Source organism: Cygnus olor, chromosome 1 (genome assembly GCF_009769625.2).
Source record: "Cygnus olor isolate bCygOlo1 chromosome 1, bCygOlo1.pri.v2, whole genome shotgun sequence".
In the NCBI taxonomy this organism is placed as follows: domain Eukaryota; kingdom Metazoa; phylum Chordata; class Aves; order Anseriformes; family Anatidae; genus Cygnus; species Cygnus olor.
In genome coordinates, this window is record NC_049169.1 from 79,604,885 (window position 1) to 79,749,063 (window position 144,179).

Here is a 144,179-nt window from a genome sequence, read left to right on the forward strand (position 1 = left end):
ACCAAACCAAAACCAAACAAACAAACAAAAAAACACTAGGCATGAAGAAAATGACATGCCAACAGATAAAGTAGCCATAGCTTTCCCTTGTTCTTCTATTCCTTGTGGCTGGAAAATGTGATTCTTGAAATGATGTGTGTTATCTGAGTAACTGCTACCATTGGCAGGTTGATGCCTGTAATTAGCCCAGGAAAGTTTATATTCCATCTACTGCAAGTGGATATGCATATGTGCTAGAAGGGCACGGTTTTCATGGTGACACTTAAGCGCCTTGATGATGTTACTTAGGTGGGCCTTCTGAGACAAAGTGTAGCATTTGTATGTGGCATGTTGAAAAACAAAGAAACAGAGAAATTTGTACTAGTTCTTTCCTCCAGGAGCCATGCTGTCTGTGTGTCCTCTGACAGAACTCCTAAAGCTAAAATCTCTACTGGTGAGGAAGGCACAGGTGCCACAGCAGGGTGCTGATGTCCTGGCAGGGCCACCACTTGTCCCCTGCTGGCACTGTGCTGCCACTGCTGGCACAGGGGAAGGAGCTGTCTGGTGCTGGGAGGTTCATCCTTTTTCTTCTCTTTGGTATTATCCTGCTGGTTTTGTCAGCTGAATTTTCTTCCTTATCGAATCATTCCTGCTTTAAAACAGGAAAGGTGGCTCTGAATACCTTCAGGTTTGAATTTTCATCTTTTGTATTTTAACTTCCTTTCAGGCATCTGTAGTTGCTGGTTGTCCTGTACCTTCTGGTTGTCCTGGAGCATTCTCCTGTCTCTGCTCCGCGGGCCCAGAGAGCAGCCAACCACTGCTCCAAGGCTCCCTGGGTACTCTCTGAAACCTGCCACAATGAATAGTCTGCATCTGCAGCTTGTGATGGCCTCAGGCAACTCCAGGTGCTTCTGCGTTTAGAAAGCTTGGGGATGTTTGCTGGAGCCTCTTGGTCCTGCATTAGGCAGTAGCTAATCCATGGCAAAGTTGCTATTAGTTCAGACTTATGGAGCTGTGCCTACGTGACAGACATGAGTAGGCCTGTCTTGCTCAGGGCTGTAGGAATTAGTGTTTGACTGGCAGACACCTTGCATAGACGCAGCTGAAGCTTCTTACTGGAGCAGTTTGCTGGTAACAGCTCACTGGCAACTGAGAGTGAGGAGGTCGTGATGGAAAGGCTTGCTTCTGTCATGCTGCTCCATCAGGTGAAAACCACTGCTGTGGTGGAGCAGTATTCCTGTATCAGCAAGGGGCTATTTTGGTGTTATTTTAGACTCCGTAGGCTGTCTGAAGGGCAGGACAACTGGACCTGTCCTGACGAATGCCCTGTGCAACAAATAACTGTGTCTAGGGGCTGGTTATCTTCACTACCCCTTGACTACTCTGGTCACCTACAGAGTCAGTGCAGGAAAGCACCAAACCGTTGGTGGGTTTGGAGCTTTAATCATCATCAGCTAACTCTGCAGGATGAGGCACCTCTAAAGTTCTCATCTGGTGGGTTTTGTTTGTTCCCAGGGCTTGAGTGATGGAGATGAGTAACACATGGAGCTTCCCGAATCATCTCCTGGAATATCTTTCTCACTAGACCTAAGCCTTGCAAATGTTTTCCATTGTATTCCTGTCTTCTGTTCAGCCCTGTGAGAGCTTCATCCTTCAGCTAGTTAAACCCATTTCCTGGCCCCATGTGTGCTTAACCTCAAACAAGTCATAGTCTAGTCCAGGCTAAGGTATATGTGTATCAGCTTACAGCTTACAGCTGTACGTGTACCTTTCCTTTTGGATATGCCTAGGCAACTAGGGAAAGTTCTCAAAAATGGAGATCTCACTGAGAGGAAAAAAAAAAAAAAAAAAAAAAAACAGAAAACTTTAGTGAGGAGGATAGCTAACTGTCCTAGTTAATGACCTCTCTGAGAAGCTTATCAAGCAAATACTGAATAGTCTTTGAACTTGCCCTTAACACAGGAATTGATATTGGGCTCATCAGTGCTGCAGAATTACAGTATACTTCAGGGAATTGTTTATCGCTGTGATCCTCAAAAATAGGATGACTGGATGGTTAGAGGCAAATACCAGCCATTTTGTCCTGGCATGGGCTGGGTTTTCAAACACTTTTGAGAAGATGAAAGCTATATTCTGTTTTGCTTATGGTTGTTATCCTGCCTGCTATTATCTTTAAGCATCTATGAGATAATGTTTCATTTAGATGGACTAACTCAGATTTTTATAAAAAGAATTTTCTGTATTTCTCTCTCTCTCTTTCTCTCTTTTTTTTTTTGGCTTCATAGATGAGGTACATCCAAACTGATGTACCTCATGGCTTGGTTTCTAATGTATCTACCACCTTGAGGCCTCTTTAGCTCTAGGCTTTTGTGTGTGCTTTACTGAAGTGATAACTTCAATAGACTAAGCACTTAACTTTGGTCTTGGATTTTTTAGAAACTGACCTCAACTTTATATTCTGCCTGTAACTGAACAGTAGTAAAAAAGCATATTTCACTCTTATAACTTGACTTTGCTTTCAAAGAATCTCAGAAGTTAATTCAGTGATCGCTGAATCCTTCTGCATCTGGAGTGACACTGCTGTGAAATGATTTGTGAAGGCGAAATACTGCTATGCCTATAGTTCACACTTACATGTGTGAGACACATCGTCACTTTACACATCATGGCTAGACCATTTCAGCATAAAATTAGAAGGGAAAGGAGAAAATAATTTTAAGAGGCGGCATCAGGAGAAGTACTGTCCTCCTCTCTAAAAATGGAGGATTTAAGTTCTACCTCCTCCTATGTGATTACTTATTTGGAGAACAGCTGTTTGCCACGGACTAGGCACCGTTCCAGCTGTGTGACATTATTGACATGCCCCAGTCATCACCCAACTCTGCCTACACATTCTGCCTACATGCTTGAAATGCTCGTTTCATCATCTTTTGGGTCAACAGGAGACTGGAGTCTGTGTGAAGGTTGAGATCAGTGCACTGCTGTAACAAACAAGACTTCGCATTCCATGCGTCTTTGTTGCAACTTTCTTCATCAGGGGTCTTTACGTTGAATTAACAAAGCCAATGAGGGGCTCCCTCAACTCAGGGATCAAATTGCAATATGGAGGTATTTTTTATTGAGCAGTCCTGGGTTAAATCATCTTCAGCAGCTAAAATAAGACCCATATCTTTTTTCAAAAAGGTGGATTTCTCTGTGCTTAAGTTCTGCTGAGTGACTCAGAGAGAGATTCCACAGATAATCTTAACATTTCTGTGTGGTCTCATGAAATGATATCTGTAACCCCTTCCCCCTCCAAGGGGTCAGTACATCATCACATCTTAGTCCAAACATTTTGGAAGGGTTTCAAAAATATCTCCATTAGACTCACTGAAACGTGACTGACTCACTTGGAAATAAAACCTATGCTAAGGAACCATAAGAAACAGATGAGCTATAGCCGTCCTAGATTTTGGATATGCTTTTTGGTCTCTCTTTGCACTTCAAAAGCATTATGTAATTGTCAGAATGAATCAATGAGTTACGCATGTATGGAGAAAGCTAAAACAGAAAGGTTAGCTTGAGAGCAAAACTAAAAGATGAATACAAGTTAGGTGGGGTTTGTGTGTGTGTGTTCTTTTTCTTCAGTCCTGCAGTAGACATACTTGACAGCTTTATGCCTTGTTCTCTTCCTTCTTATTCCAAGGGAGGGGGAGTCTGTCAGTCTCCAGCACTGCACTTCCACAGCCATGAGCTGGGGCAGGCCCTCCTTTGAGCAGGGCTGCTGGGGTCACAGCCCAAATGAGCCCCAAGGGACTTGGACCTGTGGCACAGGAGGAGCAAGTTATGATGTAGCATGGAAAAATGGTGATAAATCTTCCACTTTAGCAATTGGTTGTGCTTTCAATTCTTCTTTGAAAATACAGATTAAAAGAATAGCTGAAGATTGGCATATCTGGGTTTTGGTTTCCTTCATTTTTAAGTATCTCAGTGGCTCAGGAGCTGCTTTTGAGAGCTCAGATATCACTTGGACAATCAGTGCTCGGGGAGAGGAGCTTTATATTTCCTTCACTGTTAAAGGACAACAAGATCTACCTGCCTAGCTGGTAAATGTGATTAATTGTTGCTTGTCTGTAGTTGTGGAGTTATGGCCTGCTGGCTTCTCATATTGGGTTCCTCTGCCTTGCCTCTCCTACAAGGCCATGAAAATGAGAGCAGGGAAGAAACTGTAGAGGTTTTTGGTATGATGCTGATACACAGTGAAATGCATGTGTATAAATATACTTCTTTTTAAACTGGTTTGCATCTACAAATAAGCAGATTACAGTAAAGCATGGGCTAAAACTCTTATTTTTTTTCATAGATAACAGTAGTCATGAAAAGCAGATCAGTTTCCAAAACAACTGCTTTGCCAAATGTGAAATTTCTATATATACACCAGTGTGAATCCAGTGCTGACATCCTAACAGTGATGGAACAAAATCTTTGTCTTCTAATGTTAGTGTTTATACTTCGTTCTCTCAGTAGCTGCTCAAGATGTGACTCTGCTGATAGGCGTTCATCAAGTTCTGTTTAGCAGAGATATTTGCTATATTCTCCCTGTGGCATGGAATAAGGAAAGAGCTTTTTAAACAGTAAGGATGCCATGTTCCTGAAAATCTTTGGGTTTTGGCATTTTGAATAAAACTCACATGACATGATCATTAAAAAACAAATGAAAACCCAACTGTATTGTTATTAATTATCTGAGAAGAACAAGAAGACCCTTCAGAAGAGCTTGATCTTCCTCCTCATCATCTGCAATTCCTGTTTTTGCTGCTTACTTTTTCTTACACAGATAAGCCCAAATTTTTTAATTATTAGGTATCTGGATTATGCTCTGAAAAGGGTAGGACATGGTCCTTGCTGTGCTGTAAGGCTACATCTCGATGATGATCCCACTGCAAAGTTCAAGCCTCCTCACCTCCCAGATTTTCTTGGGGACTGTCTCTCTCAATGTTTTGTTTGAAGAGGCTGCTGGTGAGGGCTGTGGGAGTAGAGCAGAGCAGAGCAGAGAATCCTTCTCTTCCACATGCAGCTGCCAGTAGCTTCCCGTGCAGGAAAACCTCAGTGCTGTTCTTGTGCAGCAAGGCAGTTCTGATGGAAATGCGGGCAGATCCTGCATGGGCAACTCTGTTCTGCAGGCTGTTCTCCTCAGGCAGCTGTGAGGCCAGAAGAGAAACAGGCCTGAAAGGGGAGTGATGATGGCAGGGCAGGGATGCAGGAGGCTTCCTTCACCCACCGCCCTTTTCTGCCTGGGAACCTGCAGGGACTATGTGCCCTGATGAGTAGAACCTGGAAGTGGATGTGGACATCTCATTCTCATCCTTCAGCTGGAGGTGGGCAAGGTTTATTTCCATCTTGACTTACTAGGGCAGGATTACCAGGAAAGGGCAGAGAGCTACAACGAACTTCAGGCTCCCCTGCGCCTCCATACTGTAGCTATGTGGATACATCCACAAGGCCAGGAGGGCAGCTGTGGGTCAGCAACGTCTCCCTGTCAGATGAAAGTTATGTCTGCTCTGCAACCAGGATTCTTTTTTTAATTCTTCTTCCTTTCGTTGGAGGGTTGAACTAGGGAGGGGATAGGGCTGTAGTGAGGCATGCGAACAACAGAGCTGGGATCCTCATCAGGTCCCCCAACTCTGAACTTGTCCCCGGCTCTTTATTTTTACATCAATATTTTCTTCTTCTGTGTGTCCTTCTTAGCCTACTCTCCTTACAGCCCAGCTGGTACTGTTTGTAATTGGCAGACCATCCAGGGCTTAGGCAAAAATAGCTAGAAATTAAAGCATGACTGACTGACCACTCTCTCCCCTGCCTTGCACCTTCTGTAGATAACTCCACGTGTGGAAAATGAGTGGGAAATTATATCATTTTGATCTGGTAAGGTTTTACATATGCTTTGCAGGAACATAAATGAGTACAGAGTGTATATGGGTGGAACTCTGTAGAAATGGAACCAATAGTTTGCATTAAAGCTTGTGTGATAATTTTTCCTATGGTTAACACTTTCCACTTTTTGCATATTTTGTTCATTTTAATTATTTATAACATTAATAATACATCAATCTTCCTTCTATTCTGTCCCAGTGGGATGCTGTCACAGAACTTAAAAAATAGGTATGTTATTACTCTATTAACAAAAGGAGACTGATTATTCTAGATAGTGATATCTGGAAAGTATACTAATAATTTTAGATAGTGACTCACCCAGATAATGAATTGGAATTGAAAAAGCAGTGGGGGTGTCAAGCTATTACAAGCCCTGTAACAGCAGTTGTAGAAACCTCAACAGTGATTTAATAATGAAAAGGACTCTAAAACCATATAAACCCACACCTTACAACCGTCCCTACCTGTAACAAGACTGGTTAATAAAATGCTTTTGAAATGCTGCTTTTTAAGATGAAAGACTAATAATTAGTCTATGCAATTATCAGCCAGCTTTTAGAAGAGACCTTACAGCCTTTGTCTCTGTTTTGGAAGGGATGATGGGCAGGGAGAAGGCTGTCATGTGTGTGATCCATCCATCCTTACTGCACAGACGAATACTGTCAGAGGTAAAGCCCATAACTGGTAGTGTACCCAAGAAAGAGAAAGTCTAACAGTTGTGTTCTTACTGAGTGAATGGAAGATGTGCTTAGCTTTGACTTGATTTAAATTGTACTTAGCTAAAGGGGCTGTTCTTCTAGCAGGAGGTTTACAAAGGAGTCAATGTCAAATTTTCTGGACCAGCATCTGTGTATAGGGTCAAAGCTCCCCTAAGTCTATGTTTTGATCTCACTTCTGCACCAATGGCTTTCCTTAGAACAGACAGCCAATTTCTCTTAAATTCCTTTAGATCTTGTTGACCCAGGAGAAGAAAGTCTTAAGAGTTCCTCCTGTGTCCAATGATTGCGAAAACCAAGTGAAGAACTCAGCCCCTGTGAGTAAATTACCATATTTGGTATAAATGTCTGCAGACCTCACACTCAAAAAGCAACAGCAAGATGTGCGGCCAGACTTGTTTTGATTCTCCCCTCCCTTCTCCCAGGAATTATTACTCAGAAAAGGGTCTGTGGGATGAGCTTTGAATAACTGTTATCAGTGATTTCTGTTTTTACATACTCTTTTTCATACATGCTTGCTGGCATACTCATTATACTCACTGTGTAGTTGCTGTTCCGTGCTGCACGGAGATATGCCACTGAAGCAACTGCAGTTCCTGCGTTGAAGGTGGAAGCTTCTTTTTGAAGACTGCCACAGAGCTCCTATTTTTGCAGAAAGTAATGGATTTCAAAGCCATAAGGAAAGCTGTCAGTGGGATCAGGCTGCATATTGCCCTAAGGCACGCACATATCTTTTTCTTTTCTTTTTAATTAATTAATACAAACTAAAGCTTCTCAAGACTTGGAATGTAAGGAATATCCTCGAAGTGGATTTTCTGGCAGAAGCTGGTGTAAAGGATCAAAGATGCATAATAGATTCATTACTTCATGGACCAGCATCAAAGAACAGAGTCATGCGATGATGCAGAAGTCGACGATGATGTTTTGATTTGTTGTGTAATCTATTTTAAATGCCTGTCAGAGCTGTGCTGTGACTGGTTTCCTTCAGCAGTGCTTACTGCATAGTCGACTGGCTTATCATGAAGTTGAAGGTATATATTCTATGTATGAATTTATTGAATGCTTTTGAACTGAAAGCCCATTTTAACACGTAGTTAGCTTCACACTGTTGCAGAGGAGAACAAAAGCTTGAAGATGTGTGCACTTCAGATGGAAAAAGAGGGTTCAGTGTGTTTGACAGTGATTCTTTTTACTTGTTTGAAGAGTATACTGAGTATGGTAGTGTTATTGGACTGAAACAAATGATAAAGAAGGAATTAGTGTCTGGTGGCACTCTGTTGTTGATGGCTGACTTGTTTGGGGACTTGGCTTCCTTTCAGAGTGTCTGATGTTGGGGAAACAGCCTTATATAGGTTCTCTCTAGGTTTGTGCATAGTGTTCAAACATGCAGCAACATTTTGAAAGACAGCTGTAATCAAAGCACTTAATAGGATAAAGGAAAATGGAGACTGTACAACCTGAATAACTGTCACAGAGCAGCAAGGGGAGGTATGTGAGAAAATGGATGAGTTAGAGGAATTGGAGGGAAATTACACCTATGTGTTCCTCATCGCCATTATTTTTTTGCCTTTTCTACCTTTTTGATTGGTTGCTCTTGGTCCTGGCGAGCCTACTGTCTTGGTTCCTGTGCTTTTGCTTTTCCTGCATGCTAGGATGTGTGCAGAAACTATGTTAAGAGCATGCAAGACAGAGAAAATATGTTCAAGTTATTTGGTAGTGGGTGAATACCTGAACTGACTACAGGTGAACCACCTTCTAGACTCATCAGCCCGCTGCCACACCTGAACTAATTAGCCTTATAGAGATTGTTTTATTTACTGTGAGGAAGTCCCCAGAAATTTTACTCTCTGTGTGGGAAAAGGTCTAAATTGTTCAAGCAACCCCTTTCTCATATCCATCTTCTGTTAGAATTATTGTCATCTTTATTCTCTATATAGTATTGAGAGCAAATTTATAATTGCAACTTTTGTAAATTGTTAGTACAATCATTTTTTTCTAGGTTAAGTGATTTATGATGTTTTACCACAGTCTTATAAACAGGAAAAGCCAGCCTAAAGACAGAAGAGAGATGCTAATTTGAGAATGATAGAAATACAAATTTAAAACAGCCACAGTAGAGCAGAAAATTTAAACACCAAAAAAAAAGCGTCCCTTTTATTACACCCTAAGTCTTAATTACATATCCTACGTCTTCTATTAAATCCCAAGTCTAATTGCAGAAAACAGGGGATGGGAATACTAAGCCTTCACAGCCATATTTGGCAGAAGCTCTGGAATGGGATTCCTATTAGAGGAGAAAGTAGGAACTAAGCTCTTGTGAGGAACGTGTAAGAGAGATCAGGACACTCTGCTTGACTGAAGGGAGAGGAGGAGAACCTGGAGCTCCTGCCAGGAAGGAACCAGAAAGAAGTACATTGGCGAGTGCAGGCTGGAGCTGGATGCCCGGTGAAGTACCTGATGGAGAACTTGACTGTTAAGTATGATCTGGTGACGTTTTTTGATGTTTCCTCATTTTGTTAGTGTTTATTTCTTTACTTCCATCAAAGAGTGAATATGATTTAGTTTCCCATATTTCTATATGTTAGATGGAGTCTTCAAATAATCTGGCCAAGTTATGGAAAACAATCTCTTTAGTGGTGTGTATTAGTAACAGGGTAGAGCCTGCTAAATTATGAATCATATTTTTTAGAAGCGCATTTCTGGGGATTGGTAGTATTGAAAGGTGAGTTTACAGAAGGAATGTTTTTAGTAGATGTCAGCAGTGCAAAGGGAGTCATCAGTATGGGTTGTAATGCACTTGAGTGCCTACAGAATCTGTGGTAAACATCTTCCTCTTGTATTTTGGTTGAATTTCACTATCAGTCTGTGGGCCCTGTGAATTCTGACCTTTTCTTTTTTTTTTGTCTTCGGAGCTCCTTATTGAACCCCCTACCCTGCCCTGGCTCCGAGTGTGCATACAGGCAAGTGTCCTTCTGTGTGTGGGAACTCATGGTCGAGCAGCCTTAGTCCTTGAGAACTAAGGGGTCCCAGTAACTAAAACACCCTATTTGTCAAAGCTTTAATCATGTAGGTTTTCCAATTTACAAGACATAGGATTACAAAAGGACACAAAATACAACTCCTTGCTACTTCTGAGTATTCTTAAGTAATATGAAGATTTTTCTACTACATGTGGGATCTCTCTTCTGTACAAGGCTTCTCTCCATGAGCTGTTTTCTGCAGGCAGTATCTTTTTGCTTTCATTTCTCCCCATTCTGTGCACACTGGCCATTGAGGGATACATCCTGTCTCAGCTAGTATATATTGCCTGTTTTCTTACAGTGAATCTTGGCCTTCATCTATTGTCCCAGTTTATTTTATTTTGCCTCTAAATCCACTGGACTGTCCAGCTGGTCTAAATTCAATCTATTCTTGTGAGTGTGTTCCCTCAGTCCAAATAACAAAAGCATCAGTTTATAATGAATAAAAAGAGGGCTTAAACTCACATAGTTCATTAACTGTAAGTAGATTCCTCAAAATTTCAAGAATTGGGGTGTTCTGGCTGTTTTGCGGGGTTTTGTGCATGAATGTGTGTGAGTTGTGTTTTAATTAAAAATACGTCGATGTTTGCCTCACAAAGAAAAAGGCACTCCTCTAACAGTCTGTTTTATATTTTGAATTCTTGCTTCAAACCATAGGAATCCTATAGAATTTCAGAATGAAATCATGAAGTATTTTGCTTAGCAGTATATTATAATTACATTCTTTAAAAGCCTTAGCTGTTTTGTCAGAAGTTAATGCACCAAAAGAAAATGGATGATACAGGGTACTCTATATTAAGTATTTAGTATTTAAGCCTAGTGCAGGCTGCCCAGAACCATGTCCAGACAGCTTTTGAATGTCTCCAAGGATGGAGAGTTCTCAGACTCTCTGGGCAACCTGTGCCAGTGCTCTGTCGCCCGCACAGTTAAGAAGTGCTTCCTGACACTCAGAGGGAACCTCCCGTGTCCCAGTTTGTGCCCACTGCTTCTTGTCCTGTCACTGGGCACCACTGAAAATAGCCTGGCTCTGTTTTCTCTGCATCCTCCCTTCAGACTTCATGCCATAAGCCAAAGCTTCTTACAGATGCTTTCCCTCTGCTGCTTGCGATGTAATTTTTATTGAGGTTATTTATGGTCTCCTTTTGTAGTGGTTTGTATAAAGAAGTCTGGAAGGTCACAGGGAGAGATCTTTTAGTTAGAGACTAGAAAACACAGTGTGTGTGAAAATGAGAGATCTCTTCCTCCATTTTAAGTATTGTGCCTTGTCATGGACTCCATTCTCAGCTGACAGGGACATTAGGTGGCTCTCCACGTAACGCCATTCCCAGCTGAGATAATGGAACAAAGGCTTGCGCTCTTTATACCCAAGTGCCAGTCAAGAAAATAGTTTGTATGTATCACTGCCCTCGATTCAGGGACATTCAGAGATTATGGCTGGATTCTTTACCTATACAGCACTAAAGCTAGGATTTTGATTTTTTTTGAGATAAAGAAAACAAGGAATCCTTCTGTGTTTATATTATACAACTTCCACCTCCACATCATAAAATGTATCTGCATCTGTGGCACAGCAAAACCTGGGCTGTTCTCTCATATTTTAAGGTTTCTGCTCTTTTTTGGAATGCATCATTTTGCCCTCAGTAGAGGATCTATTTGCCAAAAATACAGGGGTAAAGAGCCACTCAGTACTCACCTTGTGAAAGAGGCATGGAGAGAGCTACTTCTGTGTCCTGGACTGGGACACAAAGCAAAGACTGGCTGACACCTTTGAGAAAAAAAGAGAGTGTTTCCACATCTCTATCTCCTTTGCATAATCTGTGATATCTGAATTAAGTTTCATGACATATTAACACTTTGAAGTTGAGTTAATATGCTGTGTTGTATAATACATTATGTATGACTTGGGCATCAATTGTGCTGGAGCTTCAGCAGCGACAGACTTGAAAATGTCTCTTTCAGTGACAGAAATCTTAAATAATACTGAAACCAAATTCTGTTGGCATCATTTTATTTTGCATTCCTTATCCCATTACAGTGTCACTTATTCGCAAAGCCACTCATGTTCAAGCCATCTAGCTTCCTCTTCTCTCCTCCTTGTACTTGTCAGAAGGTCCCCACTCCAGATCTTTCATATTACAAATATTCCCATGATGCTGCACGGTAATTTTAGTTTGTAAAATCAGAAGTGTTAGGATTATGTTAGCTTTGCTGAGTCTGAGCACTATGATGTGAAAAAGAACAATGATGAACATTAATACTTACAATAATGATGTGCTGCAAAGAAGAGTAAGAAACAAAAAGAAAATAAACCCCACCATGTTTTTTTTTTCATCTTCTATATTTGTATTTCATGCTTCCAAATACAGCTAAGATATAACTTATTTTATCTGAAGTTGTCTTGTAAACTATACATCGGTCTGACATTGGATACAGTATATATATATAGGCAAATAATCAGTCAGAGATTTATTGGTCTTAATATAACTCATCTTAAGCCTGATTACTTTATTTCAAAATTAGAATCTCAGAACATATTAATTATGGATGTATCCCCAGACAACATGGTTGTCTACAGGGGATTTCTGCCCTTAACTCTGATTAGTGTTAATAGGAACCATCCATATAAATTCCTAGAGGACCAGAAAGAAAAATAATTTTCTGTTAGTTATATTTTTACTTTAGAACGTAGAACAATAGTGAAATGTTCTGAGAGTGATTTGTTAGAGGGCTTGAGAATGCTAGTCTGAAACCTTTCCTGTCTGTGGTGGATTCTGGCTCTGATAAACGTATTACAACACTATACACAACTGTGTATATTTTTAAAATTATATATAAAGTGACACTCTTTTTTGTTTTCTTCTTTTATTTATTTTGGTTTTTGTTTTGTTTTGTTTTTTGTTCTATTTATTTATTTTAATCTGAATTAAGATATTAGGATTTTTTTTCTTTTTATGGAAGCACTGGGCTGAGAACTGCTAGTATAACATATATTATGTCTACGTGACCTGGTGTTGTATACACTAATTATCCACTTGTCATGATTCTCCCATCTCAAATTACTCAGGAAAAAAATCATCTACTTTGGAATTAGCAACAGGCACAATTTTTGGAGAGAGGGGATTGCTTGTGCTTAAAGTTAAATAAAGATTATTGGGCCTGTGTTGACTGAGACTTCTGGGATCTAGTGTAAGCTAAGCATACAGTGATTAAAGTATTTTCTTAGTGATGGAGAATTTACTGCATCTTTTGACAATTCATCTCAGTAGCTAATTATACTTAAAACACTGCTTTTTATCTCTAGATTGAACTTGCAAATACTGGATTGTGTTGCATGTCTGCCCACTAATTTACAGTCTTCTGAAATATCTTCATGTCTACTCTCTTAAAGATTATAATCTTCTCTTTGAAGCAAAATACATTTAGTTCAATGTCTCATTGGAAAGAGTCTTCTCTTTTTCCAGAGCTAAATCATTCTTGTTGCTCTTCTCTGCACTCTTTCCAAGTTTGTTTATCTCTTTATTTATTTATTTTAATTAAAGGTATTGTGGTTTACCAGAGGCCTGCCTGCTTTGTTCACAGGGTTGTTATGGTTTGCTTGACTTTATTCAAATTCATGTCTCTGACTGTCCTCAGCCAAGCAAATGGCACAGATCTTTGTGCCTGCCCTCATAAACAAGGGCCCAACGCCCTTGATGAAGCGATGCAAAGAGCAGGAAGATGTTATCCAGAACCAACCTAAGAGCTTAATTGTATATCACCATTCAGAACCTGTACCCAGAAGTAAAGTAGGATCTATTCCAAATGATCACGTATATTCTTAGCAACAGATAAATCTCATGATCATCATGGTAGACCCATGTGATGGGAGGGCAGCGTTCCAGAGGTGAGGTGAGAAGACATGAACAGTGTGAATAGGGGCACCTTAAAGAGAAGAGATCATGGCTTACTGGTCTGAAACAGCAAAATAATAAGGCATAACATTCTTGTAGTTATGCCAGCAGCTTTGCAGCCATAGAAGGGTTGGCAGTACTGTTACTGAGGACAGTATCAACACAAGAAAAGAAATACTGTCAAATTCTGTCACTCTGCTCTCTGCAAAGTATGCAAATCAAACTCTAGGACTAGATCAGTGAGGTGCTTTCAAAGTGGTGAACTGAAGTTTGTGAGTAAACAAAGAAACCTAAATACGCAGTCATAGGCTTTTCTCAGGGAAACTCAGGAACTGCCCAACAGCACCTGAGAGACCTGGCAGGCCAGATCCATGAAATGGAATGGTTCAAAACCTCTTGACCCAATTTATTCTCTTCTCTCCTGTCTTTAAACAGTAGTTGAAAGTTTCCCTTTTTTTTTTTTTTTTTTCTTTTTTCCTTAATCATTCTGTTAACAAAAAGGAAGAATAGCTTCGTGGGGTGGGGAGTTTTCTCCTCTCATATGGAAGAGAAAAACGGGAAGAAAAGCTGACCAAGGAGGCATGGAAAAAAAATCACGTTGAAAAGATGGTGTGATGAAAAATAGGGGTAGTGTAACTGTGATCTCTCTGTCTATAGATAATTTCTTTCAAAGAGGCTGTGACAAATATTTGTGGTTGCTGTAGCCAAAGGCGATATACTTCTAGTATTTGTTTTATTCTAGTTGTATTTGAAGAATTGCTCAGGAAACCTTTACTTTCTTAATCTTTTTTGCTGTATTGTTATGACAAAAAAGATACAGTATTGCAGTGACAGTATCTTCTAGTACATTTCTGTTCCCAGGTGTTGTTGCAAGAAATGCATATGTATGTTTTCAGCTTTTACTTGTGGCACAAAAGTGGTTTAAGCACCTTCTTTGGCCCCTTGGTCTTCATTTCTGTTTCTGTTCAAAGTTTTATTTCAGTGAAGGCTAACAAACGGATGGCATACAGGTGGATCTGGGCCTTGAATATCTTCTCCATGGATGTGCTGTGCAAGTTAGCATATGTTATGGTGAAATACACAGAAGCTAAGCACAACACCACTCCAAAGTAAAAGCAATAGCAAAAAGCTGTACAAATATAAAACAGCTTCAACAGGCCTCTGAGATCCCATAATAATTTAGTAAAGTAAAGGTAGTAAATGTGAGTGGGCGGACACTTTCTTGCCATTATTTTATTTTTTTATCTAATTTGTAAAATAAAGCAGGATGTTGCTGCAGGCTGAATTACTGGGGGTATCATCTGAAGATGCGATCTCTGTGAAGGCAAGCCCCAGAATATTGCCTACTTTCCCTAATTAGCTCTGGTTATTACAACTGAGTCACTCAGAAGAGCACGGACAACAAATATCCGTGGTGTTCAGAAGGTGCACAAAGTCTAACCTCTGTTGTCTGCACTTCTTAATAGTTAATGTAATCCTATCAAGTTGGGTGTTGGGCTTTTGGCAGGGAGGGTGGGAGGCACCCTATGCCATGCTTTAAAGCCTCACTAACAAAGAACTTTACTTAAGGAGGAGATGTTAATAAGTAATAAAACAAAGGCTCTGTTATAGAGATTAAATGTGCATGTGTCCGAATACAAAGTTCGTGTGGCACAGAGCAGCTGTTGCTCTGCTCGCAGCCCTGCCACAGCCTCCGAACCCCGGGTTCAAAGTCTGCCTGCTTTCCTGTCACAGGGCTGGCCAGGGCAAGGGCTGGCCGAAGTTCAAAGTTCAGTGTCCGAAGGGTTGCTGGCTCTGTCTGCTCTGCTATCTGGCACTGTTTGGATGAGCAATAGTTGTTTTAAGATTGTAAGTACAAACAACAAAAACTTCCCACTCTGTTTTCAGATGTGTCACATTTCATTAAAGAAGGAACATTTGGGGAAGGAGTGACTGAATTGTTTAAAAATAATGTGCTGTATAATAGTCTACCCTAAACAAAACCCACTGAAGGACCACTAGTAAAATGATGCATACAGGAAATTGTGCCTGTTTTCATTCTCCTTCCTCCTGCAATTTATTTAAATGAAGGAAAATGAAGCAAAAGAACTAATTCTCTGTACACATAGATGCAAAACTGAACTCTTTAAATTAAAAAAAAAAAAAAAAAAAAGAATCCATTAGTTCATGTGTTTCCTTTGTGTCCTGGTAACTGTGTTGCACATTGTGGAGGTGCAGAGAACTTAATATCTCTGGATATCCTGCTTTCAAATCCTCCTTTTTTCTCCTCCATCAAAGGCTTTTTATGAAACTAACCCCAGCTTTCTTATTCAGAAGGGCTGGATATGCCTCCGTGCAAAACCCACCTTTGCAGCTTTTTTTGATTAGCTGTGGTTGTATCAAAGATTCCTCTACCCAAGCAGGGATCCTGAGTGAGAATGGAAACCTCAGCACTGATGCCTGAGAGCAAAGGCTGATAACAAATACCCTTGCAGGAATTTATATCAGGCAATGCTGTAGTTGTATTGCAGATGGAGAAAAGTTTCCTATCTGCTACCATATCCTTTCTCAAGTAAAGAATGGGAAACCGTGGGTGGTAAACCATGTCTTCAGTGCTCAGCACCCGTGGCATGTCACAGGTCTGAGCAGACTGCTGTCATCTCACTACCCTGAAAGGAACATGGAGGCTCAGAAAGCTTTCTCAGACAGCAGAGGCTAGCCCTATTCATATCATAGCTTCTCTTTCTCTGGATTCAGTAAATGTAAACATTGAGAGCTACAATTAAAGCAGGACACAAGGAATGATGACAGCAGCCAAAAACATCATTTCTGGGCCAAAAGACATGTGCTTAGATACAATGATTTTTTCCCTTCCCACAAACATTCAGGTGCCCATCAAACACCAGAGGAGCCTTCCCTGATGAGTTGCTCCTACCCTTTGATTATCACCCCAGATCTAACCTTCTACCTCTGAGCAATTTACTTGAGAGGCTAATCAGAGACAAAATGTCTTCTGGTGATTAGGAGCCCATGGAGATACAGCTAATGCTCCAGACTGTGTGTTGCAAGGTTTCAGATGGGCATATGAGCTTAGTGGTGATGAGACATTACCTCCTTTTCTCCAGTTTTTGGCAGTATTATGATGGCTGAGCCCTTTCTGGGAGGATGTGTGGAAGGAGAAATAACAAGCAGTTCCATTCCTGTCCTAGGCTGATAAACTCAGGAGTATTCTTTTTTTTTTTCTTTTTTTTTTTTTCTTCCTATTATTCTCCTGTCTCCATGCAACCAGTATAGTGATCAAATTAAATCACTGAGACTACTAGTAAGTAGTGACTCTGGTGGTGCATATCCGTAATTAGTTTGGTCTGCAGTGATGCAAACCCTTGACATAGCAGCGCCTGTAAATAAGAATTTCTGTGGCTTCTACTGCCAAAGTTGCACTCTAGTCTGTCACATCTTTGGCATCTCTTTGCTAGACTTATTATATCTGGCCTTGAAATCTCTGTTTCCTAAGAAACTCTGACTAGAGTCATTACTCTCTCCAGTACAGTAGGCTACTGAAAACACACGTAAGGTGAGGAGAAGATGATGAAATTAACAGGTATAAAGCATGTATATTTCTCACTGCACTCTTAGAAGTCCTTTGGATGACATAGTTCTGCTAGATGGTAACTGCAGATTAGAGCCTTGGCTTGCCTCCTCCAAAAAATTGGCCCTGTCAGGCTATTATCTACTGTGAAGTGGGTTTCTTTCATTCCTTTCTCTTGGCATTGGCCACCTTTTATTAATAGCATATTTATAGGGGAAGGTATAATGGGAGGAAGAAGATTTTGTATAGCCCTGTGGTTAGTAGGGTTGTGTTGGCAAGGCCAGTAAGCTGAAGTAAAGGTACGTAGTCCAAATCAGGCAAAACAGGAACTTGGACCAGGCTTGCAAGGTAGAAGTTGTTCAGAAGTAGACGGATGAATGTTTGTGTCTTTTCCTCCCACCACCCCATCCTGAATTTTCATGACCATGTCCGTGTCCACTGGCTAGAGTTAGAAATATAACTTAACTTGAGTTAGAAATATAATTAAAAAAAATACTGTTTTTTTTTTTTTTTTTTTTTTTTTTTTTTTTTTTTGGCCTAGGTCTATCTGCATTTATTTAAAATTACATATTTACCTTCTCAGCAGATAGTTTGAGAATCATCCCACCTGTTGCCTATCTGAACCAGGAACCAGAGCGTGGAGTAGGACTGCACTGGTACTGACTGGCTGAAAGTCTACCAGGATCCTAGCACTGAGACCAACTTAGCAGGTAAGTCGAAATCAGATTTTATCTGAGGGGCTGAGTCCCTTAGAAGAGTACTTTAGTCACTTGCCTCTCTTGGAAAAAGAAATCACAGATAAAGGGTGTGTGCTTGCAGATATGATTTGCTTTTTATTATCATTATTATTTTTACTATCTTGAACCTATTATCATTGCACTAAGAACATGTGCCTGTGAATTGCTTTATTTTCAGATTAGACACTGCCCGGCCCCTTTCTCACCCCTTCAAGTATGACTATCAGAAAAGCCCTCCTGCAGTCTAGCTTCCCTCTTCTCATTCACATTCAGATGTCTTAACAAAATACAAAGGAATTTCCTTTGGCAGGTATACTGGAAGAAAACAAACAAGATTAGTGCAAAATAGGATTGGCACAGCTGCCATTGCAGTGAGGCGTTATATTTGTTTCTGATTTTGTTGTTGTTGCTGCTGCTATTCTTGCTCTCCACCTTCAGAAAGTTTCTTTTCTGCATGCCTTCTGCAATCAGTCTTGTCCATGCTCCATGTTGGAGTGTTGGAGCAAGAAGGCTTGTCTGCAGCTGAAGGTTTACTGCTTTATTTTGCTGGTGTAGTTAAGGTACCACCCACCCCACCCCCTTCCCCAAGCCCTCCTTGCTCCTTCCTAACGCAGGTTATGTTTTAACAGGAAGGAAGTACTGATACAGATACTTAAGATGCTCTGTACAGCAAACTGACATCTATTATTTGATGCTATATTTATGCCTTTTTTTTCATAAAGACTTTTATACATAACCACTTAATTTAAATATATATATTTGTATTTCAGATTTTTAAAAGGTACACTGGCTAAATGTTAAGAAAAATCTCTGGGTAGTTCACTACTTTGTAAGCTGTTAATAATTAAACTAATACACCTTCACTTAGAGTAGAGAACACATTGTTACAAAATTAGAAGGAAAGAGTGAATTGAAATGAAATGATTTTTATAGGTATACATATATTTGCTCGGTAAGAACTTTGACAAACTTCTTCAAAAGAGTTGTTCAAACAGTAATGCTTTTTGCTTCCATCTAGGTTAAATACTACACTGTCCAGAACCTCCCTCAGTCCTATTTCACAGCCTATTCTATGTAAAATAATGACCAAAATATTTCCTTTAAAAAACAAATCCTAAGCAAAATGATCAATTTTGCCTGCAATATGTTAATTATGGCATAATATTGGGGAGAGGTTCAAATCTTTATTATGAAAGCACCTTGTTGCTTTTGGTATTTCTGGTTGACATGAGATTACTGCAAGAACACAGATCTGTGTTGCTTCTGTGTCAAGTGGAAGGTTCTGTATGAACTTGTTTGTTGTCAGGACCTGGGCTCTGGTTTGCTGTAGTTACTGATGTGATGTATTTAAGGACTGAGCTCTGTAGTTTATTGTGGAGATGCTAGTCTTCATTTCAGAGTTCAGACTGTGGTGGAAGCTTTTGGTTTACTGGGATCTCAGTTATCAAAAAAATCTCTGTAAAATGCCATCTAAGGTGGCAGTGAGTTAAATATTTAATGATATTTTGTTGGAAAATGAGCAGAAATAGGAAGATCTTTAAGAGTTAAAACAATTTATTTCTTGCCAATATTTCTTTTCACTTATTCTTCCTTTCTTTGTCACTCTTGCATTCTGGTTTGATCCTTTGTTCCCCAAAGTGAAAACTCCTTGACTTTCAGTATGGATGTGCAGTTTTGATCTGTGGAGAATTTTCTAACTTTTTAGTCATAACTGAAAATTTATGTGCTAAGTTCAACTCAATGAATTACATGACAAATCCGCAGTAGTGTGGACGCCATCACAGAGACAGAGAGACTGGCTGTCTGTCTTGCCAAATATCTCAGCAGTCCTAGGACAGAATAAGCTTCCTAATGCACAGAGTATGTGACAGCAAGATGTGCTGACTTTTTTGATATATACGTGTACAAAGTTCCTATTAAAGCTTCTGTCTCAGAATAAGAGGTTGAAACAGCTGGGTATATACTGCGCTGTAAGATCTGTTGGGGATGGGAGACGGGAGGGAGAACATTAGGGCATGTCAGTATGTTATCAGCCTCCTGATGGGCAGTGTGGAGATCCAAACCAATGAGAAAGTGTACTCCTTGCAGCTTTTAAGGTGCGTGCCTGCATATATAAGGTGTGTTTCATAATGCGACTTAAATCATCACTAGCTAGTTAGCCTTTGCTTATTTACATGAACTGTGCTTAGATCTATATACTGTTTTGATATATTTCTTTATATTTCAAAAACTTTGTGCTATTTCCTATGCAGAATGTATACCTTCACTGTGCTTTTATTTTCTCTATTCAAAGACAAACTTGTTTCCTCGTAAGCAAATGAATTGTTTACTTTTCAGACAAAATAAGAAAATACTCTTTGGAAATAAACTATAGCATGGTCTGATCTGGCTGAGAGTCCAGTAGGTATACATTACGCCAACAGTGGGTGTTCAAATTTATTGCTATGGCTAAAGTAGCATTTGCTGAAACGTGCATAAAAATATCTGAGAATGCATGAAAGATTTAAAAATGTCTCTGAACTTTTTATTCATATCCCATTTATATAGCTCATTTAAATAGTGAAATTGTTTTGGCTTATTTGGTTTCAGTTATTATTGGCTGAAGAAGTGGAGTGTGGATAAAATAATGTGTTAACTTGAGTGTTCAGATGTATCTTTTTCTTTTTGCTTCAAAAATCAAAACAAACAACGCCTTGAATTAAATATAAGCCAATTGATTTTCATGGATTTAATCTGAGCCACAAGCTGTAGGTCAATGAGACTTTGATTTCTTTTTCAAAATACCAGATCAATTTATGTGAAGGATACAGCTTAGGTTTGAATGTTAGTTTCGGTTCTCTATATTTGATACGCTTTCTGAGTGGATTCTTTTAGCCTGTAGTATTAGCAGTGCAGGGGTTACTTGCCTTGGCTAGTATCAGCAGTCAGTCACTAGCTGTGTATGACTGGCATAGTGAAATGGAAGAGGTGGAGGCACACCTGTGAAAGAGAAAAGATCCTGGAACAGCAATTTATCAGATTAGCTAGCCATCTCCTTTGTAATAAAATGATGCAGCCAAAAGGGCTTTCACTCCTATGTTTCTCCATGTCTCTGCCTCCCATGGAATTCATCAGGTGTCTCTGGGTACAGAGGGTCTGGCTTATGTGAAGTGGCTGCTAACATTTGCACAAAACTAAGCAGAAATCACCCCTGAGACATGTATGCAACAGTGATATGTGTATTTAACTTCATTCCTTTCCTCCCCATGTAATAGAATTAATTTGCACATAAAGAGGATAGAAAACATGTTGCACCTTAAGCATCTTGTCCCTAATTGTTATTAAATTTTACGTTTCTGTATTTACACACCTCTTTTTCTCCCTACTTTGCCAAAGACTTTAGTGGCAAGGTGCTGTTGTAAAGAATGTGGCTCTGAAAAACCCATATTGTGTTTCTTACACATCAGTTCACCTTCTGAGCTGCAAAGCCAGTCTGATACTCAGGATTTTAGCCAAGGCAACAGGGCAAAACTCTGTCTATTGAGAGAAGGAGAGAAAAAAAGAAAGAAAAAAAAAAGAAAGAAAGAAAAAAAAAGAAAGAAAGAAAGGCAAGCCATAGAACTTTTAATGATCAAGCAGAGATGATAGGACCTTGACATATGAAAACATATGGTGTAGTAAATCAAAGCAGGCTGTCTTGAGTGTAGTAATATTTTTATGCTAATAAATTAGTGTCATAAGTGATTTGTCAATAAGATGTAGAATATGCTATGAAAGAAGTCAGACAATATTTTTCTTTCATGTGGAAAAATAGGGTGAGATCATTAAAAAAAAATCCTCAACAAGATTTTTTTTTTTTGAAGATAGATGCTGTTGGTCTGACCCACAGCAAAATATTTGCATATTTAATTTCTTATGTGCCTAAAATACCTTATATACCTAATCTAAATTTAACATTTTACAATAGTTTAATGGGAACTATCATGGTAAGGAGCTGCACTGCTGCAGTGGAGAATGCCCCAGTCAGGGACATGCAGCTCTTCTGAAGCAGTGGCTCCAAAACTCGTGAGAAGCTCATGGCCCATTCCACCCTTTCTTCTTAGGGGTATGTGCTTCATAGCTGCTGGTTTTGATGTCTCAGTCAGAGGTAGTTGAATTTTGGAGCCATGGCAGGAAGGAATTTGAACTTGGGCCTAGGATGCTACACTAAAGGGTTCAGGACAGTCCTGGATCACTCTGCTGCTGAGCTGGTTGCTCAGGGCCATGAGGGCTGCCCCATCCCTTGGGATCTCTCTACGGCACAGGCAGCAGTCCTTCACACTGGTCACTGCGCCAGCCCTCACAAAACCTATTGTACAGTAACCTATGCTCCTGCACACCAGGCCCTCCAACTCCAGCCACAACTAATTCCTTCTTCACTTGCCTTAGCTTTACTTTCTCATTTGTGGACAGTTCATTTCCACCTGAATCTAGAAAGCACTATGCGCTGCCTAGGAACAGGTGAAGAAGCTACTCTTTCCCCTGAATCTAATGCAATCCAACATGACAGAGCCTTGTTTCCTCTTCAGACTACTTTTGCTTCCCAACCTGCTTTGTTCTGCAAAGAAGTTGCTGCTTTCCTTGAGAAAACTGCATTCTTAAGGAGCCAGAGAGTCACTATGCCCCTGAGCATGCAGGGCCTGGATTTCTCCTGGTCCTTGCAAGAAGTGTACAAGAAAGGAGAGCTGTCCTTCCTTGCATCCCAGCAGCCCAGTAGGATAAAGGCCCCTGATTTGGCAGGGTGAAGGTATTAGCCCAAGGTAAAGCAAACTTTTCACTGGGGAAATCCAAAGGGAGAGGATTTATCCTTTATCTTCTAATCTGCACTTTTCACGCTGGGTCCTATTGCATAAAAAACGTCCTCCACTGCTGCTTCACACATACAAAATTACAGGTGGAAGTCCAGTCTGACAATTTGGCACTGCTCTCTGCAGCAATACTAAGTCTTAGGAAGGTCAAAGGCTTATCAAAACTCAGAAGATTTATGCTAGTGCAACATTGATCTGTTTGTTTTAATTCATTCCTGCTTTTAACAGATTCTGAAGGTGCATGTTAGTAATTAATTTAATAGTGGTATGCAGATGTAATGCTCCTGAAACTTGCTGCATCAGCAGTAATAGTAGCCTGCTATTAATCTATCCAACAGGTATAACATAGAGAAAAGAGTTTCCATCTCTCTCAACACCTCGTCAGTTCGGAAGGGTAGAAAGCTAGCTCACTTGCTTTATATTTCCTGGAAAAAATGCCTGCAGTTGCACGTATCTTGATGCAACAAGATAGTGGTGCTTGTTTTACTATCCATTTGGATTTTCTTGTAGATACGCTTAAGGTATATGATTATTATTATTATTTTTAAATCCCAAGAGGTTTTTAAGCTTTTCCACCTCACTCTCAGGTCTTCAGTACCTCCTCTCCAAATCATAAGGGTCAAAGAAGAGCTCATTTAACCCAGAGTCCATTGTAAGACTAATCACAACTGTGATGCAGAGACAAGGATTTTTATGTGGACTCAGCCTCTGCACAAGTATATCCACTACAGCCAGCCGTCAAGTTTGTGAGAACCAAGCGGGAACACTCAAATAACTTACTATGCCCGTTGGCTAATGCAGACTATTTATCCACCAGCATTGGACTGGTAGATGGCTGGCTTATTTGCAGCATGATTAAAGCAAATATATGCTGCACGCACCTTTTACACTGATACATGGCTGCCTTATCTTCACATTATCCTCTGTATTGCTAATCTGGGATAAGACCTTCTTCTGCAGCAGTTAATCGGGTTCTCAGCAGTTTGGGCCCTTTTTAAGGGGTTAGCTGGAGCACATCTGCTGGTCACTCAGAAGCAGGTCTACGAGGCAGAACCTGAGCACATCCCATCATGCAACGTACACTTTTGAAAACACCTCTGCATTGTGCCCTGTGATTGTACTAGTTCTTGTAGGTTTCTTATTTCAGCTCATGATTCCAGCGCCGATGCTTATTCCTATCTCTGGCTGCTGACCCTTGGTTTGACTTTCTGGATCCTGATTTCTGGCTATGAATGTTCGGCTCCTTTCCCAGTTCTGGACGTGGGCCCTAACCTTTGGGCTGAATAGCCTGTGCTCTAGTCTGTAATCCTAGAAGGCCACCAGGTCATCTGTAGTAGACTGTACTCTATTCAATAACAAATGAAATCTAAAATAGTAGATACGTTACCTTTTTTAGGGGAGCATGTGGTGTGGTTTTGTTTGTTGTTGTTTTTTCACAACTACAGCCATTTACTTGTAAACTGGTCTTCCATTAATATTTTGTTAGACTGCTAAATGGAACTTTTCCTTTCTCTTAGTTATCATGTTGTGCTTAGTGGCTGTTGTTTCTCTGGGGAGATTATAATCATATCTCAGCCAGTAGAGTGAGTGAACAGAACTGTCAGTAAGTATGGACATTTCCAATTGGTGGCTACAGGTCTGATAAGCTGCAAGGTACCAAAGAAAAGGCAATAGTGTCAGCATATTATGAACTTCCATTTTGTTTGATATATGAAATATTATAAACATTATTGACATACTGTACACTTAGTCTGCTTTTTCTTCTGGAATTTCACAATGTTACTTCATCACATGGCATAAGAGTGTAAACACACTCAAATGCAGAAAGTAATGTTCGTTATAGACTTGTGACTGAAAATCCATGAAAAAAAATGAGATAGAAAGTTGATAAGGTATGAGGGAAAAATTTGAGACAAAAGAGGAAGAGCTGAAGCCTATAATGTATGTCAATGTTCAGGTGGGAGAAGGGTCAAGTTCCTTTGACAAGTGAGTTAATGGATCACAAATGTAAAGCTGAGTTCTATAATGAACTTCTGGTTACTACTTAACCAGCTAGAATGTAACTTTGAATAGGCAGTAATGTGGATCTGAGTGAAAATACAACTGCTTTTCTATATCCTATATATGTTATGTATGTTATTTATATGCAAAACTATGTAGTATAGATGAATATATACAACTGCTCAACAGCAAATAATTACAAGATCTGTATGGATCATCAGGGATAAAAAACTCCGTGTTGATGCAAAGTTTTTGCTTTGTGATGTTTTGACACAGGTATCTAAAATCAAGGTAATGTATGATCCATACGTGCTGCTTCTGTTTCAAAATATGTGGCAGTTATCAATCTAGGAAAAATATTTTTTAGCCTGTTTTAGCCTAAAAGCAGATTACAGCCCAGTGTTCATCACTGTCTCAGAGAAATGTGGTACTTCCTTAATTTTAGGGCTTCAGTCCAGAACTATTGATATGGAGACATTTGGATCAAATTTTTATTATATAGACATGCTTGCTAAATGCATCTCTTTCTGCCCTTTGACAGGAAAAACTGTACTTTACTAGGGTAATTTTCATGGATGTGTATATATATTTTTTCTGAAGCAGGCTAGTTTAAATAAGGGATAGTGGGATGTTTGTAGAATTCAGTTAATGGTGACTCACTGAGATTCTCCTTCGGTTAGTGTAAATGAAGAGCCTGTTGGGGGGGAAAAAAACAAACAAGTTTAGTGGATTGCTTCAGTGTGTTTCTTCCAAATCTGTCATTTACATTAATATGATTTTATATGCTTTTGTTAAACTATCAGTTCAGAGAAAGAAATGTGGTGAAATAAAACAAGTGACTTCTTCAATCTGTTGTTCAGTTAAAATTTGTCACTATAAAAGCTAGAGAACAGTAGGGCATAGTTTTTTATTTAAACTGAGAATTTTTACTTGGTGTAAAGCTTCTTAATGGAACTGCCTGTGAACTGATGTGACATTCACCATGTGTAATGACATCAGTTGGGTCTTTTTTTTTTTCTTCCTCAAATTAATTAAAAATGGAAAGTACTTCCAGTACTTCTTGGTAAGTATCAGGAAGTCAGGTCCCTTGGTACAGCAGAGGTCCTTCCTTCATTAGAGGCAGGTAGTTTCCCTTACTCATACCAGGTACCATTTAAAATCCCACCACCTACTTAAAAGGCAAGATGTTAATGAGAATGTTACTGGAATGTCAACTCTCAGTTTGATAGCATGTGATTCATCTGTTTCAAATTTGCAGAGAATGAAGCTTCCATTACCTTACATCAGAGAAGATTTTTACAGGCAAGAAGATCTAATTCTTGCCTAGTTTCCCTTGATAGCCAATTGCCTTTCTTAAATCTTCACCATTTACTTCTAGGTTAGTTCCCTTGTTTCACTTTAAATAATTTCTCTGATTCCTTGATACTCACACACTGCAGTTAGTTATATATAGACATTTCTCATACTACCCCCATCCACTTAGCTGGTAAGTAGCCAAGTGATACATATTTAGCATTTTTAATTTTACCTCATAAATCAATCATTTTAGCTGCAAAATCAGTTATATTTTTTTCTTTAAAGTATCATTCAACACAAAGGGTCCTTTATGCTTGCCTGTGAATAATATTAATTGTGTGGTTTAAATTATAAACAATGTTTTATAATTAACTTCATAAAATTGCTCACTTTGAAAATTGTGTAACTATGATTTCTATAATAGTAGCTACAAGATGACAGCATTAATCTAAGCCCTGTTGCTCTGAATTGTTGCCAGTAAAGCAAAGGCCTCTTAACTGTGTAATTATGATAGAGAGAAAGTGTATTCTTTGTGCAGATTTATTGCTTTAAGTACTTTTTCAGGGGTTTTCACCTTGTTTTCCATTACCATGCACTAACAGTATAAGCAAAGGTTACTTCAGGGAATGGCTTTAATAATATAAAGAGATAACACTATGTTTGTATATTTATTTATTTCAAAGTAGATTTTATTTTTTTTCCAGTGTGCTATATTTTCTATCAGGTTGTTTAAAAAAAAAAATCCTGATTTTGCTCTTTTGCTCTTGGCAAATAGTGTTTATTTTCTCTTGGGATGGAAATAGAGCTGGTATGAACAGCTGGATTTATAGGAAAAGAGAAGTCAAATCAGATCCAAAAGGAAAAATGTGAATACATTAATAATTAGTTGTTTCGCGTTAGGAGGTTGAACTGATGTCCAGATCCCATAGCTAGACAGCCTACCAGTGTCTCTAACAAAGCAAGAAACATTGCAGTATTGCAGTGTGTTTAGGTAAGGCAGGGAAAGAGTTGAAAAAGATACTACTTTACTTTCAAATCTAGGAAGCTGAGGTGCAAAGAGACTAAGCAATTTGTCCAGTATTACAGAGATCTGCAGGAGTAGAAGGAGTTTAAGCTTCTGCCCCCCAGCTGAAGCCGATCTACAAGACTGTATGTATTCTATAATCTGTTTTTATGCTCTTATCTATTTAATCTCCCTCTCATACCAATTTTTCTAAGAATGTCTCCACAGAGAACTCCAGCATCAGAAACGTTTCTGCAGATGAACCCTGAGGTTTTATAGTAACACTGTATAATCGCTACGTGGGAGGTACTCCGAGTTAAAATGGTGCAAATTGCCATTAGAAATGAATCATTTCAGTATAGGGAAGTCAGGTTAGCTATCTGCTTATTGCCGTCTTTTCATCCTTCACTGTCAACAGCAGTGGCTCTTTCAGCATTACATAACATTACATATGTTGGGCCAGATTGCCTGCTTCTGCTGGGGGAGCGACAAACACAGCCCCCCCCGTGCTGGGAGTAGGAGGAAAACCCTGAGGAGTCCCGCTTGGGATTTTCCAATTTTGTTTTCTGGGCATGGGAAACTTTGGCCTGGACTTTATGCCTACATGTGTGTATGTGCCAGCTCCTTCCTTAGCATGTCTCTCCTCTCCTTTCCATTTTTCCCTTTATTCCTTTCTGAATGGAAGGGATTGGTTTCGGCTGGCAGGAGAGGATGCACACAAGAACACCGTGCGCTGCAGCCATCCCTAATGCTTGCTGCATAAAAACAAATTTTGGGGACATTATGCCATGGGTTACAGCTACAGTATGTAAATACACTAAAATTAAAGCTCAGGCATGGAATTGATGGATTTGATCTTGTGTGACTCAAAGTAAAAGGCAGCCACTCAGTCAGTGAGTGCAGAGTACCAGTTATTTCGTGAGTTATTCATCTAAACTGAAGATTCCACCACTGCTTAATTGCACTGTATGTGAAGCTCAAAAATGGCTGCAGCTCCAAATTTATAAAATAGCATTATACAGAATATAGGCCTATTAACTTTACAGTCTAATTTCTGATTAGGTTTTACAGCACCTCTGATGAACTGCATAGATTTTACCCGTTAAAAATGATGACAATTCAGTTTTGTCATTTTAAGTGGAATTAAACCCAGTATTGCCAAGTACGATAATATCCTATAAAAAAAAAAAAAAAAAAAGGAACCAACACACACACACGCACACACAAAATGGGGGGTGGGGGGGAGGCAAAAAATTAAAACGTCTCCAAGGACCATGTTATTTCTGTAAAGGAAAGTTTTACTCTCCAAGATAGTGGGACTGTTACCTGTTACTGCAGCCAAGAAAATGTGGGTCTGGAATCTGCCATAAACTTAAATTCTCCCTTCAACCTGGGCAAGTTAATCAGTGTTTTCTAGCACAGCTATGTAATGTGTCTATTGACAATCAAAAAGCCTACTAGAGCTGATGAAGGAAAAGGTTCAAGTAAACTTTTCTATCAGAAAATAGTTACATTAAATAATTAAATCTTTACAATGTCTATGCTTTGTTTTAGAGAAAAATATTTTTATTATTATTATTATTATTTTTTGTGGGGCGAACCTGCAAACATTGATACAGCCTGTTCTTGACATTTTTAGATGCAAACTTAAACACATCAAAATCTGAAAATGGAAATACTGTAATATGAAAGAAAGAAAATGGATTTTTTTTAACTGTGAATTTTATTTTTTGGGGGAAGGGGCTTACTTTAAACCGAAGTCTGGAAACAGACATATGGTGATGTTCTTGCTTGTGACATGACTTTACATTGGCATTTGTAGATGCAAGGTATATTTTTTAGTTCCTATTTGCTATGATAATACTGTTGAAATCTCTTGGAAAGAATGGCATGTTTCCCACTGACTTTATTAGTGACAGGATTGGGCCTTGATGCAATACCTCATGTCATAGCAGCAAAACTTGTTGCCAATAGGCTGTCTCAAGGGAGGAGATTTCCAGTAACTGCTCCCTGAGAACTATTCTAAAAATGCATCTTTTTCTGTCCAGCCACCGGGATAATGATATACTCCATCCCTAAAGAGAGGGGCACTGACTGAACTGCATTGATGGCACCAGAGGTCCCTGCTGGCTTGTTCACTAAACAGAATTGGCAACTGACTCTGAAGATAAAAGTTCTTGACGTTTTTCCAAGCTGGTGGAATGGAGCTGAGTGACACTGAAATAAATAAAGGAGGGAATAGTATGATCTTGAATGACAGAGAAGCTTTCATGAAAGGCTTTCATGGGGGAGATGTCGGATGTACAGTACAAGGCTTGAGTCTAGGGGATTTATTGACACTTGGATAAAAATGCGCACATTTGCTACCACTAGTATGAAATGTAGAGGAAAATAAAGGGAAAAAATCTGAATGACTTCTTTATTCCCAGTTAAATCTTTTTTTTTTTTTTTTTTTTTTTTTTGTAAAATCCCTTTCATTGACTCTCTATAAATTGCCAATCTCTTTGGAAATCTGTTAGAAGAATGTTCTCTCTCCTGATAGGGAAATACACTTCATGCAAAACATTTGTCATTTGTCTGTTATTATAATTCATGATCTTATCCTTCATTCTCTCACTTCTTTAAGCAAATAGTAATCGTACCTTTAACCTGAGACTTCAAAGGTAAAAACATTGTGACATTGTGAAGGGGTCTGCATTCTTTTCCTTCTTGTCTCTGATCTCAGCCAAAGCCTTTGAACATCAAAGCTGCTCGAAGTTTGGGGCAAGTTCTTAAGGATTGGATTATTAGAAAAAAAAAAATCATTGAATTTCTATGTTCATATTCAACGCAGATGAGAACAAACATTAATATTCAATAATAGTTTAATTTAATCACAACAATTAAAACAAGTTGCTGCTTAATCTTTTTGCTCAGTACAATGAAGCTCACTCATTCCATTGTATTGCTGTGAAAAATCCTTGACTTCTGTCACTCTGAAATTGCTTGAAAATTTTTCTAACCTAGGAACTATAAAGCAATTAGAAATTTAAAATAAATTCCCAAAACAAAGAATGTTGCCATTTTAATTACATTATAACACTGTAATATGAGGTTAACACTTAACAAAAATGAATCCTGTACCCTCAGTCTATTACCTCTAAGCGATTCTCATTTTCACATTAATTTTTGTAGGCTCTCATCTAAATTAAATACTTTTCAGCTCTGTCAGTTTATCTCTATACATATTCTCATTACAGCAGTCACTAGAGCAAAAGTATTTTAATCTTCAGTATAATCCCTGTAGGACTGTATTCTTAGCTACAACTTTTAGGGGTTCTACAGCTGGTCTTTTGCCTTTAAGAAGTAGCACTCCTTTGTACAGCAAATCTCACCCTTTTAAAGACATTCAATAAACAATTAAGTTTTGCAGTCTGATCCTAATAATGTAAAGGAGAAAATGCTCTTCATTTTCAGTGGCAAGATAGTCATAAATCCTTCCTTTCCCCATTACTCTCCTCATAATTTCTGTGTTCTCAGGAAATGTTCTAATCACTGTTTTGGTAGGTCTAATTTCTGGTCTTTTATTAAAAGCCAATTCCTGAGGACAAAACCCTTCAAATTTTCATTAAAAAAAAAAAGTAAGAAAATATTGGTTGTAAAACTAAATCACCAGAAATATTAGGGTTTAAACTAGATCTCTCTTCAAATCAGAGCAAATGTGCATAAACCTGAGTGACTACAAGAATCAGTAATCTACTCTACAGCAGAAATGCATGCCATCAGGGAGGCCAGTAGGGTAGGCTGGCAACTCTGCTATGCCAACATTTCTTACTTAAATAAAGGTACATTTTCTTGTGGAGAATTTTCACTGACTTCAGTAGCACCATCCAAGAAGTAAGATCCTTGTTTGAGTAAGGTTACCTGAGAAAACAAGCTGCTAGCACTACTGTTTGTTTGCTGGGGTGGTTACATTGGTAAGTAGTTTTGGTTTTATCTTGTTTTTGATTTATTAGTGAATAGTCGAGAATGCTTAGTCCAGATTCCTACAAATAATTCAAAAAAAAAATAATAATTTAAATGGCTTCTTAGTCCTTGGTAGCTGACAGCCAAGACATGTTCACAAGCCATAACTCATCAGAACACAAGAAAAACCTGATGCAGCTTGTGCCATATTCAGGCCCTCACCAGACACAGCTAAACTGTGTCTCTTGGCGCTGGTAGTCTGGCCACCCTGAGAGAAATCCCTGTTGTGTCACACGTGGGTTTCCTTCAGAAGAAAATCAGAGCCTGCTAAGAAATAGTGAATACACCCAGGTTTCATTTCAATATGCAGGATATAGTCAGAGTGCACAAACACCTGGATCCAGGGGCTGAAAAGGGTTTCTGAATCTGCGAGTTTAGATTCAACAAGTCTTTCTGAAAATTATACAGAAGGTAGAGACTTATGATGTTCTCTTGTCAGAGGATATGAGCAGAAGGCCATCACCCAGCATGTTAAAGCTTTAAGAACACAGGTAGAGGCTATGTCAGCTTACAGCTCATTTCTTCTGGAGTCAGTGACAAAGCTTCCATTAACTTAATTTAGTAGGATCAGCCCCCTGATGAGTATCTCTTAATAAGTCAAAGTTTGTGAAAAACTTGGTAGGGCAACAGAAAAAAAACAAACAAACAGAACAAAAAAACAGCTTAAATAGATTTTGTGATGTATTAGTAGCCACTGTGAGAGAGCAGCAGGTATGAAGCGTGCATTAGTCTGTAACAATACACTGCCCTGGAAGCAGAATTTGCTATGCAAAATGAAATTTGATAATCGGTCTCATCATTGGATCGACAAGCTGGGCATTAAAATAATCCTAGTCTAGGGAACATAAAAATATAAATGAGTAATAAGTAAAGCACATTTATTTCAACTAATAATAGGAAGCCTTAATCTTTTGTCTGCAATAAAGAAAGAAGAGCTCACAATCAAAAACCACATAAGATTTTTAACCAATGAACCTGGGTTGAATTTTAAAGATGGGTTAGAAGTTCAAGTGGGTTTGGGTGGATGGCATGAGCCAGTCATGAACAGCTCTATTCTGTTTGATTTTAAGTGAAGAAAATTGATGCTTGTAGAAGCTTTTGTAGTCACCAGCTTGTCAATATGGTAATAGTGTAGTTTGAAATTGCTGGTTTGGTTGACAAATCGGTCTGTGTCTTATCGGCATAGAAATGAAAGCCAGCATCAAGCCAATGAATAATCCTGTGTACAGGCAGCTTTGGAATGCTGAATATGAGCAGGGCCAAAATGGAGCCCGACAGAGCACAAGAAATAAATGCTCTAGGAGAAGGACACAAATTACCCTTGAAAATATAATGCAGGTAACTGTTGGATAAATATGATTTAAGCCAATTTAGAACTGTGCCAAACAGGAAGATAGAGTCCCTCAGGCATTCAAGAAGAACATTAAGATCTAGCAAAATGAGAATAGCTGTAGAATGAGAACCTGTCTTTTGGAGAAGGTTACGTCTCATTGCTGTGTTGCTGAAAATTTTAAATAGTAAAAAACACCTAAAATATATAAATTTTATTCTGTATTCACTGAAGCCAATGGTAAATCTTTTACTTACATTGGTGATGCTGGATTATGTGGATGTAAAATGAGACAGTAATTCACTAAAGGATTTTATGCTTTTTGTTGTACATTCATGTAGCTTTTTTTTTTCAATATAGCAAACAGACTTTGCATGTGGTGTTGCATCTCTTGCTTTTTTTTTTTTGATTCCAGCAACTAAGTGATGTTTACCATTACTACTTTTCACTAAACCCCTGAAGAGACAGCAAAAAAGTCAATTAATTAAAATAATTTGGTGAAACATTCTGCAAATTTGATTTTTACCAATTTTTAAAAATTTGAGAAAAGATTTGTATAGTTTTTTTTTTTAGCTTCTGGTTTACAGGTTTTCTTTCTATCAGAAGCATTCTAGCAGAACTGTAAAATGTTGCTGAAAATGTTCATTCATATTTCAACTCACAAGGAAGAGACACGGGAAAGAAGGAAGGGAAACCTTTACCAGAACCTTTAACAGGACAGCTGTACAGTAGAAGCAAAGGCTGAGTATCTTTGTCTTTTTCATGGTATGGAATAGACAAAATCCACCCTTCAGTTTAAATTTAAAAAAAAAAAAAAAAAAAGAAAAAAGATTTTTCTGGGGGGATAGGTGAGAACTGAGAAAAAGCTGGAGAGTCATGGCAAACAATTACATGTCTTCAAGTCATGATTTACACTGTGTTTTTTATTCATAAATCCAGGTACTGGATATTACTGTAATCACAGTAGTCTCTGAAACTGGGAAAGAGAATTTCAGTGGAGAATATTGAGGGTCATAGCACAGCAATTTGTTTCTGCCTTTTCCTTTTTTCTATAGAAAGGAAATAAATAAAATCTATTTACCGTCAAAGGAATAACTCTAAAAATCACATGGAACTATTTGTTAAAATGACAAAAAAAAAAAAAAAAAAAAAGAATTCATATAAATTATTGCATCATATACTAAAATCATTTACTTGCTCATTTACTGGCTTTCTTACAGCACCCATATGAGCAACATCAGTCAGATAGCAAGAGTAGCAAATTACAAATAACTAGCATATAAAGTGACTTTGGATAACTGAAGAAATGTTTACGGATTTAATTAATTTTTTGTATATCAACCAAACAACTTTATTAGGAAGAACTTCTTTACTGAAAGGGTTGTTAGGCATTGGAATAGGCTGCCCAGGGAAGTCGTTCAGGCACCATCCCTGGAGGTCTTTAAAAGACGTTTACATTTAGAGCTTAGTGATATGGTTTAGTGGAGGACCTGTTAGTGTTAGGTCAGAGGTTGGACTTGGTGATCTTGGAGGTTTCTTCCAACCTAGATGATTCTGTGATTCTGTATATGCTAAATATTTGTCAAGTGTTTGCATTTTCAAGAGTTGAAATCTGCCCTTGACAAACCACACACACACATTTATCTTTGCACATATATTTTTCAACTAACATTTTTATATGTTTCTGCTAGGTAAATAGTGCTACTGACCAGTAAAAGTTATGAGGAATATAGAAGGCAACATATTTTAGAGGATACTTGTAAAGAGTCGTGTGAGTCCTTACCCTTCTATTAAGAAAGTTGGCAATAGTGCTGAAGAACTGATGTAACAAGGGTTTAGATGTCATATACGTTAAAGAAGGGATTTTAGAGAGGGGAGTAATTTTAAATAGTGTTCGTCAGAAAAATGTGGATCCATTTATATATTGTATGTGATGGAAGTATTCTGCTTACACAAAATAATAATAAAAATGATTCACGGCATCAAGTTAGATAAAATTCAACTTGAAAACATTTTTCTTTCTTGCTGCTCGATGATCTGATTCCTCAGGGATGCATCTGGTAGGCTGGAGATGAACCAAGGAACAGGAATTCCTAGGCATACAGACTCCTCCTTCCTCTGTAATAGGGCCTCCATGTTCAGGCTTTTTGTAGTATTTTATCAAGAACAGTATTAAAATGCTGGCTTTCCACCTGGGAAATTGCACAGTGGGCAATAATTATAATGTTGTAGGACTTTGAATGTTGCTTCTCAGTCCAAATAAACATGAAACAACCCTTTCAAATTTTTCACAAAATGTAAATTTTTTGTAATTATTTTTTTTTCCACACAAGTTTATCCATTAAAAAAGTTACGTTGGCCATTGTAATGCAGCAGAATGGATGTTGTTCAAATGAAGAATGTAACGCAGAGATTTTCTGTGCTGAGTCATCAAAATTTGTAATGAATTCTCTTCTCCACAGATGTTTTCATGTATGCTTTTACTTTTAATTACATCATTACCCAAGAAAAATAAAAGACGCAATCATATCAAAATCAAAATTATTCATATAGCATTGGTTTGTACTATCTGCTTTTTATATATGGAAGTATGCCATGTTCTTACTCCCTCATTTTCAAAGCAAGAGTAATCTTGAGTTCTTTAAAATATATATAAAAAGTCGCAAGAGAAATTTCCCACCTCTATGAAAGGTTGTAACTCATGTGAACATATCTGTTGCTATCTGTTTCATGGTGAGTTGAATCACTCTTTAAAATCTGCCAGCTTTACACCACATGTGAAATATCGGTATGATGATCAACAGTATCAAAGCTGGATTTTTTATGTATCTAACATTTAGTGAAGCTAATGTCTCCTAATAAAACCTAGATATTTGTATGTTAATAAAACTCTGCAAAGATATGTAGTTGGATGAGTTATAAACCACAACTAATTTGATTCTGATAAACTAATCCCATAAAATACATAAAATAAATGTAAGAAACTTATGTATAAGCACAAGACCCAGTGATTTGAGTTCCTTAAATTTTTGGATGCACAATTTAAATAGATTTTCCCATTAGGCATCAGAAGGTAAACAGTACCAGTAATCACTTGTGACTAAATCTGTGACATTAGGTAGGTAAGCAGCAATTTTCTTGAGAATGTTTAATCCTTAAGAACTGGGACCATATTTTCCAAACAGTCACTTTTTAGATACCTAATGACAGAAAGCAGTTTTTTTTTCTTCAGAATTTCTTAACTTTTTAACCTTTTGGGAGGCTTTTACGAATGACGCTGTGAAATGGTGGGTTGTAGTCCATGTGCTTTTGCTTTCCATTATGTTTTCATGATTTCTGAAACTGGTTGAGTGTAGGTTTTTCCAAAACAATATTTTTCCTTTTCATTATGACACAAGCATATGATAAAGACCTTCTGTAGTCTTGAATTCCAGTAATCCTCTGAGTTCTCTTTCCTTCACTTCTCCCTCCCACTCTCACATGAAAAAAAAGGAAGAAAGAAAAAACAACTAGCAACTTAAAACAAAAAACATTACAGACAAATGGAAAAGATAAGATGCTACTTTGGCACTTAAAGCACTGCTACTGTATTATTTCATCAATAAAAGTCCATTTTTCTGAGGTGTGAAGGATGTAACTGAGCTGGCTAAATTAAAGTCCCCCATGTTATTTCAGAACTGTGATAATGTCCAGCATGTCCATACAGGGCTGGGAGCGGGGGGAGGCAGGCACTGTGGCAAGGCAGCTGGAGGCCAGGCTGTGTGTAAGGTGTGTAAGATGGCTCCAGAGGCCAACAGTCCTTCTCCTGTTTTCCAGAGTAAAAGTGAAAGCAGTCACCATACCACTAGAACAGAGGAAAAGCATCTTCTCCTCTGTTGTAAATGAAATCAGATAAAATAAATCCGGGCTTGCTAGTTTTCCTTTTATTTGTTATTAGATAAAACAGTATTGTTTTTCTTCTAAAAGGAGAAAAAGAAATATAAATTAAAACTCTGTTAATCAAGTAAATGTTTCAAGTTAGTGGCTTCCATGGCCTCGGTGTATTAAATAACTTGCATCTTATATTGTTATTTTTCCATGAAACCTCCTCTTGTTCATAAGCTAATATATGGGCAGGTAAATATATTGATAAAAATACACGAGATACACAGTTTAACTTATCACAGCAGTTTCATTTACTTGAGTCAGAGCACTTAAGATCATTCGTATTGAAGAATATAAGAATTTTAAGATGTAATTAAAATGTTCATCTGTTTAAAAAAAAAAAAAAAAAGTCAGTACCTGTATTATTTTTAAGGGCAACACACAGGACACTTTAGTTTCCCTTTTTTAGCTGCTTCCTAATGGTCATTTCTAGAACTCTGTTCCCTTGCAGTATGGTACTGACTGCCTGTTCTCCGTATGTATAATTTGTATGTACCGTTCATTTTATCTTAGAACATACTGTTTCAACAACATGGTTTGTGTCATCATGAGAACCACGACAAAGGGTTATCCAGATTTAGTGATAGCTGGCCAGAAAAATGGTGCTGGTGAAACAATATTGTTCTGACTGTAGCTTCTAAATACTGAGTCTCAGAGAAGGCAAGATACTTCAGTTATTATTCAGTTCTTTATTGCTGACATTAGGAACGTTGTTTGTCAAAGAAAAGAGGAGAGAGAAGCAGGAATATGAAGTCTGAAAGAACCTGCATGGTCAGAATGGTTTCAGCTACACACATATCTTTCTCAAATGTTATCTTTGCAAAGTCACTGACCCACAAGTCGTAAGACTATTTTCACACTGACTGTTACACCTGCTCTCCTGGTACTTCCTTGTGTGATTTTGGAAGTGGTAACTCTAGGCAAGGCTACCCATTTTCTGGACATGCCTTCACGCTATCAGTAACGAGTGACTCATCAAAGGAACATTCTCAAGAGTGTTTTTCATTGTGCGAGTGGGATGAAATTGCAGAAAATTCACAAGTACAGGATGTGTTCTTCTGGCTAAAAACACAAGTCTTTTATTCTGGTAAAATGCTAACAATTACTGTAAAGTAGTCACATCAACTTAGCGTATACCACTTTGATTCTTCCATGAAAGGTGTTACAGGGGCTGAAAGTAGTGTTTATTTCCTGCCAGAAAATATAAGACCCAAAGTGTTAGTTCCTGTGTACTGTCAAAAAATGCACACACACGTACATGAGAAATGCATATGGGAAAGTAAGCCTAACTCTAGTTCATGCCTCCGAACAGATACAGTATGCTAGAGGCATGGCCGAAACTAACCAGATGCTGAAAGCATATGACTCCTTCATGAGAGCTTATATGTTACAGCTGTCTTTAAATGTTTTGTAATTGGAAAGACTCTAGCATCTGGTCCTTTGCTTATTACTCTGAGATCAAATTGTCATGATCTGAAGTCTACTTTTAAAAAACACAGAAAAAAAAAAAAAAAGAACTTGAGGTGCTAAGGGTAACTAAGGTGCTAAGGTAACTAAGTGAAATGACCTGCTTCAAAGTACTTGTAAAAACATAACTAAACTGTGCAATTAAAAAAAAAAAAAAAAAAAAAAAAAAAAAAAGGAGCAGAAAACAACTCCAGGAGGAAATTATATGAATTACGTAAGCACACTAATATATTTACCATTTTAAATGTAGATAAAGTAACTTTTTAACACAAGGATACACACTTTTGATGTCTTTCATTTTTATGAAGAGTACATTACTTTTTCTTTTACATGTAACTAAACTCTACCTCCCCTGACAGCATACTTGCTGCTGTCATGAACAAAATGGGATATGTGCTATATACTACGCCCTATAGAAGCCATCACTCTGTACCGGTTTTTCCTCTGATACAGTTCCCACAGTACGGTTCCCACTCATTTCAGTTTCTCCTAGACAATACCACTGAAGAAAGGGAGACTTTTCCTACTTCTGATTCATGCCTGAACACTATTCAGACAGAGGAGGAAGTTACAACTAACGCTTATTTAGGCAAACCTCCTTTGAAGTCAATTAGTGAATAGTGATGATTTTGTGTGCCTTTTTATTATTATTATTATTTTGTGTGCCTACATAAACTCTGGAATATTAGGTGATCTAATCCTCTGTGAAGGTACCTTCCAAATAGTGGCTAATCTGACATATTACATGAATTGAACTAGGCTGAGTCAAGGATGGAATTTCATTATTGGTCTATGTAAGGCTGACATAGTATTTTAGAGTAAGACTTTGGCTGTAAATGAATTTCAGTAAAGCTAGCTAGCTTTTCAACCATGTCCCAAGCCTTTCACATGATGATTGAATGTCATAAAGCAAGGCCTTAATTATTTTGATTGAAAAAGGTAGTTTCAGAGCCGTTAGTTTTTTGAGAGGCTGAGAAAATAAAACCAAAATAAAAGCAACTGTAGTTCACCCAAGCTCTTCAAAACACTTTATGCAATTTAAAGATGATATAATTAGCATTAGCATAAACATATTTGGAAATCATGTAATGGCATTTTTATTTTCTTTTTGAAAATAATATATTTCTTGTTACTGCATGGCACAGACCTATGTTTTATTTTTAGCAAGATAAGATAAAGACAATGTTTCATTACTGGAACTGTAGCTTTGTTCATCATTTTAAATGCATTATTGTAGCCACCAAAGCAACCAGAGGAAAAGTTGGGGGTAAGTCAACATTTTTATTTAACCATTTTTAAAACAGTCACAAAGATTAATTTTTTGAACTGCACGAAGGTAATAGTTACAATTGCATTTAGATTTTGCCAGAATTTCTCGTAGATCAAAAACATGGCTTTCTGTCTTGAGATTGATGGTTAGCAATTGTAAAGTGTGAGTGCACATGTATATTATTATATATATTTATGAATATAAAAATAATTAGTTCACTGTTATTACCAAATGTGAATTTATGACTAACAAAACATGGTGCGAGATCTACATGCTTGCAATTCTAGGATTGATTTCTAACATAACCCCTATAAATATAAAATTCTTCCAAGACCAATCCAAAACCAATATGTTTTCCTGTCATAATTGGCCTTCAATTTACAGATGATCTTATAATGAAGAATTCCCCTTGAAGAATTGAAAGAATGTCTCCTTCTGCGATGTCTATAGTGAAGTGAAGTTACAGGCACTACCCCCAGGTAGTGCCCATAGATAGGTAGGTGCATTGGTAGACGTGCATCTTTTATGCTTGGAGAGTGAGCGTGCATTTAAGTTTGGTTGAAGACTGCAGAGAAAAAGCCAACAAATACACATCGGCACTTTGATACTTCTTGAGAGACTGATTTCATTGTGTGCTGCAGTATGTTCTTCACTTGTACAGAGCATTTATTTCCTAACTTGTTTTGATTCTCATACTTTAGGTAACTGTAATGGGCAAAATTCAGTGTGATATGAATATTAAGGGTTGGAAATAATCTGCTAAATCGATATATAGCATTGTTTGATACAATCTCATCTGATTTTATCATACAGAACTTGTTTCCTCAGCCAACTATATTTTATCTAAAAAAAACGCGTTTTAACAAGTATTTCACATGAGCATTTTTTCCGTTGCTTGTTCAGGATTCCTCGTTTTGTAGGTCTCTCGTCTACACAATAAGTTCCCTAAGGTTAAGAATGAAAGAGGTCTCTACTACAGACATTCTTGATTGAAATAGCAGCTAAATTGCTGCAGTAATGAGAAAATTTCCTTTCCCCTAGACAATTCAGCTGCTTAACACTGAAACATTTTTGAGATAAAGATTTTTTGAGAAATAAAAAATTAAAGATCATTTCTTTATGAGAATTTGCTAATGACACTACTATGCAAATGAAGAGCAAAAATCAGTGTTTTACTGGAAGCACGATCAGGCTGTGTTGTGAGACATTCCCTCAAAGAAAAAGAGACTGTCATGTATATATAATGTGACACGCAGTAGCTTTAGAAAATGCTGCTGCTTTTCTGGAAAAAAGTGGTTAAAAACACATGATGATGAAGTTAACCTAAATCTTTCATTGGCTTACAAAAAATAGGTCAAGTAGTGCATTACTCGCTTTGCTGTAAGCCTGTACACAATCAGTGCATTCCAAAGCAAAAGAGGTTTTGCTTCACATTCCTATATCTACTTTCAGTCATGGTATCTGTAAGCTAAAGCACTTGGCTTTTCACAAGCGTGACTCCCTTTTGCTTTCTTTAAAGTGGAAATTCATACGTTCTTTAACGGTATTTTTTTTCCTGAAAAGATGTTTGAATGTACCACTTGTAATTATTTTACATGACTTTTAGAACTAAAATACTGGCATATGTTGACACAGATATTATCGCACAGTTCATAACCGATTCATAAACAAATTTGCTTGTCCTTTTCCAGGCTTTAACTTCTAAGAGAAGCAAAGTATCATGATCTGTCTCCTAAAGCCTATGTCAAACAACACGCGAAGCATCGAGACTTGTTTTAAACACGGGCACTGCAGAGGCACATGGATGATGTGGCTAGGGTCACGCACTTTTTTTGCAGTCTAGTCTCAGCAGACAAGTTGGCTGAGTGGCTCGGGGCTCTCCCACTCCTCGGCGGTCACGGAGCCTGACGGCAAAGCAGCCCCCAGTACAGCCCCCTCAGCAGAGGCTGCCTCCAGGCCGCCGTGGATGCCACCCACCAAGATGGAGGCCGCCTCTCCTCGGAGGTTCTGTCCCAGGCCGCCCGTTCCTTGTTTACTGACACGGGGCCACCAGCCCCGGCTCCCCAGATCCGCATTTTTTTTTGGGGTGCGGGCAGCTGCTGCCTCCCCCGCGGCACATCCCGACCCCCAGCCGAGCCCCCCCGGCCGGGGCAGGCGAGGCCGGGCTCGGGGCGCCGCAGGCCGCGAGGGCAGGGCCGCGGGGGGAGGCCCCAGGGGAGGCCGGTGAAGGCTCGGGGAGGGGGGGGGAGACCGGGCCCGCTCCGCCTCCGGCTCGCCCGGGAGCCGGCGCCGCGGGTGCCGGGCGGGCCGCCGGAGGCTCCGGGGGGCTTGTTGGTAAGGAGAAGAAAGAAAAAAAGAAAAAAGTTTCCAGCTGGTGCTTTTGGGAGGAAAGGCGGAAAATGCCAGCGCTGAGCCGGAAAGAAGCGGTAACCACGGGAAGCCCCTTCCCCGTTATGCCGTTCTTCGCGAGCCTCGGCGGGCCGGGCCGGGCCGGGCCGGGGCGCTGCCTCCCCTGCCTCCATCCCTACCGGCCTCCCTCCGTGCCGGCCCGCGGGCGGGGTGAGAGAAGGGTTAAGAAACTTGGCTGAAGAGATGAATGGCGCGGGAGGGAGGGGGAGGAGGAGGAGCCGGGCTGCGCCGCGCGAGGTGGAAGGCGGGGAGGATCGCGGTTGCGGGTTAGGCTTTGAAAGTCAGCCTCGCAGGCATTGCAGCAGAGCCCCGAACCGCGCAGGGGAGCGGCGCCTCGCCAGGCTCGGCTCGCCGCGTACGTGCGGGTGGACGGGGGGGAGCGGGGCGGCTCGGCTCGACCCGGTGCCTGCCCGGGTCAGGGTCCCCGCGGAGCCAGGCTCGGCGCTGGGGGAGGCCGGGCGCCGCGGCCGTGCGGCGGAGGCAGGGGGGAGGCCGGCGGGCAGCGCTCGGGAGGAGCCGCCGCGGGGCGGGCGGCGCTGCGTGTGCAAGGGTGGGGGGGGAGCGGTGTCCGTGTGTCTGTCCGTGCCGGCGCTGCCGGGCGGCGGCGGGGAGCGAACAATGCCGGGGTGAGCCCCGCGACGGGTGGCCGCGGCGGGGACGGCTTCCGGGGGAGAGCCCCCCTTACGGGGCGAGCTGGAAGTTTTGGGGGAGCCGTGTGTGTTTGTGTGAGCGAGGGGAGGCCGCGGCTTTTACAGCCCGAGCGCTGGCTGGAGGGAGATCTCCAGTGTCGAGGCCGGGGTCGGCGGGGCTCCGCCTGGGGCAGCGCCGAGGCCGGCTCCTGCCTCCTTCCCTTCCCTCTCGGTCCTGCCTCCCCGCCTAGCCCCAGCCCCAGCCCCACCTGCGGGCGCCCCCCGCCCCCTTTCCCCCTCGCCGCCGGTCGGGGCGGCCGCGGGTGCCGCTGAAGATGCCGGCTCATCGCCGCCGCCTCCGCCGCGCCGGCCCCGCGGGGACGTCGCTGTTTCCCTTCTAGACTAAAGGTTACTTTTCCAGGCGTGTTTTCCTGTCCCCGAAGCCCTTTAAAGGTGATTTCTTCCCCCCCCCCCCCGCGCCGTCTCTCTGCGGAAGGTGGTGGAGGCGGCTGGTGCTGTGCGAGTGCCGCTCGGTAATTAACTGGGAGCAAAGGGAAGCCTGAGGAGACGCAGGGCAAAAAGAGAGCGTGGGCAAAATGAGGGGCAGCACCGTGCCTCTGCTGCATCGGTTTTGTTCCTTTCTTATGTCTTGTTGTGGATTCCGATCCACAACGTTTTAATTTAAAGGAGAATCAAGCTGAAATGTTTGATGCGTGTTGAAGGTGTTGAAAAAACGGGGGAATTTCTGGCTTTGGCAGTGTGCTGGTGTTAGGAGAGCTGAAGTAGAAGTTGTCCCCTTCTGCATTGTCTTTCTGGAGTCTGGAGACTGTACTGCTCTGCGTTTCGTGTAGGGGCACCTGCCTGTGGTGCCTGAGAGCTCCTTGGCTGATCAGAATTTAACTGAGTCATGGCACGATAAATGTTCAGAGATGTTACAAAGCTTTACTTAACAAAGCGTGCAGATCTAGCCTATAAAGATCCGTAGGGAGGAAAGGTGGGGTATCCCTGAGTGAGTGCTGGAAACCTTTAATAGTCCAGCCTGAAGCGCTGCTCGTGGGCCTGGCTGAACACGCTAGAAAGTGACACATTAAGAAGCCGTATGACACAGGCTTTCTGAGCTGGGAGTATTTTGTGGTTTAAATCTGATCTAATGGCATCTGAGTAATTATTGTTGTACGGGCAACTGGAGTGGACGTCTCGGAGAGCAAAAGTTCTCATTCAGAGCTGTGATTGGGCAGATCTGTGACTTCTGCTGTCTGGGGTATTTGTCTTCCCAAACTTGTGGTTGAGAAGGGCTCTCTTGTTATTTTATCAGCGTTTGTATGGCCAGGGATAGACTACAAGGCAAGACAGACAGTTTTTTGTGTGTTAAATGCATGTGTTCTGTGTGTGTATATATATTAATGTATATATTATGTATATATATTAATACATGTATGTGTGTATATACATGTACACATACACAGCTATAAGTTTTGTTGAGCAGGAAGGAAGAAGAAACAAGTAGTGACTGCATGTTTTAGGCTGGGGTGAAAACTGACCTCCTGTTTGACTGGCCTGCAGTTCTGAGTTATCTGATGAGGGAGATCTGTCAGTGGCTTTAAGATTTTTCTGTATCATGCATGCACACAATATAAGATGCTGTCAAATGCCAAACCATGCAGGATGGATGTTTTTTAAATAACTAAATTGGACTGTTGTGTTTTTTTTTTTTTTTTTCTCCCCTAGTAGTCTTAGGGTAAAAAAATATATAAAAATAAACAGATGAGAATGTGCCCTTCCTCTTTTCTCTCTGTAATTATTTCTTCTTCTAATGCGATAGATAATGCTAAACAAAACTGGAGGGTAAAAATAACAAAAACTTATTATAATCATAGAAACTATCTTGATAAAGAAGTGAACAGGTGTTTTTATATCGTAAGCTTAAAAAACAGGTGCTTTAAATGTAGGCTGTGTCACCTGCAGCATTTGATAGTCAGCTGTGTTTAGGATGACTCCTGTTACGTAAAAGACATCAAAGATGCATATATTTCTTAAACTGATTCAGTAAAGGTTACAGGACTCAAACACAGATTAGCTTAATAGTGATCATATGTGCTGATACATTTTATTTAATGTGGGATTGGTTTAAAATAATTGACCAAGACTTTCTTTAAAGCTTTATTTTGACTTTTCAAGAGCGAACTTTTTTTTTTTCCTCCTGTATTTGAACATTGGCATAAGGTTTCTATAATGCCACCTGTATTATTGTTAGCACTGAGAGCACTGTTAATTTTACCGGTGACAGTGCAGCACATTACTATATTAAAAGATAAACTCTGTTTTGCATTGTGCCAAGCACATGTATAAACTTGCTCAAGGCAAAGCTGGGGAGTTGCATTTCCCACAGTCAGCTGTCTTGCTCAACGGTAGTGGTAGTGCTTGACGCCTCGCTGCAGGAGAAGACTTGAAGACTAATATTTTGTTAATTTTAGAATAGCTCTTATGAACCGGCCTGAACCTCAGAACCAAAATGGCTTGCATTTTTATTCCTGCATGTGAATGTACAGGGATTCCAGGAGGGAGACAGGGAAGAGCATGGGGTTTCCAGCTGAGCACCCGGCGTGGGGGCACCGGCCCCAAGAGTGGTGGGGTGGTGGCTGTCCGGCACCCCTGGGGCTCCGTGATGTGTGAGGTGTGTGGCTGGGTTACAGGTGGTGGATGGGATAAACAGGATGCACATCCCGTGGATGGGAAAAAGGGGTAAATGCTCTTTTGGGACAAGAAGAGTGAATTTTGAAGTATAAATCATTACTGCTCAGCAGGGGCTTAATGACAGGCGAGTAAAAAGATAATGCAGGTAGGGAGTGAAGTCTGAGCAGGAGGAAAATGTGCAAAAGAATATATACAAATGGATAAAAATATTAAAAATATGAACTTGACAGTCTGTCTAAATAGCCCTAAACCAAATAAAGAAGAGTAACGGTAATAGCATTTGTGGTTTGCTCTCTCTTCCTGCGAACAGGCCAACATGATACAAACAGTGACTAGCTGTATTGGTCTGCCCACAGCACATATGAGTAACGTATTTAACAAGTGTGTGTGACATCTTTTGGATATGATGGTGTTCAGATTTTGATAGTTGCATTTGAAAATACTGAATTAGAAAATAATATGCTAAGATTTGCAAGCGATATTTTAAGTGGACATGAGTGATCACAAAAACTCTTGAATTTGATAATGGGAAGATATGTCTCCAGAAAAATGGGAAGAATTCTTTTGCTAAAGATGAATGCATATGTTTTAGTGTTTCTGGATTATTTATTTCAAGTACACTGAGAAATGTGACCAAACCTATATAGCACTTGGAAGAATTAATGTGGTAATTTGTTTGGCTGTTTGTTGCATGTCACTTGACTTAAATGGTTAAAGAAGGAGAACAGAAACTAATATTCCTGTAAACATCTGTGTGGTGCGGAAGGGGAAGAAGCAGTTGCGAGCCATCAGGAGAGTTTGTCTCGAAATAGGATGCAGTCTCTTACTGAAATCGTTCCTGGAACTCATTACTCCTGTTTAATAATTACCTGTCTGGAGAGAAGTCCTGCTTTCACACATTTCACTTCTAAATATCGCTGTCTCTGGCAGAGAACATTTTTGCTTATAGACGAAATCAGGTTAAAAGCAGAAACTGCATGTCTTCCGTTAGCTGTGGGTTTCTAAGAGGTTTAGTGTAGAAAAGTTGAGCATTGGGAGAATAACTCGCGTGGCACGTTCTCCCTCCTCTCAAGAAGGAAAGCTGCGAGAAGGTGATCATAACAGATCAGGCAGATGCTGGGTGTAAAGTGTTTGAGTTTTGACTGCACCTTCTATTTAAAAACAAAGAGATCATTTAAGTGGCCTCAGAAAGCACTTAATGAATTTCAGTGCTGAACAGTGCAAGACATATGTCTTTCAGAAAAAAACAGTATTTTAGTTCCGTGTGGCATTAAGCTGATACTGTTGCTCTGATGCTGATTCTTTTTACAGTGATCTGTAAGTAATCCACAGCTGCTGGCTTTTTACCTCTTTTACCTGCCCAACCCTCATTGTGAAAATGGTGTTGGAAGGGAAAGGGAAAATACTTCTTTAGTGATGAAGTGAGCTCAGCCTTCTACAGAGGTGAAAATAAATGGTCAGTCCCGTCCCAGGAGATTGTTCTGGTTGCATTTTTAATGCATCACACATCACGTTTTCAGTAACTTATAATTAAGGAAGAGAGAAACAGTCAACCACCAAGGTGCATAAACCCAAGTATCCAGCTGTTAAGCTTTTGCAAATAAAATACCATTCTAGCAAAGAATTTCTCAAACGTCATTGAAGAAATATGGATTTATTTTTCCCCAGAAATAGCAAATTCTTTTGTTCTTTTCTCTGAACTCTTATAAACATTTTGTAGTCAAAAGGAACAATACAAAAATTGTTCGATGCTGACCTAAAGGAAATCTTGTGTATGCATTGAACCTTGATGGCAATACAGTGGTGTTCTTTCTTGTTTGGTTGGTTTCTCCCTTAGATAGAAATCTGTCTTCTCATGGAAGTAGGAATACTTAAATAAAACCACCTGTCAGTGGTGGAAAACATATTGTCTACATCTATAGCATAGCACAGAACCACTGAAATTAATTATTTTTCTCAAATACATATAATCTTCTCCGATCGCCTTAATTTATTATATAAATTTAAAAGCACAGCTTCCTTCTGCTCCATGGATGTTCTGCTCTTGTCCCTCTTTTCTTTGGTCACAAGAGGCTCCATCATCCAGCTGACCTCCTCTTTCAGTCAGATGGGGCTGGAAAGACTTCTGAATGATGTTTATTGCTGCATTTGTCACTGTACCTCTGTCACTTCTCTCTTTTATTTCGACTGCAATGGTAATTTAATCTCTTTTCTTTCCTACTTGAATATGAATGTTGAGGCTTGCTGTTGTTCTGTGGTGCAAATTGGCTTATTTTATGATGTATTTAGGGGAAGGATCTGAAATAGTCTCTGCGTGTAGTATTTCAGGGTATTTACTTGTTTTTCAGCATAGCGGATCCACTGCTTTTGTTGGATCTTGATGTTAGCAGTAGCCCAGTGTGCTTCTGTTTCACTGAGATCTTTGAATCTGACCTGAGATCTTCGAATAGGTCGTCTTTAGATGATGAGCCTTCTGTCAACACCTGTATCTCTTTTCCCAGGTAGTACATTACAGTAGTCAGAGTTAGATGTTTTTCTCTGAACTGACTTTAGCCCAAATGGCTTTGCAGAAGGGGGCAATGCTGTAAGCTGCCTGCAAAGCACACATTTTTCCCCTCTACCTCACTGCCCCAGTAGCTATCCTTGGAGTCCTCCATGCTAGAGAAGTTCTGTGTTTAACAAGCTCTTGTTTGTAGGCTTTGTGAGAACAGAGGATAAAAGTGAGGGAAGGAGGAGGGGAACCCTACCTGTGCGAAACGAGAGAAGGGCTAAATTCAGCAAAACCAGAGGGTTTTTTTAATTATTATTATAGTTAAATTTGTTTATGCATAATAAACTTGCTGCTTAGGGTGGTAACTTGGAAACTGAGGAGTTAACATCAGCATTATTCTTGTGACAAGCCCTGTTCCTAAAGGTTAAGTAGTACAAATAACAATGACCTGCACTACCTGTAAGTTTGCATCTTTTAGCACAAGTTAGAAATAGTAGAGAAGCGCTGAGAACACCTTTTAAAGTGGTTCTTGCGATGGATAACATGTTCTAAGTATACCGTTCTACACTATTTAATTCCTGAATATCTCAAAACAAGTATTTTCATTTCTATTGGTTTGTTTTTTCTAATTATTTTGGGGGCGTTCTACTCACCAATTATACTATGGTCTCATCTTTTTCTTGTATATATTAAAGGGCTCTTAAAAATATGACTGAGATTCATAGGTGTGAGTCTGAAGTGTTAAGTGGTATTTCCTACATAGGAAGGAGGGCTTTCATGTCACGGCTGTTTTTCGAATAAAATGAAGAAAAATAGGACTGTGGCTTTGAATCAAAGCTGAACATGGACTTTGTTCTTGCAGAAATGCTCTCCAGTTATCTAGACAATACAAGTATAGGCAATGCAAGTTATTTGTAATTGATTTACAAATGGTTCTATTTGGAAAACTTTGGTTTCTGATGTTTGGAGCTACATTTTTATTTTGAAATAGAAACATTCAAAATAAAACATCCCTTCTTGTTACACTAATAATGAAAAGGTAGACATAGATTGGAAGAGGAGAAATTGGTATGCAGATTTTCATAGGGTAATTTTTGTTCCTTCTTTCAGGTGAAGCATAGAATTGCTGGGGAAGAAAATTAATGCATCCTTGGACTCCTAAAGGAAGAGCCTTCCTGATGGGACCACTTTCAAGGTAAATGATTTGTTTCAATTGTTTCCTTTGTTTCTTCAATTTTGGGTTTCTTCTTTGTCTTGCCAAATCTGTCATATAACTTTCTGCCCTGTACGAGTCTTTTAAGATTACAGTATGTTTTAAAACAGTAGATTTTCAAGATAATCCCTCTCTTTTAATGTCAGGCTTCCTTTTTTTGAAGTGTGTGCTGATTAAAGACAGTATTTTTGGTAATGTTTGAATGCTTTATATGGAATTTGCTGGTAAGTTCTGAAGATTTAGCCTACTTGTTTGGGAGGTAATTGCTAAATAGAGAAGAACCTGATTTGCTTGTAATTTCAGAGTGAAAGAGAAGATTAAATAAAACTTGTGTTACAATCTTCTATTTTTTTAAAATAAAACAGATCGAAGTTGAGCTTCTGTGGCAAGGGACTGTCAGAGTAAAATCATTATTAGATATTACATTACAATGGCTTGCAGACATTAACACCACTGTCATTTTGTTTGTATGTGCTCCCTTGGTTCCCATTTTCTAAATCCTATTTTTCTCTGATGCTAGGGAATAATTCCCCAAGTGTTGTCCAGTGATTGCTTATATATATGTACTTTGGTTTGTGAGTAATTTTATTCACTTGGGTAGCCCCGCTGTACTCAGTGGGCCTTACATGCATGCCTAAGAACTTGAGAATGCTGATGAGCATAAAGAATACAATTTGGGCATGTAATGGTTGACAGGCAGTTGTTGTTTTGTTTCTGGTCTCTCTTAGGACTCATTTGTGTTGCCTCCAGTGGCAACTTTTGGGAGCATTAGTAGGGAAGGCCTAGAACGCTGGAGGCAGTCATATCAAATCCTAGCCTGAAAAATTTCTAGCATACCCACTGTAACTACACAACATATATAGCATATTCTTTCTTTCATAAATGTGGTGTTTAACTTCATTTTGAGTATAGAATTGGTTGATGTACTACAGGTTAAGCACCTAAAATAGTTGAATATAGTGAAATCATCAGAAAATGTTTGTGCTTTTTTAAATTGCGGAGCAGCTCTGGATTTATCAAAAAGCAGTGTTTTGGAAATAAAGGTAAATCAAAATGAGGGATCCATTTCTTTTTCTGTGATGCTTCCCGTTTGACTCAAAAAAAAAAAAGTCTAACACTGCTGTAGTGCTTAGTTGTCTGAGCAATTGTATTTACAGGCAAGTTAATTGCATTATTTGCTGATCTCAGAACTGGTAAGGTAGACACTTGGAATTAGAACAAAATTAATAGTTATTTACAACTTCACAGTAGTTGTGGTCAGCAAGAGATGGGGTTTCTTAAACAACCCTGAGAGTACTTAGTAGACAGTGGCTTTTGTGGCAACAATGCTGTTGAAATGTTTCACGTCTTCAAAAATAGCTAAGTAACTGAAAGCTTTGTCTCAAATTGTTACCTGTGTTTAAAAGTCATTTTATTCAGAGTTGCAAAAATTTATGCCGTCTGTGAATTAGGGTCTTGCACTGTGTGTATCAGCTTGTCAGTACGGTGGTTAAGCTAAAGATTTGAGGAAAATGTTTGTTAGTGCATAGGTGTCTGGTAATTTTGGCAGAGATGGCATTCCTTTCTCCGTTTCTAATCAGCATTATGCTGTAGAATACCTGTCTTGGTATGCAACTTTGGATTGCATGGCATTGTAAATAGTTTTAACATGGAGCACAGTAGTTTTCTTGATTACAGATTTTTTTTTTTTAAGTCAGAATTCTAGGCCACTTGGATTCCTGCAGAAAAGTACAGCTTTGCAAACATAACTGTTGGTCTGGCTGGGGCTGCGTAACTTACAGGAGGGGAAGGCAGTCATGTTGTCTAAATCTGAGCATACATCAAAGAAGTCTGCAGCATTGAGCTAAAATTCATAAACTATGTTCAAGTTTATGCAGATATACCATTTTTACATGAAAGTTCAAAAGATGCAAGTCACAAAAAGATACAGATGAAGATTAAAAACTTGGAGTAATTATAACTATGCTGTCAAAAGAACAAGGTGGTGACTCAGTGTGAGTGAGGCTGGCAGAGGCAGCCCTTAATTGAAGAAGAATTGGTCACTGTAAACTGATTGCATTTTATTTTTAATGATAGGTTTCAGAGAACAGCAAATGAGTGTAGTGTGATCTTGACTGATAGCATGCTTTTTCCGTGTTGTGTAAAAAAAATAGAAATAATGAAAGCCTGAGGATATGAATTTGCAAACAAAACTTTCACTCTTCTTTCCTTTCCCCTCTAAAGAGGAAAAGAAAGACTTCATGGAAGTGAAAAGAACTGTGCTTTTGCTGCAAAGCATTTGGGTGTGTTTTGTCTTTGGGAATTAATGTAGGTGGTGCTTCTGTTGTGTCAATCTAGAAAATTTGGTAAAGGGATGGGTAATGTGCAGGGTGGAGATGTCCCTCATTCTCCCAGTGGCTTGGCATTTAATATTTTACAGCAAACTTTTTAGTTTAACGTATTTGAACTTGTACTAGATAGGGTTAATAGGCTAGAACAAAAGGTCAAAGCATGAGGCATTAGGCTTAATTAAGGGAGAGCAGGAGTGGCAGGAGTATGTGACAGTTAAATGGGTTTCTCACAGACTAATGTCTGTTACAGTGCAACCATGCCTCAACTTAAGTGGGTTATTTTGTGCAAAGGGCAGCAGTGATTAGCAGTTTGACATGCCAGACATTTCTGGCCAATCCCATCTGTTTTAGAGGTTAAAAAAGCACACCTTTATGAGCTGATAGATTGATTTGTGTGCCCGTTTGGTAAAGATTACAAGTCCAAGGCCAGTGCTGTAAATGCCAGTTATAGAATATTGTACTTTCTTAGTTGCTCTTTGTTTAAACTGTCAACTGTTTTGTAATGGGGATAACAGCTATAAAAGTGACTGTACAATATGAAAAATGTGACAAGGATTCTGAACCAAGTGTTTTTGAACCAGAAAGGTCTGGGTGGAAAGTTTCCTCATCAGGTCTGTTTTGAATTTTGGCCCGTGAGCCTTGGCTGTTCTGTGATGCTGTGCTTGGAAGGGGAATCTGTCTTCGTGTGCTCCTACCAAAAGTTTGCAGCTTTTCTTTATGACCGTCACTCTTAATGTATTTGTCCTGAAGTTACCTGCCTCAGTGCTAACAGTTTTTCAGTTCTTAGCACGGTTGGATAGAAGAGAAATTCAGTACTTAAAAGGATTCAGTGTTTATACCTGACTTCATTACATTCTATGTTTCCTTCCTATTCCATTACTTAACTGGGATGATACATGCATATTTTTCTTGGATTTTCTTTTGTAGCTATTATTCTCTGGATAGTTTTTTTTTTATTGTAACATGAGGTTGCCTTAAGCCCAGAATAAAATAGGTAGCACATTAAGTCTTGACTGTGTTTCCTGTCATCTTTATGACTTTGTAAAGTCAAAGTTACATTACTATTAATATGAGACTATTAATAAATCGTTGATGTAATAAAACTGGTTTTGATAATGTTCAAGGTTCATACATAGGATAATCACCTTCAACTATTTTAAAATCAAGTAGAGGTCAGACTGTGTTGTAAGATACTGACTTTGGCCCAAATGATATCTGATAGCTTCATGACCAATGACAGTCTTCCTCATTTGAAAGAAAAGTGATTTTGAATTAAATTGTTAACTAAAAGTGTGCTTTATGGTAACATGCTGATTAACTTTTGATTCTGTGAAAAGCAGTGACACATGTGCTTACTTGTTTTTAAGGACTAAAGATTTCGTATTTAAAAGCTATTAAGCTTTCCCTATTCTCTATCTCCTGTCCATTCAAGCAGTGACACTTTCTGCTAAATACAATTGAGAAATAAAGCTGCATGAAATTAACATTAGACACCTTACATTTAACATTCCAACATTAACTTTAAAATTGACACCTGTCTAAAATTTCATGTTTTTCTACTTGCAAACATGATTTTATTTCACTCAGTTTAGTATCTTCAACTCTTTTAATGATTCTATATGCATATTCTAAAGACTGCTCCACACACCTAAACTATACTTTTACTGTAACAGCTGTGGCCTGTTCATGAAGAGATTTTCTGATTCATGACGTAAGAACAGCTTGTCTTCACCTCATCTAGCTTTGTAAAAGCCACCTTATTTTTTTCTTTTTTTTTTTTTATCTTGTGAAAGTCTCTTCCCCTATTTCTCTTTGGAAAGCCTAGAAATATTTTCAGTGTCCTTTAGGATGAGTAAGGCATCATCATTATCTTGCAGTTTATTTAGCAACATGGAGCCGGAATGGGCATATGCAGCATCATGTTCTCTATGGAATAATATCTATTTAAATGATTTGGATCTAATACATATTTACATGAAAAAGCATCTTGCCCTTCTCTGTGGGGAGAGAAGGTGAACAAGCATAAATTTTATAATACTCATTGCTTCTCTTGCACTAAATCATACTTAAATTGCAGAAGGTTGTTGGCTTGAGAGTTGTGTAAAAAGTGCTTGGCTAGTAAAGTGAGGGTGCAGGGAGATTTATCTAATTTAATACTAAGAAAATATCAGCTGTAATGCGTTGATACGTGATTGCTTAAATCCAGAAGCTGTAATTCAGACTTCTGTATATGCATATTTGTAATATTTTCATGTTTATAACACACAAAATATAATCCTGAAACTACCTATTAGTGCGGTGTGCATGCATACTATATTTTGGCTAATTGGATTGCTATTGATCATACCTGAGCCATTATCTAATATCTTGGGAATGGGGTGGATGCTGTGTATGCTTTTCTGCTCTTTCAGGGCAGAAGGTACTTTATCAAGTTTCTTGCAGTGGTCATTATTAAAATCTTTATAGTTGCTGCAGTTTGTGTAATTAGCATTTCCTGCTTTAAGTGGAGCACAAATTCAGTGAGAGGTTTTCAGGTAACATGATAAAAAAATCTATTTGAGACTACAACGCAAGATACTTTTTTCCCCATATCTTAAGGCTAGAGTCTAGTTTTGTTGATGAGAGTTAAAGTGATATTTATTGGGCTTGGGCTTCTCTCAGTCTGCTCAATTCGTGAAGTACGGTGACATGAAATCAGTATGGTGGCTTCCCTTCTACCATTCCATTTTTCATTCCTAGATGAATTTGTGCAAAACGATTCAGTTTGGTGTTACTGAATATAACAGTGCACTATAGCAAATATTCTGTAATTGTCAGTGAATTTGCTGCTTTTGAACATGGCATCTTTTGTATTGTGCATTTCAGTTAGGATATAAAATATTTGCCTAAAATATTCATACTGCTTGATTGGCCAGTAGACATTAAAAGCAATTCGGAACTGTCTATCGTTTTCAACTTTGAATAGTCTTTAAAAAAAAAAAAAAGTTCCCAGTCTTAGGTGGACAAAGAGGACTTTGCTTTTTATTTTATTTTTCTCCTCTCCATGTAATTGATGAAATGGCAAAGGCAAGCACTTGGTTTGTACCCCTGACCTTTCCATGCTGGTTAGGAAGGATGCTGTGCCATGTTCATGTGAACTGACCTGCTGTAGATTTCTCCTTATTTCAGACTTTCATACTCTTTGACCTTGTAGTCATTGACTTTGATCTGGAACAATTTCAAAGTCATGTAAATGAATGTAATTAAGGTATTGCTTATCAGCTTGGAGAGTTCACAGAGAGGCTTATTGGCTAGAAAGGTTTGTTTACTTAATATGGAAGCTTAATATAAGGTTAAATTTTGCTGTGTAAAATGGCTCCATAATGTTTTTATTTAGCAGCTGAAGAAAATAGTGCTTGAAAAGCCAAATAATAGTTTTATCTGACCTCCATATGTCTTCTGTAGCTTGCATTATTGGGAAAATTTATCTTCATTGCGTGTTATTATTGCAGTCGTCTTTTCTCCTCCTCCTACAAAGGGAACCTCACACACTTATTTGTCAGCTCTTATGTAGGAAAGGAACTACATTAAAGAAGGGACTGCAAAAATATTTGACAGTAATTGCTGTAAGTAGTCCACCCACTTCCACTTAAGTCTTTTATTCCCGCTCCCCCTTTTTGCAAGAATGGGATTTATATTTTGTTCTTCAGTAACTTATCTTGTTTTTATTTTTACTGCTGCCACAATAAGGTGAAAAAGTAGTATAGAGCAGCAGAGAAGAACATCGTTACTGCTTTCTGCCTTCTGCTCAGGCAGTAGAGAGAACGGGGCTTAAATCTCTGTGTTCTTGTCTGTATTCCTCAGCTTAATTTGAACAGAGTTGCTTTGCTTATCACTTAAGAAAATAACGTTTGCTTGAGTGTTGGTTTTTTTTCCACTCTCTTTAGAAAATTTGTAGTTATCAGAAAGGTAATCACATGGCAAGTGTCAATTAGGAAACTCTTTTCCCATACTTTTTCTGATCCCGTGCTCATGGCCATTTTTCTAAAAATGTACTTCCCAGCTGGAAAAGCATACATCCGTGGTGGGTGATGGTGTCCAAGCAAGTGTGTTCTGCCAGACCTGTACTGGGCTGATTTCAGTGAGGATGTACAAAGCTACATGAAGCTTGGAAACGCCTCTTTCTGCACAGCTCTTTCTGGAATCATTTAGACAGCAAGGTTGCTGGCTTGTTTGCCTTATTTTGTAGAGTACTTGCTTTTATAATTTCTTCTTTGTGTGGCAAAAATAGTAGGCTACTTGCTGTGGAGGTAGCTAACTTTCTTCTGCTTACTAGAATATTATGTGCTAAATAAATCATGCAGCAATGAGAACTAATATCCTTGAAAGGCTGATTAATGCAATGAAAGTCTTATGTGACTATTTCTAGCTTCTGGGGATGCCGTATAACTCCTGCCCAAGAGCTTTCTTTTTTTCTGTCTCCTCCCCCCCCTTTTTTTTAATGAAGGTTCAGGTTCTGATCCTTGCTTCCCAAACGTGCAACTAGGATAATAGCTTGATTTTTTTTCTTTTCTTCCTCCAATTCATAATAACAATCATAACTGGATGAGATCTAAAAGTGCTTTCAGAACACAAATAAGCAAAAATCTCTCATCTTCCTTTTCCCACGTACAGAAGGTAACGTTCAAAATCATAATATAACAATCTGAATGTGGAGAGGGGAAAAGGAGCACAACAAGTAAGTGTGAATTACTTAACCTTTTTAAGTTAGACGGTATTGTGCTGTTGACTTCAGTAAGGCCAATATTTCACTTTAATTCTAGAGCTTCCTGAATAATGGACAAGAGGTATATGGTTATGGGGAAGAAAGGTAAAAACAGCTGAAAAATGTCCTTTATCTGTTACTTTAGGTCCTATTTATGAAAGATAAGGGAAGAATCCATGCACTTTTGTTGCTCTTTTTTGCTTAGCTAACATACTAAGAGCAAATCTGATCCTAACTTCTTAACAGTGGCCATGTGAGAGTGCAAAATGTCTTGAAGAAAAGGTTGTCTTTGCCTGGTGGTTAAGGTGATTTCTCAATTGTCAGTCCTGGTCCTCTCAATTTGTTGGTGTTTTATTCTCTGCTACCTTAAGTTTTATCCTGCTACAAATAAATGAAGAAAGAACATTAATAAACTGTGCTGATATCATACTGTAACCTCTTTGCACTCCCTGACATAGGCTTAACTGTAGAGGTGAAGAGATAACAAGGTTGCACAGAATCACATTTGCTGTTTACTGAACTCTGGTTTGGCTTTGGATTGCAACATCAGACGTGCAAGCTTAGTGTCTCTTTTTTAATATAGGTCTTCAACATATCTGTCTTAAGCTCTTGTTCACCAACTCTTTTTTTTCTTTTGCTAGAATTTTTCACATGGTTAAGACTATCTTAGTATGCATGTGACCATGGACTGCTTTTTGATCTGAAACAGTCAGTTTCCCAAACTTTATGGTTTAGACTCAAAATATTGTCATTAATTGTTTTCTACTGTGATTTTTTTGAATTCAAAAAGGATGTATTCACTGTGCTTTTCAGGCTTTCCAGCGACACCTGATTTTCATTTTTGCATCACCCAGCTCTGGTTTTGTTTTCCAAGTGTTTTAATGTGCAATGGAGATGAACAGTATTCAGACATCAGTTTTGTGGTGTTTTGGTTTACAATCCTATATATATAGTTCCTATACTGAAGTTTTCAGACCCTTGTCTAGGCAAACACTACCTGTATTTTTGCCTTTGCAAAACTAAACTTAGGCATGAAAGCAGCCTTTAAAATATTATTTGTGCAGATGATAACAATATTTCTGCGGTTCTTACCTTATGACTTTTTTTGTTACTTTTTGAGGAAAATTGTGTGTGCCTCATGAGGCGACAGGAGAACAGAAAAAATCAAATTTCCCCTTCTTATGGTCTTTTGGGATATCATAGGGCATTGCTGTTCTACTACTTAAATAGATTTAGAGCCTCAGATATCCATTACTCTGGATAATGGATTGTATGAATTTAACGTATATAACCAGCATCCTGGTCTCCTTTTTCTGTCCTTACATCATTGTACGGGAGGGAAAGTTGAGTCATGGGCAATAAACACTTGTAGACCTGCGATCTGATCTAATTCTTATTAGTTTACTTCTTGATGCTGTGGCTGGTGGACTTTGCCAAGTGTATCCATGATGGTACTACTGACCCTGGTTACTCGCTCCATTCCTTTATGGAAGAGTCCCCTCCCTGTAGCAGGATGGCAGAATTGTGCGTGCTGTCATCTCCTCACCTGTTGCCAGTCCTTCTTCAGCAAAGAGAGTAGCTTAAAAATGGAGATGTTCCGTGTGGAGCATACAGTGTATTTCTGTGGTAACTCACCCCTCTCATTTGCAGAGCATCTGCAGGAGCCTGAGAACTCTAGTGAGATGTCCTAGCATGTCCCAGATTGTTGAAAGAATGGCGGTTGTTTAAATAATTCATAAAAGTAACACAAAACACTCAAATATGCCTGAATGTTGCAGTTATTGTGCTTCAGTATCAAAGGTATAGAAAGGAGAAAGACTATCAGAAGGGCATGTGACAGCATGTATGCTAGAGCTGGTGATGCTGGGAGCATTGCATACTCTTAAAACTGGGAGGGAAGTAGTGGATGAGGCTTGTTTTTCAGTTTGTGAACACCTGGTGATGGAGCTTGTAACAAGAGGCTAGGCTTCTGGTTGCTTGAGTTTTTTTTAATCCTAATTTAGAGTCTGTATTTAAGACCTATCAAATGACTTCATACATTCTCATTAGAAAGAATTAGGGTAGACGTCTACCTTGTGACATATTTGAAGCAAAGTTGAAGCTTACCTGTAGAAACTTCAGGAAAAAATGTAATGATAAAAGTCCTGAGGGCATAAGTCATGATAATTTTGCATGCTTTTATATACTTCTGAGGAGCGAAAGCCTTGCACTTTCTGGGTAAAACAGATTTCACCTGATTGATCAAATGCGAAATGCTTATGTTGGAAAGCTTCTTGTGATTTGTATGGCTAATACAATGGTCTTCAGATATAACTAAAAATGAGTTGGAGAAACAAATACGTGCTTAACTTTTAGCCTGCATATCAATTAATGTAGGGGCAGATATTTCTGATTTTTCTCTTTTGATTCAATTGCTAGACCACAGAAATAAGTATGTAAATATAAACACAATTCATAAGCTGACTTCTGATATCTGTCTGTTCCAAAAGTGTATTCTTGCATTTATTTTTTTCCAAGCAATTCACTTAAGAGATGTAGAAATACTTGTTAATTACTCAAACGAGATCACAGAGGAGGAGAAAAAAGGTATATTTTTTGGATGCTTTTATTAGCTCTCCTTTGTTACCTTGTGTGTGCTATTTAGTTGTTTCAGTTTGCTCATGTGTAATGTACATAAAACATTTTCTTCTGAAATGCATGAGTGATTTATGTTGAGTTGTTCAGTGACTAAGCACAACTAGGAGGCTTGTCTTCCATTGGATGTGACTAACACTGAATATTTTGATACTTGTGGTTTGTGGGCATTGTTTTCTCTCAGATTACAAACTGTTTTCCTGCTGTTGGGACTACATGCGTAAGTAATATGTTTGAACTAATCTCAGCCGCATTTTAGGAGTTATTGAAGGACTTTGGGTTTAAGTTGCACTTGAAAAAAAATTAAATATTCTTATCTTAGTGGCTCTAACTAGAGTAGAAAACATTTTTTGTTGTTGTTACTTAAAAATTACAGCAATAATAACAGCAACAAAATAAGTCTTTTTGTGCCCGAGGGTTTATACCCACTTATATATACCCCTACCACTGAGTAATTGAGAGAGAAATGTGCTAATCTGTTTTAATATATTCTGTAACAATCATTTTCAGGCATAGTGATGGAGTAAATGAGTTAGAAGCAATGCTGTGAGGAGAAGTTTGGCCTGCCTTGATTGTTTAGAGAGAAGGAAGATACCTGAGCTTTTCTAATCAAAAGACAGAGCCTAAGAATGCAGTGGAGGTGTTGAGACTTGCTGGTCCTGAATACTTGGGACTTGGACTCTGCTACTTACGTCACTGGAACCACTGGTTGGAGAACTAAGGATATTGCCAAAACTTTGCACACTAACTTTTATGTGACTTGTTTAATTCTGTGGGTGAAGGGGAGGAATTGTTCATAAAGTAATCTGTTGGTTAACAGTGCAGGGATGATGGGAGTTTTAAATAATCTCTTTGGACTAGGTTGAGTAACCTTTGATCTTAGAAATTGTTAAACAATTTAGAGGAAGGAGCAATGATGTGGAGGTGAAGAGCAATGATGTGAATTGAACGTAGAATTTGCAGACTATTCTACCCTCCGCGCTGCTGCTTTTTTTGTACTCTGTTGATATGATCATTGTAATAATAATCTTACAGTATATTTTTATAAAATGTTATATCATGTGCTGGAACTGCCCTGAGACTGATGGTCCAGGGCATGAACAAAATAGAAAAATATCAAAATGCAATGTGTCACAGAAAATATTTTTCTGTCTAGAACTATTACATGAAAGAACAGTTTTGTGTTTGCCTCCCAGCTCTGGAGAGGGACTTTGTCTATCAGTGGCTGCTTGGGTTCTGGTCTGTAGATAGTGCACACTGGTTAGGTGATATAAAATAGCTGGTTTAAGTCCTCTTCTCCACCCCCCAGCCAACCCCATCGTTTTTCCAGCTGTTTGCAAGTGAAATGGGAAGAGCTGATGTAGTCTAAGGGAAATTAATTCTTCCTTTCTTGGAATTTTGGAATTTCTTGAATCTTGGAATTTCTTGAGATTGTCATCTCTGGATGTCTGAAGTCTTTGTGTCCTTTCAGAAGATGTGCGTGTGTGTTCTATATACAGGCTTTCAGGTTCAGGACCTTTCTAAATAAATAGATCGTGGTTTAAAAACGTACCTTTCGTGAGCTGTATCAGGCATAGCTAAAGCTGTGGGAGTTGAAATACGTCTAGTAAAGAGAAAACAGCCAGAAGGTTTAGTTACATGTGTATACAGTGAAGCCTGTGGTGGGTTTATTCCATTACAGGGCTGCTATCAAGCTCAGGCTGGCTACCTCGTGAATGAAGGCAGGTATGCTTATGTATTCTTTCTGTAAAAGTGTGGGAACAGTGCTGACTTTTTTTTTCTTATTTTAAGCCTTCTAACACTCAATCGGATGGCTATGTGTCACCTACTGTGATAGAAAATACATATAATAGTGTGCGTGCTGCAGGAAGTTATGGGTCTTGGCCTGTAAGTGCTGTGCCCTGTTCTTGTATACAAGGCTTACTCTTCAATCTTTTTTTTCTTTTCTTTTTCTTTTTTTTCCTTTCTGTTCTGATTGTGCAAGTGTGCTATGCAAACCTGACTTCTATATCATTGCTGCTTTTGGTAGTGGAATATACAGGCTCCATGGGTATATCTGGGCAGAGGGAGGCTGGAAGAAGTATGGACAGCAAAAACTACCCAGAGCTGAGTTTAAAAATTAACCTAGGAAGGACATTCTATAAATAGATTACAACATATGAACATATACCTGTGAGAAAGATGATGTAAAAGGTTTTGGTCCTAAAAGAGACTTTTTAAGGAGATAGCTGTATGCATCTCTTTCAGCGTGTAAAATTAGACATTTGTGATGCTTTAAAATATTTATTCCCTATTCTGAGGGAAATCTGTCTTTGTTTGCTTTTGCTGCTTCCTGTTCCTATTGTAAACCTCGACTTTGAGTATGAGAGAACATCAGACTAAAGTGGAAGTCGTAAATTTTAGGGAAATAGCCCTACCGCCCCCTGAAAGCTGTCTCCTTTATTTGGAGGTAGGGACCAAGGTTGTGACTGAACAGTTAAATCTAAGTTAGCACATTTTAAAAAAACAAAAAAGTGTTATTTTAGTTATTCCCTTTAAGAGCTATATAGTAGTAAATATGCCTTTTGCAAGAAGAACAGTCTGTCCTTTAAGTGTGCTGATTCCAGGGGAGCTTAGCGCAAAAATCAGTGAAGCTGTAGCATCTCCTGTGAGTTGGTGGTTTGATTATTGTAGTTTCATTTGCTGGAACGAGTAGATTATATCCAAGGAAAAAGTGATTCTCCTTCCTTATCCACTCCAAAGGTTTAACTATGTTTTTTGTTTCGTATGATAATGACTGTTTTGTATTACAGGTATGCAGAAACTGTAGCTGGAAATAGAACTCCACAGCATTCTGGAGTGTAAAACACAGGCATATGCTAAGGGGAAGAATGGGGCTACTGTAACTTTACAGGTGTGGGACTAAAACACGGGGACTTAAGTTGGACTGAGCATCCATTAGGTAGTTCTGTGGCAATGGTATACCCCTGCCCAGACTGCCACAGTCTCAGGCCAGCATTCCCAGGTGATCATTCAGTCTAGAACTGTCAAAACACAGATTCTAACTGTGTGGAGGCATTATTTAATGGGTGTAGTAGAACAGGTGGGATTCAAAGTGGGTATCAATGAGGGTTGTCTAACCAATTTTCATTTTGAACCATTGTCATCAAATAATGTGAGTTTTTTTTTCATATACAGAAGGTCGACGTTGTATATGAGGGAAAAGCTTAGACATACTCACCTCATTAGGTATGGAAATACAGGAGAGCCGTAAGAGTGAAGCATTACCTGTAAAGACCAAATACATAGATTGATACTCAAGCCAGGTTTCACTGAAAAGGAAGTCCTCTCTTCTGCCCATCAGTCTTTGCACTTCGCTAGTACAGCTGCAGACAATGGTATTAACCTGCTGGAAGCAGTTTAAGGAGATGCAATTATTTGTCCTGTTAAAAAATAAAAACATATCTGCTGTGTTAGTTACTTGAGTCAGCTTATTGCAGGATCAGGAAAGAGTGTTTTTATTGATTAAAGAGTTGGGGGGAAATGGAGGATGTGATATGTAGTGAGAAGTTTCTGCAAGAGTAAAAGTAAGGGAAAGTGGGAGACTGGGAATGATTGTTATTATTATTATTTATTTTTAATCGCCTCCCCGTCATCTCATGTAGGCCTACCTGAACCTATTGACAGATAACCAAGAACAGCAGCAAGAGGTAGATAAAGAAAACGTGAGCTTACGTATGTTAGGAGATTCTCCGAGCAAGAATAGTCGTTCATTGCAAGAAGCTGTATCAGTGCTCAAAGCTTCTTATTATTCTCCTCTTTTTGTCTTCCTTTTCTAATTTTATATTTTATTTTAGCACTTCTTCAAAATAAAGAGAAAAAGGATATTTGGGTACATCAGACAATGATGTTTGGGAGTCAGGCTTATGAGATTCTACTCTAGTATTCCTAAAGGAAATTTTGTTAAATCAGAAGTCTGTCTCATGTAACATCCTTTCAGTGTAGAATGCAGATCTGTACTATGGTTAATAAATGACTACTCTAGCCTCATACTGTATGGAAAGGCACAGGTTATCAAAGTAAATTCTGAATGCGTTGGACAATCTGTACTAATTTAAACAAAATTGAATTTACAAAGACCACTCATTTCCCTTAAGTTTTGTAATAACAGAAAAAGAGGACAGGCTTGAAGTTATTTACAAGTGTTTTTTTGTTTTGTTTTGTTTGTTTTTAAAGGCTTACTTATGAAATTGCCAAAGCAGGTCTAGTTTCACAACTTTGGGGTTCATGAGACTTTTCTGATCCAGGAACATAGAAACATTCTTAGGTAATAGCCAAACTGAATAAACATTGAGATGACAAAAATGGAAACATGTTTTGTACTTTACCACTTCTTAGGTTTTGGAGCTTTTTAGTAACTTCTTCTAATTTTTAAGTGTATAAATTTATTTAAGAGCTTAGAAATACTGATTTTTTTTTTACTTTAGCTAAAATAGCGTGAGATATGACAAAAACAGGCAATATCTGTTTTTAAGTAATTATTAAAATGCTCACTGTAGAATGTATTTATTAAATTTATCTACAAATGCTGATAGCACATTTAGTGAAATATAGTTTGAGGTACTGTTTTGTTTTTAACCTATTAACATATTATTAACAGCTTATTATAATGCTTGTTCTGAATCAAAGTAAGATAAATATCCCTTAAATACTGCTGTTTTCTGAGTGTTTGTGGTATAGTAACATCACTTGCAGTAGCAGGAGAGAGATGGGGGTAGGAGTTCAGGTGTTAGGTCGTGCTAAATAAAGCTATGTGCAGAAATGGGCATTTCCTAAGATGTGCATTGTGAAGGGAGATGTGGAGTTGTGCATGCTGTGCGCGTGTGTTGTGTTTTCAGCACCTGTGCTCTGAATGCAAGAAGCCCTTTCCAACTTTCTTCCTTTAGCCATTGTAAAAGGCCCTGGATAGTCGTAGTGTTTAGGTTCTCTGCTTGATGCAGAAAGGTGATGCCAGGCTGTTGAAAAACAGAAAAAAAACTCAGTCTGCCCGTCTATAACCTGCTGGGGTTTAGCTGGCTGCCACACATCAGGGGACTGAGCAAAGGCCACCCAGATCTGGAGGCATTTTGCCTTTGACACAGAAGTTGGTCGTGCTGGTGTTCTTGGTTCCTGTCATCAATCTTTAATCTGTGCAGCTGTCTAAACTGTCGTCTGCACTAAGAATTTGTGTATGTAATACCTGCTCAGTATGCAGTGTTCCAGAGCTTTGCTCTGAAGATTATAGGAGACCCATCACAGAGTATTGAATGAAAGAGCACAAGAGGAATGATTGGGTATTTCTAAATCAGAAAGCCTCTTTGGAAGCATTAATAGGTTATCAACATTTTATTGACTGCAAATATCATGGGAAGGGGAAGGAGCTGCTCTAGTTCATAAAATTTGGTCACTGGGGAGACTCACCAGGCTTTTACTCCCCATAACATAGTGAGGCTATAGTGATTCCTGTTGGCTTACCTGAAGAAATGTTGTGTACTTCTTATTATAAGTACTTTTAGGGTTAATTTTGACGGTTGTCATATCTGAATGTTTTATTCCTTATCTGGGTGTGGAACAGTATGCACAGTATAGAATAGGGGAAAAAATTGTAAGGCATTATGTTTTAGGATGGTGTTTGTTTGTTTTGTTTATTTTAAATGGTGCTGGCTAGATTTTTAGAAAATGATCCTTGAAACAAATGATTTTGAACTGAATGTGGAACTGTAAATAATTACGAAAATTTAGACCAAGTGTTAAATATATATGTTGGACAAGCAGATTGTATTTGAAGGCGGGCGGGAGGGGAATCATTTTGTTTTGTCAGTGAACTAAGTGAGCTGCCAATGGTCCACAGGACTGCATGTGCTGTAATTGCCAAGTAGTTGGCTTGACTGATAATGACTTCTTCCAAATACTGTTTTTGCTTTGAAAAGTGTATTTTAGCACCCACATTCTTAAGATTTTGAATAAAATAATGCAAATGTTGGATTTGCTGTAGACTTCTGGTTTTCCAGCTGTTTTTGGGTCCACATGCAGCTATAGGGCTCATGCCCAATAAATACTAGCTCAGTGTCAGTTGCTCGAGCTATTGTATTACTTTACTGCACTGTAAAGAAATTTTGTGACAATGTAAATGGACACAAGCCATATTGGATTTGCCAGGAGCTTCACAAACTACAGACAGACTCTAATACAATTATCTACAGTATTATTCTTTTTCTGTCGCTTGAACATCTAAAAAGCATTAAGATTCAGCAATGCTTAAATGCAAAGGAAAATATTGATTATGATTTGGAAGCCTGCTATGAGCTATAGATTACACCTATATATTTTCATCTTTCTTTAAAAAAAAAAATCCTTTTATCTCTTTTGCTTAAAAAGGCTGTGTTGTTCAAGCTCTTTGGGTACATAAGGTGAGTCCCTTGGTTTTCTGTTAAAATAGTAGCTTTGGAAAACACATTAATGGCAAGAGCTCACTTTGACATTTTCTTCCTCTTCTGTAAGTAATATTTTGGAAATAATTGGAAGAATATGTGGAAGGAGATGGTCAGATTCTGGAACAACTTTTTATGTTGAAGACTTTCTTGGCATTGGCCATCAGTTAACTCTGGGATTGAAACTGTGAATTTGAATTCTTTCCTTGTTTGCATTGTTAAGGTGTGTTCTGAAAATTGCTACTGCTACTAATCAATTTTCCCTTAAAGCAAGGAAAACATAATCTGAAGATATCTGTTATCAGATGAATGTTTCAGGTTTTTAAAACCTTTATTTGAGTTTTGGTCTGGTCAACAGTGATATTTGACTGCTTTGTTACTATCTGTTGGTGCCTACTCACCAAACTTGTCTGTTTCTTTGACTTGGCGTGCTGATCCATTTTGCTGCTCATTTATCTTTCTCCAGATTCTTCCTCAGAAACGTTACCTCCTTTGCTTTCAGAAAATCATGCAGTTGTTTTTATTCCATGTAATGGATAGATAGAATTGCATTCTCTGTTTACAAAAGAGAAAAGCAAAGAACGCAGTCTCTTTCTGTGGGAGTGTTTTTTTTTTTTTCATTCTCAGCCAATGGTCTTGTGCATGGTGTTCTGAAATACTAATTCACTCTTGGCAATAATTAAGAGTGACTTGCCTCGGTCCTGTACTCTTGACAATATAAAGATGACTTTCCAGGTCATCTTTCTTTTCCAGTTGGACATAGCACAAGATTTACCTTCAGCGTACATAGAGGCGGAAGTATCAGCAAATTGAAGTATGGCACTATAGAGACGGATGGTGCTGGTTTACTAGCAGCCAACATCTTATGTAACCATTCTGTAACTTGCTGGTTTTGAGATGTTTTCGGCTGGCAGTCTCTCAGCCTTCTGCATCAGGACAAAAAAAAGAAGTCTACTTCAGGGGGTTTCATTTCAGAATAATAATCTCCATCTCCCTCACCTCCATGTGAGGCTACAGGGTAGCCTGGTCTTGAGGCTGCACTTGACTGCTGCTGCGAAACCCCAGTTTAAGAAGTAGGCAGCTGCCCTGCCTGTCTGCAGAGAGGGCATAGATGGCAAGAACATGCTCGGGCAGTTCTTCAACAGCTGCATTGGCTTCCTTTTGGCTTCTGGGTGTAATTCAAGGTTTTGGCCTTGATTGCTTTTAAGCCGTACCGTGACTTGAGCTCCGGCTTAGAGGCTGCCTGCTTTTTTTGATCCAACATAGCAATTAATGTCAACTGGGATACTTGACCTAGATCATCCTAGTTTTTAATGTCAAGTAGCCATTGGCAGGAAGTTCTTCGAGAAGGACTTCTGACTGTGGAATGTGTTCCCAACCTGGTCTGATGGAGTCAGTTTGCTGAGAGGGCTCGGTGCCGGGCATATCTGATTTCTATGCCTGTGAAGATGAGAATTGTTCAGTGCTTGTCCTGTTTTCCTTTGCCCCTGAAGAAAGACAGGTTCATATTGGTTTATGATGGCTAAATTAATATTTTTCCACTTGAGCCATGTAGGAAGACATGTGAAACACATTTTAGAGGAAAAAAAGCAGCATGCTTGGGTGTGGACATAAAAGGGCTGCTTTTGGTGAATTTTATTGAATGTTTTGCATGGAAAGGAAATCAAAAGATGCTTCCTCACAGAGAGCAATTTGAAAGTGTGGTAAGTCAAATTCAGATACACAGCTTTTCTTCAGTTTTGTGGAAGATGCTACAGTTCAGTGCCAGTCACAGAAAGCTTCCTTCCTGCTAGGGAAGGAGATTTGTCAAACCATCACCAAGTTCTTTAAGTTTACAGTACCCCACTGAGACGTATAGCTGCATAGACTGTAGTAGTCCCACCTTGCCCCCATGAGAAGGTGTTTGATGCTTTTTAATAGCTTTGTAATTTCCGAAGCAGTTGGTCAGTTTAGAGAAGAAAAATGTTCAGGAACAAAAGTAATTCTGAGAAGGACTGGTTTTGTCTGGTGTGTTGTATAACAGCTGCTTGGCAGTCCCAAGCACAGATAAAGGCTGGGTGGAGAATGGGTTGAGAGCAGCCCTGAGGAGAAGGACCTGCTGGTTTTGGTTGATGAGAAGTTCAACATGAGCTGGCACTGTGCTCTTGCAGCCCAGAAGACCAACCTTATCCTGGGCTGCATCAAAAGCAGCATGGCCAGCAGGGCAAAGCAAGTGACTCTCCCCTTCTGCTCTGCTCTGCTAAGAGTAGTTCAAGGAGCTGGGACCAACTTCTACATCATACAGCTACATCATGCGACATTTTGTGAGGTGAGAGATTGTATATTTCTACAGGCTGATAAAATTCAGTTTGCATGTCTGCTTTGGACTTGACAGGAAAGCTTTGAACACCTCCATTTAAAAAAAAAAAAACTTTTCCAGTCAGCCTGTTTTCTAGAGAATTTCTGGAACAGTGTTGTGGAGAAGAAAGGGAAGGAATGAAAGATTAGAAATGCAGGGGAACAAACAAATCTGGAAAATATTAGGAAATAGAGAGAAATAGAGAAAATTAGAGCACTTGAGAATATTCATAATTTTAGTTTGTGATGATTCAAAAAAAATAAAGATGCTATAAGAAAAAATAAGAGGTAACATGATCAAATTGATCAGTTGGCTCGATCTAAAATCCACTGAAAATTCACTGGTTTCAGTAGATTTTAATGATGCTTCCTTTTATTCTGCCTTTTTTTAAAGAAAAAAGGCTTAAGGGAAGTCTTAAGAAATTGAAAAACAAAAGGAAATAGACTAGAAGAAAATATATAGGTCACACCAAAAGGGAAGGGTCTCTGCTAAGTTTTTTTGGTTCTTTTTTGAAGACTGGTAATGAAGAGGGGAAGTTTCTATGCTAATGCGAAGAGTTACTACCCAGAGTGGGGCAATGTTTGTGGTGTCTGAGAAGAAAAAATGAAGGAGTAAGTGCAAGCTGTTGAATGTTTTGAAATAAACATAGTAATTCATGTCGTGTAAATAAAAGCAGTTATGTGAAGGACTGGTGTTACCTAGTAGCAGGCATTCACTGTATTTAGTGGGAAACTGTGAGAACTTGCACAATCAGTGTTTTGTTGCTGATTCTTAAATGGAGATGGTTATGATGGAGCTAGGACATAACATGGGATTTGTCTCACCTGTCTTATAGATAGATGCCTACTCCCTGAATGGAGGGAGGGTAGGGGAGAAGACCCTGTACACATTTGGTATACATGAACCCTGTAGAACAGGCAGTGGGCAGAAGTAGGCACTTAGAGGGTGTGTATTGTTTGACCTCCTTTAGGCACATGCTATAGGATGAGCTCAGTTGCAGGGCCTATCTCTTTCCTGGGCAGTAAAGGAGGCTAACATGACCTGTTCAGGTACTGACACCTACACTGTAAACATCTTCATTTGGTCAAGTGAATTCTGGCTTGGATTCCACATCTAAGAATGGAAAGACAAGGGTGCTCTGTTATTACAGCTTGTGGTTAACTGTCAAATGCTAGCTGAGTAAAGACTTGACACCTTTTCTAAATGGAGGTTGACATCCTGAGGCCTACATGGATTTGCCCAGGTAGGGCTAACAATGCATGCTGAAGCACTGCAAGGGCAGCTGGGGCAGCAGAAGCAAGTGTGTTCTGCTGCCTTCCTCTTGAGTCGGCGGAGTACCAGTGGTGGATTTTACTACAAGACTGGGTTCTGCAGAATCACTGGCAAGAAGTGAGTACATGTATTGTTTGCCCAGCTCTGGAGCAAGAAATGTCTTCAAAGAGCTGGAAGTAGCAGCCTGTTGAATTCCCCTGGTCTAACAGGGATTGATTTGTAGGTGGGTGTGCATAGATGCAACAAGTGGTCAAACTGTAAGCTCCATGGGGACGTGCTTACTACAGAGTAGGGTGTATTTGCTAGTGACAGGCTTGGTATTTACGGTAAATCACCTGGCACGTTTGGTGGACCATGGAAAGTAAATGACCTATTTAAGCTGCTTTCTGTGTGAAAATGGAGTGTGGTACTATATTGTTAAGTAGGGCCACGTAAAACACAGGAACTCACATTTTGTTGATTGATGCTGGAAACAGTAATTTGACTCCAGTTTTGGATGATAAGTAATATGCAGATGTTACTCTTCTATCACTTGTTACTATTGAATCCATACAATGCTACTCTTATAACTTCAGGGCTTTGAGATTATTAAGCTGCTGAACACTTAAATACATATATCTTTCTTTTACTCGCAAACTTATTTTTCTGGGTACACAATATAATGGATGTCTCTGGGACTTTTTAAAAAATCAAAAAGTGTTTAGTATTCTGTTTCTCTGAAATGCATTCAAGTTAAAATTTTCAGGAAACTTCAGCAGAGAAATAAAATCAAAACATTTGTTTTCATTCAGGTTATATTAAAATTTAAAGCACTGGGGTAATCCTTTAAGGAAAAGGCAGGCATCAGTTTTAGTGTTATGACTGTTATGAATGTTTTTATTAAAGTATGTTTTAAATGGTAGCCTTGTTTGCAATAAAAATGAAGAGTTTCATACATAAACAGATCATTCTTAATTATTACACCTGTTTTCGTACAGAGTGCTCATTGTCTGTGTAGGCTCATTTTATAATGTATGCATCTGGTAATGAAAATAATAATTAAATTCTTTCACAATGAAACTGTGACTGGGGGGAGGGTGGAGATTGGGAAAGCTCGAGTAATACTAGTAGCCAGATGCATATGCAGTAAAGCTGACTCTTCACCTAATGTATTTTAAAGCCTAAAGTTGCATTTTAAATCGGTGGTTCTCATTTTCTAATTGGCGCTCCATGTGTGGGAACACCACTACTTTGTGTTTCTTTGCCCTGCCTCCCTCCTGCCATTGCTCACCCCCCTGCCATGTCTCTTCCCCCACACTTGTGTTTGCATTCTGATCTTCCTTCAGCCAGTAAAGAATTGCTTTTGTACTGGAGCTGAGAGCAACCCAGGCACTGACCTGAGGTTTGTTGAAGATGCTGCTGCTGAGGAGCCTGAGGAGCTCTGTGGCTCTGTTACTCCAGAAAGCGCACAGGGTGGTGAGCCATGCTCTGTGACAAAACCCTAATGAAGTCTCTCAGTCCTGGGAAAGACAAGGGTGTAATCTAGGGTCAAGTAGCAAAACCAAACTGGTATGGATAAAGATCTAGCTATTTAGGTGAGTGCATACATGATGATTGAAATGTAGGAAATAATGCAACATCGCAGCATGGCTGAAAAAGTATTTGGATTAAAGCTGACTTACTTTTTTTATTTCTTAATCTCCCTGTTCTTCATTTTGCCCTTGCTTGTGTTCTTACTTATTTGGGATTGTGTGCTTCTTTTTTTTTTTTTTTTGGGGGGGGGTATGCTTTTTTTCAGAATCCTTGTTTTTTCTCCAAATCTGTAATGTTTTTTTCCTCTATTGGTGCTACTTGACCTAGCAGTAATCATGAAGATTGTTCTCTTTCCTGGATATCCTTTTCATCTCTTTCAAGGCATATTCAGACAGGTCTTCTGCTGAGTTCTGCCTTTAAATTAATAGGAGCAGCATCAAATGTTTTGAGAGCTCAGGACAAACTTCTGACACTGCCCAAGCTCAGTATAGCCCATGAAATCTGTGTTCATGCTCTCTTGCAGGCACCGATTAAAGCTGAAATAGTTTCATGGCCTTGGACTGATTGGAGATTTTGTAATCTTGTGTAACTGAGGGGAGGAAAGGGAGGTGGGACAGCTGGCTGGCTATAGGAGACCTGGCTGGGCATGTGGGTTTCAGCTTAGGCGATAAAGACAACTATGGTACTGGGAAGTGTCCTTTGCAGGAGGCCTTTCGGTCATGTTTGAATCCTTGTGTGGCCTGTGTCCATTTATAAGATGTGATTTTTGGGAGGGCCAGTCTGATCCACACTTGGTTTATTCGTTGATGTGGAGTCAGATTTCTCTTTTCGAGATTAATTATTGTTTTGTTTTAATGTATGTACAACCTACTTTATTAAAAAAGCAAATGGTGTACAATATTAAAGACTTAAAAAATGTGCTGAAAAGATGGCACATAAGGTTAAGATTTCCCTTCCATGAAGGAAAAAAAAACAAAGTGACTGTTTTTGAAGCTGCTGCTCTGTTGTTAATTTGGAAACTAATTTTGGTCTTTTGTGAACTCATTTAAACTTTTGGTTTCAGTCGCCACCTGTTATAGTTTATTCTACTACCTATAGCATTAAATACTTCTGCCAGACTTACCTGTTTACTTGTATTTCCTGTCAGTCGCTTTATCTAACTCTGAAAACCTCTTAAATCATCTCAGAGTATCCTCTTCCTCATGAGAAAAAAGACCTTGGATCCTTGAACCTCTTTGTTGTAAATTTCTAAGGTTGTGTATCACTTTTTTGGGTTTTGTTGACATTTGTATCCTTCTTTAGATCAAAAATGAGAACCAACAATTTTTCTTTGGCTTGCCCTGGAAAAGAAATCTCTTGGATACAGCTGTTCAACTTAAGGGAAAGAGTATAAGTTAAATAATCCGAACTAATCTTCTTCCAGAGTATATTTTTTTTGAAACTTATTCAAAAATAAATAAATAAAAAAAATCTGTTGTAGTTTGAAAAGTGAAGATGGACTTGACAAAATCCGAGTTTCATTGGAGGGTTTGTGTCTATGTTTGTCCACGGCATAAGTTTTGTTCTGTGAGGTAGAACTCAGCTGAAAACTGTAACTTTGCAGTTTGATTTCTGCTTTTGTCTTTGGCCATCACACCAGAATAGAGGAACCTGGATGCTCAGCTGGGCAGGAGGGTGCTGTGGAGGGGTGGCCTGGCACCCTACTAGTCCCACGTCACTTTCCTCTCCAGGGAGCAACGTTCCTTCTCAAGGGGGCAACAGTGCACAACTTACTCTCTGTTATAGATATCATACAGAAAAAAAAAAAGGAACATTCAGGCCAGCAGCATCCCTATTAGAAATAAATAGTTTTTTCTCTTTTTGCCACGTGAAGCCATCATATATCCATCAAGCTACATAGTGGCAAGAACTCTTTTTCCTGCAATGAGTAATGCCTTGAGTGTAAGTAGAAGAAGCACTATTAAGTGAGAAGGCCACATTGAATTAAACCTTTGTGGATGTAAACAAAAAGTATTGAATCGCATTTGCTTGAAATATTTAGGTATGATTTACTGTGGAACTTTGCTTAATGCATATATGTTGGAATATGATCCAGTGTGGGATGATGCATAGACATTTAAGATTTAAATTATTCCTTTTACTCAATTTTCTTTCTTTATTCTTTTTATTTGCAACAGTAACGTAACTCGCTGATTTTGTCTATAAGGAAGATAATCTGCTATAAATATGCAGGTAGGCTAGAACTGTGGTATGTAACATCTGAGTGAAGGGGAAAAGCCGTCTTTGGGGATGGTATCAAGTTCAGCAGGTTGTAAACCTGTAAACCTTACTTGTTAGAACTCCTCTGTTTTTAAGTGTGTGGAAATGGTTCCTCCCATGCCCTTTTTTGCAACAAATTAAGGAGGGAGAGAGCAGGAACAGAGAACAAGATATGAGAGTGTAAAGGCTGTATGCAATTGATAAAGGAGAAGAGTTCACCCACTTCTACCATGTAATGATAGACCTAGGAACTGGTTTCAAATGCATGTCTAGGTTTGTACTGTGTTTTTAGTGAACCCATACAGACTCTGTTACTCAAACTGAAACATAAACTACTCTGATAGAAGAGCTCAATTGTATAAGGACAGAAGAAAACTAATCAGTTTTTGGCCACTTTATGCAGGTTTTTCTTGTGGGACTTGACAGTATGGCATATATAATGCCTGTAACCTAATCAGCATTTCTGTGCTGGTGAATGACATTGTGTGACATTTGTGTCATGTTAGTGGTTGCAAGGAAGTAAGACTTTAAAAGTTGCTCACATCTAATGTGAAACAGGAAAAAAATCTACAAGCAAAGAAGCAACAGAGGAAAGTTGTTTTCTTGATGGGTGGATTAAAGGATTAATATGTATTCTTAACCATTATGAAAGACTAGTAAATCCTGTTTGCATATGGGTTGGTAAATTTTTATGAGTAATTAGTCAAGTTAATTTGAGTATCCTTTTTTTTTTCCCACATCACTGATACTCAGGTTTTTACCATGAATTATATTTTTGCAGGATGTCTGATACAGTTCTTCCTCAAGGAAACATATTGGACAAACATTTTAAATAACAGAATACCATCCAAGTGCCTTTGTTCTGAAAGCACATATTAATGAGCCTTTGTTGTGCTTGAAATTGTGCCTTTTCAATTGTGCTCCTTAATTTCACTGCCTACGTAAGGATTGGGAAGATCTCTGTATTTCCTGTGATGTTTGCTTGTGGGTGTTTTTCTTCCTTGTGGATCTAGGTCATTAATTTGAATGTCTTGAATTCATGGACTAAATCTTGCAAGTTTTGTTCATCCCTTCACTCCCCCCTTGTAAGTAACTAGTGTTGAAGCCAGTGGGCTGGTTGATTGTGGATAGATTTCTTTTGCTCAGGTTTGGTCACTGCTGGTTCTTGTACTTATTGATCTATATGCTCGTTGTAAGGTTTAGTAAAACGGAGAAGAAAAGTCTGTAGACAAAATCATTTTTCTGTATTTTTAATTTTGAAACCTCCCGATGACTAGAAGATACATGACTGTTATTAGAAATTTTAGCCCTAATATTTCAGAATAGTGTTTTGGTGTTTGTTTTTTATAGGGCAAAAATAATGTAGTGCTGTCACTTGTGTCTATGACAAAGAAAAATCTGCTAAAAGAGCTTACAATGGCCCAATTTAAATAGTCTGAACTGTGCTAAAAACAGTTCTACAGTATCCATTTTTTTTCCCTTTCTCATTTTGAAAGAATCAAAGATAAATGTCTTGCACATTAAGGAGATGAGCTATAATGAAACATATATGGATAATATGGCAGCAGTCCAAGAACATTGGTGTGCACACCCTGATGTAGTTGTGGTGGCAGCTAGCAGTCACTCTCGAGCAAATGTTACTCAGTCAGCACGGAGAGCCCTCCTTGGTGAGCTGTACCTGTTTTGAGAGGAACCCCTCCACCATCCTCACTCTTGCCATTTGAGGCATTTATTGCCTGGATCAATGTGAAGCTTGTTGATTTGAAGAATCCAGAGTCCAGCCGCTCTAGGGAGCAGAACTTGTTATGGAGTGTCTGGGCCACAGATGATAATGTCCACAGCTGTGTTTATAACTGCCTAAGGACTGAGCATGTGTATGTTGTAACAAGGTTTTTTTTTTTGGGGGGGGAAATGCAATCACCCTGATGTAGGACTGGCCATGCTAATAGATACACCTGTAAATGTATGTGAACTTTGCTCCATGTGACAGCTATGTGAGCACCAGCACTACTGCATGGTAACCTATACCCTTTTTTTTTTCAGTAGAGTGGAGGCTGCCAGGTTCTCATGAAGCACAGCAATCCGAGGGCAATTCCTCTAACCCTTGTCTGCTTCCTTCTCATATCTAATTAGCCATATGGGAAGAAGACAGTAAGGGATGTCTGCAGGCCAGGCAGATTTTTCCAGTGGATTGGATGTGGTCTGCAAGTTGCAATTTGAGCTTTCCAATTTGGATTACAAAATATAACTTTAGGTTTTACGAGTTTCTTGTACCCAGCTTGCTTTGAAACACATGCGTATTAGATGTTGATACTTGTTACAATCAAAGATCAGATTGTTTTTCTGTTCCTCAGAGGAAAAAGGCTTTTGGAAGATCTTAATTTCTTTTCCATGATTATCTACTTACTCCATTTGCTTAGGGGAGGAGTAATCTTTACTGCTTCCCTGCATTATTACATATTTCTTGCAAGTGTTCAGGCTTTTACTTTATTGTCCTTTGGAGGCTCTTTCACAGAGAAATGAACCTTGATGTCAGGTGGCAGTGTCATGAATATTCCAGAGCCAAATTGCTTCTGCTCTGGAAAACCTCATAGGAAGAGAATCAAGAGAAGGAAATTTTCCATGAGGTTCTTCTCACAGACATGTCTTGTGGGTAACGCCTGGAATCCAGGGAGTCCAGCCACAATGTAGAGCCCCCTGTGCAGGTGCCCTCTGTGCAAAGATATTTTTTGGCGGTCTTAGGCTTTGGGGGCAGGGGTGGTGGTGGTTTACTGTAACATTCAGTTTTACTCTTGTGAGCACATAAATTGGGTCCTTTATTTTTTTTGCAATGGTCAGTACTTTGGTCATGCTTTGTTTAACACTTGTTACTACTAATACCCAATGCATTGCAAGGAGGAAAGTTGTAGAGTTTTCTGTCAGTTCTCACCCATCCTGTGGCTGATCTGTTAACCATTGTAAGTTGAAACAACCTGTAAGATGACATTTGATATTTATACAACTATTTTGTAAAGGAGATACGCTACATTTAGAGTAGTGACCAAAATATGCTACCTCCTTTGTCCTTGTGAATGTTAGTTTTCAGCTTGTTTTCCCAATATTGCATCACTGCATCATCTGCTCATCCATGATTTCTCAATAGTAGTTTGTGTACAGCAGGGAAGATGAAATAAGGGTACAATACTTTTCCATTTTTATGGACTTCATTTAGATTCCTAGTAGCTCAAACTGTTTTTGCAATGTTAATGCAAGATTGGAAAGCTGAAAAAAATAATTCCAGGTTGTTTTTTGTTTGAGGAAAATAATCATTCTCACAGTATTTTCATTTAGTGAATCTGTGTTTTTTATGTAGCCCCATGCCTCCTGAAGAATGTGCTTCACGTCTGTTTGGCATGCAGATGTATTGTTAGTCATCCACAAATGAACATAATTGAGAAGTGACTAAGGTCTTTTAAATGTTTTGAAAATATTGGGTGCATTTAAAAAATAAAAATAAAAAAATGTTAGAAAGCATCATAGTTCTGATTATGTAATTGAGTCAGCCTGGAGGGAGGGATTTGTAGATTTGTATCACTGTCAAAATATTAAAAATTAGGGAAACTTGAATGGGCTGTTTCTCATGGCAAAAAAAAATGGAGTTATATTTTGTGCCATGCACTGAATGCTTGAATGCATCTTCTGAAATGCATGAGAATTTGTGTTCCATATTTTCCTAAACTAGTAGTTTCACAAGATCTGTAGTTTAAAATTTTGTCATAGGTATGAAGTTATTGTTCATTTTTATTGAGGCAATGTATTTGGCTTTAGGGATTATCTTTACTGTAAGACAATTGAGGGGACTCATTTCTAAAGGGATCTGTCTAGCCTTCCTCAGAAAGGAAAAAGATCCATAAGCATTTGAACATTAGGAAACAAAAAAAAGAAAAAAAATCGAACATGTTTCAGGCTTAGATTTATGCAGTGAAGTAGGAGTCCCTGATCGAGTGTAAGGCAAAGCACTGGCAATCTAAATTAAGAATTCTGTAAAGTTTAAAAAACAAAACAAAAAAAATAGCAAGAGAATGCACATTAGATGTATTTCTGACACTCTTGCTAGCGGGAGAACAGAAGAGGTTTGAGTCACTGTTTGACCTAGGAATTTGTATCATTGAAGATAAAAACGAAGCGTGTTTGAGAGAAGGAAATGCAATTGGCAAGTGAATACTCAAACTCAATAACCAGGAAGCACTGCTGACTCATGTTGGCTTCAGCTATTTTGCTGGACACCTGGCAACAGTATTACAGTGTGATCATTGCTGGAACTGTACAAGTATGATTCATTCTTCTGTTGGGCTTTTCTGGTTGTCAGCTTCTTACTCTCTTTTCTTAAAATAACCTGGACTACCAGTAAAAGTATGCATGTCTACCACACATGCACATACATGGAAATACAGTGTATTGTATACAAAAGATTGTTGCCTGCCAGACACATCCGGTTCTCGCTTTTTGTAACTTGCTGTGTTTTCCGTAATCAGTATGCTGCTTTTTACTTGGTAATGATATCTGAGATTTCCAAAGATAATAGAAGAGTATTTAAATGAGAATATTTGAAGGTGAGCATTGGCAGTGTAATGTTTGATAGAGACCAATGTTTCTACTTGGAAAACAAAACATTTTTATACCCCATGTTTCTGATACTACTTAAGCTATCAGGTGCTGACAAAATATTAATGATGGCTAATACATAATACAATAAAAAAAAAAGGGCAAAATAAGTGCTATTTTTTCCCCTCTCAGTCCCACATCCTTAAGTATAAGATGGAAAAGTGATAGAGAAGCCTGAAGAGATCAGCTGGAGTGGTAAAAGAAAAAGGTTGGGGACCAGGGAATCTTTCTTAACTGCTTATGATATAGACAAACTAATGGATATTTGCAAATTATAAATTATCATTGAATGGAAGTAGCTTTCTCCCCTCTACTTCCCATGCTTTTAAGTGGAAATTTAGAAAACGTTGTATCTGGCAGAGCAGGGAGAGGAACTCAAGGACCTGATTCTCTACTGGATGCCTTCAAAGACTAAGGGTGGGAGGAGTAGCTTAGACTTTGAGATTGCAGGAGTTGAGCCTGATTTTGAATCGTGGTTATACCTTCTAGATATGGGTGGCTGCAGAGAATGAAGACTAAATTAAAACCTGTGGTTAATAAGGGTAGCCAAGTAGAATTATTAACAGACAAATTGATTAAGGCAACTTTAAAAGATGTTTTTCACCATTTAAAGATGTTTCTAGACATCACTTTGCTCTTAAATGCACTTAAGAAAAAAAAAATCTTTGGTCTGCAGACAGCCAAAAAGCTGTGCTTGTGGATGTTAAAAATGACCTTGAGCAGAAGAACTCAAAGGTGTTTGGTGGTTTTGTACTGAATAAAATGAACTGGCACAGCAATGTGAAAAAGCTGCATGAAGGCCCTGATTTAACAAAATACACTTAAACACGGATATAGTCACTATTCTGTGAATGCGCATGTAATTCCTGATCGGTACACAGTTTAAATACTAGAATAAACCAAACTCATGAGTATGTGTAATGTGAACTGTTGCTCATATTCTTAGATGGGTATCTGAGATGTCTGAAGCAGGAAATGAACCCTCCTCCCCCAAATGAACAGTGCTATCTCTGCAAGTAGTCAGCCTTGCTTTTTTGAGATGCAGTGTGTGGAGAGGTGTCCCCAGACCCAGATTTGGAAGACAGTGCTTTTGGAAAAACACCTGCAGAAGATTTGTTGCCATGAATGCTCGAGTCATTGGGAGAACTGAATTAAAGCACTGGTTTCGCTAGCAAGGGGCAGAGCAGAGGGAGAACTTAAAGATGACTTGGAAAGGAAATTGCCTGGGTGTTAAATGAGACCTTGGTAGAATAAGGCTATATCCTTTCTAAGTGTAAACATTGATAATCTGTTAAGACCTTTTTTTCTTTTTCCCCTGTGGATTTGGAAAGAATTGCAACTTTTGTTTCCTTCAATCTACAATATTCAGTACTTATCCTCCTTAGCTACTGCTTAAGTGTAACAGTTGTACTAGTATGCAAAAGGAAGTTAATAATATAGCTAACATATTCTTATACTAGAAAAAAATATTAGTTCTATTAAGTATACTTGAAACTAATACACTAATTTTAAGGCTTCTCTACTTTCACTTCTTTACATGTTTTCCATGGCTTTAGTTAAGATAGGTAGAACTTAAGTAGATGTACCTAGCACTTCATAATTGTGTTCGTGTGCATTTTCACGTGCACTCTGTTTTTCTTTAACCGTTCTAAGATTTGTCTATATTAATGTTTCATCTGTTAGTTCTGTACTGAGTTTGTATCTGGCGATGTTTCCATTTTCATGACAGCGCACCTATTTTTACTGTGTTAGTACTACTTAATAGTACTACCACTATAAAGACTAATTTATCAAAATTTCTATTTATTCAGGTTACTTAAAATAAGTAGCCCCACTTACCTAATTTGCACTTTAAAAAAAATTGTCACTGTTTTTACACCACAGCTCACAAAGAAAATTAGAATCATAATTTACAACTTCTGTCTCTAGAAGACTCTCATGTGCAGTGTTAGACATTGGGCTACTTCTGATATTGCTAGGAACACAGGTCATAACATTGTGTGCCATGGCCACAGGACAATTTTACAACTGTTACTTGTTAATACTGGTACCAACGGAGCATATCTGTGTTTGCTTGCAAGAGATTTTTTTTAATCAATAGCATCTCTGTGTTAGCAGATACAGTTTTATTAAATAATGGGGTCCAGGTGTGAAAAGAACAGATTATATTAAACTCTGCCATCTTTGTTTTCTTTTTAACTTACTTTATTTGCTGCATTGAGCTACAGTGTGTATAAAATAACTGCCCTATGCTTAAAGTATAGCCAGAATCAGCATTTAGAAAATGGTACAATTAAGGCTGCATGTACAACCTGTACTTGGACTGGTTGTATAGTGCTGGTCTTGTCCATTATTGGGTTTGTGCGCATTTGTGCGAGCATGTCTGTGTAAGGCGCCAAGTGGATAGTGTTACTTCTGAGAACAGTGTGCCTTGGTGCAGTTGCTGGCCATGAGAAATTGTAGTCCCAAAGACCATTTTTATCAGAAGGTTAGAAATGAATGGCTGTCCACCTTCATAGATGGTATGATGCTGTGATGGCTGTATCCTTTGCGTATGGGCATACAGATTGCTGCTGTAACTTCTGGGTTGTGGTTAGATGCTATGTGAACCACTGCCTTCTGTGTGAAGTTCTTAAGGTGGTCTGAGTTGGAAAGTGTTTGTTGGAATGTCGTAGCCCTGGAAGAAAGCTGGTAATTTGTATTTGGGGGCTTTGGCAGGGCCACACAATGTGTCCCATGCTTGGCAGTAACTACTACCTGTCTTGAAAGCTTTCATTGCACTTTTTAATCGCCCTGTTCAGATGGAACATTGCAACATGAGTTGTTTGTTTTTGTTTTGGGAGTTTTCACAATTCCTGATGTTTGGAGAACCTGTAATATATTTTTGTTTTGCTACATGTTTGGAGAAAAAAATTAAGAAACCACTGATGTTTCATGTTCAGTTGTGCATACCATGAAAGTACTTCTCAGTATTTTCTGCTAGACTGACGTGTAATATAAACTACTTAAGTTGGTCTCACCTAATCCCTTTTCCTGGTAACTCTGGCGTAAACTAGAAAGTTTTCTAGGAAACACAGTGTAGGACCCATTACTTCAAAAAAAAAATGTGTAATAGGCCAACAGACAAAACTTTTTTTAAACCACAATTGGCTGCCTGTCTGGTGTTTTGTTATTCAAGGGACACAAAGAACACATTTGTGCAGAACAATCAATGAACCACATGCATGGATCTGATCAATCTCCGTTTTCCAGAGTCCCAAAATGGATGAGAAGGCATTCTTGGTTGTGTGCCATTCCCATATGGCTACGAACCAGAGCCGGTCTGGGACCTTCCTGGGAGGCAAACCTTGAGAGCATTCTGAATAATGGCAGAGGTTATTCTGACATCCAGGCGCTGCAGGAACACCGTGGCCCTCTGTCCAAGCATAATAAACACGTTAGAAGCCTTGGCGGGTCTGTGGGAAGGCCTATGTGTATTGTACAAGTTCCTCCTCTACCAATATAAAAGGCGCTCTTACTAGTGTTACTGGAAATCTAGCACGTAACATTGTTAGTTGTTTAACAAGGAGGATATTTTGTGAGAAACGCCACGACTCTTGGGAATGATGAAGTGAGTCTATTTTAGTGGTAGGTAGAGGATAGTGTCATAACAGTTGTGATGTAACTGCCAAAGCTGTGTCCTTCTTCAGTAAACTTAAATGTGTTTTGCTCTTGTCTGGGAGGGAGTACATAGTACTTTAAAGACCCTCTATATAAAACCAGACTGACTTAAGCCGTTAATGTTCAACCAGAAAAGAATTAGAACACCCTCTGCTGGTGTGAATGGCTCTGTTTTCCTCTTCTCCACAAGGACTTGTATGGCGTATATCCTAGAAATAGTAAAAGATGGTTCTCAAGTGTGATAACTTATCTTGATTAAGCTGAGATTATTTTGACCCATTTGTATTTTTTGCATGCAGAAATTTGATAGTTTGAATAATAACACCACTAAAACAGACATGAAGATAAGGTGGTGATGGTCTTTCTTTACTTTTGTATGTGGGAATCCATATTATTTCCTCAGTAGGAGTACAAAAAGTTATTATTCATTGGGAAATTCTTTCTGAAATTGGAGGTTGTGTGTGCAAGTATGCTTCTGAAGAAAGTGGCCATGTCTTAAACATGTTGATAGTTGCATTTGCATGACGCTGCCACATCCATTGGGTAAATCTGTGGTTTCATAGAGTAACCATGTGCGCCTCAGGCCTTTCCTACTGGTTATCTCTGTACATTCACTCAAGTTTTTAGAAAACCTCTGTGTCACTTGTCAGATGATGAGCAGTCAAGAGCAGAGAGGCTGGCTGTCTTTATTTCAGTTCCCCGGTACGTGCGCTCATGCCCTGAAACTCCTGGTAGGCCTGTCGCATGTTAATATCCTGTTCTCTCCTTCCTTCCCGGCTCGGGATGACTGAGAAGGAAATAACAGGGTCAGATGAGGAGTGGATGCTTCTTAATTTCTCCTCATAAAGCATGTCTGTTGCATGCCAAAGCAGTCGTCCTCATGTTCTTGACCCTCCTTCTCTTACGTGCCTCGCCAGACTCGCAACCTGTTGAGATGGGTGCTGCCTGGTCGCTGAGGAAACCCTTGGCCCCCAGCAGGTACAGACAGGGGTCCTGGGGCCCTGAGGAGCTGAGCACCCCCAGCACCCCTCTGTCTACCTGTGTCACAGGGAGCAGCCTGAGCCAGGGTATGGCACCGCAGTGCTCCCAGACTGCACAGCCGTGTGGGGAAGGGCACTGTGCTGGGGGAGGAGAAGGATGGCGATTGCTATGTAGGGAGCCTGCTCTGTATTAATAACAGCTCCCTTTCCAGTAAATGGTTGCTTACATAATTTTGTTACGAAAGAATGCTGCCGGTTGAACCGTGTTCATCTCTGCTGCTTATGAAAGTGTCCCTTCAGCACGCCTGCGATACGCTGCCTGCTGCAAGAGAAGGGTTAAGGGCAGACAACATCCTGTCAAAGACCTTGTTTTTAATTTTGCCTCTCACACGGGCACAGATCCGGCTAAGAGCAGCCCAGATTAGTTCGGAAAACCTTTGAAGAGATTTAAGATGTCCTTCAGCCAGTTTGAAGGTTTTTGTCTTGCAAATCCAGTACAAGGGCGCCTGCAGGCATCTCGACCCTTGCTGTGCTGCTGATGCAGCTCAAGGTCATGCTAACCCGCCCTGTGACATTCAATAACAGCAAAAAAATTATGCGGTGAAACTGCTTCAGCATTCAGCCAACCAACAACTTCCTCAGCTCCTCACTAAAGGAAGAAGTGTGTATTTTTTTTCTTTTTTTTTGGCTTCGCAGATTTTTGCTGCAGGAAATAATCCAGGATTTCTGGTGTGTGTGATGACAAGGTCATTTCTTAATTAGAACACATGTAAAGAACAAAGCTAAATGGCTTCAAAACAGCTTTGTAGTTGATGGAGAGGATTTAAATTATTTAAAGAGATAGTCACCCAAGTATGATGGAAACTGAATTCTAAACACATTAACTCTTTCAGTACGCTGCAGTTTCCATATGCTACTTAAAAGAGAATGTCAAACTTGATGAGCAATATTGCAACTGCTGTTAAATGAACATTTTTACATCCATTTATAGTTGGGATTGTATTATGCATTTTCTTACCTGAGTTATGAAAGCTAGGTATTTATTTATTTACAGTGAAATATTCCGTGCTGGCTAGAGATCAAGAGATAGCCATAGGAAATTGCTTCCTAGACACGAGTGACTTAATTTCTACCATATTTCATATTTTAGTGAATGTATTAGCATAAATGTGTGTGTGTGAATTACAGTGCAAGCATGCACATATTGTTTCAGAAGTGCTACTGGAAGAAATTTGGACTATTATAAAGGCGGATTTGAGATAAAGGAATGGAGCTTGAAAGGAGAGAATCGGCAATATAAATGGCAACTTCACTTAGTTTTAAAGTACTGTGAGCTGTCTGGAAAACCTAATTGTAGGAGGGATCTCGGAATCTCGGAATTGTTCCCCAGGTTTGTCTGTGTGACTCGAAGCACTGAAGTGCAGAGACATTGGTTCAACAGTCTGAGACGTGGTTTGGGGTGGCTGTGTGTGTGACCTGTCCATCCTTTTAATCCGGTCTCCTATATTTCCTCCCACGATCTGATTTTTGGGCTTCCTGTGCTGTGAATTCCCTGTGACCGACCAGGTGCCCACGCCTCCACAGTCACCTCGTGTGTGCGGAACCCTGTGAGCCACCGTCCAGCTTGCCCGCGTAGTGCTGCTGCTCCCGCTGGCAGCACATCCCAATGGCACCTGCTGTGCTGGCAGCTTCCGGAGGGGAAGCGCGACCTGCCCTGCTCTGCTTTGCCCTGCCCTGCCCTGCCCTGCCCTGCCCTGCTCTGCAGAACCTGGCTTTTGTTGCTAGCGCACAGCGACAGCAGCAGAGGCACTGGGTAGGGGCTCTGCTAGCCAACTTAGAAGACGGGCTGTGCGTGCGCTCAGAGATGCCACTGCATGGTGCATTGGGGAATTGAAACATGGAGGAATAAGTCTTCCTTCTGCATTCAGAAATTAAGCACTGAAATCTCCCAGCCGAGTGTTTCATGTGTAAATGACATAGATTATACTGAGAATGTATGAAAATATCTCTTGTTGTTCTTTGTGTTTATGGTTTTTAGGCTTTCTATTTTTTTTCCTGAGTGAATCTTGTTCAGCTGGAACAGGAGGTGCAGCAAATGTCAAATGTCAGGCTGAAATGGAGTATGCTTACTACAGACAGATTGTGCTGGCTCCCAGAACCTCCTTGTGAGAAAGGAGGAAACTGCATTTGCCAGGACAGGGAGGAAAGAGCAGGCACTACAACTTCTTTCCCCTTTGGGCTGCTTTTCTTCCCTTCCCTGCGCTGTCTGTCTCAGATGAGGCTTGTGAGGAGAAAAGGGTGGAGGAAAAAAGGTTCCACACAAGAAAAATGGATAGGACAAAGCGGATCTGCTGTGCGAAATTTGTATGCTCTTGCCCTTGCCTGGGGTGTGCTGTGCCCTTAATATTATGGAAGACCTAAGCTCACCTGCTAGTAATTCCTAATTTACTGTCCTAATTCATCGATTTGTTATCACTAATTGTACTTCATTTACTTCTGTGTAGTTTCCAGTACCTAAAGGGTTGAAAGGTTGCTGTAATTGGCACCCGCAGCTGCTCTTTCTTTTGACAGGGGATAATTTTGCAGCCTATGCTTTGTGTGACAGCTGCCTAATTGGGCATTCTCCCCTTGTAGCAAGCCTGCCTCCTCCAGCCTCCCTGCTGACAAATGGTGGTGGATTATAGATGAGGACACGCTGACCCATTCGACCTTGCTGAGACAGCGGGGAGGGGCCTCCTGCTACTTGAGGGAAGCTTTGGGTCATTTAAAGGACAAGGTCATGAGCCAGGTGGGGAAATGACATGATATCACATGACAGTAGCCTGGTGACACGGTCAGTATGTCAAGGGCAAACTCATCAGTATTGATTATGCTGCTTTTTTATGGTGTCTCCATGAAGCCACTGATATTTCAAAACTATTTTGCTAATTTATTCTAGGTGAAGTGCCAAATGCTATTTTCAGGGTTATTTTTAGGAGTATTTGTACAGTATTTTCTCCTAAGTACAGATCACATACAAAAGCAGCGTTATTAAAACCCTGTCAATAATAATTTACAGGGTTTGTCTTGATGGTTTTGGCAAAATGTACATCTGCAAGGACTATGAGGAAAATACCAGGAAGGGTGAAAATCCCTGCTTTTAAATTTCAGTATTTCACTTTCCTTTCCTACTTGAAAGGCACGTGTATGAACCTTTATGAAAACGTGTATCCACATACGTATGGCTGACTTGAATGTGGGGAAACTCTTTAAATAAAAAGAGCCAAAGAGAAAAGTTAAATATAAATCGTGTGTTTAAAGAAAAAATCTTCCATTAGCTCAGGGGTGATACAGTGAAGATAGTCCTGCCTATTTTAAGCAGCAATACAGTATCCAGCTATGCCAGCCAATAAAAACCTGCTAAGTGGGTTTTAGAAAATATGTTGTGAATACAAGTGACAATATTTTGAGAGCATCTTCATGTTGCATTTCTATGCTAATAAACTTCAAGGTAAACGAACGGCTTGTTTGACATTTGCTATGTTAGACAATAATAAAATGCTTTCTTCTGGAGTAATTAGACTTGATAGATTGATTATGCGAAGAGGTAGATAAAAACAGTCAAAAAGAAAACTCTCTTGAAGCAAGTTACTACCCATTTCTGAACGCTAATGGGATCACTCAGCTCTAGCCTCTGTCCAGCAGTCTTTGTTGCACACGCACCCACACACGTGCACAAACACAGGCACGTCCAGACACACGCAGCAGACGCAGAGTTTCTGAAACAGCCTGCTAAGTACAGAGGGGGGTGTTCACCTAGGCACGCAGTTCGCGTTTCTGTGAAATCTGATTTGGTGTTGGATGCTGTTGTGTCTGAATCTCGTCAGTTCACCAGGATGTAATTTTACTCCCCTGAGGTAAAAAGCCGTCAGTGGTAAAGTGTGATAAATTAGTTCACTCAAGTAGACGTGTGTGCGTGTGTTTAATTCTGACCTTGCCGTGCATGTGTTTAGCTACTCTCGGTGCCTGTGTCAAGCTTGGTGGAGGTTTAATCCTGTGCCCTTGTACACATATGCTTGATTAGTAGTTGTGGTTATCTCAGCAGAAGACATTCCGCCCTCCTCCTTGTATTGGTCGGGACCCGGGCATTGGGGAGTCAAGTCGAAGGAGAAAGAAAAGATTTTGCATTAGTATTCTATGAAAGCCTTACTGTCTGCAGAACAAATTGATTGCTACAGTGTACCTCTGCTTGGCACCACTGCTGTGAAAGAAAGGTATGGTTGTAATCTGTTTTATTGTATTACATATTGTGACACTCCAGGAATGTTTAACATTCAGCTCTTCTGTGGCACATGCTAGAAGTCTAAGTAAAGAAAAATATGTGAATGAATGAAAAGTATGTGAGCCTGTCATATCTGCAGCTTTGTTTACTACAGTGAACTAGGTAGCCCCTGCTAATGAGACAAATATATTGTTTATGCCAATGGCAACATAAGGAGATAGGTAACAAAATTCTCTATATTATATTCAGTTTCTCACATTTGTGTCAGTGGTTGCTACGTACCTATACAGATAAAATTCTGGTCAATATTGTAAATGTGATTTTTTTGAGCTTTTAGTAAGATGATAAATGGGAGATACTTATATTTGAACATTGACGTGTTTGTCTCTTTAAATGAAAATGGCTTTTTTTCCCAGTTTTTGATCTGCTGCACTGGTCTTGCATGGAGGGGTATGTGAGGGAATGTGTAAAGGTAGGGAAATCTTAGACATGCTATTAACGATAAACAGGACAAGAACAAAGCTGAGAAGTCTTTACAGTATTTCAGCCTTCAGTCCTTCTTCCTCCAACCATGTAAATACGCACCCATTTTTTAAAGAGAAAGCTAGCACTCTTCATTTTCTCAACTCTGTTGCAGACTTTACACAGTTGATTCTCTGGTTTTATAGATGCTCTGCTGATCTCGGTTTTGTGTTTGTGAAGTATGAAGTGCTCCTTTAATAAGATTAAGGCTGTTTCACAGAGAGCTGTGCGTAGTGCTTCATTCTTGGCATCCCTGAAGTTGTGTTTGTGATTATTTGGATGTTTGCTTGTGGTCATTCCAAAACATCTGAAGTGTCTGCTCTTGTCATGTAGACATTCTCAACTAATTAAGTTTAGGACAGGTGGCAGACTTGTCCTGGACATTTAAATCTGGATGCAAACCTAATCTAATAACTTGAAGAGGAAATGAAAATCCACCTTTCCAAGTGTGTTATCATTATACACGAGCCACAGATGTATCTGAAATCCTCTCTCTGCACATTGTCTGGGCAGGTGACAAGTAAATGGCTTGCTTTAAGGAAATGAAGGACTTAGGAAGCACTGTATGCTGAAGAGCAGTCATGCACTATAATAGTTACTTCCGTCATATGGCCTTGCAGACTTAAGATTAACACTTTATAGATGTGCGGTATATTTATGAGTGTAAGCTCGAGCTTACATTTTACACCTTGCGAAGGGTATGAATACGGCCTTATGCATGTAAGTTGTTTATCATCTAGATCCTCTGATAGCTAAGAAAATTTCTGAGAACCCCAGATGCTGTGTTGCGATTGTTTGTACTCAAATGATGACTAATTTCATTAAAACTAATTAATCAAAACTTACTTAAAGCAAATGTTTTGTTAGTGAGCTTTTCTTCTCTCCTGGAATTCTTTTGGAAAATTGTATAAACACATGTTGTAACATTTTTTTTTAAATTGACTTTTTTCTAAAAGTTGCACAATTTACACAGCAGTTCACAAGATAAAAGGAATTGGCCATATTTAACCAAGGTATTGAAAGTTAATTGCAGTGCTAATGCAGAAATGGTTAAATTGCATCTTAAATTCTGTATTGACATTTGTAGACTTTAACTAGTTAGTGGAAGGTTATGAGTTCTAAAGAAGGTGCTAAATAAATACAAGGCAATACTGCATTTCAATGCAATTAACTTTTGTTCATAAATAATTCAACCTGTGACTTTAAATAAATGATTAGAGGAAAAGAAAATGACATGCGATTAAATCCAAGTCCTTGAAAACATTTTAACAATCAGGATTGCTCTGACTGCTTTAAGACTTCTTGTAACTCTCTTTTTTTGTAGTAGTAGTAAATCCAGTTTTGGGAGTTGTGGTTTTATTCCCTCCCACCCCCCCCCCCAATCATTAGTGTATCAACGGAGATATGAGGTAGGCTCCTGAGCTCACAGTTAAGGGGAAAGATGGTGCGTGCTTTTGGTATCTTAGTTTTGCTAGTGCCATGGAATATGTCAGCATGGATAGCATGTGATTTGTCTGGGTTAGTTCTTTTAAATGGAAAGTAGAAGGCTGTCTGCAGAATTAAAACTTGTACTGCCAGCTTTACTGAATCAGCGTGCCTGAAAACACTAAAATCTGCATGACGGTTTCCAACTAAAACTTGTACTGGAGTGGACTGTTCTATTAGAAAGAACATATAAAATCATGTTTGAAAAACAGTCTTACTTACAGTGGAGGCAGGCAGTTGATTCCACCATTGGTTAACTGTGTAGCAAAGTCTTTCCTCTGGAGATATTTAATCAAGTATTAAGCTGGAGTTGATGCTTGAACACATCATCAAGTTGGGCAGATTTTAGAAGAGAATTCTAGTTTAGGCGCTTTTTGAAAGGTAGTTGTGCCCTCCTTGAGGCTGTGAAATGCCTGTTCCCCATCGCCACCCCCTGTCTTTCTGTTATCATGCTTTAGCACAGTAAAGAAAAGGAAGTTGAGGTGTTGCATAACTTTTCTAAGTAAACAGATTTTGTGTGCAGATATTGAAGGTAGTCTTAACTCAGTAAGTGCTGTAGCTACCAGATTCCTCTTAATGCTAAAGGCAGTTGTGTAATTAATGGCCTTGTGTACTGACCTGAGACTGCTGCTAAACCTCCTGAGGGAATTATTTTGTCTATCATGGTGGTTAACTTTCCCTGAAAATTAAGTGTTGCTGATACTCCGTCATGGTGATGAGGGAGGATTTTTCAAGGCCTGATGAAATAAACTCCAGCATTGTTTTTCCTGACTACTGGACAGAGCATCTGCAGCAACAGAATCAGTTTGAATGATTAAAGTGTAACCATTAATAAAAGCATGATCAGGGTTACTTGCAGGGGCAAGTGTGGTAAGATAAGGAAGTGCAAAACTGCACTTTAAAAAAACACTTTTTTTTTTTAAGATGTTCTCATTGTATAGTCATAGAAAGAATTGAGACTTGTTTCTGGCAGTAGCATGAATGCCCTGTTGCTATCATGGTAAATGATTTAGAACAGGCAAGATTAATAATCCTCTTCTTTGTTCAATCTATTCTACTGAAGCCATTTGGAAACCTTGGAGCTTATTAAAAGTTCCAACCATCTTTTGTCTTTTCTAACTTTTTTTTATGGATCTTTGCTTCTATAACATCAACCTTAGGTGGCACTGCCTATTAGCAGTTAGGGTTTGAAATACCGCTACTCCTCCCAAACTTGCATTTTTTGTGAAGCTGATGGCAGTTACTTGATGTATTTTCTCACCCTCTGGGAAAGGGTTAAGTATGGCAGGTATCTGCAAGTTCTAAAAATGAATAACCACAGTAACTAAGTTTTTTAGTAGGCTTGGTCAATTTGGAAACTTCTGATTTGAATACAACTCTAAGATCAATTTAAAATGTCCTTTGAAGCCACTCTTGCCGGCTCCAGAGCTGAAATTTGAGCTTCTAAGAACTCAAAAGGAAACATGTTCGTGTTTATTTTTAAGAGGTGAATATACTTCCTATCCTTTTGGCTCTGTTTAAATGGGAGGCAAACGCGTTTCTGCAGGCTTAGTTCTAGTTACTGATGCAACATTCACAGGATCATCTCGGTCAAATGTGGCAGAATTCAGGGTTCCAGGACCTGGGCACCACTGAGCAGTTCAGCAGCTCTGAGAAAAGCCACCTATGTGAATTCACTTTTGCTCCTTCAGCTTCACTCACCTTTCCTTTGTAGCTCCACTTTGAGCATGGACTACTGGAGTTCTGTTTATACATTTGTGTATGTGTGGATGAATTCACAAACTGTGTCTAATCCGTCCTAGCAATCCAAAGCTGAATGTATTGCAGCTGAATTAGACCACTAAAAAGCAGACTTTGACAGCTTTCTAAAGCAAGGAAATAAAAATGGATCTATCCTGAAAGGAAGTGTTTAAGTATGTGTATACACATTTATACATGCTTTTTATCCAGAAGCAAGGACCTTTCAAAACGGACTTCATTGTTCTTGGGTAGGAAAGAGGCTGAAAGTGGACAGTGGATGAGAAGATCCACTGCTGCAAAACTCTCTGCTGTGCAGTGGTCCTTCCAGTTCCAATAAACTCAATAGGCTCTGGCCAGCTCATTAGGGCTGTTTCAGCATGGCAGATCAGCTAGAAAGAGTTAAAAAAAAAAAAAAAAAAAAAAGGAAAAAATGGGGAAATGCATGTTATTTGTAAGGTGTTCTGTTTTTTACAAAAACAGAATAACACTTTTCTTGCAATTTTAATAGTGCCCAATAGCCTCCAACATGGCTTAGATGCATACAGTGCACATGATCGGGGTCTGGGTGAACAACAATGGAGAGAAATTACTATGATCAGTGTGCAATGAGCGGCAGCAATCTAATATTGGATATTTAGGTGTCAGATTGAAATAGGTCTTTGGTAGCTGAAATACTTCTTCATTTTTATTATTATTATTATTTGCTTGTGGTTTTTTTATGATCTAACTACATGTATAAATAATATGGAATTGAATTTCTTTAGTTCACGGAAGTCTTAAATAGCTTGAGATTTTCTTCTTTTCCAGACTCATGTAGTGGATGGATAGCTTATGAAAATCTGTTCTACAGTTAGGATGCTTCTTTATTATCTGCAGCTTGGTGGTGGAGTATACCAGGTTTGTTTTTTATTATGGAGTTTTTAAATTGTGGTTGTATGTTTCATTAAGGAAAAACAAGCTGCTCAGGATGTTCTGCTTCAGACACTTTCTTCTTCTCAGCTGGTTTACCTGTGACTATTATTTGGAGAATTTTTTCATTTCATGGAAGGGTAGTTCAGATGCACGTTTCGTGTAATTTGTAAGTATGGACTCTTGCACAGTTAAAGCTGACAGTACAGACAATGGAGGAAAAAGTCTTTTATCAACAGTCTCGTGCTTCTAAGAGCATTTCTTGTGTTCTGCAAGGCTTATGAAGTCACTATGTCAAAAGGTTTTTGTAGCGTTCAGCTAGTCACGATGGAGTGCAAACCAATTTGGAATTAAAAATGGCTGGATGAGTTTTACTATGCAAAAATTAAACTCAATCAAATCTGCTAGTCAAAGAGAAATGTTTAACAAGAGCAGTTTTAGTGGCATTGCTTGGAGCAACAAAAAATGTTACTTGAATATCTCCATGGAATAGTCTGGTTTTTGGATGTGCAAAGCTGTTGTAAATACTATTACTTTTCACGTGATTGATAACTGTGAGGATCATGCTTGCTCTTTGACAATATCTATTTGCTTTAAAGAAAGGTAATCAAAGGTGAATAAAAATAACTCGTGGAAAAAATTGATGTGTTTTCAGTACTGTGTTCAGATGTGTGAGCAAAAAGGCACATGCTGTTGTTCCATGTTCTTTTGAATGGCTCATATTTATTGGGCAGCTGACAAAACAATTTGCATTCAGTATACATTTTGCTTCTCACATGTAGAAGCAAATTAAAAAAAGTGTTTAGTCTAAAATTTTCTTTTTGGATTTTTTTCCAAATATGAATTGATTCATTTGGTCTGAGTGGTGATTTAACAGGTAGTAACTTACTGATTCTACCCTCATCTGCCTTCCCTTTCTCAGCAGCAGATTATGGAGTCAAGATGTTTTAGATCTTTCAATCCTTCCTCCTGTTCTGTTAGTCAAGATCAGAATAAAACTAATGCTAACATCTGAAGATTTTGACTTTTCATCTGTATGCATTGCACCACAGTGTTCACTGCAGTTCAGTGGAAACACTTTCTACAATGGTGAAGAAATGCGTCTGATATTTTAGGAACTAAGCTACCTAGAATTTCACCTCTGGCTTTATATTTTTAATGAAATGGGCTGCTGCTTTCTTTCTGCAGCCTGCAGTATCCTATGTAATCTTGTTCCTGCTCTTCTTTTTCTTACTGTTCAGGACACTGCTTGTGAGACAGCTTCCCAGGTAGCTTGGATAACATCTATGCCTTCACTTAACTGTTGCCGCTTTTCTTCCTTAAATCTACTTTTTTTCCTTACAAACCTTCTTTTCTGCTTAGTTATGCCGGTATCTGGTCTTAGTTTGTAATCTCTTTGGGGTTATAGTCTGAATTTATGGGAATATAAAATGTTTTACAATAGTAATTATGCCAGACAGTGTATCCCAGCAAATGTCAAGCACAGACAGACTTGTTCTCATAAACCTGGCAGAATATAAAGAAGGCAAGTGAAATTGGCATCCCAGTAGGTTATTCTTGGTAAGCCAAACTGTTCACCTTCAGAAGTGCTACAAGCGATACTCTGGTTTACATGATTTAGTAGAGAGACACCAAAGGGACTTTGGAAGGAAGTCAGGTTAAGTTTTATTAGCAGCAAATCTGAAATCTGAGCTAGACCCAGTAAATCCAATCTCTCTGATTTAAGCAGTGGAAGGAGAAAATATGTTCAGGAAAAAAAAAGGGGGCGCGGGAGATGAACTCACAGAATGTAAGTCTGCTGTTTGGGCTCAGAAGGTTATTTTATTAAGGCAGCCGAGACAGAAAGCTTCCTTTGTTTCACTGAATGTGGTCTGGGTTTATGTTTAACCGCTCCCTGGGACAGGTACTTTCTCTGCTTTCAAGTTCCTCCTCAAAAATTTCCTTGTTCATGTTGTTTTTGGCACCATTTGCTGTCATGATTAAAATAAATAAATAAGTAAATGTTGTCATTCTGAAAGTAAGTTTTTCTAGGAGCAGTGTTTCCTTTCCTCATCTGGTCTTTCTGGTCTGTCTTTGACCAGTGCTCTCTGAAGTGAAAACAGCTTGCAACAGGGCAGGGGGATTTTCATTTTGCCAGCTAGGGAAGGGAAAGAGCTCTTGCTGCTAACTCCTTTTAAGATCAGCAGCTCAAGAGAATGGGAGCCCTTTCATGGTAAATTTTAGCCCTTCTGTACCCTTTCCTCCTTATCATTCCTATTTTGGTGTGTTGATATTTTTCTGTCTTACTCTTCCCTTCCCTTCCAATCACATGTGGTAAAAAGAAAGCTATCAAGTGCATTGAAACATTGCTGCATTGTTACAGCAACATGTATGGTTATACTGCTGCAAAAAACAATACAGGCATTTACTTCTTTTCTTCTCTCCTAAGGAAGGGAAAACACTTATTCTGGAGGCCAGGCTTGCTCTAAGGCTTTATCTAGCTGTTGTCCAGCTGAACTCAAATTATTCATACTCTCAGCATCTCATGGGTGAAGATGTATTGATTTTAAACTTGGTATAGACTATGATGAAGGAAAGAGGACAAATAGTAGGGTGTGAATCTCTGAAGGAAGGCAAGCAACATACATCATCTGTGTTTTGGCATGTGGTTTTCCTGGAGGTATTTTGGTGGATTTGGATTAATTTTTGCTATGATGACTTACTGTTGTTGAGAGTAAGCCTCAAGATTGTAGCTGATTTTTGTCTGGGGAGCAGTGCAGGAGCATAATGGAATTTCCTGTGTGAAAGGTACCTGTATATTTCGATTAAAATGGGTGTTTGTGGAAACGAGAAGAAGGAAGAGGGATGCAATAAGTGGTTAGGCTATGTGGGTAGAAATGAAAGAGTTATTAATGTATGTATAACTTGGATGATAAATTTTAAACCTCATCTAAAGCAAGAGAAAAACAATTGAAGTGAAGGGTTATACAGTCAGTGTGTGTTGAGGGGAAGGATTACAGTAACAGCTGTGCTTTGTGTGGTGCGGAAGGGTTGCTGGATGTTTGTAATGTGGAATTGTAGGGATTTGAGAGAAAGCTGAATGAAAGTAACTTAAGGAAGAGACAAGTAAAACTTTAGAAAAGCAGAATACGTCTTTTTTTTTTTTAAGTCATCATGAGTAAGTGGATAGCAGGAATGTCAGAATAATAATAATCTCCTCTTAATAACTTTTTTTGGGGACAAAATGGATAATATTAATGAGGTGAGGAGACCCATCCCCTCTATGTCACGCTACCTTTAATGCTACCTTTATCACCTTGTTCAGCTCTTATACAGTGGTCAAGCTCTGTTATTGTCAGAAACTGACCACAAGCATAACCAGCTTTAGGGGGAAACTATTTTAGTCTAGCCTGTTGATGCGTTCTTAAGTAAGATAGTCTTCCTTTCATGGGCTAATAGTGAACTAACAGAATGACTTTACTGTTAAAGCGGAAATAAAATTGTTTTCCATCTTCATTTTCCACATCCTGATTCTAATGTATTTATTTTTGGCAGGGTGGAGTGAAAAGCAGATTCACAAAGTTCCAGCATTGACACTTTCAAGGTATGAGTTTCTGTCCATGAACTTAAGAAGTTTTTTTACACTGTATTTTTTTCATCTCAGGCATGGATTCGTAACTATATCTAATTCACACAAGCTTTAGACCTTTTCCCTCCTAAGAATTCTGAGTCAGATGATGGTTTATTTCACATGCCTAGATAGTCCTTGATCTCTTTCTCGTGAGATTGTTAGCTTGGCACCCTATTCAGCAATCTGCTAGAAGTATCCTGGGAAGCTAAAGACCTCATCACCTGACCACCAGAACTTCTCGCCTTTTCTTGACAAATGGATTTTAAATTGTATGCTTTTAGGGTATAAATACTGTTTGAGACAAGTGGCAGCTGCTCCCCTCCTATCCCTACTGGTCTTTCTTTGTTGCGCAGTTTGGCTTGCACCTCAGCTGTCCAGCATGATTCACTTCTGCATTAATTTGGTATCTGTGAGTCATCTTGCAGTCCTGTTAGGTTCTGCAGGTATGTATGAACCTGAACTGCTGTTGAAAGATACCAGGTTGATGTAATCTTCAATGAAGTTCTTTGGTATTATTCATTGACCAAATTTAGCAATGGAGGTTGAACAAAAACCTCTAGCTTTATGGCAGGATTCTTATAAATGCTCTTTTAAAAAAAATATATATATATATTTATATTACAGGCTAGTAAGAACATGTGCAGCCAATGAAACTTATCAGTTATATTCAGTTCACTGACAATGCCTTACTATCTGTTGATCCAGAAAACACCGGAGTTACTTATTGATGCTGGTATATTGAGCTGGGAAACGATTCTGCAAGGTACGTCAAGGAAAGACGGCTTTGTGTAACACAAAGGATTGTGACCCTTCAGCCATGCTCAGATCTTGACCAGGGCAGATTAAGCTGCAAATAGTATCTAGCCTGCTTGGCTGAATTGATAGAGCTGTGGGTTTGGATACTAACTGTTAGATAACGACTTCACTACATAACGCATAGTTTATGATAACTTGAAGATTTGTGTTTATTTACTAGGTTCATGACAGAGTTCTCTTGTTTTGTGAAAATTTTCTTCTCTCTGCACTTTATCAACAGACATTAAGTAAACATACTAAAACTCTAATTACAATTTTGAGATATTCCCGTGTTGTTCTCCATCCCTGCCCTCAAAACTGAGAAGGTTTACAGAAGGGGATTTATTACCCAGCTCCCATTGTCTTTCATTGTTACCACTAGCTTTTTTTGTTAGATGATGAATTGGTATCAGACTTCCAGCTTGTGAGATACCAGATCACTTGTTATGGTTGGTGTGTGTTGAACAACTTAAGGAACAGGCAAGCTGGAATAATCAACCTTGCGGGTCTAGTTTGGAAAAGGAAATCTTAACTGGTTATAGTAGGAAAAATATTCGAATCTTCAATGTGAAACAGTTTGCATTAACTTTTAGAGCTTCAACTTTATTAGTCAGGATTCTTAAACTGGTGGTCTGTTACTGTTTTTCAGTGTGGTATATATCCATCTATCCAGGTGCCTAATTCTGCAACATTAATGTATGTTGCATAAAATTTAATGTTTCTCTGATGCATGAATTGGTATATGTACATAATCTTTCCATTATTTTGATGCCCTATAAAGATTAAAAAACAAACAACAACAACAAAAAAACAACAAACACAGACCTAAGATCTAATTTATTAGTAAAAATAAATAGGTAAAAAGAAAATGCCGAGGAGTTACTATTAAACCATTCATCTAACTGACATTTTGAATATTTTAAAATACTTCTTGATTCGATGTTTTGCATGTAAACACAATATTTTCTTTCTTTAAAAATAAAATTAAAATAGTACCTTTGCAAAATCAGTCATGAGCAGCCAGCCATTGCTTCAAGATAATCCGTTCTCGTGGACTACTTTACTGCTGAATTGATCAGAAACACTTTCTTCTTTGTGATAGCTGACATATTTGTTTTTGTTCTATTGGCTAGTCATTCATTGTAGTTTGTCATTACCATCTTTTAAAAGGCAGCACACTCAAGATGGCCTATATTTACATTTTTAGGCTCTCAGCTGAGTGCTATGGTTTTGCCTATTAGGATTCTCTGAATAGAAATAAAATTGTGTTTTGGGCATTCTCTTTATGTTGTCACAGTAATAAAAACTCAAAATAGTCACTGCCCATTGACAGCAGTGTACAAAATCCCTTTGACTTGAAAACAACGGGGTTTGATCCCAAATTGAGAAGTAGCTGAAGCCCCCTGCTCCTGCAGAGGATGTAGCATGTGAACTTTTATTTAACAAGAGGAAAAAAAGTGCTGCTGACTTGTTTTAGTTATAATTTTATTTGATCTGGTTATAATGATTAAAGAAAGTTTTTATAACATAAGCATTAGAGGAGACCTAATGTGATACTGAACCAGCAATTGTTCCCAGTAATATAGCTCAATTAAAGTAAAATAAATAAATAAATAAATGTTGTGCATTAGAATTTTTGTGCTTGTAAACTTAAGCTATTAGGCTCCAGGTAGACTTGGTTTAAAGTGTCAGATAAATACTACATATGAACTAATGTGTTTCTTTAAATATTTTTGGTTGTGAAATGTCCTGTATATTTTTCATGTGTGTTTCTTTCTCGACAAGTGAGAGAAAGCAGCTGACTATTTGCAGATGTTGAATGAACCTCTGGTACCTTTGATCTTGAATCATAATCATTGCCCGATTTATTTCATAGAATCGTAGTATGGTTTGTGTTGGAAGGGACCTTAAAGATCATTTAATTCCAAGCCCCCTGACATAGGTAGGGACACCTTCCACTAAACCAGGTTGCTCAAAGCTCCATCCAACCTGGCCTTGAACACCTCCAGGGATGGGGCATCCACAGCTTCTCTGGGCAGCCTGTTCCAGGGCCTCACCACCCTCAGAGTAAACAACTTCTTCCTAATGTCTAATCTAAATCAACCCTTTTTTGTTTAAAGCCATTACCCCTTGTCCTATCCCTACACTACCTGATAGAGAAATAGATACCCCAGGCTTTCCTGTAGGCCCCCTTTAGGTATTGGAAAGTCTCTATAAGGTCTCCCTGGAGCCTTCTCTTCTCCAGACTAAACAGCTCCAGCTCAGTCAACCTGTCTTCATAGGAGGGGTGCTCCAGCCCCTTGATCATCCCTGTGGACCTCCTCTGGACTTGTTCTAATATGTCCATGTCCTTTTTTTGCTGGGGGGCCCAGAGGTGAACTCAGGACTCCAGATGGGATCTTACAAGAGTAGAGCATGGAGAGAATCACCTCCCTTGACCTGCTGGCCACACTGCTTTTGATGCAGCCCAGGATATGGTTGGTTTTTGGTCTGCAAGTGCACGTTGCCAGCTCATGTTGAGCTTCTCATCAACAAACACCCCCAAGTCATTCTCTTCAAGGCTGCTCTCAGTCCATTCTCTGTTCAGTTTGTATTTGTGATCAGGATTATCCTGGCCCAGATGTAGGACCCTGCACTTGGCCTTGTTGAACTTCATGAGGTTCCCACAGGCCCACCTCTCAAGCCTGTCCAGGCCCCTCTGGATGGCATCCCTTCCCTTCATTTGGACATTGAGCCACTGAATGCAGCTCTTCAAGTGCAACCATCCAGCCAGTTCCTTACCCATCAAGTGGTCCATCAGTCAAATCCATGTCTCTCCAATTTAGAGACAAGGATTTCATGGGGGACAGTGTCAAATGCTTTGCACAAGTCCAGGTAGATGATGTCAGTTGCTCTTCACCTATCCACTAATGCTGTAACCCCATCGTAGAAGGACACCAGATTTATTTTTCTTTATAACATTTCAATGCATTGAGAAAGTTTCTCAAAACTTTTACAGAATAGGAAAGATAAAAATTCCATTTAAAAAACAAACAAACCCCACTTTTCTCCCATTTTGCTCAAAGGGGATAGAAAAGGGTTAGCAGAATTGCATTGCCCTGAGGTCTAAAACCTAGCTCAGTTTGATCTTAAACCAGTGACTGTTTTAAGATCTCATGAATCAGTATCAGAGCTAAAAACACCTATACTGTTGTGCTGAGAAGCTCGCATGCAAGGCTTCAGGAGTGATTTGTGCGTCTGCAGTAGCTCAGGCAATACTATAGCTGGAAGGAGTGACAATCTAACTCACGTGAAGGATGTTATTAAAAAGGAGCAGTCTTCTTAGCTGGCATTATTTTTCTTGCCCTTTTCCTTTAAGGCCTATTCATTAGTAACTGAGCCAACCCAATCAAACAGGTAGAGTGCTACAAATGTAATATCTGTACAAAAATTAGACTGAGAAAAATCAGTAAACAAATCTTGAAACAGAAACGAGATGAAGATGGATGTCAAATGACAAAGGTTTTACTGGTGATGCCTGAGAGTCCCACATATGAGTTAAACAGGTTAGCCCAAATGAGTTCCAACGAAAGCTTTATACCAACACGAACAGTCCTATTTATAGACATAGCACTCTGTCTAAATATAAACTGCTCCCAGTCATGTCTAGACTAACATCGGAGCTGCTGGTGTTGAAAGTGGAGACTCAGAGTACAAGCCATCCTGTTCTTCAGATTGCTAGTTATAATGTAGTTACAGAAACTTTGTGATGGTGTTACATGTTTGAACATTATGACATTGTGTTCCTCAAGACTCCTCATCTTTCTTCTGTTTGTGTCAGAAGGTGTGTCTGGTGGACATGACCTGTACAATAATTATTTATCAGCATGTGGTTAAAGGTTTGTGAACGTATTACTGAGTGGGTGAATGGATGGATAGATCTGTAAATGACCTCCATTGCTAACTATTTTCAGCTGCTGAGTTTTAATGAGTCTTTCAACTGTTGCTACTGTGTTTAATCTGCTCACTTACTCAGTGTTCAGTATTAAAGCAGCTTTCTAAGAGGCAAATGTCCTGATTACAGAAGAGGTTAGTTTGATTGTATTCTGCAGGGACCTTATGTTACAAGGTTCTTTTTTTTTAATTGAAAAATATATGCTGTGCTCACAGCTAGCTAGGATAGATGAGCGAGTGTTGTGTTTGGGAGTGCACATCCAAATATACAATTGCTGTATTAAGTTAAGTAACTCAGAGTTATAAACTTGAGAATCTTATTCTTTAGCAGTGGTGTTACTACAATGTCCTATACTTCTGAGAGGGTTCTCCTTTCAAATTTATGATTTAATATGTGTTAAATAGAGTGAAAAAAGATGGCAAAAAGTGGTGTCTTCCACTTTGTTTTCATTTAACATAAGAGCTGTTCCTTAGTTTATTTGATACCCCGCCTAACATCTCTTGTTAACATAAATAAGCCCAGGTCAGCTGCTCTTAAAGGTGGGGAATACTTAAAACATGTAATGCACCAATGTGAAGAAAATGTGGTATTTCTGGTAAGCATACTAAATAAATAAATAATTCAGGAGCTTTGATCAAATGCCAGCTCTTACATCAGTCCTCTTTGTAATCTTTCTTGCTGATCTGTGACCTTGACCTTGTGTTTGTGTTTGTAGGTCAAATCTATTTTTGGGATGGACAAACTAAGTTCAGTTTAATAGGATTTATACTGCGGCTTCAGGGGATGTCTCACTATAATATAAAAATAAAAGTAATTTGAATTACTTTCAGTGAACTTTTCAAATTTCACAGTGACTGAAAAGAACGCATTGGAGATATGCATATATATATATATATATATATATATATATATAAAATTCTGTTCAGGAGATGCTTCTTAAAGGCATCTTCATCTGACTAGTGAACTCTTCAGTGTTCAGTAGAGACATTCTGCCTGGAGATGGTGGTTTCCATCTAGAGAATCTCATGAGTGGCAATACTCTGTTTGCTTTCATTTGACAAAAGTGTGGTTTGGCACTTATAGACGTAGGTCCTGTCCTTTGTCCTTCCCCACACCACTCCAGCAGTCACACATCCTCACATGGAGAACTGTGAAACAACCAGTCAACAGCTTCTTTGGGGTTCACTTTGGTGTCAATGAGGTCCTTAGTCCTGCTTGTCCTGTAGGAGCTTTTTATAGGAATATGTGTCAATGTAAGGAAGGGAGTAGGAGCAAGCAGCTGAAAATTTATAGAGCAAGACAACACTACATGTTTTGGCAGTAGCTTCATGGTTAAATCAGACAAATTCCTGTGGAACCATGTTTTTGTATGCCTTTAAATGTGCAGCTTCTGAACTAGTCTGTTTTATTTATTAGAGTTCTTCATGGTGACTGAGGTTGACTTTTTTTTTCTACAGAGGGATGGGACTCACAAGTAGACAGTTAATGATTCACCAGTGCTGTACATGTTCAGCAGGGTTCTTGAGCACAGGCTTAATTTTAGACATATGCTAACATGGATGTGAAGCTGGTTTTGTAATTGACACTGTAGGCATATGGCTTTATAAAGGCTTAGTGAAATTGTTGGTTTGACGTGTACTATGAAAGATGGTCCCAAATTAGCTAATGCTTACATATAAGTAAGAGGTGATAGGTTTATTTTTAATAGCTCTTTCATTTTGCTGGCTATGTTCTTGCATGTGGAAAATCACACACAAAATCAATTGCACATCTGTGTTGTTTTGTTTTATATTGTTTTAAAATGTGTATAAGTACCTATTTCAACTTTCTTGACGTTAATGGAACAATCAGTAATGATAAACAGTTATATATTGCTATTTTGTAATTATGTCCTTCATATAGCACTCATGAAAGGCAGATATAAAACATATTAGTAAAAGCTCTATTCCACAACTTTATGACAGCATATCATCTTTCTGCTTAAAATGCTTGTCATTTTTATCAACATAAAATTTGAGAAATTACTTCAAAGTTCATGCCCTTGTATTAAGGGGTAGTTAAACACTTGCCCTTGCCAGCCTTCCACTGTTCCTACCACGATTTTGTTGCAGTGTATACAAAGTCATAGTTTGCATTGTTTTTTAGTGAAGTCAGCATTTTAACTGTTCCAATTTGACTCATGACTTAGGTCCATTTGACTCATGGCTCAGGATGAGTTGCAACCCAGTTTCTAAAGTTTGAGAGTATCATTAATTGTCTATTCATCTCTGTATACATCTGTGTGACTTAAAAGGTTTTTTTTTGTTTTAGTTGGGGATTTGCTATGAATGTTTGCAGATTAACTCTGGCCCACTGGTAAAATGAGGAATTTGTGACATTCTGTACAGGATGTTGTTAGCTTTTTCTCTCCAGGTTTCACTAAAGTTGGTTCTTACGTTGTATATTCATTTTTGCTTGATTTTATTGCTGCTTTAGAGAAAAAATATGTATTTTTTAATTGTAATTGAACTACAAGAAACCTTCTTGTTAATGCAGATTTTTCCTTTCCCACTTAACAGAAGTTACATGAGCTTTTTCTGTGTCCTTAGCCTTTAGAAACATGACCCACAAAAGGCTGAAGTCTCTCATTAAAATAGAAACTATGTTGTCCTTTCACTTAAAAAATAAAAAAATAAAAAATCACCTGGACTTTTAACATGGTTTTATACTTTTTTTTAAAAAAAACATATAGTTGAAAACTGCATGAGTGTGATCTTATACTTCAACTTACTGTGGAATTACTGTGTGTTTTCTGTTAGTTGAAACCTATTCTGCTGAAAGTCATGAAAGTGGCTCTTATTCACAGCTAGCCATGGGACACATGGTCCCAAGTGGAACACAACCACTACTGGCAATAAAAACTGTGCCTTACTTTTAATCAGGTGTAGCTTGGCCTTTGTGAAACCAATTCTTGGTTAAAATAACATAAAATTACTTACATGACAAATCACTGAACATGTATGTACAGTTATTCCACCAAATCCAAGGAATACACTATTTTATTGTAGTGCTGTGGAGAAATGGCTGTATCTTCAGATTCCTTTAACAAGAGAGAAGGTCAGAGATGTGTGGAAGTGCATTATCTGCATTGATCATAACTCAAAAGCACGATTGTCCTTAAGAGGACATTGATTTCTTCACTGTATATTAATCAAGTTTCATTCTTGGGGAATTGACACAGTTAAATGTATAATCAGTGATAAACATTTGTGGGGGTAGGGAGGAAGGGACAATGGGAATCTGGTTGTCAGTTTTCTTTTAATTGCTAATTGCTATGAAAGTGGTTTGCAAAGAATGAAAAGATGCATCCTCTGTCTGTTCTGCTGTACCTACCAGTGTATTTTGTTTGGTATCTACCCCTCTATCCTACAATCAGATCTTGGTATATTTTTTGTGCCCATTTGCTCTTGGTGTCTTGAATAGGAAGACTCAATTAACAAAGGCCTTTCTGTACACTATACTTCAGAGCTTTGTTCCAAATACTACCAAAGTTAGTTAGGATTTAGTGATATGGGCTACCTGGGATTTCTACCTTTACTTTGGAGGAGGGAGTGTTTTCATTTTTCAGTCTTAGGGTTTAGTTTCTGCCCGTCCTGCCTTCAACAGCAGAAAAGATCATTGAGCAGTGTTTCATAAAGCAGTTTTAGATGTCAAATACTCAGTTCCTTCACAGGTGGTATCTGTAGACCAAACATCTGTTCCTCTTCATATTAGAACTGGCAAAGAGTGTGTTTCTGAGTTCATGTCTAAATGACAGCAGATCCTGATCAAGAAATTAACTTGAAGACATTCTTCACTTCTGTAAAAGTGTTGCAAAAAGAACTGTTCCTCCAGTAGTATTTGTGAGAAGAAATACATGTGCATGAGTCTGTGCTGAGGAATTGACTGAAATTTCCATGAAATACTCAGTTACAGGTGTAAAATAAAAGTTGCGTGAATAAGGTGAGGTCTTCCCATACATAAGCATGATCATTTCTGTGAAGTTCAATGCTTCTACTTACTAGATTAAAAAATACTAGTTTAAGGTAGGCTGACATGCGCTATGGTTTTAAGAGTGCCTGCACACTGTGTTGTGCAGGATTTTGCTGGGAGAGGTTGGGTGCTGGAACCAGCACTGTGTTAGTAGTGATGCATTGGAGCAGGCTGCCCAGGGAAGCAGTTGAGTCACCGTCCCTGGAGGTATTCAAAAGATGTGTGGATGTGGTGCTTAGGGACATGGTTTAGTGGTAGACTTGGCAGCACTGGTTAATGGTTCAACGTGAGGATCTTAGAGACCTTTTCCAACCTAAATGATTCTATGATTCTATACCCTGCTTCTCAGGCTAAGCTCTATGGGCTTCCTTGCCGCCAGGCTAGACATACTCTGGCAACCAAGCTATCTTGTCTGTCTTCTGTACACGTCAGGCTGCAGTACAGACATATCTCTCTCTCCAACAGCCACTGTTCTCAGATGGCTGTCATTTACGCTCTTACTGACCCCTCTCCTGGAGAGGCACACCTCCAAGTCAAATGGGGTTCCTTTGCAAAGAGCAATTCCCCAGGGTCTGTAAAAGTCACAGGTTAGCCAGCACAGCTCAGGCCTTTGGTCTTTCATGTAAAAATACTTTGCCTCAGGAGCTGGAACACCTCAAACTCTGCTTCTCTCCTCCCATGTGCGTAGATGTCCCCTATCTGCCCTGCTGCTTCCCTGAAAGGGTATCTGCATAAACATGAACATCTCTCTGACATTTCCTCACCTCATTTAAACAGACAGTGGAAATATTATATTCCCCCTTGACATATTATGTATTATCCCAAAGCTCCTCATTGCCGTGCGGTGGTATGGCATGGTCTGGGTGAGTCACAGATTCCCGGACTGTGGAGAAGCCCATGTGAAGTCTGAGAGCGGAGTGACGCTGAGATTAGATGTCTGGATTCCCCGCTTCACACCCCACAGGGACGATGCATGAACAGCTGCCCCTTCCTTGTGTGACTGGGGCCACGGTTAACAGCTACACTCATTAGCATTTATACTTCAACAGGCTTTAAAACAAAAGCCCAAGTAAACCTAACTAGTCCATAATTGCCAGAACAATTGCGTTATTTTTCAGTCCAGTGGCCTGTCCTATCTTATTCCCCCAGGAAAATAAACATTTCTTGTGTCTGCTGTGGTGCTGGTTCTGTGTTTACAACAGTTTTACATGACTTAAGACTTCTCAGTGTTTTGTGTGCTTTAGTAAAATGTTATCTCTCTGCATCTCTTCAAGCTATCAAGTCAACTGTTATGGGACCAGTTCTCCGCAGAATTTTTAAAGCTGTTTAAGCAGCTGAAACTGTCAGAAGGCCATGGCGGGGCTGGTTTGGCATTCTTCCCTTCAACTCAACCCCCTTCTGCTGCCTAAAGCTCTGAACAAGAGAAACTAAGGCCCCGCTTGTGTTTGGCAGTACACAGCCTGACAAAGCAGCAGGGAAAAGGCTTTGCTGCCTCTTATGCTTGTGAATACTTCAGAGCCCTGAAGTTACTGCTGTTGCTAACCCTGCCGCAACCCAAAGGGTTATTTTGAAGAGCAGCCGGTAATCCGGCACGCAGCAGGACTGCACTAGGTAGCGCTGAGGGAAGAGCCCAGGCCCCAGGTACGTGGGGGCCCAGCTTCTCCTGGGGAGCCCCTGGGGAAAGCCTGGCAGCAGCTCCTCCTGCTGCAACGCGATCCCTGGCCTGCCCTCTCCTGACAGGGCCTTTTAAAAGCGGACGGCTATCCTTTCCATGTTTAAAATGTCTTTTGGAGTCAGTAGGCCTGATGAAGGCATGAACAACATGCCAGGCTGTTGGGAGGAAGCCTATTTTTGCTTTCTCAGTGGTATCCTACAATCATAGGGAACAAGTTTCATTTTTATGAATTTGTAGTGAAGAAGGCTTGTTTATTCCCAAGCTCTCTAGTGTGCAATTGTGGAAGAAGTCACCTGTTGCTGAATTTTTCTCAGTAATCTAATTACTTTTGCTCTTTTCTCCTTTAAAAAAAAAAAAAAATTCAAATGGAACCTTCAAAATGTCTTGACAGCCTGAATCAAATCTGTGAAGAGGTCTCAGCTGCTCCATTCATCTCAATAGATTTCTGACATAAAGCGGGGATTTAGCAAACACTTAAATACTTGATTCTCTTAAAGCACGTACTTAAGTGCTGTTGAAGTACCTGCACGTTTGTGCAGCTCTGTGGGTTTGGTACAGTGGGTTGATGAATCAGGCCTCTTTCACTGCTTATAACCTTAGCAAAAAGTCAACTGAAGTGCTTATACCACCACTCTGAATACATCCTTCCTGCCTGCTAAAGTCAAAGAAATACAAATTGAGCTCAATACCAAATAGTTCTGGGACAGCCACTCTCACTTGCCATGCTCATGTTTAGTTCACTGAATGATTCTCCTGCAATATCCATTCCTAATGCATCTAGGAATCTTTCTGTAGACCATAACTTCATTGTGCTCTGCAGCATATCACTGCTGACAGCTTATAAAGATCAGGAATCATCCAAAATTCTATGTAAAAGGTGCTTTCTTACTACTATTATTGGAGCTGTTGAGAAACCCACAGCCTGTAATATATCCTCAATTATTTTTCTGAAGTTTGCATATATTATTAATCTATCTGTGAAAATACAGAAAAATACAATACAGAAAAGCAAAACCAGAAATCAAAGAGCCTGCCTGCAGTACAGCAAGTAATTGGACCCCGGGATCCCAAGCTGCCACTGCAATCATTGTACTGTATTCCTTAAATCTGTAACAATTAAAATAACTTTCTAAACCGTTGCTTGATGTGGTGAGCTGTAGCCACTACATTTGGGAAGATGAGAATGGGCAGGCAGTGAGCTCTAGTGAGAGCCTTTCTCTTCTAACCATTAAGATGCTGAATTCATTAAATAATTAAAGATTTTAGTTTCACATAGCAGTTTGATTTCAGCTCTACAAATTCATGTTTTGATTTCAGCTCAACTTAAAATTGGAAAATAAAATTAACACATGAATTTAATCACCATTAAAGGACTCGAATCCAGTTAATAAGTGTTTCATCTGTGTGTATATACATATCTCAAACTCTGTATTGATCATTTTAACAATGTGCATAAATTTAGATAATATTTCTTTTAATGAGTGTTCATGTGGGAGATCTGCTAGCCATTGTTAATTTCCTAGACGAATACCTTAATATAGTTACCGTAAGATTTTTCCATAATGTCTTGAATTAAGACTACAGAAGATACATCTACAGTATTGAGTTTTATCAGTTATCTCTGTTACAGCATGTAGCTCTCCTGCCTGAATAATACCAGTCTAGCATTGTTAATTTGCTAAGTGGAACAGGGGGCCACAGTAGAGAGATTTATCTGGAAATGCTAGTCAGAAATATCAGAAAAATGACTTAAGGATGAAATTTAGCTAGTTTAAGTTGTAAACCGATTTTAATTTCTTAAATGACAGCAACTGATTGTCTATTGGTTAACTGCAAAAGTGCTGTTTTAGTGTCTCCATTTAGGTTTTATAGATGAGGCATTCATCAATTTAAAAAATAAATAAATGAAAAAGTGTGTGTGTATACACACATGGGAAAAAGCCGTTGGCTCAGATGTTGTGGTTTTAACCTGGAAGATGTGCTCTCAAATTTAATTACCTTTTGAAGCACTAATACTTTATGGTAACTAAAGGATCTTAGAGTTTATTGTTATCATTCCATTGAAATCTTTGCAACTGATACGTATATCTGTATATCTGTTTGCAAACAAAGAAGAGCTCCAACAACAGCAAAAGTAGAATTAATATTCTGGACAACGATGGTTTCTATAGTTCAGTGTATGTTTTAATATTCTCTTATTTTCCTACTCTGCTCACAGTTTCTCCCTAGGCATTTTTAAAAGGATGTGGGACTGATTTCCCATGGTATGCTCTCCACTTTGGGAGCATCTCGCCAGGTTACAGCTTTTGTGCTGTGAATCGTGCTGCTGCTTTAGTTCTGTCTAGGTAAACATGACTTAATGAGCTGTGATCGGTTTGTGTTCATGTAGGTTCTGAAAATAGCCTCAGAAAACAAGCATTTTGTTTATTTGTAGGATATGAGAATCTGTGAAGAAAGGGTTGGAACAATAACATCAACAAAAAACTAGTTCATATACAATAGTTGCATGGTAAAGAAAGTATATCAAATTTATAGTTCCTCAGTTCTTTCTCAATAGTTACATACAATTTTTAGGTCTAGAGATTCATAGTTATTAGATGCTAATTTTAGAGGTTCATTGCAATAAGTCCTTACTGAGAAATGAGATGTATTTCTGTAGGGCTTTTCACTTCTCTCCACCCTGTTCCCCCCCCCCCTCATTTCAGGTAGTTTCTGGAATAATATTTAATAGCACATTTCAGTGGGTCCAGGGAATTTCCTTGGTTTAGTCTGTATGTTTTAAAAGGGTTGCTGAATGATTACCTTAGTGTCCAGCTAAACATTAATTTCCAGAGCTGGTTCTGTTTCTACTTGACTACGCTTTAGATCAGATAGAGAATGAAAAGCATACTAGGTTCAAAACTTACTAGAAATGCATAGTTGTGAGATTGCTTTCAAACCCTGAAATTTACTATCAGGCTTCCCATCACAAATAAGGTGTAAGTTTAGAGATGGTTTTCATTGAAATGTAATTTCTGATTCTTGACAGGTGACTTCATCACATTTGTGTGTTGCACATTAGGTTGTGCAGGGTTTTATAATGCTGTTATAGCTGTTGCAGCACTAGATCAGAACAGATTCTTTGAAGTGTTTGGTGATGTCCTATTCCTTATGTTAACATGCTTTTCAGATTTAATTCTGTTTAATGAAGACTCCCTTGCATCAGTCTTCTGTAAAATTATGCATATTTCCTGGGCCTTTAGGAATTCCAAGCAAACAAATAAAAAACATGAAAGTGGCAAAATGCTACTTAGAGTACATCCTGAATATAAACTATACTGGCTCTAAGTGTCATCTGCAGTAGTCTTTTTGAGAACTTGAGGGATTTGTGCAAATGCTTTGTCTTTTTTTTTTAATTTTATTTTTTTAATTACCCAGAGCTGCAAATAATAATGTCTTACTGAACACTGGCTTAACACAATGGTGCATTTGGTTGGGACTTCGGCTTAAAGGTAGCCTGCAAGGCACAACACAGTGAAAGATATGCAATTTTATTTTCTTAAACACAAAACACAAGATATCAAGTGCTATCTACTCCTTTATACAAACAGCATGCTGTGAACTTAATTCCATTTTGAAATGTGAAAATGTAGCTGCAGATAAACAGTTTATTTTCGGAAGCTCGAAAACTTTATTTTCTAGATACAGTGCATTCGCAAATATTTGAGGAAAGAATCTTAGCTGTATTGACATTGTACTTACTGGACATCTGATGTATACATCAGAAGCATAATGTATTTGTTGGATTTTCTGTTCAAGGATTTGAAATTTCTGTTATTTAAACCACTTTAGATGGAAACTTTGTAAAAGTCCACCCAGAGACGTACAGGTTTTTGAAGGAACAGTGAGATGATAGGTAATTTCTAATTAGACAAATCCAAGTTTGAGTTGTATTTGAACAAATACAGTGTCTTCTGCAGGTAATTATGTAAGTACTGGTCAATGTACACTTGCATTTCTGAGAGAAATGTTGAGACCTTAGTAATAACTACCGACTTTTAATTTGATATTTAGGTACATGGGGTATACATATCTACACTACAATGAATTGCTGGTGTTTTAATGCTGTGATTTTGTTTTGTATTTTTACAGCATAATGTCTTATTCAAGGAAGTATTGTGTAGAGATGTTCTACAAGAATTGCTTTGAAAATAATAGTCTTCAAGGAAGGCCTGTTTTTTCACCATTTTACATTTAATACATGGAAATGATGTAAAAATAAATATCTTCCAACAAAGATCTACCAGGAAGCACCTTTTTCTCCATTTCTATTGCCTTTATCTTCTAATGATAACAGGTTTAAAGATAAAGATTTCCTCCATGCTGTACTATTACGCCAGATTTTGCATTACTTAGGTAATCCTGGACAGCAGTGGCACTTTGGTTTCTAATTCTGGCAGTATCATCTACCTGCTAAACAGAAGTGTGGTCATACATGTTGCTACTTATTTTGAAAACAGGTATTTGAAACAGATTCAACATGAACCTAAACACTGACTTTAGGCATGCCTTTTCCCATTAATTCTCTTTCACAGGGATGGTGTTCATACCTGTGTATTTACATAGTAAGAAGAAAGATCAATGCAACTGTGAAATAAAATCCTTTGTAAATTTTTCTAAGCAATATTTAGATTTTATTTCCATGGTTGCCATTTCCTGTTTTGAGCTGTAGAGTAGAGAAATTCAACAATCACTTCTAGTAGCTATGCTTATAATAGTCAAAATGATTGAGACAGAAAACTTTATGTAGAATTTGAGTTTAAAGTAAACTAAGTTCTTCAGATTAGGTGACATGGACTCTCTGCTTTATTCTAGCACATGGTTATCACTGAAATATCCTGTATCTGTCTAAAACAGTATGTTAAAAAAAATCTGATGCAATTTATTTAGATCTTACCCTAATTCTTTTTTCTTGACCACTGTTTTTTTGTCTTTGTTTCACTTAGGAATTCTACATGCTTGATGCAGATGGAAAAAGATGAAAAACAAACTGGATTCATGGAGAAGGGTGAAGAAGGCAAATACTTAATGGAACTTTATTACCTTAGAAGCGTGTTCTAAATACTCTTCCTAGACATCTTTCATAAATATTCTATATATCAACACAGTGACGTGATTGGAAATCTGGCTCATCAAACAGCATACACGGGAAGAAGCCTGCTTGGAATGTGACTGTATTGTTTCTAAGAGTTTGTGAGAAAATGCTATAGACATCTACCTATTTATTAACTCTGCATCTCAATTCAGCTGCAGCAAACTAGTCTTTGAAGTGAATAGAAACAGAGCCCTTTTGGATACTTTTGTTGAACATGACTCATGGAGAAGAGCTTGGCTCTGAGATGCACCAGGATTCTGTTGTTCTAACTTACCTAGAGGGATTACTAATGCATCAAGCAGCAGGAGGCTCAGGTACTGCAGTTGACAAAAAGTCTACTGGGCATAGTGGAGAGGATCAAAACTTTAAGATTTCTGGAAATATATTTCCCAACTGTCAAAGTAATGGTCCAGTTCTTAAGACAAATACATATCAGGGATCTGGCATGCTGCACCTCAAAAAAGCAAGACTGTTGCAGTCTTCTGAAGACTGGAATACAGCAAAGAGAAGGCGGTTGTCTGATTCCATTGTGGATTTAGATGGAAAAAAGGAAGCTTTGTTAGCTGGCATGGTTGAAAATGTGCCTAAAGTCAAACAGGATAGCACATTACTTGCCTCTTTGCTTCAGTCATTCAGCTCTAGGCTGCAGAGTGTTGCTCTGTCACAGCAGATTAGGCAGAGCCTTAAGGAGCAAGGATATTCCCTTAGCCATGATTCTTTACAGGTGGAGAAGGATTTAAGGTGCTATGGTGTTGCATCCAGTCACCTGAAGACTCTTCTGAAGAAGAGTAAAGCAAAGGATCAGAAGTTGGACAACAGCCTGCCTGATATAACAAAGAACCTGCCCGATGAGAGGTTTATAGAATCTCCTCATGCAGTGCAGAGCGGACCTAAAGTGATAAATGAGCCACTGTCATGTGCTGCAAGATTACAAGCTGTTGCAAGCATGGTAGAGAAACGATCCAGTCCTGCTGCTTCACCAAAGCCCAGTGTAGCATGCAGCCAGCTGGCTTTACTCCTTTCAAGTGAAGCTCACTTGCAGCAGTACTCCAGGGAACATGCTTTAAAAGCACAAAATGCAAATCAAATAGCAAGTGAGAGACTTGCAGCTATGGCCAGATTACAAGAAAGTGCTCAGAAAGATATTGGCCAATTCAGTTTAGCAAAAGGAATGACAAGCCATCTCAATGGTCAAACAGGATCATCAACCAAAATGGTATCAAGCAAAAGCAATATGGCACCATTTCAAAGTTCAATGGGAATCACGCATTCGCCTCCCAAAAATGTGGGATTCAAAAGTACTTTGGAAAGGAGTAATGTGAAAACCTCTCCCAGCAACAGTTTGCTCTTACATCTCCTGAAAAGCCAGAATACCACCAAACAATTAAAAGGACATGAAGAGAGCAGCACACCGACAACTGTTGATGAGTATTCAGACAACAACCCTAGCTTTACAGATGATAGCAGTGATGATGAAAGCTCCCATTCTAACTGTCTTCCCATAGACTTATCCTTTAAACAGAGAACAGATAAACCAGATGCAGGTCCACCTGCATCACTGGATAACCTGACTCAGTCTTTGCTTCATAGCTGGGATCCAAAAGTTTCCTGTCCAGAGAACAAGGAAGACAAAGACACTCCAAAGGCGTCTAAGCTGAATCCCCATCAAAAAGTAACACTACTTCAGTTGTTACTTGGGCATAAGAGTGAAGAAAAGGTTGACAAAAGTAATGAGCCTCAGGGACCACACAGTGCAGCTGATGTGGCAAAATTCACTGTACAGACTGGTAAAAGGACTCCTGTTACTGACAGTCCCAGTGCAAATCGAATGACTCCACTAAGCACTCCACCTTTGCTTGCTTCTACAAAAGCAGACTCTCCTATAAATCTCTCTCACCAGTCGTTAGCCATCAAGCGTAACTCTCCACCGTATGCCTGCAGCATCCAGCCAGACAGGCTGGTGAATCCTGCATCTAAACATTTGATAGACCTTTCTAAAAGCAAAGAAATTCAAGGAGCCAAGCTGAGCAGAAATGATAGTCCACAAAACTCTTCGGCTTTCAGTGCCAGCAAGCTGTTGCAGAATCTTGCTCAGTGCGGTATGCAGACTTCCATGTCAAGTGAAGAACAAAGACCTAGCAAACATCTGCTAGCAGGGAACACAGATAAACCTGTAGGCTTGATTGATAGATTGAACAGCCCTCTGCTTACAAATAAAATGAGTACACATGAAGAAAATAACAAAATATTCAGTTGTCAGTCTGTACCCACTGAACAAGGACTTCCAGGTTCGGAAATAGAAAATCTCCTTGAAAGGCGCACTGTCCTTCAGCTGCTTCTGGGAACTCCCAATAAAGGTAAAAGTGAAAAGAAAGAGAGGGTGCTTTTAAGAGATGAAGGTTCTCAGGAACAGACAGATAAGGCTTTGAATGAGCAAATATTGACAGTGAAAATAAAAACTGAACCATCTGAAGAATCGAATGTTCCTTATAATTCAAATGCACAACAAATAAGAGAGTGCAAGGGTAACAAATTTCAAGGATTTATTCATTCACTGCAGAGAAACACAGCTGCTTCTCCAGTATCTGAGGAGATGAAATCTGAGCCTCTTTCACCTCAAGATTTTTCTTTTTCCAAAAATGGTCTGCTAAGTAAATTGCTGAGACAAAATCAAGATAGTTACCCTGCAGATGAGCTGGATAGAAGTCACCGAAACAATGAGCTAACACACCTGGAATCAAAGAGTCTTTGCACAGTACCGAAGAAGAGGAAGCTTCATGCTGAGCCTTTGGAAAGTCCATTAAAAAAGATGAAAACTAATGTGTCTGATGCTGCAAACAATCATGTTTCTCCTACAGAGGCACTGTATGGACCTTTGCTAAACCAGCAAGAACTGAAATTCAGCAGAAGTGATTCTGAATTTAAATATGCTGTAAGTCATGGTTCAAATAATGAAAGTGAAAATAGGAGTTGGTCTAGAGATAGTAAAGGCTTTAATGTGTTGAAACAGCTGCTTCTCTCAGAAAACTGTGAGAGAGATCTGTCACAACATAGGAATAACTTACTAATGGAGGGCAAGAAAAGAGGAAACAAAAGCAATGCAACAATTAATAAACCTGAATTCAGCATTTCTTCAGTAAACACATTAATGGGAAGTCCTGTACAACAGAGCAATTGTGTAGATCACAGAACATTTCACTATCCAGTAGTGGTAAAAAGTCCTGCCAGTTCCCCTTTCCCTGAGCATTTGGGGAGTACAGTGTCTAGGCTCGAATCTGACCAGTTTAGTGTGTGTCCTGTGCCTGGTGAGAAAGGTCCCATCAGATGGGTTATCACAGGTATGGACAAGAATGATTATGAAAAAGACTCTCCAAGACTGACCAAAACCAATCCGATATTGTACTACATGTTACAGAAAGGCGGTAACTCTGTTAGCAGCCAAGAAGCACACGACAAAGAAATTTGGAATGAATCTTCATTTACTGATAGTTCAACTCATGTTACAATCAAAGAGGAGTTAACATCTGATGCAGAGCTTGAAACTCCTTTTAATAACTTAAGAAGCCCTTACAACAGCCATATGGGGAATAAGACCTCTCATCAACATGGTGTGAATGGTGAAGTGCATGGACTTCTAGAAAAAGTGCTAACAATCAAAAAAGAGCCAGAATAAACTACAGTCTCATCAATGAGTTTACAATCAGTGGTTTTGAATCTTTGTTAAAAAAAAAAAAAAAGGAAAAAAACGAAAAAATAAAAATGAATACGAACTTGACTACTGTACAAATTGAGCATGATTTTAGAAAAGCATGGTCTAATTGAAACATGTTTTCATTTGATAAACTTTTTATTTTTCTGGTGATGTTATTTAAAATACATGTAGATAAAACTTGCTTTACAATAGATCGTCACAAGGAAGTTAGGTTGTAATTTGTACAAGACATTTCTGTATGCATCAAATTAAGTTATGAGTACTCTTTGATTAGAGTCTTATTTGGATCTGCAAGTCTTTGGTATAACATAAAGTGTAACCGTACAGCCTAGGTGGTGGTAATGCTGCGTTTCCTCCCTTTCCTGTAAAATAATCCTTATTTTTGGAAGCCTGAGCATAGAGGCAGGGTACCTTTTTTTTGAATGTTTAGTAAGTTTTGTGAAATTTTAAGAATAACTTTAAAGAAATGGAGCAGTCTGTCCAAGGTATTAGCTTGTCACATGGGGAAAACCTGTGCCAGTGTTAATAACTGAACTGCACTGAAATGTAATTTTTAGTGCTTCCAAATTTTTTATTTTTTTTTAAAACCTTGTTTGTGGTCCTGCCAGAATAGCGGTGTAAAATCTATTTTTCTTCTCTGCCCTGCTTTTGACAAAAGGCTTCCTCAAAATCCTTAGCTATAGTTAAGAGTTCCTAGTTACGATTAAGGTTTTTTTTCTAGGTTTTTATATAAAAGGCAGATTTTCATATATTGTGGAAATACTACATGAGTCTTTTGTTGGTGCATTCCTGTCACTTCCCTCCTTAAAAGGGGAAAGTCAAAATGCCTCTTGGAGTACTGCAGTTCAGAAAGCTTAGCACATAGATTTTGTGAGGAAAATGGTGGAAAGTTTGTGAAGTAGCTAATCAGAATTGTTTGTTTAGCACCATCTTGCTTCTTTTAATGAAGAGTATCAACTGCACTAAAGCGGCACATCAGGCTTCCACTCAAATATAGAATAGGATTTTAATGAAAAAATGTGTTGGCCTCTGGAAAGAATCCATATTCTGCCAATATTTATTACTCTCTGAACAGCTGATGCACAGTATAATGCACTGCCTTTTCTCTGCAGAAAACTTGGTTTCAGAATAATTTTTGAGGTTGCACTGAGGATAAAATTGTAGTTTTGTCATGTTTTGTAATGGGTAGTGGGACATGTCTCAGAAATTCTCCTCTGCCCTTTTCATCAGTCCCCACCTGTGCTGTGATTTGTAACATCTGGCAATATCAGCCTGAGATGGGAATAACTGAAAATTGCAGTCAAAGCTGAGACACCTTAAAAGAATTGCTGACTGGGGAAGAGCCAAGCAGCACTGTTAACATTGTCAGTGTTAACTCCATTTGGAGCCCTTACTTCTCCCGGGGGAAGAGGAGGACAAAATCTGGTTCCTCTAAATTATATGCATTAAAAGTTTTACTGAAGTTTTCACTCCTCTGAAAAAAATGTTCTCTGTAGCTTTTAATTTCATTGATAATTCCCTGTGTTATCAGAAAACAGCTAAGTAGCTGGCTTGCACAGATAATGAAAGCTGCACTCTTTTTAATGTTGACCATTTTCACCATTGAGAGCTGATGACATGAAAAAACTCTGCTGTTTCTTGTTTGACTCAAGTTTGCAGAGATGAGTGGTGGGGCATTTTGCTCTCTTCCTTCCTGGTTTTGTTTCAGAGACCCTTTTCCCACCCTTCTGGCTCACCTAGACAGAGTGAGCTATTGTCCCTTTCTCATCCTCTGCCCACTGTCTGGGATTAGTTTCCCTTCTTTCCAGTGCAGTCCCTACTGAAAAGGACTTCTGTCTGGCAGCTGGAAAATGCACCAGGATTCTGTTTAACCCTCCTGGGGATACCTTCTTTTAGGGAACACAGATGTTTGGCAGTATCCAATATAAAACATTCCCCTGGTTTATATGAGAAATAACAGAGCAACTTAAAGATATATTTTTATGTTATTTGGGTGAAGCGTAATATATTAATGGGCTGTACAAAGATTTATATTTTAAAGCCTTCACACAAATCTAATATTACTTTAAATGTCATTGTCTGAAGTGTATTATAGAAATAAATTTTGTCTTTAATATTTGAATTTATAAGTGGCCCAATGACAATTCAGATGTCTCATAGAATAGTCATTAATGATATAAAGTATATTTTGCATTGACAGTGGAACTGAATTCTTTTTATATGAGTCAACCCAACAGAAATATTTAAAAAAAAAAAAGGCATTTGTTCCATCCATTAAACATCTCTTAAAGTCTTAATTGATTATTTTTCTTGAAACAACATGTATATAGCTAGAAAATATGTACAATATAGAATAATAGATGCTCCCTGGAGTAAATACAGGGCTATAATTTGTTTGAAGGGCTCCACAGAAAAATGCAGCTTGAATGGAGGTGAAATAATCTGTTTGTGAAAATTTCATCAAAGCAAGGTTCAGATGAAAAGTAGGGAAGAGAGTCTAACCCTAACAAAAAGTAATACTGGAGTTTAGGAGTGTGCTTTACCTATGTATTTATTCTATGGTAGTCTATTGTTATAATATATACTTTTGAACGTTTAATTTTTAAAGTTTTATAAAACATTTAAGTTAAAATGTTAAGTTTGACCAGTTAATGATTTAGCTTTCTTTTAAGTGGTGTTAATGAAAGGGTATTACAATTCTGACACATCTTTAGACTATAATACACAAGAATTTAATTGTAGGTCATGCTGTTCGTAGAAGAATCTTGCCTGTTGTGGTCACTGCAATCTCAAAGCAGTGTGTAGCATAACGATGAGGCCCTTGAGAGGGAAGGGCATGCTAACTTAATGCTCTTCAGTCAGTTGCTAAAAGGGCAACAGTCTTCTATGCAAAATTCTCCAGCATCACTAGTGTTACTGCTCCCTAGGGAAGAGAGTTCTTTTTCAAAATCTGCCCCATCCACATTTACAGCCTTCAAACCTGAGAACCGAAGGCTTTTTCATTATTTTTTATCTTGTAGCTTGGGTGAGTGAAAAGGAATCACTGTTGTCATCCTTGGGACATTTTTCTTCAGTTCTTTTATCAGAAAAGGGAGGTGCAGGAGCTGGGTTTGCTGCCCCAGCAGAAGGGCTGGTAGGGCTGGCCACGTTTTCCCAAGCAACCCAAAAGATCCTCGATTTCCCCTGGTCCCTGCGACAAACCAAGGTCATTTGTTGTGTAATACTCTGTGTTCTCATCAACTCTGGTCTCCTTGGTTCAGTAGACATTTACTGCTAGGATATGTATTTCAGCTGTCCCCAGTATGCTTCCTCAGCCTGTGGGAGTGGAGGCTTCAAAGATAAGTCAGCTCAGGAGGTCGAGGTTGCAGCTAGGCCTTTAGACTGTAGACTTGGAGAGGAGCAGGGCCGTGTCAGATAAGGGGAGCAGTAGCTCTGTAGGCAGGAGGTGCGGGACTGTTAGGTGCTGTTGCGTGACCTCCACATCCGAGGAGCAGGGAGGGAGGAGAGGAGGTTGCGCTGCAGTTGTAAACGGGGGAGACTTCTGGAGGAAAGCTGCCTCCACCTCATGGAGCAGTGAAGAAGTGAGATAGGAATGTGTGTATGCCACACCTAAAGTTGTAGCTGCAGCCCCTTGAGACTTGTACTGGAATTAGCTTGAACCTTCCTTAACTCTGAGTAGTTGCAGCAGCAGCAGCAGCTGTGATGCTAAGTGCCCGATGCCTTGCTTGAGGTTGGATCTCCAGGCTCGTGCTGCTTCATCTGCCGTGTCACTGCAGTGCTCAAACCGGATAGGTCTGGGGTTTGACTTGTAATTCCCACACAGATATGCCTTTTGTTTCCAGAGGAAAGTGTAAGGGACTGAGGTAACCAGATTTTTAGCATCTCCTCTGCCACAGTGTGAGACAATGATAGGGGGGTGACACACAACCACAGAATAAAAGCTGTGTTGCTAGAGAGCTTCTCTGCTGATACCACTTAACCTGTCAGCACAGTTTGAGAAGTTTATAAACACTGTCAGATCAAAAGGGAATTCAGCCATAACTTTCACTTTTCTTAGTCATTTTCTCTTAGTAATATTTTTAAATTTTTGATTTACAAATCTTTTTAAAAGAAAGAGATGAATGGTTTAAATTTTCCCTGTTAAATGTTGGTGAAAGTATTACAGCTCTCATTGACGTCAGTGACATGATATTACCAGTTTGTTCTCTGCCACATCTTACAGAGGAGTAAACTGGTAAGTATATATTATATATATTTATATATAATGTAAATATATTGACTTGTTACACCTATAATATGTTGAAATTGGTTTTTAAAAGGTGATGTAAATAGTGGTTTCCTTAATGAAAAATACATATTTTGTATTGTTCTAATGCAAAGGAAAAGAAAAACCTTTTAATCTTCTGTTTTTTTTTTTTTTAGTTATGTATATTCCATGTATAACTGTAAATATGATCAGATAGGTTTAAAAACTTTTGCATGTATGTATACAGTTGCAAGTCTGGAAGAATGTATAGAAAAATACTTTTATTTAAAGTTGTGATAACCTGCTGCATGAAAAGTGCATGGGGGACCCTGTGCATCTGTGCGTTGGCAAAAATGTCTTAACAAGTCAGGTCAGTTCAAAACACAACAGTATTCCACTTCTGGACATGACTTCTGCTGTGGTATTTTAGCTTTGTGAAAGAATGTGCTTCAAATCAAAAGGGTCTGGGAAAAAAATGCAAAACTACTTTTAAAACATGAAGTACTCATACAACTATAATCAGTCACGTAAGTTCAGGATTCCATTTTACGTAATTGAAATATTGTACCAGGACTATTCCATTGCTGTAAAACAAAGGAATATTGATTTTTCATTGCCGTACATAAGAATTTGGGATTTTACCACAACCAATTTTATTGTGATGTGTTTTCAGTAATTTATCTAACTGGTCTCATTTTTTATTAGAAATTAATTTCCTCATGTGATGTCACAAAACTGTATATACTGCAGTGTGAAGTTTTTTTAAATCTTTCAGTGTTTACTTCCTGCAGAAGATTTGAATAAATGAGAAAAATGCATTGTCTTGATGGTTTTTAACTCTGCTTTATTTCATGGGTACGTTTTGTTATTGGAGTGCTAGTGGGCTTTCTGCATCAGTGCTATTAATATAAATTTCTGACAACAAAAATATCTCAAGGAATTTAGGGGGATGTATTCTTCAGCAAGGCTACTGACTCGAAACAATCAAGGAGCTGGAAATGAAACAATCTAAATCAGATTAGCAGCTTTACTTTACAATGCACTCCATTATGTTTTATTCAAATATCTTTCTCCATATTACTAGACCATAAACTAGAAACCTTTAAATGGAATTTTTAATTTGAAAATTTTTTAAGCAAATGTTGAAACATCTTCAGGTTGCCTGTGCAGGGCAAGAAATGTGTACTTTCCAATTAAAATCAACTTTGGCCCACATCACATAAGGGACTTTTTGGTTGCGTTGAGCTTAGGTTCTTAAGCAAATGTGGAAAAATTAACACAATTTGCCTGTTAAGACTGTAGAAAGATCTAACAGTGTGTTTGCATCATATTCTACTGTTTTTTTAAGTTAGGTTATGACATCAGTGCAACTGGTGGGTTGCAACATTAGTGCAAGTGGCGTTTCCCCAGAGAATTTTTGTTCGAGGTCATACAGGTGCACTGTCTAGAGCTGTATAGTTGCAAGCGAGCAATTGGGTCATGGCTGTCTTAGGTAACAGTAGCAGCGATTTGCATGGATCATCCTATAATTTCTGATTTCTTAAGACAGATAAACATGCTTCTGTGAGGTTCTTTGGAAGCTTTCAGGAAAGTATAAATTATAATCCATAAATATAATTTTAAAATGATAATCATAACTCCATAGATTTCAGGTAGGTTTTCATGAGGTGTACTGCTGAGCATTTTGATTGATTGTTATCGTAAATCAGATAGGGTCTGGATACTGACTGTCTTAAAGTCCACATATGATGCCACCAGAGATGCTCAGCTGTGCTTTGAAGGGAAAAGGCCCTTATACCCAGTTTCTGCTTAGCCTCTTCTCTCCATGAATAGGCATGCACCTGATTTCAGAGGTGAATGGCTAAGCCAAAATACAGCCACATAAAAATGCTGTATGCCTAAGGAGACAATCTAGTCTTCTAATAGTAATACAGCTGGGAAATCATTTCTGAAATACATGCTTCCTCACTGACTTGATTCATTTAATTTTAATTCTACCAACCAAACAAAAACAATGGTATGCCTTTATTTCTTATGTGAAATATCCTAGGGCAGTTTCCTAGGGGCACCTGAGTATCACCATTTGTTGTTGTTGTTCTGTTACTCAGGGGGAGTTCAGGCACTTTCTTTTAATTTCAATATGTTTATTCACAATATACTGTAACACCACGTAACACTTGTTTTGTGTCTACCAGAACAAATAGGCCTGTGGAGCTGAGCGTATGGTATGCTAAACAGCCTTTGGAGTGACAAAAATGTTGAATGGGTGTAAATCTTCTAAGAGATGTTTCACTACAAGTGAAAATTTATCAGCATTTGCTTAGTAATTCATAAACTCACTCAAAAATGCCTCAAACCACCAGTGAACTCTTCACAGACCCGTGGTTCTGCAGAATCTTCTTGATCTTCAGTTTGTTCCTCACAAAAGATGCGTGTGATGTTCGTGATTTATTACAAAACAGCCTCTGGATAAAGAAACGAAAGTTTTGCTTCAGAGATTTCAAAACGTAGGAAATAAATAGCAACCCATGTGCACAGGACTTGGCAGCCCTATCTTGTGCTCCTCAGTGAAACTGGCATTGTGGGCATCAGCGACGGATGCTGACTCAGGTGATGTGTGGTATGCAGGCCTGTGTATTGGGGAAGCCTGTATCAGAGTAGAAAATTTGTTACAGTAGTAATACAAACACATCTGCAAATAAAAGTAAAGCAAATGGTTCGTGATTGGTCTTAAACATTGCCAAGAAAAATGGGATTTTTGAAACTGAAGAATACAATGAAAATGTTTTTTTTTTTTTTCTGTATGGTGCCGCTCAGCATGTTAGAGATGCCGCACACCAGTGGGAGCATCTGTAGGGACTTGGTACGGACCTTGAGCAGTGGCTAAGACATGCAGGTAACAACTGTTGATAGTATTTTTATTTTCTTTTGATTATCAGAGTGACTGAAAGACAGCATGGCACATGCTGCAGGCATGCAGGCAAGTTCTCTGCTGGTAAATATCAATGCAGCTATGAAAGCATATGCTGATCTGAGCTCACAGTAGCCCACTTTGATTTTACTTTTTAAGGACTGCTTGCTCTTAATGAATAAAGAGATTTGTCACTGTTTTCAGGTTACTATTCTGATTAAACCACACAGAATTTAATTGAAAGTGAAACAAACATTATTGGCTTGCAACTGTGCCTGTTAGATAAGCTTGATGCCTGCCTCCACAATTAAACTCAACATATGCTTTCAGTGCATCTTATTGTGTTGGGGAGAGAGATTGAGAAATACCTCCCTGTCCCTCTTTTCAGTACTAGGTGACCTTGATTCTCTTTGCCCAGTCTACTGTGCTGAGGTGAGGACACATCCTCACTGGATGTCTCACGAGGCAAGCTAGATTATTTTCTGAGTTAGTTGAGGCTCTCCAACTCCAGCCTTTGCTGAAGCTGATGTTAACTTCTAGGTTATACCCTTGCATGCTCAGAAATTGAAAATTTCAGTACAGACTTCAAAGGTAACTTCTGCAAATTAGTTGTGGGTTGACACTGGGACACAGATATATCCAATCTGTTGCTGTCACTTCTTCATCTTTGCCTTTCTGCACCTTTGTAACTCCAGTGAAATGTCATAATTTTCCAAGTTCTGCTTGACTAGAACCGACATACAAATGTCATCACCAGTACTGGGAAGCAGAGTAAGAGGTGAACTTCAAGCATGGTTTGGAGTTGGTTGCCCTGACACTTAACCTCTCGTATGTGATAACTTGGGAAAAGCTTTGCTAAGGCTTTGTGAAGGAAGGAGGTTCCTCTAATACCTCTATTGACCATTAGAATGTTGCTTCCCCCCCCAAAAAAAAAAAAAAAATGTTTTATTCACATCCCTTGTGTATGTTTTGCTTTGTTTAAAGAAACCTGTGTGAATCTCTCACATGACTTACAAATAGCTCAGCATGTGATTTGTCTTTGGTCACACAGGAAGTCTGTGTTCCCTCGGTTGCTGCACACTTCCGCAGTGGTTGAATGTGTCTGCATCGCTGTCCTTTGTGTGTGCTGTGGCAAACCAGCAACTACTCACCTCATGGGCCACAATTAATTTAAGGAGAGGAGGAGGAAGAAAGAGAGGAAAGGAGAACCTTAGGGTAGAAAACTACAGTGATGTTATTCCCAAGTGCTTTTTATTTTCTAATCCCAACTCATTTTCCTCTATTCAGCATGGTCACAAGGAGGAAGTCTTCATTAGCATCTGAAGCAAGAATTGGATACATCTTAGAGTGTATAGATGCTCTTTACTTCCTGATTCAAAGCCAAAGTAGCCTTATATTTCATTATGCAGAAGTACCAATAACTGTTTGGTTGATCTGTAAATACATTTGTAAATCTGAAAGGAATTAGTTTAGCTAATCTTTGCAAGTAGTAATGAGTCTGTCTCTCATGCTAGCAACTGTTAACTCTTGTGCTATTTTTTCCCTTTCCTCTTCCCTATTATTTTGAGTCCTTTCATCTTATTTTTAAACTATATGGTAGCCCAGTCAGCACCCATGAATGGTAGAGGAGGCAAGGGGAAAAATATACTTTTTTTAGACGGAAAAAAACAACAACAAAAACCTGTTTTGAAATGAGCTTTTGGGTAAGGTACTTCATTATGATTATATTGAATGTAACATTTTGCTCTCTCCTGCTGAAAGTATTTACCCAAGGCATTGTGTAATGCCTGCACACTGGGATGAGAGGTGATGACCTCTAACGGCATCTACCCCCCAGTATCTCTTTCCCTAACTTTGGAACACTGCTTACTATGACAGAAAGAAGCAAAGTGCAAGTGACAAAGCCACTTTTTAAAATCAAAACAAAAAATTGCTATTTAAGATTTTTTGAAATGTCACAGAATAAAAGGTGCAAGTCCAAGAACAGAATGAAAGAAGGGCTGTAAGGAAAAAGAAAGAGAGGGAGGTTTGTTTGTTTGTTTTTGGTGTCCTCAGTGTGGTCCAGCTGGCAGCCTGTTGCTGCTCCCATTCTGTGCCACCACCTGTTTCACTGAGGGGATGCACTGGGGCGGCATGGGCAGTGGCTGCTTCCCAGGGGGCCAAATGCAGCCAATTGTACGAGATCTGACGCAGAGACAAGAGCTGGTGGGGGCTGCTCTCTCTGAACAAAACAGTGGCAGCTTCTGATGGAAGAAGAGAAGGCACTGAAATCCCCAGCTGAAAAATGTCAGCAGACCAAAGAATCATCCTGGATTTTGCAGGTTTGCAGTTATTAATTTAGAAGCAAAAGGAGTGACTGTCAAGAAACAAACAACAGCTATTGTACTGAATACATCCCCCTCTTTCAAGCTTGCATCGAAGGTGTAAGGATAAACCCAGTTACATGAAAAGATGAGGGCTTTTTTATATATCCAGTGGTTTCAGTGGATTTTTTTTAGTATTGTTCCTAGCACATCTGCTTAGCACTTGAAAACTGGGTTCATTTTGGTAAGAAATGCACTATTGCAGTTTTCTTGTCATCTTTTTCTGTTCTTACATAAACATTTATGCTATGCTTATGCTAAAAAAAAAAAAAAAAAAAAAGGCTTGCTGTCCCTCGTTTGGTTTCAAACTACACCTGTAATGTGCTACAACTCTGCATGCAAAATATCTCCTGACACTTCCAGGAACCTCCTGCTCAGAACAGAAGTCTCCTCTGACCCAGGCTAACCGTTGTTCCTCACTGCTAGGATGCCTGGAGTGGTAAGTGGTAACGTTAGTGACATGAGATACTGAGCACTGTATACATTTCTGCCTAGTTCAGTTCCTGTATCTCCCAGGTTGGATCAGGGGGATACAGAAATTTTTGGCAGTACATAGAGCATAGACTGCAAAAGTAGCAGGCAGCTTCCAGACATCCATCCGCTAATATTCATGTTATCCCATATTTGAGGCAAAACTGTGCCAGTGCCACCCTGCAAGCATGTGCCCAGTTGGCCCAAAGCAAAAATGATTACACTGAAGCTAAGCTGATGCTGTTCGTTTTGGTGTGGAATATGGCTGCCTGTAATGCAGAGCCCCGTGCTTTGCAGGAAAGTAGAGGATTCAGCATACAAGATCAAACTCTTAATAGCTGTAGCAGCAACTATAGGGCAGGGTAGAGCTCCTTTATTTTTGAGCAGCTATGCTAGCCATTTGGAGCTTGCTCAGCTCCTCTGCTAGATACACTTGTATTTTTCTGGACTGGGAACCAGGAAGAGAAAAATGGGATGAATGAGAATGGCATTTATGGGGCTAAATCCAGTGCCTGGAGTGAGGGACCAGATCGGAAGGTGGTAAAGCGCAGTCTCAACCTCTGTCAAAAAAAGATATCAAGGCCAGGAGACAGTCGTAGTAGTAACTTGGTGAAAGGAGGAGCAGTTGGCTCTATGTCTTTTCTAGATAGTATGCAAATTCCTGTCATGATAGATCTCATCTGGGATCTGGCAGAGAGTAAACAAGATACCAGAAAGGGGCTGTGGTAACTGAGCCCTGCTGGCTCCTGCTGCTCGATGGGGTGGAGGGTTCACAGTGGCCAGCTGGTAGATACATGGTAGCATCCTGAGTCTGAAAGGAATGTTGGCTGGGTTGGGCTTGCTGAAAAAGTCCAGGGTAAGATGAACATTCAGGAAGGGAACTCAGGAGGAGCAGTGTGGTACTAGAAGGCCTTGTTATAGATTCTCAGCAAGCAAAGTCTACTTACAGAGCCAAAATTATGGAGCTTTTGGAAAAGCAGAAGTCCCTGTTTACTGTTTTCTTTTTCTGTAGCAGAAGTTACAGCTGCTGCACCACTCTTTACTCAAGTTCAGCTGTCATCAGTGCAGCTTTCCTGCCATGATCAAGGGTTGCTCTTGCCACAGTATTTGGAAATAAACAGCATAGGTAGTCAAGTAAATCAAGCCAGGCTGAGCCTGCACCCTGTCAAGATTGATTGTTACCTACCACCATTCTCTCCAGGAAAGGAGGGATAGTCCCCAAATTCATTCAGAACCCTCAGATTTGCACTGTGGGTTTTCATAAAATTTCAGGTAGGGCATAAGGTTATACTGCATGTCAAGAGTTAAATAGACCTAAAAAGACTTCTCCTCATGTTAGGGAGACTTCAATGCTAGTGGAATATCAACTATATTTGTACCTGAAATAGACAAAAAGGTATAATCTGTCCTATATTGAGTTTGGTGTGTTAAAATGCTTAGCATGTGACTTGGCATTATTAGTTAGACCACGTAAATGTGAATGTTCCCATTGGTTGGGGACATTCTTGGATGTGATGGAACTGGTGTGCTCTGGTAACCTGTCTATCAGAAATGTCTTTGCAAGTGAAGGGTCACAGAGCAGAAAGTCAACTCCGCAGCTCCTGTCTCTTTTGCTTCCTGTCTCTGCATCAGATATTGAAACCGCACTCTGCAACCCTGTACCTTCTTTGATCATCTCACATGAGACCTTTGAGTAAAACTAGGTTAAAATGTACATGCAAGAGATATTTTGGAAATATAACTCAACTACAAGGCATTAAATGAGCAAGTTTAAAAGCAGATAATGATAAAGAAAGCGGAAGAAAGGCTTCTGAAGCCAGAGAGTAACCAAAGTGGAAGCAGAGGACTGGCTATGATTTTTACCTGAAACCCATGAAAGCTGACCCCAGGCTTGCAACTGTATTGCAGATCTAACCCCTAATAGGCTTGGACAAGTAAATAAGACCTTGCAGCAGTGAGAGCCTTGTTATGGTTATGCTTATGGAGCTCGATGACTGTTTTTTCTCAGCTGGGGTACACCTCACTGTGCTTTCCTCAACATAAAGCTCTTTCTCTTAGGCTTAGTTCCAGTGTTCATAATTTGAGCGTATTTTTAGCATGTTTATCATCTGCCATATATTATGTCTACAGCATAGAAAGTTAAACATGGGACCTTGTGTCTAAAATAGATTTTGCTGGATAGGTTTTGTTGAATAACACAAACAGTGCTTTTATAATTTCTGATTATGTTTTGCGTAGAGAAAGGGTACTTTTCTAGGAAGAATAAAGAAGTGGAATACTTTTAAAGCTGTCTGTGTCTCCAGCAAATCCAAAATGTTTGGTGTTATTTGCAAAAATGAGGAATTTCAGTGCACAGGATTATTTTAGCATTTCTTTCTGTGGAGAGAAATGTGAAGGAGCGTGTGTCCATAAACACATGCAGAAGATGGGCACAATGACTCATGCAGACAAAAGAAAAATTAAGAAATCTGACAATACAAGGGCTGATATTTAAAACAGTAGGGGTGTACAGTGAGCATTCTTGTAGAGTAGCCATTATTTATTAAGTACAGACAGAGTGATTGGAGCTATACAAAATATAATGAGACATGCTTCAAGAAATTTGCAGCCTATTACAAACTCAGAAAAAAACACTGCAGGCACATAAAGTACATTAAGTGCTGGTACAAGTTAGCAGTAGTGAAGGAATCTGGCTGAGGTCATTGTTGAAAAGTATTGTGAAGAGAATAAGCTCGGAGGAGGAGGGGGGAAAGTCATCCGAGGTGAAATTCTTTGGAAGACTGAAGTGGATCTGGTATCAGTTCTCCTGTGTGGGGTGGATTTTATTCTTGATGGTGGAGAAAGATGACTTCCCATTTGAAGAGGCTGTGAGGGAGAGGAGGAGGAAAGAGAAGCAGGATGAACTGGTGAAGAGAGGTTTTTGGGGGGACTTAAAGGCTTTTGAAGACAATGAAAAAATAAGAGTTCAGGAGGAAAGAGAAGAGGAAAAAATGCGCATATATGGAACTGAACTACTATGGAACTACCTGAGCTTGATTTGGAGTTAGTAAAGAAACACTGTTTACAGATAATGCTGAGCTAATTCTCAGGAGTTGAAGCAAACCACAGCATTCAATATCTTCTAAAATTTAGGGAAAAAAAAAAAAAAAAGTTAAATAGAACAAGAATGGAGGAGGGGAATTATTTATTTAAATGGTAAATTTGCTACCTAGGTATTGGTATTCCTAATTTCTGGAGGAGAGGTTTTGTTTCTAAACTTGAAACAAGAATGATTATCTACAGCCTGTACCACATCGGTGATCAGAAAAGGGACCTTTCACTGTGGAGTTCCCCAGTAGTCCCCTAAAAAACATTCTGCGAAACAAGGAATAAGTATAGGGAAAAACTGAAGATCAAAAGTGGAGTGAGAAAGAAGTTAACTTATTAAATTGCCAAGAGAGGAAAAAAATGCAAAAAGCCTTGTTTAATATATTAAAAAGTCTAAAATATGTATGGAGGTGTTTACATCTTTAACTAAAAGCTCTAATGTTCTTGGAAATGCTTCAGGTGCCCATGCCAACTCATTTACAGCTAGGGTGGGTATGTCTGCACAGCTACAGAGGCAGAGCAGTAGGAGGCTATGCAGACTGGCCTTGAGGATTTAGCAGAGAAGCGAATGTCATCTAGTTCTGAAAAATGAGCAGTAGCAAGGTAAAAACAGGCAAAGCTATGTGAAGAGAACTGACTCCAAGTCCCTGGGTGCTCCCTTTGTTTATACTTGGCTGCTTTTAACTAGCGCAGAAGTGTAGTCTGGTGTGTGGGTGGTCCCCACACTGCAACCCAAGGCTAGTCTTTGCTTAGCTAAAGGTTAGTGCTGACAATACCATCTTATCACTGCAAGCTGGAAAAAAAATGTAATGAGACTTTCTACTAGCAAATTTTAGGAATTTTCCTTCTGTATGGTTGCAAGGGTCAAGCAAATAATAAGTTATGTCTGATATAGCTGTTGGGAAGGTTTCAAACCAACTATGATTTTATACAGATCTTGATAATGACCTTATCTTCCATATAAACTGCGAAAGAACCTATACACATCTTTCCTTCCATAATATTTTTGGGGGCTCATGGGGGCTGCCCACATAGAGTGGAGCTAAGCAGCAACAGGTGGCAGATGAACCTGGTTGTTCACTAGAACAAATGATGGAGAAAAAGTACCGATGGTATTTCTTCAATCTACAGACCATACATTTCAGGAAAGAATTCTTTGTCCTTCTCTAAATGACCTAAGAACTTGGCCTTGGTTTTCTCAAGCTATGAACCCTTAGCCTTTACTTTTCACCATGAAAACAAAACAGGTTTGTTTCTTTTGGGTATGATCTTTGGTTCTTCTCTGATGTAACTTAAAGAGTGTTGGTAACACCTCACCTCTGCAGACTGACCTTCCTTACCTTTTCATGGAGAAGGCTGAGATTTAGAATAAACAACTGTGCATTTAGATATAAAGTTAGGTAAACTGCATGTTATTCTCCAGATTCTCCAGATATTTGACATTGTATATGGGGGGAATTTTCTATTATTTTCAGTTATTCTTCAACTCCTCCTTTTGGAGCAGGGGTTCTGGAATTTATGGCCTCCTGCGTGTTTGTCTGTCTGTTTGTTTCTTTCTTTCTTTCTTTCTTTCTGAGAACAATGCAGGCAGACACTATTAAGTCAGTGAAATTAACCATCCTAACAGAAAAATTTGCTTTTTCCAAGTGTCCTTCATAGGCTTCTTATATTTTCCATGGATGTTTAAAATCCCTATGGTCCTAGAAGAAAAATGTCTGCTGTAGAGAGAGAGTCTCTAATGATTATTCATGTACTACAAGTAAAAGATGCACGAATACTTGATGGAAGGAAATATTTTGAAACAATTTAGATTTAATTGTATGCCAGATGACTTTTCACCTGTTTAACATTCTAGTTAATGTAAATATATCTTCTATGTGTCTCCTCAGCAAAATCTGTTTGGAACAACCTGCTCAGATCTAGAAACACAAAGTTGCACTTTGGGAAAAAAAATTGCATTTGTGGACTGCTGCCCCTGCCAAATTACAGGAGTTTATTACTCTTAGGGGAAGGCTTAATAATCTGTTAATTGAGAAGACAGAAGATCTTTTACACTTGGCTGCACACTATTATTAGGAGCATAGCAATAAAAGGAGCAAAGCTTAGCCTACATATTCAAGTAAAATTTTGCAAAATATGTTTAACAGGATAGTGATGTATTATTATCCATGCTACATTGTGAATGGTTCTCTGCAGAGTACAAAAGGGCTAATAGTAATAAACACATTGATTACAGATAGGGATTCTGCTGGTTGTTTTTTATTGCCAGGGTTAAAGTGCAATTGCCTAAGAACACCGTGTTTCTTTAACATTGTATGAAGACCAATGCTGTGAGAAGAACTGTGGTGTTTCTGGTGCTTCTGACTTGATCCACAGGTTGCAGAGTTGCAACTCTGTAATATCACAGCAGTGTGAAGTGAGGCCTAGCTTGCAGAAAGTTATCAATTTATCTAAAATTTCACTGCTCTTTAAACACTGAATCCAGACTGCTAGATCAGAGTGAATGTAGAGTTCCTTGAAGGTACGGAACAGTTTGTTCCAAGGTTTTGCTTGCTTTGTATGCAGGCAAAACTGCTGCTTTTCAGAGTGTGGTATGATGGTACTGTGATTCACACATAGTAGCACTGGTACCATGACAATTCCAAACTCAGCTGTGCTTGTGAATCTCAATCTCAACTCGTGTTGCCAGTCCTATCTTTTATATTTCCCAGTTGTTATTTTTTTTTTTTTATTGTACAATGTCGCTCTGAATTGCATCTTCAGATTTTAGTACTGGTTTGCTGCCTCAAACAGAAAAAAGCACACTTAGCATTAAACACGCAAGCACTTCTCCATATTATATTCTTATACTTAAGTAAATTATGGCTCTGTAAGCAAGAAAAGATTTTGTATACTCTATTGTGATTGATTCTTATTGACTTAAAACTAAGGAAGTCAAGCATAAGACCATCCTGCCTGTATGAAAGCTGTGAAATTTGTATCTCAGACATGCTTGTGGGTAGCTCCTTGAGCTCTCATATAGCTTGGCATGGGCAGATGCTAGAACCTCTGCACACCTGTGTTTCTGCTGAGGTCTGTGTCATTGCAAGGATTCCTTGCAAAGGAGGCATTTGAATCTGCATGTGTAAATTCAGTACCTTTCCAATGGATCTGCAGCATATACGATTTGGGAGATTATTTTAAACCATTTTTAAGAGCTTCTGTATTTAGCATGCGGGTGTTGCAAAGTAGGGTAATATTTCTTGTATCTTTGTACATTTCCTGTCACAGTGATTTAGCAATGCTACTACAAGTTTTTAAAAAGCTTCTTTTTTTTTTTTCCACCCAGTGGCGTAAGTTAATTCAAGCACAAACATTCTTGTCCTGTCCTCTGCAATTCTCTGCAAAGTAAGAGAAATTCACCATCCAGAGACACTTACTCTAACATACAGAAAGTATATCTGCCTTTCCCCCAGATTTGACAACACCTGTGTTTTAATCAGAACTCTGTCTATTTGTATAGATGAACAACTACTTGAGTGCCAAAAGGAGATTTCTGGAGCAGGCCTGGGGAGCAGGACAGCACTGGTGTCTGTCTGCTCCTGGCTTGGGCCAGCCAGCCCTCATACTCCCTCTGCCCCCCCATTTTTTTTGAGAAAGTGAGTGCTCAAGAGGGAAGTGGGTAAGTATTCACAGCCTGTGTATTTCTCAAATCTTGCGGTTTGCTGAAGAAATGTTTGCTTACAGTCCTAATTAAAAACAAAAAAATAACTAGGGCTACTGTGCATGAAGGGTTTGCATCTTGCGTGACGCGACAGCTATGCTGTGAGGAGATTTTGGTGGCTAACATGCTGGAGCTGATGAGGGGTTTTACCAGGAGGAGTATTTTAATTAAAGTTACCATTAATTCCAATTTCTGCATGTGTATATGGAAGCACAGGAGCTGGCACTGTTGCAGTAGGGTATTTGTCTTGACCGTTTGGTTACATGCCTAGCTGAGTCATTGCTGTCACTAAATTTCCAGTATTTTCCTCTGTGAAATAGTTCATTGTAGAACACCTATAATCGGGGCTGCCATGACAAACTCTCTCAGGCATAGATGACTGTTCTCCAGCTGCTGGGCCCTGCCACCCCCCAGCACCATCCTGGCCAGGCCTCAGTCGGCCTCCCTCAGATCCTGGCCATGGGGCTCCATGGGGAGGTCCAGCCTGGGCAGCTGCAAGGGCTATAACAAGTAATGGCTGTCCAGCAGATGGTTGTGGCGTTTTTCCTGGTTCAGGATGAGCAGAGCATTTGGGGGTGATGTCTGAAAGCGCTGGGAGATGGGTGGGATGTGCTTGCAAGACATGCCTGATCCTCTGACATCTTTTTGTAAGCCCTGAAAGGGGAAAACAAACCATGTAACCCAAGATCTCAAGATGAAGAAGAGAGAAGAGTGACTTTTCCAACGTCTTTCAAATGCCTTTTTTTTTTTTTTTTTTTTTTTAACTGCAGCAGATCTGTTGTGTTTTGTGACTAGTAATGACTAGTCTTGTGTCTCCTGATTTAAGTTCTGTCATCTCTGGCAAGAGCATGCTGAGATTATTTTGGGCTCACCCGAATTACGTCAAGCCATTTCACACCCTCTTCCCTGGCACCAAATGTACCAATACATGGCTCCAGCTGGGTCATGCTGCTTCTCTGACCAGGTCACACAGACATGATGCAGCCATAAAAAAACAAACAGGTGCCCACTGTGGGAATATGCTTCAGTCAACATGTCCTCCTGTCCTGGGAACAAAATAGGGAGTCACCATACAGCACTGAAGGAGTGAGTTTTGGGGGCCAGATCTCGCAGGAGCACTTTGGAGTTGCTCACAAAAGGTGAGGATGGGAAGTCAGAGGAGTGGTCCTGCTGAGTGCAGCTTTTTTCCACACATGTCTTGACAAAGTCTCACAGGACAAAATCAAATAATGCAACTAGCATGGCATCTGTACCATGCCCAAGTCTATGAGCTAATCAAGAGCTGAGATGGTCTAAGAAAACATGACAACTTCTAGAGCTGCCGTGGAGAAATTTGGAGTAAGACACTCGCAAAATATGGGCAACAATGCACAAGCATTCCTGACCAAGGGTTTTCTGGCTTCCTGACCAATGGTTTCACAGCCCCTTTCTCTTCAAGAGCCAGGGGGGTGTGCTGGGTGTAGGGAAATGGCAATACACTCAATGGTGTCACTGGTCAGAGAGGAATCTCAGAAACTGCACAGACCAAGGGAGTGGCAGAGACTGAAACACACCCAGGGAAGGCAGTGTGGTGGTGTCTGAAACTGTTGTTCTTGTTTTCATGCTGGTGAAACTCAAGTCTGCACAACTATGTCTGCAGAAGAGCACGAAAATTCCTCGCAAGAAAAACTTGTGATAACAGTTGGGATGCTTCACAGAACAGGGATGCTGACAGGCAGCTCTCAGGAAGTGAATAGGAGCACTGAACAAGAATATTAACATCTGCCCACCATGAATGAAATGCTGAGGCTACATTCTCCAACAAATGAAATGAACTGAGTCTGGTCAGCTGCCTTCAGATGTGGAGTGCTTGAAGATTTGCATCTCTCCTCTGCAATTTGACAGCCCTATCATGTGTAATACTCTTGGTGGCCAGCCTTTCCCCATGCACTTGATCCATTGTTGCAAACTGACTGGGTGCTCTGATAGATTGTCAACTGCTGGGATTCTAAGGAAAAAGACAAACACTTTTTATTTTTATTTTTTTTTAATTTTTTTTTTCCATGTGCTTGTTATAATATGTTTAGATGTGGAAGTACTTAACTGCATAAAGCCCCAGATGTCTGAAGGCCTCTTACAGATGAGAGCATGCATGGATGATATTGTAGCCTGGCATGGTGCTTGTTGTGTACATGAGTAAAGACTACATTTAGTAATGAAAATTGAAGACAGGAAACCACCTACCTAGAGAAGAGAATGACTACAGATGGAACTGTGCACAATAATTCTGAAAACCAAGCAATATTTAACATTCAGATAAAATGAAGATAAGTCTGAAACTCAGCCACTCAAAGGCAAGTTAAAGTAGGTCAGTGAGTTTAAACCCAGCACTGCAATTTGAATAACTTGCAGAAAGTATCTGCATATTTTTCAAAACATAGGCACTGCCTAAAGCCATTGCTTTGCAGAAGATCCAGAAGTCAACTAAACATCTGTTAAGTCTGATCCAAGACCTAATGCTGCAATAACACAGAAAATTATACTAAATCATTATCTTTATTTCAGAAGTGTTCAGTCAGGGAAAAAATTGTAAAAGGTTAAGCTTCAGCTGACACACACCATACTTTTAATATGAACTTATTAGGAACAGTGGTAGGAATACATCCATGTGAGAGCAAAACAAGCATGGAATTTTTTTTGTCCTTTTTGAGTCCTAACATTATGCTTCTATCTGGGGTTTGTGCAGTGCCACAATGTTTTCTTCTAGCACAGTGTTACCCAACACTTGTTGCTTTGAGCAAGAGCAGAGCCTACCTACAGCCAGGGCTACCAAAAGCCTCTCTGCACGTGACAAGGTTGATACTCTCTGGGTGTTAGATGGTGGAGAATAAAAGGTAGCAAGTATTCAGCTTCTACTGGGAGATTTAAGTAATATATCACCCTGATATATTTATAGGTAATGCCTCCTTAATTGAGAGCCCACCAGGACACCCAGAATTGCAGCAGGCTGGGGCATTGCTATTGGATGCAAGTATGCTGGTCGCCGTTAGAAAAGCAAGCTGCATGATCACTGTTCTCTCACATGGTTCCAGTGCTATTGGTAAAAATAGAGTAACTGCTAATTTGTTACTGGGGAGGAGCAGGAGAATTGGCCAATTACAGGGGCGGGCAGGCGACTTCTCCCTTTTTGCATTTCAGAAAAGTTGGTATTTCTTCCGTCTTGAAAACACAGAAACTTCTGGTTTTGGCATGCTGTTTGGCTGCAGGTTTTCAGCCCAAAACAAGAGAGTAGCTCAAAAAACATCAACCAACCAACAAACAAAGAAACAAACAACCCCCCACAACACAGAATGAATTGAAATGACACCATGTAGCTAGTTAGAATCGTTAATCTCTTTTGATAGCACAGGAAAGCTTGTACAGGCTTTCACAGTGAATGACTCAGGTTGGTATTTAAATTTATTTGAGAAGAAATCAACCTAAAAATATAAGTGAAGACTGATGCAGTTTTCTAGGTTAGGTCTGCCTTATTTAGTGAGCCTCGTTACATGTTCAATGACATAAAACCAGGTGGCAGTTGACACACTAAACCAGTCTAAACAGGTCACAGTCTGCTCCAATGTCAATCATGTGCCTGAGGTCAGGAAGTAAAAGTAGGCCATGACTTCATTTCTAAAAACATCAGATTTGTTTTTGTTTCTTGTTAGTTTTGTTCAACTCTCATGTTAAAATACAGTGGTCACATGCATCCCATGTAAGTAGTTGAACTTGAGAATGTGCCTTCAGTAGGAAGCCCACATACAGGCTTGCTGCTGCTCCTTGTGCTATGTCCACAACTTCCTTTTTTGGCTGTGGAAGGGTAGTTGTTTGTTATCCCTCATGCCTTGAGCAAAAACCATTTCAAATTCCATAGAACAACTCCCTTAAACAGCTCTCTGTATGTATGCCAAAGGTATACATAGTCATGAAACACACTCACTGGGATAAAAGTCTTAGCTAAGAAACTGGTATGTTCTTTCTTTTGGTGCAGCTCTGCTGGTTTGCATCACCTGGTTGACACCTCCAGTCCCTCTCTTTTCAGATAGCAGGGTAATTACAATAATACATCTTTTAGCTAAGATAGAGTTTTCTGAAAGTGTAACGTATACAGCAGCCAAAAACTGATGCTGTGTGAAAAGAGAGACTTTGTAAAATTGCTTTTTCTGTGAAACAAAAACATAGATTACTTTCAAAGACAATGTTTAATTGTACAGTGCTACCAGGTTCATTCTTTTGTTTCCTATCTCCAAGTATTTACTCTTTAGGAAAAAAAAAATAAAATCCTGAAATATCAAAATACAAAATATAGTGCTTTACTTTATTTTCACCTCCAATCCAGCTGTAGGGCCTGAAATTAAAGAGCAAGGTTCTCCTTTTCAATCCCATGTTATAACACAGTGAAAGCAATGATATGTCAGAAGAGAATTGGCCTGAGATTTTTTCCACAGGGGACATACCCCTGCCTGGTTTTCTCTCAGTATGCAGCACCACTTTCACTGTGTGATACTTCATCACGTCAGTGATGTTTTCACCAGGTATTTGGGAGGCTTTAGTAATAAAAACATAGGTGACTGCTGAATCAAGTGAAAATTCATCACAATCCTTTTAGATAAGACGATGAAGAACCCTTGACACAAGTTGTTCAGTGATAAATTTCTATTGTGTATTAAATAAAATTACTTAGAATCATATTCCAATTTTTAATTCCAGGCAGCTGTGTGGATCATCAGCATTCCTAAAGGATCTGAGGTAAATTCAATTACTGAGAAATGTTTCACCTGATATAGAAAAGTTGAGTGGTTTGCATTACATTATTAGATGTTTGTTTATTGATTTCTGAGGAGTTATCCTATTACAGTTCTTTAATCCTACTAAAGACTGCCTCACAGTTTTTTGAAAAACGCTTCAGGTCTGAACAACCATACTGAAGGAGCAACTTCTGTGGTCTTAGTGTGAGGAAAAAAAATAGCATTTTAAAATTTGTCACTAGTTGGAAACTAAGATTTAAATTTGACACGGATCAAAACTGGATTAAGTTTCTTAAGTATACTTCTCTATAGAAAAGAGAACAAGCAGAAAACTTCTGAGAGGCAATTCAGAGTTAGAAAAAAATATATTGCTGTGTGAATGTTAAAGGAGAAATTTGCTGGAAACAGATGGAAGCTTTCCAAACTCTGATATGTACTGCAGCATAAACTGGCTTTTAATAGTATCTTCCATTAACTTTTGCATGTATCACAATTCTCTCTGAATCAGTAAATGGAGTGTAGTATAATACAAGTTCTGCATATATACGTCTGGGGTGTTGGGTAAGTAAATTCTTTCATGATTGTAGAGCCCCCAGTGGAAATGTCAACTACTGTTATGAGGCAGGCACCCCTGGGCTGACTTCAGCATGCTTGCTGTTTCTCTTGCATGTGGAAATGCCAAGTTATCTTCCAAAACTACCAATGTTGAGAGAGATGCGAGATATCTCACAACTTCTGTCACTACCCAGATAGGGGCGACTGCTTGCTGGGGTGGGTGGCAGGAAAGAAAGAGCTGTAGAGGATATGAATTATTGCCTGACCTCTTTTGAATAATTGATTGTCACCTGCTACAGAATGGATGCAACAGTGCTGTCTCCTCTTCATCCCTGTCTCCTGCAAAAGAAGCTCCTGGTCAAACACAATAGCTTTTATTTTAGCACCAATGTGTTCTCTTTCGCTATGGTTAGTTCAAAGTATGCCTTTAGTCACTAAAGACCAAACAAATGATTTCTCTAATTCTGTATGTCTAAATACAAACCTGATGCTGACCATAATCAGTTAAATCCCAAACCCAAAGACCAGAGAAAGAGGCTTGTGCTTCAACGTTCTATAAATGTGCTCTGATTTTGCAAAACATCATAGTGTTAGTGCTTCGTGTTACCTGGTAAGATGAACTTACATGATATATTAAAAAGAAAAAAAAGGAAAAAAAGAAGTACATTTTAGACTTGTATATGAATCTCCAATGCATGCTAAACCTGGTTGTAGGAGTATTTGGTGGGGGGTGTGAGCTAAAGTGAGATAATTGTCCCAGAGAAACCGTTGATTACTCATTTTTCTGTCTTTCCTTCACAGGAACTCTCTCCAAGGTTATTTATTTTAGGATCATAAGTGTAATTGTGTCCTCAGAGCATATCAGTTCAGTTTATGTAGAGAGCATCTTGGCATGTGTCATATGAATTCACTGGTTGAATGCTATGCTGGTCTGCTGTAGTTCAGATTATCAGTAGTTTGTAGGTATAAGACTATGATCTTTGTTAAGATTGTCAGTCAGTAGGTATCTAAATGGAGATCATCAAACCTTTTCCTCAGAAAACTGACAACTTAAACTGTTGACAACTTAATGGTAGAAAGGGAGAGTGCTCTATTTTGTTGATCTTTACTGAAGTTCATTAGAAATTAATGGTGCTTTATTTAAGATTTGTAATTATTGGAAAATAAGCTATCATCCTCTATTTACAGAAGCACAACTTACAGAATAAAACTGAAAACTCTGCCTTGTACCCACATCACTAAAAACTATTTTGGACTTCAAAGAAACATAAACAGAAGAGGTAGAACACATCAGGTCACTGATCACTTTCTCCAGAGCCATTAGAAGTCAATGGGAATGGCTGAATTGGATGCAATCAACCACAGCAAATGTGAAAGCTTAGTGTGAAAATATCCTCATAAGCAAACAGAAATGATGTTTGAAGGTTGTGCATGCCAGAAAATTACTTTCCTTGGAGACTCTTAAAAACATTACTTTTGCAACAAATAGCTGTAATATTCATGTATGTAATATGTCATATTACGTATTGTTCATGTATGTAATATATCATATTACGTTTTATACATATTTTCCAGAGCCCACACTTTTAATTGCAGCCCATTGATTCAACCAATAGTGAGGAATTCTAGCAAGTATTCATACAACACTTCTTAAAACTGTTAGATCTTCATATAACTGAGGTAGTTATTTGTTTGCATTAAGATGGTCTCTTGAAACTCATTATGCTTGAGGGCAAGTTACTGTAACTGCTGTTGAATCAGGTTTTTGTTTCTTTCAGTTCATGTTGTGCAAGATATTCATTTGTAGAACTGGTTCAAATCTGTGTATTTTGATATAACCAGTAATGCAATCTCCAATTAAGCAGAAAGGCAGAAATTTGCTTTGATAGAGGAATGTGTGAAAGTTTCTTTCTTGTAATACCTTGGTCTAGTCACTTTTATTAGCATTTTATTTCCCTGTTGTAGCAAGGTAACATTGATTATCTGCTGCACTATATAAATTATATATATATTATATTAAGATATTATATATTTTTATAATTATATATATTATTTTATATATATATATTATATTATATATTATATATATATTTATAATTATATATATTATCTGCTGCACTATATAAATTAAACAGCAGCTGGTTGGGTCACACATTATTCTGTAGATATCGTCAGTATAGATATTTCAAAATTTAGCCTGATATATCACTTTCCATATGTTTCACACTGAATTCTCAGGAGAGAAATATCTGTCTTAGCCTAGATACTTGCAGTCACACATTCCTAGTATAGCAAGTCCTGTTTCATACTTTAATCAAGAATGTGCTTTTTCTAGATCTCCACAAGCATTGCCATTTGCTATTCCTCTTCTATTTGCATGCCAGTTGTTTACTGGGATCATCATTATGGTAGAAAAGAAAAAATAATATCTAAAAAAAAAAGAAAAAGGGGGGGGGGGGGGAACTGCAGCTATTTGAAAGATTCTATGAGGATCAACATCGTAGAAGAAAACTCAAATGAGCCTAATGGTAACAGCAAGTACCCTGAATACCAGGAAAAAATGTAAGTTCATTTGTTTATTTTTTAAAAAATTATATATATATTTTTTTTTGTTTTTAGAGTTTACAGGTTACTCTGGTGCTGATCAGCCATAGATCTTACTAGAGGCATCCAGTAAGATCTCATTTGTCAGGATTACAGGTGAAAGCTGGAAAATAGAGGATTATAATAAGGTCAGCAGCAAAAGACCAGAAGTCCCTTCATGCTTCCCAGGCAGTGGGGTAGTGAGCCAAACTGTACAGGTGGTAGGGGCAAATGCTTATTTCCCATTTGCTGTGCAGTGTCAACAAACTAATATGTGCTGCTAACCCTATGGGTTAAGCTTTCCTGTTCAACAGAATGCATACTATGGCTGTTGTTGCTACTTTCTTGTGATGCGTGGTGTCTTTTTTTTTTTTTTTTCCTCTAAAGACTAAGTCAGACTAAGAGAGACAACAAATTGTGAACCTTTCTCTTTAAGGGTTTTTCTTTTCCCCATGGCTACCTATGCTAAATGGCACATTAGGGTGAAAAGGCAGTGGAGCCATAACAGCTAACTTTTGTTATGGTGTGTGAAGATTTTGTTTTTGTTTTTTTTTTTTCTTGTCTGGCTACTTACTTTGGTAGACCCTTCATGACTGAGAATCTTTTGTTTCAGATCTCACTGCTATCTACAGTGGGAAATGCATAACATGCATGGTGTATTTTATCTCATGTATGGGAATCCAAAGCTGTAGTTACACTCATGAAAATGGATAGAAACCCATTATTCCAGTCTTTCTTGAAGGAGCTCCATGGGCAGCAATAGGTCTTAATCATCCTCATGTAGGACTCACACCCTCTCGCCATGGACCCAGGAGCCCCATTCCACCTTTGGGCAACTGTACCTGTTTCCAGCCCTGTCCCTAGCCCAGTCTCTGGTCATTGGCACAGATTGCCCAGAGAGTTGTGGAGTCTCCTTCCCTGAAGATCTTCAAAAGCTTTCTGGTCATGGTTCCAGGCAACCTGCACTAGGTGACCCTGCTTGAGCATAATTATTGAACAATATGACCTCCAGAGATCCCTTCCAACCTCAACTGTTCTTTGTAATTCTGTGTGGTAGAGCTCACCCTTGGGGGCAGCCCTCACACCTAACATCAAACACCACTTCTATTCCATCTCAAGCATCACAGCTGTGAAGGCAGCAGTGTAGAAAAACTGGCAGCACATCTTAAAGATATCTCACTTGTCTTACCCAAACAGCTACTGGCTATATTGAAAGCAGACATCAAAATGGACTGACTAAAATTATGAAGAGCTCAAACAGGCTCTGTTTAGCACAGATCACATGTTGAACTTCACAATGATCCTTCTGGACTCAAGAAGCAGGAACATTATAAAAAAGACACTCCTTTGGGAAATAAAAGATGCATGGTAGAAAGACAATGCTGAGGACATGTAAGCCTTTACTGGTACATACAATATCAAAAATATTTCTGCAAGGATCTTTGTAAGGGGTACTCCAAGACAGATCTTGGAGTAGCATTTTGCATGTGAAAAAGAAGTTGATCTTGGCAGTTGAATAAGGTCTTTTCCCTTTAGTCAGCCACCTCTCCTCTCCTTCATGCAAGGATCAATGTGATCAAATAAAAATCTTATATGTAATAGTGCTACAAGAAGATACATCCCCAGGGACGGTGGGATAGCTGCTAGCATACTTAAGTGTGGAAGAAGGAAACTATTGTCTGTTGTCCTTTCATTATTCACCCACATTTGTAGAAAAGGAGGAGTGGTAGAAGACTTTAAGGATGCTTTAATTGCATATCTATAGAAAAAAAAGAAAAAAAGAACAAAAGGAAAAAAGAAAAAAAAGAAATGTGTTTGTTCAATATGTGAGAACAGTCTTGCATCTTCCTCCAATTTATACTCTAGAAATTATTGGTTCAGATTGTTTGCAACGTGAGCTTATCTTTCTGATAGTGGTGCCTCATGAGCAGGCAGTTTCTGGACGGTCTGTGGTAACACTGAAATAATTATTTCTGGACAGGCAAACCTAGGAAAAACAGAGAGCTTAGGAAGAGTTCAGTGCTTTCTAAGATAAATGATCCATCTTTGTCCAGTGTTTTGGCTTGGAGTGGCTATTAGTGGATTTTTACGGGTGAGTATAAGAAAAGAGAAAACATGTTACTACTTCCCCCAGTGTGTTCTGAGCTTCAGCAATCAGCATCTTAGTATTTCTTCAGATCAGAATCCATACTCTAAGTAAGTGCTGCTAATTGGACTAAGCTATTTGATTTTCTTGTTCAAAACTCAGCAGTCTGCAAGTCCTCAGTAAGCCAGGCTAGTCTGATAAAATCTGTAACCTCATCTGCTCCTTTCAAGATGATGTAAAAGCCCATAATCCTCCATGTTAGAGTAGTTTCTTGTTCCCAGTGGACTCAAACAAGGTTCTGTACTTGAACCTAGCCTATTTATTTTTCTGTCCTTGGTAATGCTTCTCAGAGCATGACAAAGGAATGCACCTTCACTAGAGAACTGAAGGTCTCTAGTGAAGCTTAACCTCATCTGACTGAGAGCCCAACCCAGGGAGGCATCATCCAGGAGTTTTCATTCACTGATGAATGCAGGATTGCATACCTATTTGCTGGAAGACCTTAGGCTACCCTCAGTTGCCTTGTCATCCAGAGACGATTGTCTTTCCACTAGTATACAGAAGATGGAGGTCATCGTATGGGCTGACCCAAGGCAGCTATTCAGCTTTTTCACAGCCAAATTTGATGAAACAAGGTTCAAAGTGATTGACATGTTTACCTTTATAGCACTCTTTCCAGGTCAGCAGTAAAGGAGGACGAAACATCTCTTTGCTTTGGGGAATAAAGCTTGTTTTGATCATCAGTTAAGTCTTATTTAGAATTAAGATATCCAGTGCTCTGCCAAGGATCTGATGTTTACTTTCTGCTATTTTCCACAGGTGGGATGGTATACAGTAAGCATATTCAGCAGTCAAACAGCTCTATCAATGCTGCTAATTTTGGATATTCACTAGCATAACTCTGTAACAAACACTGAGCTTCTTATGTTGCAGCAACTTCCCATGTAGCAAAACTGCCAATGCATGATCCTTCCTGGGTTTGCAGCATCCTCCAGCTTGTCTTTTTCCACAGTCTGCTATTATAAAGAAGATCACCTTGAGGATGACACTTGAGCCTTTTAAGAACACCCTGAAAATCTTCAGCCCAAAAGGTAAGGTTACCATTGTGTGTCAGGTAAAGTCTTTGGATTCAGATATCTCTGTCAAATCTTTTGAATGCAGGCTTGGTTTCTTAGGAGAAGCACCCAGGCAAGCCATTGGCCAGAACAGAGGAAAAGCTAACGAGAAGACATAATAATGTTCTGGTCACCTGAAATTTATATATTCGGTCTGAAATAATACCTGTTCATCCTAGACTGGCTTGTTTTGACATTGTATGCACAGATGGTAAAAGTAAACACAGTTAGAACTGACTGCCAAGCAGTGACTGTCAGTTGTGTTGGACAACTAATAAATTATTGATTAAGCTCCACTACAGAAGCAAAATCAAAGATCCTTAATGCTTACAACTCTTGTACTGTTAATGTTTGAAAGTTTCTGTTTGTTTTCACACTTTAAGAAGGTCTCTCTTTTCACTTTTTAAATTAGAAGTCATATAGTTGATCTATCAGTGTATGAAATTTTAGAAACAAAGGTTATTCAGTTGCAGGTCTCTTACCTCAGCAGAGACAATGGCAATACAACAGTATCTCTAATTTGGCAGTACAATGATTCTTGAGCTTGATCTGTAGCTTACTGAAGTTAAATGAAGAACCACTGACTTTATTCAGAACTGAACAGGGATCTGAATTAAACTCAAAGTACAGAGAAAGATTTCATTTTTTTTCATTATCTGCAGAACTTTAAGGTTTTTTAGCAGTTTTGCCCAGTGAGTCAGTTACTTTTCATTTGGCAGCCCTCAGATGTATATCCTGAATAAGAATAGAATTTATTTTATCAGCGCTAGTTTAATTGGTTAGATTAAAATGCTTCTTAATGAGAATATAGAGGATATAGTTATAAACTTTCTCACACCGTTCCACAAAATCTTAACATGTGTTTCATGTGTTAGAGACAATTAGGCTGAATGTATATTTTTCCTACCTGAGTAACTTCTGAGCAATATGTGAGAAGAGATACAAAACTGAAGTTAGGTTCTATAAAATACCATGACAAAACCAACCAAACAAAAAACAAAACAAGCTTCTCATTACAATGAAGTTCAGCCTTACATTTTTAATGCATGTCTAAATTCTGCAGTGATTTCAGTCTACAGATTTGAAAATGCCCAGAAGACTGTATCAGCATCTTGTCAGTTTCAGTGCATCCGATGTTTTCTTTAAATATATCTGTCTTAGTTGATATATTACCTAAAGACCCATAGAGTAGAACTACATTTGGAAAAAAAACTTAAATTTAAATTTGGAAAAGACCTTTGCTGCATTTTCTATCAACTTTAGAAAAAGTCTATAGAAGAAGTGATATAGCTTAGATTCACAGTTGCAAAAGAATAAATAGCAATGTTTTCTGTTCAAGGGGACAAGAAAAATTGGAGTTACGTAATGTTTCAAAGTTGCTGAACAAAGCAACTTGATTGTGGAGGTAATATGAAGTGAAATATCTAAGGTTTAAAGAAACTCTGATGGAATGGTGCTGTTAAAGTCACTGGGAATGATGCATCTCTAGAGAAAGCTTTAACAAGTAACTAGGCCAAAGAAATGAGGCTTTCAGCTTCATCTTTAATAGATAAGAAGCTAGTTTTGTGAAAATCAGTGTAGCACAGTTAAATTGAGGCTCTGATAATGACATTAGCTGAAGTTCTGTTAGAACTGTTAGATATCTTTTCTGTACTTTCTCCTGTCTAACTGTTTGTTGTCTTGCTACCCTGTCCCCCTATGTTTCCTTACCAGCCTCCAAAAAAACACCAAAGCTGATGTGTTAGACATGGAATTCAAGAAAACCAGTTGGTCAGCGTTCAGGCTGCAAGTGACATTACGTTAGTATTTCAACTCCAGAACAATAAAAGCTAAGGAGTACAAGATAAACTACTTTAGATAAAGATAAAGATAAGATAAACTACTAAGAACAGTCTCAGACTAAACTAGGAATAATGCATGCCACCAAGAGAGAACCAGCAGAGCATGGAAGCATATAAGGCAAAAAGTCAAACCGTTTTTATTAACAGAATTAAATTTAAGTTATGGTCTATATGGTCAAGTGCAGTGCAGTCAAGAAGTGACAATGAAGTTCTGGAAATCACTTATTGTATTAAAACCACTACACGCCCTTATAAAAGATAGACTTTTAGAGTCTTGGGAGTCATAATGCTTACTGAGTCCAGAGAAAAATAAAGCAGAGGATGTGGCAGAACTACAAGGAAAGTTGTCTGCAAAAGCCAAAGACTGAAAATAAAGATAGAAAATATGTCAGAAAAATCCCTGTAGAAGAAATAGGCATGCTGCTGCTACTGCTGTCTTTTCCAATAAAAATAAAAATAATAATAATAAAAGAGCACGCCATTTTTTAGTCAATTTCCACCTCACAAGATGACAAAAGAGCACTTGGAATTGCTATGACAAGAACCTTCATGCCTAAAACACTTACTAATTCACGTATCAATTTTTTTAGAAAAATAAAAATAAAAATCTAGACTTTCATGTGTGTGGTAAATGTAAATCAGTGACATGAATTACCAGCTGCTCATTCTTAGATGCATGCTGTGATGTGATAGTCTTCACTGGAGGGATCTGCAACCTTATGACTTTTATATCATTTGGAAAAATATAATGGAGTGTTGATACTTCATTGAACCTTACTAAATACCTTCTGTATCCCCAATGGTTGTATGAAGTGAATAGTAAGTAACATAGTTCTTTCTTGTTCGTCTAACAGGTATGAAAGGTTTAGAAGCTAATGTCTACCTAAAAGGCAGCACACACATGCAGATCCAAAGAGGATGCTTTCTCATTTGTAAGAATACCAAAATTTTATTGTGATGCCTTGGAAACATCTCTAGGTATTGATTCTGAAAAATGATGGCAAGGTTCAGTGCTAGTGAAAGTGGTGGAGTCAACTTGCTTTTGAGGACTTCAGCAATACATCAAGAATTCATTGGAATTTTCGCATATCCAAACGAATCATTACTGTAAAGTAAACTGTACAGGCTGCACAGAAATGCTTAGCTTACTCTAAAAGGTGCTATTACATTTCACAAATTAACATTTATTTATTTATTTATTTATTTTTCATAATGAATGTTCAGTGATTGTTTCCTCTGAGATTCAGTTGCTGCGATTTCAACTTTAAATAAGTGATCTTTCTTGTTACAGAGGATGCCAGCCCTGTCATTACTAGTCACGGGGACTGTCACGTTCTGCTTCCATTGTGCCTGTAGATCTTTCTCCTTCTCTAGCTCATGCTGCGTAACCTCCTTCTCTCCTACGTCATATGCACTGCAATCCTTTTCCTTTCCTGTTACATGCACAGCAATAATCTCCTG

The 144,179-nt window shown here is 38.9% G+C and overlaps 1 protein-coding gene and 1 long non-coding RNA gene across 23 annotated transcripts; both read left to right on the forward strand.

Annotated features, from left to right (window-relative positions):
- The first annotated feature begins 8,905 nt into the window (after positions 1–8,905).
- NRIP1 (nuclear receptor interacting protein 1) lies at positions 8,906–118,055 on the forward strand. 22 transcript variants are annotated; one of them, XM_040566220.1, is made up of 7 exons: positions 41,560–41,709; positions 48,279–48,363; positions 90,019–90,108; positions 92,202–92,332; positions 93,655–93,703; positions 94,436–94,493; positions 109,131–118,055. In XM_040566220.1, exon 7 carries the CDS (start codon positions 109,494–109,496, stop codon positions 112,950–112,952), a length of 3,459 nt encoding a protein of 1,152 aa, XP_040422154.1. In that variant the 5' UTR covers positions 41,560–41,709; positions 48,279–48,363; positions 90,019–90,108; positions 92,202–92,332; positions 93,655–93,703; positions 94,436–94,493; positions 109,131–109,493; the 3' UTR covers positions 112,953–118,055. The 22 variants fall into 22 exon arrangements, 21 of the variants coding, with proteins under 21 accessions (XP_040422060.1, XP_040422076.1, XP_040422025.1 ...); XM_040566196.1 differs by lacking the exon at positions 94,436–94,493; XM_040566207.1 differs by lacking the exon at positions 92,202–92,332.
- A 1,710-nt stretch (positions 118,056–119,765) lies between these two features.
- Positions 119,766–140,847, forward strand: LOC121074316. The gene is made up of 3 exons (XR_005822281.1): positions 119,766–120,133; positions 134,501–134,539; positions 140,696–140,847. It is a non-coding gene; the product is annotated as an uncharacterized LOC121074316 (long non-coding RNA).
- The last annotated feature ends 3,332 nt before the right edge of the window (positions 140,848–144,179 follow it).

Excerpts from the sequence above, each read along its gene's own strand:
- NRIP1 (XM_040566126.1), top strand. The coding sequence starts at position 109,494 with ATGACTCATGGAGAAGAGCTTGGCTCTGAGATGCACCAGGATTCTGTT.